We start from the raw sequence: 135,405 nt of genomic DNA, 5'->3' as shown, positions 1-135,405 counted from the left end.
CTGAGCTGCAGGATTTCTTGCAAGGGAGTTAAAAGTACTTTTAGGTAAGGATGTTGAGTGCTTCAAAGGGGCATGTAAGGAAGATGGGGACAGACTTTTTTTGCAGGGCCTGTTGCAATAGGACAAGGGGTGATGGTTTTAAACTAAAAGAGGGGAGATTCAGGCCAGACAAGAGGAAGAGATTTTTTGCAACGGTAGTGAGAGCCTGTTCCGGGCTGGCCAGGGGGGTGGTGGATGAACCACCCCTGGAGACATCCCAGGCCAGGCTGGACGGGGCTCTGAGCAACCTGAGCTGGTGCAGATGTCCCTGCTCATGGCAGGGGGGGCACTGGATGAGCTAGGAAGGTCCCTTCAACCCAAACTACTCTGTGATTCTAAATGAAGCTGATGCCAGAATAAGTGTCTTTGCCTGATTTGCCACTGGCACTGCAGGCTGGGCTGGCAAACACACAGGGGGGCTTGGGGTGCCTCTTGTGCTGCTCCCCTTCTCCAGGGTCCCCTCTGTCACCTGGGGCAGCCGGACTTGTCCCCGGGTCACACCAAACCCCTCTGAACTGCTGCCAAAACAAGATGTTTGCTGGATGAAATGGGCTGAGCAGAGCAGGATCTCCAGAAGTTGCCAACACCACAGGCTGCTGCTTTTTTTTTTTTTTTGGTCGGGGAACTGGTGGCACCTCGCTGTGCTGGGAGTCAGCAACTGTCACCTCCCAAGGATGTGCAGCCCAAGGGCTGGAGGTGGCGGGAGCAGCAGCTCCAGGCTCAGCACCCCCCACCAGCCCCGGCCTGGGTGAGGTGCAGCTCACAGCAAAATGAGCAAATCCAGCATTTCAAGCCCCAAAATGTCATCCCAGGAGGAGTACAAGAGTCGCTGTGATCGTGGCTGCAGGAGAACAACTCGCACCTCTTGCCCCATGGGCCCCGGTGAGCCGAGAGCCTCCAGCCTCACAGGGTGACGGACAGACGGATGCTTCCCAGAGAGCCGTAAAGCGCCTGGGTTGGGTCTTTCCCCGAACGCGAGGTGGACGCTGAACCAAAAACTGATCATTGCCACCGAGGGGAGAAAAACCTCGCAGTCAGGACAAGCGGGACAAAGAAAGATGCATCGCTGAGTTACTTTTTTTTTTTTTCAATTAATTTTTTTTTTTTTATGAAAAAAGATCACACGGAGTTCTCCAACAAACAGAATGCCAAAAAAAATTGTTTTAAACAAAACATAAACAAAACAAAACAAAAAAAAAGACAAAAACCTGGCTCTCCTTTCCTCTCGATTGTCTGAAATATCCTTGTGTTCCATAGAAGGCAGTGGGTTTTAAGTGCTTTCTATTTAACATTAGCATAAAATCTCTCTCTCGCGCGCTCTCTCTCGCTCTTTAAAATATGCTCACACAATTTGCTTCTAGAAGTACAGTACACTTTGAGCGTGGGGGGTGTGCCTGTTCCCAGATCATTTACAATCACAATCCAACAGGAAATAAAAAATAATATTCTAAACGTCAGACTGTGTTAATTTCTGTCTTTTTTTTTCTTTTTTTTTTATAATTTCATAATTTTTTTTCACAGTTTTAAAAAGTTTATATTTATATATATATATTTATATTTATATTTATAATTAAAAAGTTGAATCCATTTAAAGACTTATAATACAGGAGGGCTAAAGAGTCTTTTGGTACATTAAAACTGTACAGGCTGGAACCGTCACTATGCGAGGCGGCGGTGGCCCGCGGTGGAGATGGTACGAGCTCAGCACCATGTGGTTCATTTAAAGGACGAGTGGGTAACTTCACGGGGGGGGGGAATTCTCCCCCAAGCCTGGTCCTCCAGCCTCTTCTAAGCAGCCAGTACCCGGGCGGATAGTTCCCAATCTGTCCTTGTCACAAGCGTCTCCCCACCGGAGCCCGGGCCGAGCTCTGTCCCAGCGATCTGTAGTGCCAGTCGGTAGTTGTGAAGATCAGTGCGTCTCTTGGAGGTTGGTGGTGGTGGGTTTTTTTTAATTTTTTTTTTTAAATTTTAAGTGCAAGGATGGTGCACTGCTGCGTGGTCCTCCTCCGGTGTCCCCTCCAGCCCGCTGTAACCCTGGCGGTGATGCCATGGCTCCGGTGTGGGCCCGGGGAGCGAGACGGTGGGTCAGCGCCGCAGAGGGACGGGGAGGTGACAGTGGCGGCTCTCCGGGAGCCGTGAGGAGGTTGGACGGCTGGACGGAGCACGCTGGACGGTCCCCTCCCCGAGCCCGAGGTGGCAGCGGGGCTCTGGCTGTGGAAACGCCGCAGGCAGGCATAGCTGGGCTTCACACTCTGTCCCTGTTTCCTTCAGACGAAGGGCAAGGGCGTCCCAGCAGCTCCGCACCTCTGCTCGGGCAAGGCATGGAGGGTGAAGCTGGGCGAGGGATGGCAAAATCCAACGGGCTGTGGTCTCCTCTGCTCCAAGCACCCAGCAGCAGCTTTTCCCAGTCATTTCCTTCCCCGCTTCACTGCACGCTCCAAGATGAGTTGTTTGCCAAGTGTCACTCCCCGCTCTGCCACGCAACTTGCTCCCCCCAGCACCTTTGCAGGGCAGAGAGATGGGGAAGGTGGGTTCAGACTGTTTGTTCGAGGCAGCGGGAAGGCAGCATTCCAGACTGGATGTTGGCTTGTCTTTCACCCGGCTCCTCCCAGCCCAGAAGACCTCTTCTGCCATCTTGGTGCTGGGGCCATCTCTGCCCCTCCGTGCTCCACAGCTCCGTCAGGGGCCTCCAGGGAAAAGGAACCGCAAAAAGGCGCTGAGAGGATCGAGACGAGGCGCTGAGAGAGACTCATCTCCTTTCTCTTTCACCCTGTCCTTCCTAAAGGGTCATGCGAAACTAAGCAGGAAAGGGAATATAAGGACGGAGAGGAGCGTATGCAGAAGGCTAGCGGGTGTCCCTCCATGTACAGGCGGCTTCTGAGTTACTGATGGGGACAAATGACACAAAAGGGATCCCTCCTGCCGGGGGAGGTCCCGCTGGTGAAATGATCACGAGACCCATGTGCTTTCCTGGACCAAAAGGAGGAAGGGAGAAGTTGATCGAGTGTCACCTTACTTAAAGCCACTTCCAGAGGAGCCTTGGGGTTCAAGCAGCAGCAGCAGCACCACCCAACGGCATCTTCAAGTCCTGTAACTGCTTCCCCAACTCCTTTCTTCAGCTCTCTCCTTCCTCCTCGTGTCTCTCGCGCTCTCCTGTCTGTAGTGTGACACAGAAGTCATGAGCATTGAAAGAAACAATCATGTCGTCTGAACAGGCACGTCCTCAGGTTTGTCCCGTCCCTTCCCAGGGGGTGGCATGTGTCCCCTGGGCAGTCAGCAGATGACAGGGACCCCGTCGGTGTTGAAGATCATGCCCGTAGTGGGCTCGTAGGTCCCTGCAAGGTAGTAGAGGTCCTCACTGTCTTGGTATTTCTTCGTCTTTAGCATCTGCTCATATTGATCCAGACCAACAACAAGACACTTATGTGAGATAGTCTGGACATCATTTTCATCCACGTGAGAGGACTGGTAGAGGGCTCGCTGCATTACAGAACGGGAGGAGGGAGATGGAAAGAGAAGGAGCAATTAGATCTCACAGCATTTACAGCATCAGCTTCAATATACAGGAAAAATATCCATTGCAACTGGCCAGGGCTTGTGCTCACACTCGAGCAGAACTCCCCACTCATCCCCACCGCCAGCTCCGGGGAGAGACACTGCAAATCTGCATGGACACAGCGTGGACAGAGCACTAGACCTGAGACCTTGCGCCTGCTCAGCTCTCGCTGATGGGAACGCCACAGCTGCCAAACACACGGGCAGGGGAATACGGCAGCCGGGAGTTCGTCATCCTCACATCAAGGATGCAAATGCAAAGATGGGTGCTGGATACCAGCCTCACTGTTCCTCCCAACACCCAGTACCTGCCGCTAGTCCCACCCTCCCAAAAAACACCCATCCAAAGTCCTGGGCACTGCGGACTCAGCAGCTGAGGCAAAAAACAAGAGCCAGAGAAGCTCAGGGGGCATTTCCCCAGCAGCATTTGCTACGGTGTCCCCAGCGTCCCCTCCCAGCCCTCCTCCAACCTCACCAACCTCCATAAAGTCCTTCCTCTGGTTGGATGCCTGCAAAGCTGTGGACAGACTCCTGCCCGATTTCTGATCCCAGCGCTGTGCCCAAGAGGAAAAGAGAAAAAAGAAGTGAAAAGCAGGTGAAATACTTGTTTTTCCATCCTATCCCCTCCTGCCCACCACATGTGCCTTTACAACCTCAACTGCTGTCTACAGTCACCAGTAATAAACACTAAGGCCCTACTGTAACCTACACTGCACGTGTGCAAATTTCAGTGTTTCTGAGCACCAGGTCAGTTATTCTTACACTGTAAAAAGACCTGATCTGGCTCTTGACTCTGTTTTTGGACCAACACAAAAGTCTTTATTTCCTAATGCGATAAAACCCACCCTTCCCCTGCTCAAGGGGCAAACACCGGGCTTGTCCACACCACAGGCAGCCCCCACAACATGAAACTATGGGGCCACCCCCATTATGGTACCAGTAAGAAACTGGGCCATGGGTGTTTTCCTCATCCTTGGAAACAAAAGGGAGCAAGCAGCTTTGCAGCCCTCTCAGCAAAGGAGACCAGCCTACCTTGCCTTCGTTGAGTTTCTTCCCAGGGTTGGTTTCTTCTGGGTGATAAAACCATTTGACTCGGACCACCATGTTGTTCCCCCATGACTCCCACATGCTCTGGATCCGGCCAATGTAGGGCAGGTTGGGGCGGCCGGCTGAGAGGAAAACCGCGCAGTCTCCGATGCGGATTATCTCCTTGCCCCGGACGATGGCCTTGTAGAAGAGCTTCCTGGCCTTCCCTTTCATCCCTCGTCTCTGCCAAGAGAAGATCACGCAGGTGAGCAGCCAGGGATCACCCAGGTTTTCCCCACCCACCATTCGCCCTGTCCCACATCCCACCCTTGTTCAGCAGAGCCACAGCATCCACAGGTGTTCCCAGAGGATTTGGGGCAGAGGGACACGCCATGCAGGATGGCTCCCCCAGACCTCTCCTAGCAAACTGGAGACCTTGGCTGGGGACACACACCATGCCAGCAGAGTTTCACCGCCCCAGGAGAAGGGAAAGGACACGGGTCAGGGGCACCACAAAGCAAACATCAGCGCCAAGCGCTACAGAGCATTGGGAGAGGCTCTGTTTACCTGTGTGGGCTTCCCGAACCACTTCCACAGCTGCCGCGCGGGAAGGAAAGCAGCAATTTTGGGCCTGTTCTCCACCGACGGCAGCCGCTGGCGCTTGGCCAGCTCCTTGGTGGTGGGCAGGTGGATGCCCTCGCGTTTTTTGGGCCTGCTCTTGTTGCTGCTCTGCTGTGGTGCCGGCTGTTGCACCGGCTGCTGCGCCGGCTGTTTCTGGCTCTGAGGGTGGGAGGATGCGCGGGATTTCCCTGCCTGCTTGGTTTGCTTGGGTGGGAGGGTTTGCTGCACCGAGGAACTTGGCTGGGCCTCAGCTACTTCGTCATCAGAGCTACAGGAGGAGTCTTCATCTGTAGTGGAGGAGGAAGAAGAGCTGGAGCTCGATGAAGAAGAGGTCGATGAGGCTGAGGAAGAGGAAGAAGAAGAGGATGAAGAGGAGCTGCTGCTAGAAGAGGAGGAGGAGGAGGAGTTGGAGGAAGAGAGAGGGGTGGATGCCCTCGAGCTGGCTGAGCTGCTGTCCTGGGCTTCCCCTCGGTTCTTCTCAGCCTCCTCCTCTCCCTCCGACTCCGAGCTGCTGTCACTGCTGTTGCTCTCAGACTCATCAACGGCTGCTGGAGCTGCTGCCTTTTCCTCCTGGTCCTTTGAAGCCGTGAGGGTCTCCGTGGAGCCATCAAACTTTCCTCCGAAGCTGGCAGGGGAAGGGTCTCCCTCGGCTGCTTTGACTCGGGAAGATTTCTGCTTCCCTTCTGCACCCACTGCAGGGGAATAGCCCAGCCCCAAGAGACTCTTGCTGTCTCGACGACTGGCCAGGTTCGAGTCCTCCAACATCCTCATCGCCTCCTTCATCTTCTTTGTCTTTGGAGACATCACGCCCTCATGGTCCAGCTTGATCAGGATTTCATTGTCATGCTTCCTCTGAGCCTTGACCATGGTGCCAAACTCCTGCGCCTCTTCTGTGGGACGCCCTTTCTTGGCCTTGGCTTTCGACGCCGAAGCATCGCTGGAGCCAAAGGCCGCCAGCGTTCCCGGGAGGTCACTGTAGGGTTCTGTGCCAAGGATGCTGCTGAACACAGCAGGCTGGTAAGCGGGTTGCGGGGGGCTATGCAGCTTAGCAGAGATCTTCATTTTGCTGGCTTTTGACCGCTTTTCCTCTGTGGGGGCAGGAGAGCCCCCAGTCGGCAGCGGTTGTGATTTTCGTGACCCCTTCATGCTTGGCTTGCCCAAGCAGGCTGGCTTCTCTGGGACTGAAGAGGTAACAGGTGAAGATTCAACCTGATCCTTCTCTTCAGGCAAAGCAGCCTCTTCTGCAGAGGGGAAGAAACGCAAAGGCATGACGGTATCCATCCAGATGGGCTTCACTAGCTCAGACACAACCAGACACCAGTGCTGACTGGTCTCTGGCCAGGGGTGGCTTGTTCCTGACTGCTCAGGTATCTGAGCCAACCTCCCGCAAACTGTAACCACAGCAGCGTGAGCTGATGCATGGATGCTCTCTCTGCATCAAGCAGTGCATCCTTTCCCCTCCAAAGCTTGCCCCAGGCAACAGCTCTAACTTGGGGAGAGCAGTAGGGAACTGTGCAAGGACCCTCCCAACTCCAGATCTGGCAGGGGTGACAACCTACCAGTTTTCGCCTTGACGCTTGGCTTTCTCCCTCGGCCTTTGCCTTTTGACACAGGCTCCTCTGACCCCAGCGCAGCTCCCTCTTTTCCTTCTCCAGCATCTTTGCTGGATTTACGGCTACGGCGCTTGGTGCTGGGCACCAAAAGGGCTGGGGAAGGCTCAGCACCTGGAACAGGTCAAAGAGATTGTCAAATGCAGTCAAATAAAACACATAAAACAGAGACGCGATACAGGGAACGTATCCCTACCAATTCTGCAATAGGGGCTGGGCCTTCTTCCACATGGGTTATATCCCACCCCAGCCTTCATGTCCCTAATTGATGGTGGAATCTTTTGTGATTGAAAGCCTGTGAACTCATCCCAAAATCTCAGAAGCAGGTGGCCAGAAACTCCCTACATTTCATTTCGGGAAGCGTCACGCAAAAAAGTGAACAGCAAAACTCACACTGGATCTTGTAGTCAGGTGGGAGAAGCCGAATGTGAGACAGCGGGATACGTCCCGTGTCCCCATCATCAAACTCTACTGTGATGAGATCACCATCTTCTTCCAGATCCAGGGCTCCTGTGGGTTGGGGGAGCAGGAGATGGGATCAGGAACAAAGATCAGAGTACAAATCCCTTGTCAGGGAAGTGGGGACGTGGGGGAAGACAGGGTTCCTGCACCAGCTCCAAATCATCCTGTCCCCATGTTTCCCAGGTTGCACAGGAACAGCACAGAAGGCTCACTCTGCAGCAGAAAGTCTCTGATAATACTAAACCAGCTCACCCAGCATAAAATTTCCCAGTCACCAGCCCTGCTCCAGAACATAACAACCACTCCAGTTTGACTTCCCACTTCTTTCTCCTATTTGCCTCTATTCTTGTAGAAATTCACTTCCCTGTTTTTACCGCAGGATCTTCTGGTTTTTTTGACATGCATTTTGTAACTACTCTCAGTGATCACAATTTGCTGCTTTTCAACTTCTATCCAAGAGAAATAAGCTGTGTTCCCACCCTCCCTTCTTGCATTAACATCACTGGTCTGTAACTTGTAAGTAATTCTTCCCTTATATACCTGTTGTGCAACCTAGAGCCCAAAAGCGAGACCAGCGATGGTAGAATTACCCAGAGCTCTTCACTGGCTTTTTAATGGGGCCAGATGGGGGTGTATTAGAGGCAAAGCTGTGAGTGTGGAGGTGACTTAGAAACCTACACAACCTCAGAAATCTTTGGTGGCCTGGAGTTAATTCTGCCTTTCTGAAGCATGTTGAATTTCCCTGATATTTTAAGCTCCTAAATCGCTCAGAACTCTTCCTACCAGAGTACGTCTCCTGGACCAACACGATGTTACTAAATCAGCATCATGACTGAGTTGGGCATGACCTGGAGGAGAGGAACAGGCTCTGACCTCCAAGACAACCACAGCAGACCTCAGGGCTTCCCCAGACAAGCCTGACATCCCTCAGGGCACGTAGGACTGAGATAATCCCTAGTTCACAGCGCAGAGCAGCCAGGGTGGACTCACCTCGGACAACTGTCCCTGGGTAGAGGCAGCGGTACTGCTGGCTCCAGTAGGCTGCAATCCGCGTGCCCTCGGGCAGGAACCGCACTGAAGGTGGTTTCACGTCGATGATCTGCTCAAGGCAAGAGGAAGGCAATTATTGATGTTCTTGGTACCAGCACAGACCATCCCACCACACCTGGTGTGGAGCAAAGCAGCTCTGGAGAAGGCAAGGGACAGTTTCCCTGCTGGCACATAGGCCTAGTGCCCACTGTCAGTGCGGGAGCTCAGCCGTGGGGCAGCGACCCACACCAAGGGGAGCTCTGCCCAGACTGGCTGCCGAGGCAGGACCAGGACATCCCTGCAGCCCCAAAACAGGGCTCAGGCACCAAGCACAGGCACCCGTTGGCCTCACATACCGCTTCCTGCAAGAGCTGCTCCAGGCAGTAAATGTGGGGACGGTTTCCCCTCTCGCCTTCCACCACCACGCGGTATCTGAAACACAAAGGCCTGGTCAGACATGGCACATGGAAGGTTATCACCCCAATCAGCTAGCACCTCCCTCTGAGCCCCACCACCAGTTTATTCGAGAGCATTTCACGAGAGGTAACTGGATTTTCCTCAGTGCTGACAAACCAGGGTGAACATCCTTCCCTCCCTGCCAGACTCTGTCAGACTCTCTCTAGCCAGCTCTACACAACCCCAAAACGATCCCTGCACCAGCTACATCCCCATTCACCCGCAGAGCCCCTCAACTCACATGTCTGGTGAATGCACTGTCTTGACATGCCCGGCATAGAGCAGCTTGTCATCCATGGGGATGAGAACACGCAAACCATCTTTCAGCTCATCCTTGTCAATGATGCAGGAGCGGGGAGCTGTGAGGTGTCAGAGCAAGATGGGGATTAGAGAGCACCATACATTAAAAAGCAACAGCAAGGAGAGAATGAAACCTCACATTCCCAGCATCACCCTCATCCAGGAAAAGGCCAGTAAGCCTCCTGCAGAAAGGGCTCTCTCTCTGGCTAGCTCCTGCCAGAGGAAAATTTTGCCCTCTTGGTAATAATAAAAAGTCCCCCTTCTTGGTAATAATAATATACCAGTAAAATAGAGCAGTTCAGAGACTAGGCTTCATCTAGAGGGCACAGTGGGCCACGCTGTCAAGGCTTGTTTTTGGCAAGCCAAATTAACTGGAAAAGTGCTATCTCCGCCCCAAGGCCTCGTGGCTTAGGATGAGGAACCTGTGAAAGCAGCACAGTCCTCGCTCTGAGCAGCCCTGGGAAACCTGCCCAGCTCCCCCACCTGTACAATTAGCCCCCTGGCCCCTCCTGCCCTCACCTGGGGTGGGCGGTCGCTCGACCAGCATGCTCAGTGGGATGTTCTCATCCTCTGAGAAGCTGCTGTCTTGGTTGGGTTCGAAATCCTCCTCTGCTGCCATGCTCTCCATGAGCTTGCTGACAGCTCCTCCCTTCCCGCGGTTCTGCAGGGGAACAAGCAGCACGTCAGCTGGATGACAACAGGCGACAGTCTGAGCCCATCTCACCTTCCCCCAGCAACAAATAACCTGATATTGGGACGAACTTGTCTCCATCCTCAGCAATGTTAATCATACAGAGAGTTAAGTGGGTGTACCCAAGTTGAAAAAAACCCTTTGTGTTTCTGGGTTCATCCCCAGCTGACCAAAAGCTATTTCACACATCCTAGACAGATCTCACTCCCGGAGGTCAGGAGAGATGCTGTGGAGCAGACAGCTGTGGCTTTGCTCTGCAGTCACCATCTCTCTGCACAGTGTCCCTGAGACTCTGTCTGCACTGAACAGACAGCAAGCACTGCTCCTATTTCTTCTCAAAACCCCACAATCCATTTTTTTGCCGTTACACTCGCACCATAAGCATTACACTCAGAAATCATGCGAGATGACACAGAAATACGTGTTATGATAGAAGACAGGCTACAGTAATGGAGCAGAAACCAGCGGGGACCTGCTCACCCTGTGCTGAGCAGGGCAACTCCATCACCATTTCCTTGCTCCTTGCTAGCCCTCCACCCCGTGGCAGCCTCAGAGAAAATCCTGCTCATTAATTTGAGGGATGAAATCAAACGAACACCAGATGGTAGCAGCAGGTACTAGCTGACACTCTTCCTTGGATTTTAGGCTACTCAAACCAGCATTTTGCCTGTAACACGCCCAGCAAAACCTGCATGTCTGTTTTCTCTCCCTCACACTGCAACAGCCCAGGAAAAGAGCAGAGATCTGCCAGCCACCCTCCAGTTCACCCAGACTACAACCAGCCTCTCACCTCTTTTTTCACCTCCTTGGCTTTCACTTTAGCTTTGCTCTTCTTGGTGGAGCCCAGGGCATTTGCCAGGCTGACACGAACATCAGATGGGGAGCTAGGGATGCCAGGAGGAGACATGGACGAGGAGGAGGAGCAGCCGGGTGTTTCTTTACCCTTCTTCCGCTGCTAAAAATAAAAATAAAACACTCTCATCAGTGAAGAGAGGATTGGTAAAGATCTGGGCAAGGTGGAGCAGAGCAGGCTGTGCACAGGTAGGATGATATTAAGCCAGCAGTGAGTTCACTGACCACACCACATCCTACATCTCCCAGCTCTGCCTCCAGACTTCACACATTTTGGGAAGAGGTTTTCATTACACTGAAGAGCAATTCCTGCCCATCAAATCTTCCCGCAAAGAGCTCCAAGAAGATCCCAGCTGGCCTCCTGTCACAACTAACTTGTCCAACTCTCCCCATAATCAGTGCTCCTTCAGAACGTTGCCATGAACTGAACCAGAGCCGGAGGGAGTCGAGCTTTCAGCCAAGATGAAGAGACTGCTGCCACCAGCAGCCAGGGGCAGCCCTCAGAGGACACCACGTAAAAGGTGAGCAGCCTTAAAGTCCAATGTGGGAGCCACAGCTCAGCAAGTAGCTAAGGTTGTGCAGAGAGTGGGAGAGAGATTTCACAGATGTTTTAATGCGGGATGTCCACTCTGGCCAATCCAAGCAGGACAGATGTGGGACATGGAGGGTGACACAAGTAACCTGCCCTCTTCAAAAACAACAGACGTTTACTCCCTGTGATTCAGATTCAAGCCTGACAGCTCCTCCAGGTGTACAAAGGGCTGGCAGGGGTGACAAGTGACAGCCAAACATCACTGGGGCAACCGCTGAGACAGGACTTCACTCTCCTCTACCCTAGCAGAGTTAATGGCCCTCTCCTCACCCTCACCTCCCAAGGGTCCCACACCAACTCCTCACCTTGCTTAGCTCCTTCCTCTCCTTCCCCTTGCTGCCCTCCTTTTTGGGGCTCATGGGAGCCCCCTTGCCACAGCGTCCAGGCTTGGAGACGGGAGTGGAGCTGGCAGGCGCCGCGGGGCTCAGCATGGCCGAGGACATGGTGGCATCGTGGAGGAAGATCCGCTCGCTCCGGCGCCGGTTCCACAGATCATCGTCGCTGGCCTCCAGCCCAAACTCAAAGCTCAAGTCCTTAGGGGATTTGAATTTCTTCAGCTTGCGGCCTTTCTCAGACCCAAGCTTGGCCTTGTCCGCGCTCCCAGATCCGGAGTCAAGGCTGCTGGAGGTCTGGCTTGGTGGGATGCTGCTTGCCTCCAGCGGCCCCTTCTTCCCCCGCAGCAGCCCTGAGGGAGACTTCTTCCTGATCTTGATCTCGCTCTCTGAGTCGGTGTATTCAAACTCCGTCCCTAGGTGCAAAGGATTCAATTATCAGTCAAAGCCACATCCCACTGGAAGCCTTTGGGCTCTGTGGAAGATGCCATGTCAGCTCAACAGAGCCCTTGGTGCTCCCCTTTCCAATCCTCACCAAATCAGAGTCCACCCATTCGGGCAGTATTGGTCCATGTGTTCCCTGCCTCCATTTTCTCCCTTCTCCCACAATCAAAACCCTGCAGGGAAGCTCCTAAGACAGAAAAAAATCATCTAACATCTCTACAAAAAGGAGTTCCTCAGCCAAAGCCAAGCATGAACCCCACATGCTGATGCTTCCTCCCCGCCTGGTGGGACTCCTCTGCAGTATCACCTTCATTTCAGGAGAACAATCTCTTTAATGAGTTGAATAAACCCAGTTTGCAAGCTTATTTTTCCCATTGGCCATCAGACACTACGGATCTTCTTATTGGCTCAGGTAATCGCCTTGAAGTCAAGAGAGGTAAATGATCTTTTGTCTGTGGCAAATGGAAATCCCCTCGCGTTGGCCTCTGCTCAGCATCACGGGCACAGCAGTACCCAGAGCCCTGAAATATTGTAGTAATGCCAAGACGTTCCCCACCTTCAATGTGTTCCCCAGAACCTGATGAAGGAGAGCAAGATCATACATTTCCAGGGGCAGAAGGGAAACTGAGGCAGCACCTGAACACCTGGCAACATGGGCAGGAGGGCAGGCAAAGCACTGTGGCTGCACAGGGCCTGTGCTGTCAGTGGGACATAAACAGCCAGGAAGAAACTTGCCCAAGGTCATGCAGTAAAGCCTGTGTTGCAACAAGAGACTCAGCTCAGATTTTCTAAATCCATTTATCTCCCAGGGCATTGGACCTCATGGGATGGCCCAGCACCTCTGAAGATGTATAGAAATGTCAGCAGAACCTGGTTCTCCCTCTCCAAAAAAGAGCGTCAGCCAAAGGTCTCTCTTGTATCCCACTCCAACCTGCTGTAGATCTGCCTTCTCTACATTCTCATTTGCGTGACTCTTGCCTTCAGACCAACAAGGTCTGAAATCAGGCCTCGCTTGGCAGAACCTCTTCTCAGGCCCAACAGTGATGGCCCCTGCTTGCAGAAGACCCTTGAGAAAGGACATACAGGACCAAACAAGGTTCACGTGGGTAAATGAAAACATACGAGGCACAAGCATGGAAAGCATCTTCTCTCAGTCCTCCTCTCCCATATATACTCACTTTCTTGGGTAAATTCAGTTTGCAGGAACCTGCTCTCATCTTCTACCCAAACCTCATCCCCTGAGACAGCCCCAGCAAAGTGCAAGCCTGTCAAAACCAAAGCTGGCAAGGCTCAAAATGAAAAACCCACTGGAAATTACAATACCCCTTTTCCTCTCTTACTGCCGCATGAGACAATTTCTAGATGCTTCCAGTTTCAAGGAGGGCAGGTTACAAGATGATATAAATTCTTAACAGAGGCTGTCAGAACAAGTCGGCAAAAGCCAAATATAGCATGGAAACAGTGCTAAAACAAGCTGGGCTCCCAATGAAGACATCATTTTCCATTCTGAAGCATGCTATAAATTCCATTATCACTTAATAAATATTAATAGAGAATTTATAAATGGAGCCCATATAGAGCTGTCTGACCAGGAACAATGTCACCAATAGGCACTTGTGCATCAGGGCATGGGGAGGGGAAGAAATGAAACTGCCCATTATGTGTAACACACTGAAACTGAGACAGAGACAGGGACAGAAACACAGGGCTTGGCACTGCAAACACACAAGCAGAGGAACGAATGCTTGTTTCAAATCTTGCTGGTTGGTTTCTGTGAGGAACCTGATGGGATGGGTTGACTGAAGGGGTTTTTCTTCTGCTCAGGTGTCTCTGCTTCTCTTGGGTATCCAAAATCAGCTGCGTTTAGCACATTCCTTCCCTAAAATGTAACAGCACTTCACCACCTCCACCGCTCTGTCCGAGGGGGACAGTGTCCCATCGCTTGCCTTTGCAGCATGACTGTTCAGGATTCACCAGGTAGGAAAAGAGGAAACTCTTGAGGAAGCCACAGGCCAACTGCCCATAGGGAAGCCACAGCTGCAGCTGCTAAACCTGCCATACCTGTGACTGGTTCTTCTTTTCTTGCCAGGTGATTCCTCCCACCTTGAGCATCAGGACCGAGCAGCCAAAAGCACAGAAAGGCCAAGACAGTGTCTGGGGAACAAGCTGCTCTCTCGTAGCAGAGATGGGACCCCCTGAACCTTCCACCTTGCTCCCATGGCACCAGCCCTCACCACGCAACTCACCCATCAGGCTCTGCCGCTCCTCCTTCTTCTTCGCCTTCTGCTTGGCCTCCAGCTGGATGATGGAGAGCGGAGGGGGAACGATGGGGCTGGGCATCGCGCTGGCGGCAAACCTCGCTAGAAGGCCCAGGCCGCTCTCATCAAGGGCAGGCGATGAAAGCCTGTCGGCGCCGTCCATCCCGTAGTCCTCTGCTTCCTCCTCTTCCTCTTCATCCTCCTCCTCCTCCTCCTCCGAGCTAGAATCTAGCACGCAGAAAAGAGGGAGCCCGTTACAAATCTCACGGAGTTGTGCATCAGCCACATTTCCACCCCGAACTGTAAATTCTCCTGCTGCTCTGTGCTCACCTAAGTAGCACTGAGCCACTCCAGGGCTGAGCCAGAAGATGTTGGCCAGGGACACACTTGTGTCTGTGCAGCCACATGAACGGTATCACCCTGTCTACCACCACCCTCGAAGGACACAGCAAAACAGAGGACGGCAAAAAGGACCCAGATTCAAGGCGAGGGAGGGAAGAGCAGGGTGTTGGCAGAGATTTGAAAAAGATGCCACGCACCCCTTCCCTGCAGCTTTCAGGAGGAATTAAAAGCTTAATTCCTTTGAAAATCCCAACCTCGGAGCTGTGGGATTCCCCTCCCACCCACCACCTCTTCCTCTGTAACAAAATCCATCAGCATCATCAGAATCAAGAGATCAGCATGGAAGGGGAATACCAGAGATCAGCCTGCGCCGCGGCGGGAGGCGAGGAGGACACAGAGAGGAGACGGGGCAGGAGGCAAAAATGCAAAGCGGGGAGAGAAAGAGTAATTCGAAAGCAATGGATTTAGAATGCATCAGGGGGGAAAGGTGGGTAGTAGTGTTGGAGACAAGGAGGAGTGTTTAAACGCTCTGCCTCAAAACTCTCCGTGCCTTTCATGTCCCTCTCTACAGCTCAGCCTAGGGAAGCCCAGCTCAGCACAGCCCAAAATCTAATTCTGGCCAAGAAATCAGCCTTGCTGCCTCGGTTGACACCTGCAGAGAGCAGCAGGCTGAGGTTTTCCTTTACGGTGTGTATATACAGCAGGTATTCTGGGCGTAGATGCTCCAAGCGTGGCACCTCTCCCTTCCTACGGCACTTCCCAAGGGTCTGTCATGGCTCAAAGGCAATTAATTCTAACAGCATCTCATCCAGTCAGTGCTGGTGAGTGAGAGACACTGCACAAATGCACATATACCACACACATACATATACACACACATATATGAGCACATAGGAAAAAAAATATATGTATGTATCTAGCTGCAAAAAGTAGGTCTGGGAAAGTTATTTCGTTTCTCTTGAAATGGAAGGCTTAAGGAGGATCATCAGGTTCTCCTGGTTGCTGGAAAATCTCGGCGGTGAGCGGGAGCCCGGCTGTCCCCGCCAGCCGCTGTCCCCGTCTCGGAAAGCCAGCCAGATGAGAAACCAGATCCCTTCAAAATGAGCTGGAACGAACAGGAAAATCCCTTTCTTTTCATGTATGCCCTCTGGGATAGATAAAAATGTCCTCAACACTTGGTTATTCAAAAAAAGCCCAAAAAACAATCACGCAAGTGTTATTTTTCCACTTCGGATTCTTTTTCCGTGACATTAGAAATAACGGGAATATCAGAAAATAGTGTTCTCATCCTTGTGTTTTATCAACAAAAGTAATGGCCAGCAATTGGTTTTATTTTTTTATTTTAACAAGATCTTTTCTCTGTAGCATATAGCAGAGAATAACAGAATACTGATTTTTAACTGCATAAAAATCCCTTCCCCATTTCGGTGGGTCCGGCGGGCTCCTTGTGATATAAAAACGCTACTAAACCTATAGTCCCACAGCAACTACCAAGAAACCAACAGCCCTGCTTATTCCTTGCATAAAAATCACACACAAAAAAAAAATCCGCAACAAATTGGGATCGGATTCCTTCCCCTACCAGAAAAGGGGGCACAACTGCTGTTTTTCTACCAAAAAGAAAACAAATCCAAATGAACCCGGCTATTGTGAGATGCAGAAACCACCTGCCTGAAAAGCAGCAAAACTGTCTCTGAGCTCAGTGACACACGATGAGGTACTGAGACCCCCTCCACGCATCCCATTTGACTCTGAAATTCAGTAATTCTCAGCAAAAAAAAAAAAAAAAGAAAAAAATCAACTTGTACAACCCCCTCATACCAGACCTAGAAGAACCGCTGAGCAGCCCGGGAGGAAAAGAGGCAAAAAAAGGGGAAAGTTTGCAGGAAAATCCCCCCGTGACCTGTCCCGTACGAGTTCCCTGCAGCTCCTCTCCTTCGGCACTTAAAAGACTCGGCACGCGCGAGGGCACACGGGTGCTACGGTATTTCAAATGCAGCAAGGTAAAACAGCTTTAAAAGCCAGCATGAAAGCGGCTATTACTCAAGCTACAGAAAACATACGATATACGATATAACGTACCTGGCAGTTATTCTAACCTCTTTCAAATATACGGTGTCACACCATGGAAAGACAACGGAAGATAGGCTCTTGTCAGCACTTTTACCAAAACACTTGTATTTTTATCTGCATGAGACACAATTTTCAGCCTGAAAATAAACCCATTTTAACACGTTCGCAGCACAGATCTCTCCTCCTCCGCCTCTTGCTAACTCTGTGTGCACAGCACAATCCCCGCTCCTCTTCCTCCTGATTTTCCAAGGGACAAAAACTAATGAAACAAAAAGAACGCATTTGAGGCTCTGCTCCAGACCCACGTTTCTAAACTAAGTCTCCAAATTTATGGTCCTGGTGCCCTGTGCTCACCTGCACCGATTCTTGGTGATACTCCTGATGTTTGTACTTAATGTGAAACAGGAGCTTTACTCCTACTCTACCCAAACTACGTGTGGGCTTAAAACAAAGCATGCACAGATGCCTTTACACAATCGAAGCCTCAATTTTTATTTTTTTTCTCCTGAAAAGGTGATTTCTGGTTAACAATGGGGAAAAAGACATTTCAAAAATCTTTTTTTTTCCTTCACCAGTAATTCTTTTAACTCTGAGCAAGGCTAGGGGAAAAAAATATTTGAAGTTAAAAATATCCTTTCTAACCAACATTTTTAAGTGCAGGTATATGTGTGTATATCCCCACACACGCAACCACACGTGTACATACAACTCTACAGCCACAACAAACAATCAATTCATATTTAAATGCTACTGATGCCAGATAAACTGGAGCCAAGGAAGAGATCTTTTTTAAAAAAATTTTTACCTGCATTAAATTAAAAACCAAACCAAATTAAAAATACTAAATTTTCTCATTGCTTTTAACAGCTAAGCTGCCATGGTATTTTACTGTAGGAGAGCAGTAAATGAAGATTTGTTAATGATGAACAGAAGTTGGTTAAGCAATTTCGTTTTTTAAAGACTGATGTAACAAGACGGGTTGAGGGGGGTGAGGAGAGGAAAGGTTTGGGAAGGAGGGAGTGAAAACACACACTTAAAAGAGTCATTTCACATTGTAAAAAAAATAGCATGATTTTCTCATAACACCAAGCAGGCCTACAGCATACAAAGCAGGCTAAGTACAGGCAGACTTTAGACAGCTCCTGGGTCATTGACATCTCGTTTCTGTGATCTGTCCAAATTCTGGAGGTTACTGAGTTTTGAATGTCCAATTTAAGACTGTACCTTTTTTTTCAGTCAAACAAGCCAATTCTTATCACTGGAAGATTTTTTTTTTCTCCCCGTATGTGCTGTGCTGCTGACTCCAGAAGTACTTAGAAAAAGTTAAATATATTACAACTATCACATGGGAACGACTGTGTAGGGAACTGGTTATCCCTCACTGTTGTTTTGTGTTGTTTTTGGTGTTTTTTTTTTTTTAATTGGGATAAAATCATCCTCCAAGTCAAGGAAAGGATTGTGGGGAAGAAGGTACTGATTTCTTAAGGAAAACAGAGCATGGAGGAGGAGGAAGTGTGGGTCTTCGGTCTTGGAAAGCTCAAGGTATTACCTATCCAGATGTTTTTCCAAAGTCCCACGTGGCTTTAGCCCACGTTAGCAGTTTCCACTGGATGAAAAACCACAAGCTTTGCCCGTCGTCAGAATGGCAACGTGGTTTGGTCTGTGTGTCCCTACCTCTTCGGTCTCAAACCTGGTGAAAACGGGTCTTCCTGCAGCTACTCCCACCTCCGACATGGATATTGGGAGGGCCACGGCAACACCTGACACTAGGACAGTCTGCATCGTGGCATAGGAACCTTTAAGGACAGTGGCTTCTCCTCTTGGACCCATCTGCAAATCCTTTTCTTGCCAAAAGCAGCTCTGCAAATAGCGAAGCATTTCTGGAGTCCTCAAACACACACACACACGAGCAAACCTTCCATGCAAGACTCTTCGTGGACAGAGGAAAGCCAAAAGCGGACAGCGATCATCTTCAAAATTAAAATAACCAAGAGAATGCAAAGAGCTACGTGTCATTATTCACGGAGGCAACACCAAAACATCTGAGGCTGACAGATGACATAAAGAAAAGTGATTTTGCCTACCTACATAACAATGGTCAAGGTTCAGGTTCATGGCTAGTGACCCTCGCTGAGAAGTGTCTGCCCTACAACCAGCCAACCACTTTGCTTCTTTAGTGCAGCGTGAGAGCAAATGCAAGAGACCGACACAGACATTCAAAGCGTCATGGATAGGGGCAGGGGTGAAAGGGTTGGTCAAGCAGCTGCAAGGAGAAAGCGAGCACTTCTAGAAAAGCTGAGGTTATTAATCGGTTTAGTATCAGGGAAAGCCATTAGAAACCCTATTACCCAAATATCCCTTCGAATAATGCTTCTGAGAGAGAACAACCAAAAAAAAAAAAAAAAAAAAAACCACCACAAACAACGACCAAAAAAAATCATTTGCAGAAAAAAGCAAAACTGTAGCAAATCATCCCTCCCCGCCTCCCCCTCCATGCCCACCTCCCACCCCAGGAGGTTTTGCATCTTTGGTTTCCCCACCATTAAATAACACCCCAGAGGGATTTACATTGCATTTCGCCATTTGTTCCAGATTCCCCAACCTCCTCCCATATCCCTTCCCCTCCCTAGACTTCATCCCATAAAATTGGGATTTTTTTTTTTTTTTTTTTTAAAGCAGACAGGTTACTTGAAAAATAGACCAAGCCAATTAGGGACAAGTTACCTATCTGCTTACCTGGAGCAAAACCAAAAAGCAAACCCAGAAATCCCTCAAGAACTTGGCACCTAAAAGGGATTGATATCCTCAAAATTTCCAACAGCGGCAAAATAAACAAAGAAAAGATGTGGGAAGGAACACGGAAAGGAAGAATGGAAGTTAACACAGACTTCATGGAAACGTGGCAATTTCACCCTTTCATAAAACCCACTATTCTCAGAAGCTTTTTGGTTCTCTAAAGAAAAAAATTCTTCTTTTTAAAATATATTTCTCTCTTTCAGGTTTTCTCTGAAATGCAATGGTGGGTCCAGCCCAGAGCCACATCAAACCAAATCAGCATTCTGTGTCTTTCTGCTGTGTTTGGTAATTTTTTTTTTAAGCTTAAATTCTCTTTGGAGGTTGGGTTGGGAGGGAAGAAAAAACAAACGAACAGGTGCATGGAGGAAATGAACATCAAAACACTAAGAAAAATAACAAAAGCAAAACTATCCAGCCCCGTTTTCAATTAACAGCTGTATGAGCAGTGTGAAATACTAAGAGGCTTTTGCTGTGCCACATTCAGATCTGCCATGTAACTTAGATGATAACAACTGGGGATGCTCTTGCTTAGCATTCAGTCCAGATGAGCTACTTTCTTTTGGGAGCCGAGGGCTCATTAAAATGACCTTTCCCCATGATTATTATTTAATGAGTGCGCTCTAAAACAGAAACCCCTTGTGTCTCTGGAGGAAAAGTCTCAAGTAATCTCTTTTCCCACTGAAGTACTAATGACAGGCTGACAAAAAAAAAAAAAAAGCTGCAAGAAAAAAATTGGGGCGAGGGTGAGGGAGGGAAACTGCGGAGCAGAATTTAATGCAGTAATTGCCACATCCTTGAACACCGTGGGTTACGTCTGGGCACGTGAAAAAAAAATTACCACCCAAAAAGAAATGTAAAAACTTGTTGTACACATTTTAAAAAGTGAAAAAGAAAACTTTCTGGCTGTTACATAACGGGGACCTTGCATCCAGCAGCTTCTTACAGCAGCAACAAGGACCAAGCACCTCCACCTTTTATCTGCCTATCGACAGAGGAAACAAACTGAAAAAGGAAAAAAACAAAACTGTGTGAACAAAATAAAAATGAAATTAAGAGGGGTTGGGAGGGAAAAGCCTAGGCTTTATCTGGACAAAGGCAGCAGGGATATTTGAATAATAGAGAGTACCCCAGACTAGGTTAATTCCAGTTCTACTCATGGGGAGTGGGAGCAGGAGGGGGATGCAGAGCAGGATGAAGTGAAGCGGCAACCTAATCGCCTGATAAGAGACACAGCAAGAGAGACAAGGTACACAGGTTTAGTTAAAAATGAACTCAATATGTTTAATAAAGCTTGGTATACCAAATTGCAGTACAAACATCAAGTCACACGGCCACACAACAGTATCCCGGTATTTAAAAAAAAAAAAAAAAAAAAAAAGGAAAAAGAAAAAAAAAAAGGAAAGTAGTTTAAAAAAAAGAAGAAAAAATGTTCCTTCCAAACCTCGATAAGGCACATGCCAAAATAAAGTAGTAAGAAATAATAATGATGATGATAATAATAATAATAATAATAATAATAATAATAATATAATGGTGGTGGTGGCAGCAAGGAAGAAAGTGAGGGAAAAACTGAAGGAAGGAAGGGAACAGGAAAGCAGGGAGAGGTGGACACTAAAACCCAGTTGATATAAAAGCTCTAAAAGAGCCAGACAGTAATAATATCGCAATGATACAGGTACAAAAAAGGATAAAAAATAAATGTCAGGCTGATAACAGCAGGCTACGCTGCCAAGAACAAAGATGGCCGCCCTGGCTCTGACCATCAAAATGGCTGACCCCCTCGCTTGCCCTCGCCCCCCGCCCCGCCCGCCCCCACACAGACATGGCGGAGGGGTGCGTTTGGGGTTGCGTTTGCTATAAACTAGTAACCTTGATCGAACGAGTCCTCCGAGGAGTCGCTGAAGGAGGATCCTGCCTCAGCCTCCCGCAGCAGCAGGCAGAAGGGCTGCTTTCGGCCCGCCGCCGCCTTCGGCTTCAGCGGCCGCCCGGCCGCCGCGCTGCGGGGAGCTGCCTTGGGGCCACCGGCCGCCCGGCCGCCCTTCCTGGCCGCGCTGTAGAAACCGGGTGGCCGCGGCTTGGGGGCTGACGGGGGCTGCGCCGGCCACTCGTCCCTCAGGGATCCCTCCTCCTCCGAGTCCGTATCTACGGTCAAAGCAGGAGGGAAGAGCGTTACATCGGAGAACGGGGGTTTGGGGTTTTTTTGGGTGGGTGTTTTTGGAGGTGCGCTTCTTTGTGAAGAGGCTGTAAGGCATGAGGGTGAAGTGGCTGCAGGAGGGGCCGTGTGCTGCCATGTCCCCCACCGCCAGCTCCTTCCATCACAAGTCTCGGGCTCAGCAAGTAGGAGCCAAATAAACACAGAAACAAGTATTTCCTTCTTTCGGTTGGAAATAGATACTCTCCACCTAGGCCAAAGGACTCCTGTCCTCCCTTAAGATAAGATCCAAGGAGTATTTTTAGCTCAGGAACAGAAAACTGAGGTAGACATTTCCATTATGAAGATCTCCACCAAAGGTGCAGCAATGCCAGGAACCAGGCCATCAACATGAATTACAGTTGTCTTCAACACTCTGACCTAAATCTCCTTTTCTACACGAACCAACTCTCCCGGAGGATTTTCAACATGGGCAGCAGGAGCAAGACCAGCTGCCGAGCACGCAATACATCTAATTCCAAATGTCTAACTCCAAATGTGCCACCCCAGACACTCTGCGGCGTGCAATATAAAGTACACCGAAATGGAGCAGGGACCAAGCCGCTCTTCGTCTGCGAACTCCAGCTTTACAAAGCTGCCAGGCCCCGCAGGAGGTGAGAAGTTACCCAGTGGTCCCCTGATGAGTGGAACAAGAAGTCTACGGTACCCCTGGGCACAATAAAAAGGGGTATGAATTGTCACCTCCTGGCTCATGAACACGCCATCAGCTCCACAGTGTTACGGACATTGCAGTGGGGACCGTTCCAGCCTGTGAGCAGCAAGAGATGCTCTGCAGTGCCAGCCCAGGTTGGGCATTGCTCCTCACCCTCCACTGCACTGGTTGTGGAGAAGGAGGAATGAGGGGTGGACGTTTAGGAGGTGCAAAGCACAGACAGACAAATGATTTTGGGCATCTGACTTCTGTTAAAATTGGTGGGAATAGGATGCTCATCTTGCCTTTTGGATCTACGCCTAAGGTTTTCAGGACTCCAGCTAGAAAATCATGAGGTTATGAGGCAGGAGGACTTGGCAGCAGTCCCGCTTCTCCTCCTCCACAAGAGCAGCCCACCAGTCATGGGAGGTGCTGCCATATGCTCAACCTGCCTCCCCAAATCCAACACGCTTGAGTGACCAAACAACAGGCTAAAGCCCCTTCCTTGAATCTGCACACAGCTGAAAAACAACACACCAAAGCTGAGCCATTTCAGCATCAGTTCCTCAGGGACAACAATTCTCCTGCACTGAGATTCGTGTTGCGAAGAGGCACATTTCTACACCAGGAGACTCACTGGAGAGGAGAGGGGTCAGACAGAAGCTTCTTTACGTCTAGGAGAGAGGTTTTCTCCATGAAACCACCGTACCAAGTGCAAGGGTGCTGCAAAAGCTCCCTCTGCCACAAGCCAAGGCTTTTAGCTCCAGCAACAGCCCATGCCTCCTCTCCCCATTAGCTCCAGAGCTCCCAGTTTAGGAGCCACGCGTCTGTCCCTGGGAATGAAGCGCATTCAAGAGCAGAACTGTTGGGTGCTGTGTACAGCACGACCAGCCGCAGGCTGTGTTCGAGTCCAGCGAACACAATGACTCCTATTTCGCCGTGCAAATGGCTAATTTCATGCCAAACATTTGTTCAGTTGGAAAAATCACTACCTCATCATCTTTCCCATTAGTGAAATTTTTAAACCAGTGTTGCACCAAGAGATACATTTGTTATGCATACAAACAGCCCATAAGGGTTTTAACACAGGACTGAAATAGCTGCGAGCAAAGGAAAAGATGCGTACACAAGTGAGCTAAGACAATTACACAACCAGTCCTCAGACCATAAACTCCAACTCCCTCACACGCTCTCTGCCCCATTGTCTGCCCAAACCGTTAAAGACTCTTCTACCTCTTACACTATCTGCAATTCAGATTTTTCCTTCTGCAACAGGGGTCCCTACCTCTGCTCGGTTGCAGGATCCTTTGCCTCGGGTGCACTTTGGGTTCAGAAATGGCAATCAGTACACGGGATGCCAGAGTGAAGATGAACACTGATGAGACAGATGGGAAGGCTGAGCACAGTCAGCCGGGAACTAAGCCATAACACTGAAGGGAAGGAAGATGCTTACAACACCAGTGCCCGCTGGCAGGTTTTGCCTTCTGCAACTGCCTGCCATGGCATAATACTAAAGGCAACCCCATCCAACTCAACAAGGACTTCAGAAGTCAACCGTTAAGCACCTCCTGGAGCAGAGGCTACGAATCTGACAGGCAGAAAAAGAGTGTGTGCTCCCATCGAAAGCAAGAATGCGGGTCAACTTCTTTTTTATGCATTTTTCCCCATTGACGATGAGTGTCACACAGGCCACGAAGAAACACACCGATATCGGCTATCTCTTGGATGGCACGTTGGGTGGACAACTCACTCTCACCCCAAAGACACAGCAGCACTGACTAGCCAGGGAGGAGGTCACCTTCCACTCATGAGCAAACCCACACCCATCTCCAAGACCCCTTCCAAGAGGCCAGAAATCCCCACCACAAAGCCCACAACAGATTACACTCTAAGAAAAAATAAACGAGGGGTTACTTACTATAAGAGTAGCTGCTAATTTCAGATATTGGTGGTGAATGGGAAACCTTGAGCTGATTTTTGACTTTTAACCCCACCTCCATCTTCTTCATTTTGGCAGTCACTTTGTTTTTACCTTCCTTGGTGGTTTTCAGTGACAGGCCCAGGTTCTTGGCCAGGCTCTTCTTCTCCTCCTTGCTCGGCAGAGCCTCGTGGGGTGGGAGGTACCTGCTCCCACCTCCACCAGTTTTCGGTTTTCCCCCTGAGCTGTCGGCAAACTTGAAGGGGGATTTGAGTTTGTCTTGTTTGGTGAGCGACAGGGCCTTGTCAAGCTTGCTGGCCAGCTGCTCCTGATCCGAAGGCACCTTCTTCTTCTTGAGCTTTAACTGCTGAGGTGAAAGGAAGAGCCACAGGTGAATACAGGGCAGGTACCATGGCAGACCTGAGGGATTTTACTAGCACTCATAACAGTCTCTCATGCACACTAGTTAATAAAGCCTCAAAAAAATGGTCTTAAGGCCCTGTTGTCATAACCCACCATGATGCTAGAAAGGAAGAAAACATCAGTGAACAGCACAGCTTTACCCTTACCGAGCACTACAAAAATCTCAAGTTTAACTTAGAAAAATTGAATTTTCTTCCAAAAAAGATAGGTTATTAGAGCAACATGTTTTGGAGTTCCTTTTTCTCAGCACTTTCTGGTTTTTAGGATACGTTTGGGTTAGTTTTACAAGCTTTTCGCTAAATGACAAGGATTAAAAATCTTCTTTACCCAAAAGCCCAGCCAAATAAACCGGGATTTCCACATAATCAACGAGCTCCAGACGCTGGGATGCCAAAAAGACCCAAATACCTCTCAGCAAGAGCATCAGCACCACTGCATTACAGCCAGGGCTGTTACACCCTTTTCAGTATTTCCTTGCTTCTTAAAAAAAGTAAATCTACTTTACATGTGCTACGGCTAGATAACAGCAACTGTAACTCAGCACTTCGCCTGCATGCATTTTGGATTTCATCTGCAGCTTAAAGCTCCAGTAAATATCTCATTGCCTGAGCAGGAGCAGAAGAAAACCCTGCATTTAAAATAGCAAGGTTACGCTCCCTTTCCTCCCTCGCTTCGGGAAGTCCTTTCCCCTCCGTTATCTCGACAGGTAAAGGGGTAAGACAAGCGCTGCTCTGGGTTCAGGGCTGGTGAAACACCACAATGCTCTGGCTGGCTCGAAGGCACTTGCCTCTCTGCTGCCTACCAAAGAGGTCCAGCCTCCAGAAGCCAATGTTAGCCTTTGCAAACACTGCTCTACTGCACACAGTCCTCTCGTGAAGAGTTTCTAAACGCAGCTCTAAGATCAGGAGGAGTTACCTAGTGCAAGCCAACACTAGCAAAGCAAGAAAAAGATCTGCTTTTGGCCTGTGGCTCCATGCTCCCCATGAGGGCACTGACCTCGTTTGAGAAGCTGGGAGCCGCATCGTGCTCTTCCCAGCTCTGGTTCCTTCCTTTCATCTTGCCACTGCTGCTCTCCACATCCTCGTCCTCCTCCGGGAGGGCCCCTTTGTGCCTCTTCTTCATGCCCTCGCCAGTCTCAGAGTCTTCGGAGAGCAGCAAGGACTTGCTCAGTCTGCAAGTCAAGCACAGGATGGGTCAAGGTGATGGGGTTTTCCTCCCTGTGATCCCCACCAAGCTCAAAAGTGAGGTTAAATGCCTCCTAGGACAGCGGGGATCCTCACTGGGAGCCAAGTCCACTATGAAGTGACAGCAGTTTGGACAAGGTTTTCCACCAAACAGGAAAGGAGCCCTTCTTGCACATCTTTGGCCACCAGTACAGATGAAGGTGCCTAAAATCAGAGACCTGCCGGGTGGTCTCTGAAAGGAAGGAAATGGTGTCTTCAGCAACAGCCACCAAAAAGTGCCTGATTTGGTACAGAGCAGCAGAGGGAAGGAGAGACAGCTGAGCTGGCCTTGTAGGTCTTCTCCCACCTCTACTTTGATGGACTCTGTAGGTGCTGAGAGAGATTCTCCAGGCGCAGGGAGCTGCCCCACTGCCCAAACACCTGCTCCGGTTGCTCGGGTATGAGCAAGGAGGTGGCAGGGAACTGCCACGCAGGGTGACACGGAGGGACAAGGGCACTGCAGGGACTGGCTCGCTCAAAGGACGGACAATCTGCTTTACAAGCCTGGCCCCTCTGTGAAAGGGATTTGTGATTTGCGTCTTCAGTCTCGCTTTGGGATTCAGGGGGCAAAGGAGAAGGTAAATAAATAATTTCAAGAAAAAAAAAAAAAAAGTAGGTGAGACTATGAGCACATCTTTCAATGGTCCCCAGCTGCCTCGGGTAACTACCTGACAGATGATCAGTCAACACCTCAAGACCCCTACCAAGCCTCCACTAAAATCTCTCATATGCCGCCTCCTTCACGCTACGCCAGCTGGCCCACATCATGCCACCACCACAAAGCCACGGACACGGGGCAACCTCCTCAGCTTCCAGGCATTTCCCCTCCCTTCTGTCCTCTCTGCTGACCTCCGTAGACACCAAACCGACACCTCAGGCCCTGGACGTTGCCTCAGGGCATCATCTCCATCTCCCCACGCACACGCAACACGCTCATGCACGCACACATGCACGACTCCAGCCACCTCTGGATGCCTCCAGGCCGTCCAGCCATCCAAACACGAAGAGCGAAACCACAGAGCCACCAAGAGGACAGGTTTTCAGAAGCACGTGGTCAGTGGGAGCTGGACACCTGCATCTAATTTGTAGTGTTCAAAGGATATTTGCAAAAATTCACAGTACGCAGGGAGGCAGCTCGGAGGTGCCTTCCCATTGGAGGGACTTGGCCACCTCTGGAGGGTTAGATGGGCAATGGTGGTGAGATCCAGGCGTCCAAAAAAGAGCAGCTGGATTTGCAAAAGAGAAGACAGCAGGAGACAGAATGATCCGGACCCTTGAAAGAGAAAGGTCAGGCGAAACCAACTCCCACTGATTAAGGGATCAGGAGATGAAGACAGCAGAAAAACAGCAGAAAGGCCCTAGAAAGCAGACAACCTGGACTAACCCTGTCCTTCCAGTTTTTTACATCAGCATCCCTCCAATTCGCGCTACAGCACCCGCTTCCACCGTCCACTCTCCTGAAAGCACATGACGACGCACTCCCCGACACCAAGAGCTCACCTACGGCTCCCTGCTGCTCCGTGTCACCTCAGTGCCGCTCAGCTCAGCCTGTCCTACCCCTGCCCAACGCCACCGACACGTGTTCTACCAGCGGGGAGGGAGGAGGCTGGCACGGTATTCCCACCGCAAGGACACGCTCACGTTAAACACATACGCTTCCACAACACCACTGCTGCCAGAGCCCAGCCTGCCAACACAACAACACGGCGAGCCCCCGCTGCATCCGAGATGCTCTCCCCAAGAAAGACCCTGGTGCGGTGACCCTGCCATTTTCCCGTCTTCCCCAAATTCCAGCCTTACTTTCCACTCTTGCTGTCACTCTTCCCTCTCTCCTTAATGGGTGACAGAGCGCTTGATCCAAGTTTCCTCTTCCTGGGCCTTCCAGGGCCTCTTCTCGCCAAGCTTCTACTTTTCTCGTCATGCTTTTCCCTTTAAAAAAACCACACGCTTCACTGTTAACCAAGGCAACAAAAAGCAAAGGAAAAAAAAAAAAGGCAAAAGCAAATGTTGCAACCAAAAAGCAAAACAAACAGGAAAAAAAAATAAAGGAAATAAATCCAAAAAAATAGAAGAAAAAGTGAAAAAAAATTAAAAGAAAGCAAGCAAGAATGGGAGCCAACCCAGAACCTTCGCCTGTCACCAAACTGCTAAACTGAGCTGCTGAAGCCAAGGTTGTCTCTAACACGGTCTCCCAGCTGCATTCACCAGTGACCAGGTTGTCGTGTCACATAGCCTAGGAGTGTGTTGTGCAAAGCTCTGGCGGGCCACACCAGGAGGAGAGGAGGAGAGACAGGGAGGGATGGAGGGCTGGTTCCTCTCCCGGACCGAGAGGCAGTGAAAGTGCCCAGCTGGAAAAAAATAAAAAGACCGAGTGAGCAGCCTGTGACTTACTCGGAGTCCCTGCGGCGCTGCAGCTTCACCAGCTCCCGCTGCTTCTCCTTGTAGCGCCGCTGCAGCTCCGCCAGCCTCATCCTGTAGTCCAGCTCCATTGCGTCCATGTTCTCGATGGCCGATTTGATGGAGTACATCTAAGGTGGGGAGGCAAGAGCAGGACGAGAAGGTAAAGACATGTCCAAGCCCCCACTAGACTGGGGCGTTGCACACTGGGGTGCTCTTGCAACGGCCAAAATCTGCAGCCTGGAAGTCCTCCAGAGCACCCCCACCCGCAGCAAACACAGCCCTAGAACGGCACCTGAGCAAAACCAGCCACGTCAAGATGTTCTGTGGCTTATGCATGGGACGGTATCAGCTCTGAGGGAGAGCGACCCTGGGAAAGAACCCGCAGGATTAAATACACCAGTGGAGTCTCTTTTCCCTTATTTAAAAAGACAGATCAAAACATTCCCTGTCTCGGAACGCTTACTTGCAGGGTACAAAATAATTTGTCCGTCTCTCCCATGGGGAAGAGTCAGCAAAGAAAAAATAAGGAAAAACTCTCCTGCCACTATATTTATCCCCCCCTGCCAAAGCAGTAACATTCAAGTTCCTGCTGGTTTTGTATTACAAACGGCACTTCTGGCGCTGCTGAGGGTCCTGCTGAGATCAATGGTGTTGATTCACAAACAAGAGAGGAACTTAAATCGCACCACAAACTACGAAGGGAAGCACCGGCTTGTTTTGCGGAACGCAGAAGTGCAGCACAAGCCAGGCGGCAAACTGCGGCTGGAAAACCAAGCTGTGGCGAGTGGCTGCGCTGTGGCTTTTCAGGCTCAGCCACACTCTGAGCTACTTACGGGTTCATCTTTCTTCTGCATCCAGCTGTACTTTTTGTTGGGATTCAGCTCTCGAGGCAGCCGGATGGTTTTCAGACTTTCCATAAAGGGGGTGGAAAGTACTTCCATGAGCATGTGGGTGCTGGCAGCCAGCAAACTCTCCAGCGTTGGCCGGACAGGGAAATTCTCTGGGCCTGGGGAAGGACACAAAAAAAAACTATAGAGGTTCACCTTCCAAAGCTGCTCCTCCAGCAGGCACAAGGAGAAGCTGATGTCCCCTTCTGGACCATGGCAGCTCAAGGAGGCTCCGAGCAACCCTGACCCCTACTTGAGGTCTCCTGTTTGTACCCGGCCATGGTGCAACTGGCAGTTCCCATCACGTCTCACCTCAGGAAGTTACTAGAAGGTGAGAGCTTTTCAGGACCTGCCAAGCTCTTGGAAAGCATCATCTGAAGCTACCGGGGCCTCTTGCGCCAAATCCCGACAGACTGCAGACTCGGTGCCTGCCAGAAGGGTGTTACCCTGGCAGCTCTCGTCAAGTGGGGCTCCCTTTCCGTTGTACATACCGCAAACTGTCTAGACATGGCGAGGGCCTTTGGAAGGGGAGAGCAGTACAAAAGCCACACGTAGCTCCAGCCTACTGCAACAAAAACCCTGCTCCAAGCCCATCCAAAGTACCAACCGCTCCTGCAACTCACGGCAATGCCCTCCTTGCTGCCTGGTTGAGGCTGTAAGAGATCCCACCTCTGCTTCTGCTCCTCTGCTCACACAGAGAGCACGCAGGGACACCCGGCCTGGCCCAAGGTGGCCAGACTGCACACACACAACTTACTTTGCATTTCTTGCTTCCTTTTCTCCAGCTCCATCTCTGCGATTTCACTCAGCAAAGTGATCCCTTGCAGGAAGGAGTGCTCCAAGGCCTGGTCAGGTAACACCTCCACCTTCATCTGGGATGGGGTGACATTGGCCGTGCTCAACAAGGAACAAGCCTGAGGCATTTCTGTGGCAGCCACCAAAGCGTTCATCCCAGCCAGTGGGTCGCCCGGCTTGATGTCCAGAGCTGGGATTTGGCAAGAGATTGCCTCTTCCGTGTAGGAAGGGATCTCTGGCCCCTGCTCCCCCTCCTCGGGGGGCAGGTTGGGAAACTCCCTCCCCCGGGGCACATCAGCGCTCTGCAGATCCACGGCTACAGAGGCCTCCTCCCTCTGGGGCGTCAAGTCCATCTCAGGCGGCTCATTCTCTGCGTGCACGAGCGAACCATCGTAGTCCATGTGCACGGAGCAGGTTTCTGCTCCGCTCCCGGTCTCTGCCTGAGCCTCTGCTTCTGCAGGGCAGGGCACAACCTGGTATGGAGGTGGGCAGCTCTGGAGGTCTTCCTGGTCCTGCTCCATAGCACCCAGGGCTTCACCTTGATGCAACAGGAGATTGCAATTGTCCGCATTCCGCACTGGGACGGCTGCGGAGGCGGTGATGTTCAGAGTGCCCATGTCCTGCTCACAGATGCCTTCTTGGCTTTCCTCCATTTGCACCTCTGATTTCACCCTCTCTTCCAAGGACTCCTCTTCTGCCGCTGCTTGGATGGGCTCGAGCATTTTGGACGGAGACAGGTGGATGGGCTTGACCTCCGGGGAAAGCTCCATGTGCTCAGAGCCTTCAGCAGGCAGCGGGACGTCAGGAGCCAGGCCATCCGCATCAGATGCTGCGGTGGGCTGGAGGAGGTAGGGATAGTGTCTTCCAAAGGATGGAGGCAGGGACTGGAATGGATATCCTGGGGGAATCTCTGCAAGATACCAGAAGAGACAAGCTGTGTAATGGCCGGGTCTTCAAAGCACCTTCTCTTCTGCTTCCGTCATCTCTCATCTCTTCCTATCCTCAAGCAGTGGCTGCTTTGGGCATCTCCTACCTAAGCTGCCACCAGGCATCAGGACCCCAGAGGTCCTTTCTGCACCTTTCCAGCACTCTTGGGTGACTGGAGAAAGACCTACCTCCCCCAACCTTCTCTCACTGAGACTTCAGCCCTGGAGGAACCAAACCAGGCTTGACCCAAGGGAAGAAGACAGCCCACAGCCCCAGGTGCTCCTACAACCCAGACATGGGTCCAAGTCACCCACACCGCCCCTGGTCCTTGCCTCTCCCCTGCCTTTTAGAGGATTTATGTGGTTTTCTCTAGGGGAAAGGGGTGGAAGCAGGAAAGAGCCGAGGAGAAAAAGGGAAGCAGGTACAAACACAACGGGACTCTGCCAAAGCAGGGCTCTCTTACCTGGGAACAAGGCCTGATAGGGACCGGCAGCCTCTTTTTCCAGCTCCAGGTCTTTCTTCTCCACGGTCTCGGGTGCCTCTTCCTTTGGAGGGATGGCAGGGGCAGGGGGTGGAGAGGCAGGGGGCGGGCTGGAAGGATGGGAGCTGGGGGTGGCGGGGTAGGAGTAGGCTGGTTGCGAAGGTGGCTCCTCCATCTTTTGGATCACCTCAGCTTTGAGCACAGACACGGGTGAGGCCCTGGGAGAGAGGGGAGGTGGACTCACAGCCTTGCTGTAGGACGTGGAAGCGCTGGGAGACAACACGGGCGGTTTGCGGTGCACCAGTCCTGGGGCAGAGGAGGAAAGGCCTGATTTGGCACTGTCCAGGCTCCGTTTCGTCACCTTCTCTTCCATATCCACACGCTGCTCGTTCGCCTTCAACCGCTCCTGCAACAAGAACAGAGAAAAACTCAGCACAACGTCTCTACCAAACAAGAGCAAAACAAGATCTTATCAAACATCGACTGGAATAAAACACACAGTCTGCACTGCAACACCATTTTAAGGCCAATCTGATGGAGGATGACATTGATCTGCAGTAGCTTTCTTTACAAATTCGCAGCTCCAGGAGTCATGTGAAGGGTGTCCCGGCTTTCATTTGCAGCTAAAGCAAACCAGTTCTATTTCTAAGCCTCCAGCCTAGCAAACACGCATGTAAAATGAAGGTCGAAAACCAGATGACCACTAGAAAAATTAAATGGGTGTAAAACAACCAAATGAAAGCTCCCGATTTCCAAAATTATTTGCTGAATGGTAGCTGGCTGCAGGACTCGGTGCGATTGGTGCCAGTACTGCAGCTGCTCCTCTAAGCTGCTCAAGAGGTTTGTTTGGAGGTGAGCAGGGTTGAAACCGCTCAACTAAACAGAGACATCCCTAGGGAAGGAATCAAAGTCCCGCTGCTGCTGGGCAGCTCTCCTGACAGCACTGCTCACCAGCTCTTCACCAAACCCCTCCAAAACACACCCCAACTGTGCAGGATGCACTGAATGCCTTGTATCCCAGGGAGCAGTGCAGGATGACAGAATCACAGAATCAGTTTGGTTGTAAAAGACCCTCAAGATCATCAAGTCCAACCGTTACCCCACCCCTGGCACTGCCCCATGTCCCTGAGAACCTCATCTCCGTCTGTCCAACCCCTCCAGGGATGGTGACTCCACCACCGCCCTGGGCAGCCTGTTCCAATGCTCGACAGCCTTTTCCGGGAAGAAATTGTTCCAAATATCCAACCTCAACCTCCCCTGGTGCATCTTGAGGCTGTTTCCTCACATCCTGTCACCTGTTATTTGGGAGAAGAGACCAACACCCCCCCCAGCTCCAAGCTCCTTTCAGGCAGGTCAGAGATCAGAAGGTCTCCCCTCAGCTCCTGTTCTCCAGGCTGAACCCGCCCAGGTCCCTCAGCCGCTCCCATCACACTTGTGCTCCAACCCCTCACCAGCTCCATTCCCTTCTCTGAACTCGCTCCAAATCACTCAATGCATCTCTAGCCTTGACACACACTTGCAACACCAGCACAGCTGCTTTTCCCTCCCGGATACTCCAACTTCAGGCTCATCTCACGTCCAAACAGGAATCTCTTGCAAACGTACCACAAGCTGGGCGCTCCTCTGCAGCTCCATGGCGTGTGCCGCTTGCTGCTGCAGGATGTAGAGCTCGTGCTGCCGCAGCAGCTGCTGATGGGAGAGGAGCTGGAGCTGGTGAGCGTGCTGGAGGGAGCTCCTGGTCGGGGGGTACATGGCGGGCCACAGTGGGGGTGCCCGGTCCATCAGCTCCGCTGGAGAATGAGCAGAGATGCAGTCAGGGAGGCAGGAGGATGGGGATGGCTAAAGGATTCAGGATAGCTCAGGGCAAGTGTCTCTACTCCAGTACCAGGGTGTGGGGGACACCAAATATCAAGTTATGCAGAAATGCAGCGGAGAAAGCGTGCTGTCTTCTCCTCAGCAGCCCCACTCCCACCACCCTGTGGGTCCTGGGGCCACCTGCCTCGCTTTGCTCTCTGGGTACTCTTGGTTTGACCATCCCTGGCTGAGCCCACGACTACGTTCTCGAACCAAGGACCCAAACTCTACAGGGTTCTGCAGGGCATGAGGAGCCACTGCTGATAACACATTTCCATCTCCAAAACAAACCTACCATAGGTCAGCTCACACCCAGCCTAGAGTCCTACCCGGCCCCCTCCAAAACCTGTGTCCTCCCCAGCTGTCACTGTGTGGTCCTCAGGGCTCACATCCTTACCGAAGTGTGGCAAGTGCTCGCTGGGGATCACGACAAGCTGCCCTGACTGGGGGTCTCTGGCAAACTGGTAGGCGGAAGGGAGAGCTCCCCCCATGGCAGGGGGAAAGCCTGGGGTCATGCCCTGGTGCAGGGAAGGGTGACCAAGTCCTGGAAGAAGAAACACCACAGTCACAACTCAGGGGATGCAGGCAGCTCCCACCCACGCGAGAAGTCATCTTTTGCTCCAAAATACCTCCTTCCCTTTCCCCTTTGACCAGACAGCAGCCTCACTGGGCACTTAGCAACACTCTCTCTGGATTGCATCGCTGTCAACACCCCGCGGACACATCGCTCCCTCGCAGGGCACTCACCGTAGGGATGGCCGGCCAGCCACATGGAGGGGCTGCCCGTCCTGGGCAGCCAGGGGTGGGCTGCCAAGTGCGAAGCCGGGTCTGCAGACCAGCGCCCGGAGCCCGCCAAGGCTGGGCCTCCCGTCACCATGAGGTTGGAGTTCAAACCATTCGTGGCGCAGCCAGACGGGTGTATCCGGGCAAAATCTGCCAGTTCCTTGCTCTCCCTGGTTGTGGGGGAGACGAGAGAGAGAGAGAGAAAAGGTCCAAGTGTTACTGCGTGGCTGGAGGAGCCCAGGGGTATGGACCAGTCTGCAGAACGAGCGTATCTGCTGTGATGGAGGTGGTTAACATCACATCCAGAATAAAACATCCCATCTCTCCATCCTTTTGGAGCAGCCACAGATTTGCAGCCGTCCATCAGAACTGCTCTGCTGTGGACTCAGGATCTGCCTGTCACCCCATGGTACCCAACTCAGCACTCCTCACCGCACCAGCAAGGCTGGTGCCAGTGGCTACACTGGGCTGGATGTGACCCTGTCCCTCCTCCAGACAGGTTGTCCCCAAGCATGGCCTGTGGCACTGCAGCAAGAGACCCCATTTGCCCCTGACCCTCACCTGAGCAGCTTCTCCTGATCCCGCTCCAAGCGCCCGGCCAGGAGGTGGCTGTCCCGGTGGCGGCTCCTCTCGTCCCCACAGTCATCCTCTGAGCGTCCATGCCCTAAGAGACAACCCAGCATGATCAAACAGGAGAAACAGTCTGGGGAAAGCTGCCCTGTCTCCTCTGGGCACGGAGAGACAATACCCTGGGAGCCAGCACATCCAAATGCCACTGTGCCCAAGACTGTATCAGGTTCAAGCCCTAAAGGACAGGACAAGATAAAGATATTCTCACTAAGGCAGCTCCTGGTAGCACCCAGGTCCATGTGCTTTGAGGTCTCCAAGCCATCAAAGGACCCACTTGTCAGGTCAGACCGGTCTCCCAGGACAGGACAGTCACCAGCCTGGGAGCAGCAGGACCAACAGGACCATTTTTGCTGAAGGACAGTGGCAGATTTCCCATCTCAGAAGGAGACAGGGCCCATCTAAATCCCTGCATCAAACCGCACAGCCCTGCTTAGCACATCTTGCAGGAGGGGGATTTTATCTCCGCACCTTCTAAAGCACCTTCTGCTCTCGTAAACCAGTCTGGGAGCACTGGGTATGCTCTGCAGCCCTGTCCTTCTGCAACAGGCAGAAGCAACACTACAGATCCCCACAAAACGAGCGTGCTCCGCTTTGTAACTCAACCCATGAGCAGGAATCCGCATCCCCTCCCCAAGCCATGCAGCAAGAAAGGGTCTGGCGAGGCAGGGACACATATGGCAGATGCGGGCAAGAGTCCAAAAAGGGGGGCTGGATGTTTGGCTCAAGAAATGGTTCTTCCAGAATCAGAACAGCTCTTGCAAATGCAGCCTGGCACAGTAGCAGCCGTGTCTGCGAGAGGTTGGGAAGCACTTTCATGGGAGCAAAGAGCAGCACTTCGCTGGCCCTGCCAGCACCAGGTATTGCAGCCATGCTTCCCCTCTTTTTATCCAAGGTCTTCACCCCAGCTGCCTGATTTTAGCCTTGCTTTTCCCTAGCTTTTTTTTCCCTTAGCTCCCTTCTCGCATATGCCTTTTTTCCATAATTCTCTGTTGCCTCTTTGCACGTTATGCTTTGGCGACACGATCCGCTCCTGAACCCCAGCCCTGCTTGCAGCAAGCAGCCAGCCAGTCTAACTGGGCCAGGAGGAAGGTGCTTGCTGCCCCCCCGGCTCTCGGTGCACCCTGTCAGCACGTCCCCTGCCCGGGCGATGCTCTGCACCCCACAGGGCTCAGCACGGCCCCGCACGGCTGCGCCCCAGCTCCTAACAGCCCTTTCCAGGGTCCTCGCTCTCCTGTCTGGATAAGGTTTGGCAGAGGGGAAAGCATCTCGGAACATCAAGTCTATTCTGCTGACAGGCAGTCTTTTCAAGGAGGGTTCCACTGTGTATTTCCACAAACCTGGACAGCCCATGTTTTTTTTTCGCTGTCAAGTCTCCAATTCCCTCAGCCTTTACTGTCAGAAGGAATCCAAGAACGAGACAACATCTCTCCTGGCTTCTCTCCCCAAGGGCCCTTCCATGGGCTTAGGCAGAAAGCAAAGATGCTTTAAAACCTGGCACACACCTCTCCCTCCCGAGGGACTTTCCAGGGTCACCAGATTTCCCTCGCAGGCTGCCAGGACACTGTGTGCAGTGGCTGTCTCCAACCAGCCCCTCCTCGACTCAATAAATGATGTTCCGTGCAGCCTCCAAGGCTCATGAATCCCTCTGGAGCCCCAGCATCCCTCCCTGCCTCTCCACCAGCATCTCCACTTGCACACAAATCCCTTCCCACCCCCTAGCCCAGGTTTTCCCCTCTTGGAGCCCCTTTTCCTATTTATTTTCCCCAATCCATGCCCAATTGCCTCTTCAGTGGCAGCAATATGGAGCAAGCCCTTGGTTAACTCGCAGCCTCCCTCCCCTCCTTGCTACAAACCAAGTTGACCCCCCGTTCCCCACCAGCCTTTTATTAGAAACATACTATTTTGTTATTTTACCTCCACTCCTCCCTCTCCCATCTACATTACTTGTGCTCCATTATTTATAGACATGTTTATCATCTTTTCCTCATCCCCCATCCAAACACACGCACTTTCTGAGTCGTCTAACTCCCGCCTCGCCCCCACCCCGCCGGCAGGACGGTCCCTTTTCTGTACAGACCAATGATTGTCCGGACAGTGAATGATCATTTTGTCTATATATACGAACATGACGCACGGACCGCATAGAAAAATTCAATCAGTTATGCACGGAGGAAAAGGCTCAGGCCCGTTTCCTTGACAACCAATGCCAGGCACTAAATACTTGCATTTTACTTGCCAAATACTACAGATTAGCCAACTAAAGCCTGCTTTCTCCTTCTTAAAAGGTCTAAACATTCAAGCACTGTCCACTCAGCGCAAGCAAGCTAATGTTATTAGACGAATATCTCCTGGCACACAAAGGGAGGGGGGCAGCATTCGGGGGGGGACAGGAGGAGAAAAGCCGTCTTGTCTTCTGTCTGAAAGCCAACTGCATCGCTTAGCAACGACCCCGGAGGCCTGCCAGAATTCAAGCCTTGTTTGCAGCCTTTTAGTTCAGCTCAGTAAATTACATTTAACGCAAGCTGGGAGGGTCTGAGACGATTGAACGGCTGAACAAACAGCTCCCTGTGCTGCCCACGAGGTTCCTCGGTCAGCTCCCGCCCGGCCGCGGGGAGGGCAACGGGAGGCGATGGGAACACGGAGACGGGCTGCCGGCCGGGAGAAACTGCCTCTCACCACCGAGGTGCAGGAGAAGGCAGAAAAATGTGGAAAGTGAAGGTTAAAAATGGAAATCCAACCATTGCTCACCAGCCACTCACTATGGCATTGCTCCTCGGCATGCCAGAGCCGAGCTCTCGCCACGCTGGGCAGCCCCCGAGTGTCATGGTGCTACCCAAGCCAGGCCAGAGCACCAAAACGCCCGCCCGAGCCGTCCCCTTCCTGCCAGCACCACGGCTTAAATCAAAACCATGAGACTAAAATACCAGCACGAAGATGGATTAAGGGGTTTCTCTGTCGCTCCCTTTGCTAACAGGGATTGAACGGGTGGAGAAGGGTTGTGCTCAGAGGTGAACAGAAGGGATGGGATGGGATGGGATGCAGGAAAGGGGAGTCCTGCTCCCCGCTGTGCTCTACAACATGCCCTTGGCTGGGCACAGGAGGCACAGAGAGCCGAAGATGCCCAACTCAGCTCATGTCACACCGCCTGCACCGGGCAGCTGCTCTCCCCAGGGAACAGATCCCACCGGGAAGTCCCAGGACAGGTCTGAGGAACCCACCTTTGATGCTGCTGAGGGACAGCGAGCGATCCCGGTCGGCCAAGCTGGGCCCCAGTTTGCTGCTGCTGCTGCTGCTGTTGTCTTTCTGCCGGGCCACGGCCACGGCGATGCCGACGGGCAAGTGCCTCACCTCCACCTCGCCCTGGGAGCCGATGCTCTCACGGCCAAAGGATTTGGCACTCTCGGGTCTCTCGGGGTCCCTCTTCAGCTGCTTCGCCGGCTGCTGCGACAGCAGCTGCTGCACTTTGGAGGCACCCAGCTGCGAAGAGTCCAACTTCATGTTGCCCAAGCCACCGAAGGGGCTCTTCTTGCCACAGCTCTGCCGGGACGAGGTCTCCTTGGCAAAGCTGCCGCTGTACTTGATGAGGCTCTGCATGGCCGAGCCTTCGCCGTGGGATGCGGGGTGGAGGACGTCGGCAGCGCCCCGTGAACCCACCACCGAGGAGCGTGGCAAGCCGCTGGGGTCCAGGTAGACCTTCTTGGCTTCCTCCTCCGCCCGGGTGACGTGGTTGTGCTGCGCGGCCAGCACTGCCATCTGCGTGGTGGCAAAGTTGCCCATCTCAAAGGGCTTCCACTTCTGCTCAGGCGGTTTTAGCTGACCGTGGTCCAGGTGCTGCCGGGAAGAGTCCAAAGTGCCATAGACCTTCGCCGCTTCTTTGGAGCTGGATCGCTGGAAGCGGTCCCGCTCGCAGGGGCGATGCTCTGCCTCCGGACTCGGCTTCAGCAAGTCCTTGGAGGCCAGGAACTCCCTGCTCTCCGGGGAGCCCAGCCCCGGCCGGTTGAGGAAGGGTTCTGATGTGACCTGTCTCTTCAGCGCCATGGAGTTCGCCCTGATCACCGAGCCCTTCTCCCTCAGAGCCTCCATCCTTTTGGCATCGCTGTGGCAAGAAAAGTCCTGGGACAAGGGCGTGCGGGAGGCGTCCGCGAGGCATCGCTCCGTGGGCGACTGCAGCACCCCCACCTTGCCGAGGTCCTTGTCCTTCGCCTTGTTGTCACGGGCCTGCGAGGCGATTTGGATGGGCCCGCTCCTCTCATCGTAGGCTTCAACCGAAGGCACGAAGGTGGGGGCAATGACTTTGTGCTCCCTCCCCAGCTCCTTGGCCGGCGGGAAGATGGTGTACATGCTGGAATGGACGGGCTGCGGAGGGAATGTTGTGGCCGGCGTCATCTTCCCCGGCTGCGAGGGGTGCGGGGACGGGCAGCTGCAGGAGACGTGCAAAGTGCCCATGGAGGGCAGGAGGGGCTCCCCACGCTTCAGCCGCTCGGCGTGGGCGTGCGCAGAAGGCCTCATGTTCTCGTCGTGCCGAGCGGGATCCTTGGCACAGCGGTCCTGCTCGGCACCCAGGACCTTCAGCATGGGGTCCCCACCACCATTGCAGTTGCTGAGCGAAGAGCTCTGCAGTGGGTTCTTGGACTTGGGTTCCCCGTTGCCCACACCCCGATTTGGCATGTGCTCGGCCAGGAACGGGGAGAGACGCTCGCCGACCTTCACCGCCTTCTCCACCACGCTCACTTTCCGTTCGCTGTCGGGTTTGGTGTCCTGCGTGAGGTCCACGACGCTGCGGGGCCGCGGCTCCTCCTTCGGCTTGCCCTCCTTCTTGGCGAAGGGCAGGGAAAGATCGCTCCGACATGCCCTCTCCTTCCCACCAGGGTCTTTCAGGCTTTCTTTCGAGCTCTTGTGCAGCTGCCCGAGGTCCTTCTCCCGCAGCAAAGTGCTCGACGTGTGGTTGCCCGCAGTCCTCGAGAGGGGAGGCTGCGGGTGCAAAGCGGACTGGCCCGCGTGGCCGGCCAGGTAGAACCCATCTGCAGAGCAAAAGCAAACAAAATTACCACGGGCCTCCAACCTCTTCAGTCCCACACAGAGACAGAAGTGACGTGGCAAACCAGGAGGGAACCGGTTTCAAGGATGTCGAGACATGGCCGGGAAGGACCAGGGCAAAGGAGACCAGGCAGGTACCTCCCGTGGCCCAGGTGGGATGGGGACAGCCCTGTCACCGATGCACAGAGCCTTGCAATGTGGCAGCACGTGGGGGCTTCCAGGAGGGACCTGGCTGGGTTCCCTACAGCACAACCCCATCCAAAACCCTCCTGCTAAGGCCAGGAAACATCTTGGGATGATAACCCCAGGGGGTTCCTGCTCTTCACCTCAACGTCCCAGCATCCAGCAGCCGAGCAAGCCCAAAGGACAGGGCGAGCACCCAGGGGGGGTGACTGAGGGGACCCGGACTCACCTTTCTGCGACTCAAAGAGGCTGTGCTGACCCAGCTGGGCCAGGAGAGGACTGCCGGCGCTGGGGGGCTCGAGGTGGCTCAGGGGAATGTACGACGGGTAGAGCCCGTTAGGCAGATGGGAGAAGCCTGCAGCAAACGGGAAACAGAAGAGAGAAACACGTTTCAGCCCAAGCGGCACATCGCCTTGGAACGAGCCCCGCCGGAGCACAGACTGTTGTGGCTGTCGGTCCCTCGCGCGCCAGCATCAGCGGCTGCGAGGACGCGTGTGACAACGCACGGTGGGCAGGGACAGCCCGAGACGGGGAGCACGGCCTGGGGACCCCGTTTTGGGCACTGACCCCCGGGTCAGCCCCCTGTGCCGCTGCAGGGCTCCAACTCTGCAGCTGGTGGGTTGCAAATGGAGCGTGCTGCTTTCTGAGCAAAGCCTTAAATCTGCAGGCGAAACGGCTCAGCCTCCCGCCCGATAAGCTGCTTTATCACAAGTACAGTGACCTGTGGGTGAGGGCACTTACCAAGCAGCGATAAGACCCTGTTCCCAACGTGGTTTTGCCAGCACAACTCAACCCCGCTGCAGCTGCCCAGCACCGGGTTTGGGCTTTGGGGAAAGTGCGAGAGCATCCTCACACAAAGCAGCTCATACAAAACACAGCTTCGTGTACCCCAAACCAGCATCTTATCCCGGAGGAAGGTAAAACAGCAGAAAACCTGCCGCCCATCCACAAGCTGATATGAAAGCAGCGTGTCCCCAAGGCTCTGCTACTAGCGGGCTGAATTACGTGCAGGACACTGGGGCCTCCTCCAAGAGCGGGCCCCCCAGCAACGTCCTCATGCAAATAATCACCAGCAGCATTTCATCAGAGAATACAATCGCCATAACAGCGGTAATAACACAAGCTCTTAGCTACAGGCAGCAATTCCTCTGCAACACTGCCACCAAACGGCACCCGAGCAATGCTGCAAACCCTAACGCTCTGCAAGAACCAGCTTCCCAGTTGGTGCCATCATTTTAAAAACTATTAAAAGCCCTCAGGAGAGTCTGAAGGAGCCAGTCAAGCCCTCCGCAACCCTCCTTCCTGCCCCTCAGACCCCATTAAGAACCAGCTTCCCCAGAATTCAACAATCCCACTGAAAGCAACCAGGCAACAAGTTTGCCAAGAGTCCAGCATCCGACTGGATCGAAACAACATCGCACCAAAACCCAAGAGGAGAGAGAGAAGTTCAGTCCCCAAAGCTGCACGTGGAGCACCATCTGTGAGAGCTAGTCAATATTTCACATTATTTAGACAGCCGGGATCTCTTTCGCATACATGTTTGCATCCCGGCACATGTTCCTCACCGACGCGGTGTTCCACGCAGTTCCTGGCCCAGATCCATCGCCCGGCAGCTCCCAGCAGCATCACCCGCACCCCCCAACCCTCCAGCGGTGGGACCGGGGGGGCTGCTCTGCCCATGAACTTCAAGCCCATTCCCAGCAGCTAAAACTTGCCACTTAATCTTGCGCAGGGTGCTGTGAAAGCACCGTGTGTGCGCACACATTCACATTTCTCCTTGGTAACCCCAAAACCTTGACGTCGAGGCATTTCCAAACACATTTTCTTATTCCAGGGCTGGAGAGCACCGGGTGGCACGCAGGGGCGTGGACGCCGGGTCAGCTGTGAGCAGCTCCGCTCCACACCATCTTTTCCTCTGCGTGTTTTCCTCGGCCGTGCCACCTCCGCCGCTCCGGCACACGGCTGGGCTGGCGAGGAGCCAGCGCCTGGAGCAGCAGCGACACGTTTCCGAGGAAACACGGGTCCCATCTGGCAGAGCACATGGCTGCAGCACGGCAAACCCCCGGGAGCACCCTGTGCCACACCAACCCCGGCGGTCCCGGTCCCTTTTCCCAGCCAGACCTCTATCCCGGCTGCAGCCGCGCTGGCAGGCGAGAGCACCGACACAGAGATCGTGGTGAGACTCATCCCGCGCTGCAGACACCGCCCATGGCACGTTCCCACCTGCAGAGCTCCAGGAAGGGGATGCAATCCAGCCCTGTCAACCAGCGCAGGGACCTTCCGTTGGTACCCAAAGAGGCATTTTGGTACCAGTTACATCCCTGGTCCTACTGGGGCAGCACCCAGCCTGTGGCATCTTATCCCACCCAGGAATAAGACAGAGTCAGCCCCAGCCCCAAATGCTCTGAGGCTTCCTCCGCAATCAGCATTATCCTGTCCCACTGCCAGTGGGAAGATTGGCTGAAAGAACGAGGGGACAAGGAACTGTTGGGTGACAGTGACCAAAAGGCAGATGAAATCCCCTCCAGCTGTCACAGGTTTTCTAGCCGCTGTGCTGAAGCAGGGAGCAAAGCAGTAACAAGTGGCTTCATCCGCGGTCCGAGCTGCAGACGGGTTCAGGTGGACAGGTCGGGGACCCTGCAAGGCAGTGTCACCACCCCAGGTGGGAAGCAGCAGCAGAACTGAGCTGATGCCACCAGCCAAGCTCCAAAGCCACCCTGCACCAGGCGGCTCTTCCCAGCGTCTCCCGCAAGCCCCAGCAGCACCGCTGCTCCTGGGAGAGGTGTAATCCCAGCACAGCAGCTCAAAGCACATCCCAAAGCTCTGCAGGTGGGGAAATTGAGGCACGGGCAGGTGCAAAGATTTGCCTGCATCGCCCAGCTGACCAGCAGCAAAAGCAGAGAGCCACCCAAAGCCCAGCCTCTGGTTTACCCGCGACACTGTTTTCCTTTCCTAAATGCCCAGAGGGAGAAGCCGCCCAGGCTGTATTTACCCAGCCCGTTCCCTGCCAAGAGCCAGAGCTGAGGTGGGGAGCAGGATCCGAGCCACAGCCTTCCTGGGGACGAACCCAATGCAAATCCAACCTCGAGGTGCTGCCAGAGCATCCTTTCCTCCATACAGCCCTCCAGCAGCAACACCGACGGGCTGGTGTAGGACTCGCACTCAGCCTGAAACCTGCTGCCCCGCTCCCCCGGGCAGGACCTGGAGGTGAAGCTGCTCCTCCGTGCGCTAAAGTAGCTGCATTTGCAGGAGGCAGCCGCGAGCAAGTCGCTCCCTCCTTGGATCTCCGTGCCAGAAAGCGATGCCAAGGGGAGAAACTCTACCGCAGTGAGTAACGCACGGCTCACCCCAACCATGGGCTTCTGCCAGGGAAAAGGGAGGGGAAAGGGGGAAACCACAACCACCTCCATCTGCCCGGGGCCAGAGTGTTTGCTGAACCAGCGCAAGATCCTTTTCGCCCAGGGACACGCCGACAGGCCTGGGCAGGCTGAGCCACGCTCCTCCAGCCGCCTGCTCGCCCCGGGGCGGAATGGCACCCGGCACAGGCAGGAAGGTGCCTGGCACCACTGCCAGCCCAAAACCTGTGCCCCCTTCCCTGCCATGCCAAATGTGTGTGCCCATCAGCACGGCTTCTGGCCGCCCGGGAAAGGCATCACTACCATGAATCCCATGCAGGTGCCCACAGTGGGCACACATGATCCAAAGCAGCCCAGCTCAGAGGGTAAAAGGATTTAAGAGGCACAGAGATTGTCCCTTGAGCCACCTTAACCCTGCAGGAAGGTGACAGACGGCAGCCAAAACACAGGTCCCTGTTCGGCTCCCCCCTGCGATGCTCCAGTGGATGGGCACGGAGCTGGGACTCTCACCGTCCCCTCCTTCCCAGCCCCACGCTGAGCTGGTAAAACATCCCTGCTTCGCACGATTGAGACATAAATCACTAAGAGCAGTTATGAGAGGAACTTGGCGGGTGCAGATGTGTCAGCCCAGTTCAAAACATTTTCTTCATCTTTGCTCAGCTCTCCAAAACGGCACAGGGGGGAAGAGGTATGGCCGGGTGACTCACCACCGAAAGGGGATGTGACTGATGGGGAGATGAGATACCGGCGACCGCACAAACCGCACACCAAACGTCTGGAGGACGGAGGTCACACTGGGGGAAGCGGGAGGGAAACAGGCCCCGTGTGCTCAGCCCGCTTGGGGTTTGCCCAAAGCTCCGTGGCAGGAGGGAGCCACCAAAAAAACAACATCCCCAGGCTGAGGTGACCAAGGCAGGTGGGCAGACATGCCCACAGCACAGCGGCTGCTGGTCACCCCGAGTTTTTAACCTGCAGGCTCTTTCCATCTCTGACCCGCTGGTCCCCAAACTGAAATTCAGCTCCAGCTGCAGAAGAAATTTTTTACAGCGAGGGTGATGAAACACTGGAACAAGTTGCCCAGAGAGGTGGTGGATGCCCCATCCTTGGAGACACCCCAGGCCAGGCTGGACGGGGCTCTGAGCAACCTGAGCTGGTGCAGATGTCCCTGCTCATGGCAGGGGGGGCACTGGGGGAGCTGGGAAGGGCCCTTCAACCCAAACTGTTCTGTGATTCTACAGTAAGTTGCCAAGCCTGGGTAGTAAAAGAGCTGGGCAGGACCAGGACACGCTGGAGCTGAATGCATGTCCCCCATGGACACGGCTTCAGCTGACAATCCAGGCTACAGGCTACACGCCTGATGCCACACATGTGTGCCAGCACCAGGAAAGCGGCCCCATCCCAAAGCTGAGCCCCAGGCAGGGCCATCCTTGCCCAAGACACCACAGCCCCATCAGCAGAAGGCCGGTGGCCTCCAGCGCCCCGGGAAACATGAAGTAACTCTCCCCCATCAGCCCCATCTGCCCGTTACGGGTTTCTGCCACTTGTGAAATATTTCCAACCGCCAGCATCTCCTCCCATCCTCCCCAAGCCGTGATGCACGGACACAGTGCCAGGAAGCAGGCTGGCACCACGCGGGGCTGTGCAAGAGGCTGTGGCCACAGACGGCCCCGAGCCAAAAAGCCCTGTGCTCCCTCCGATCCAGGCCCTGAAGGGCTGGGAAACACAGCAGCGAGGCTTTGGGTTTATTTCCACAGGATGTTTTCAACTCCGGGCACCCAAGGGAGATTCGCAGCCCTGCTGCAGCCGGGGTCTGGCACGGAGCGGGAGCTGCAGCCACCCTTGGCCGGGAGCACAGTCACCTCTTCCCCAGTCCGGCTCACAAGCACCTCGCAGGCAGCCAACTGGGACACCAGTCCACGCCGCAAACAGCTGGATAAACGCTTACAACCTCCTGAGTCCCCTTTCCCCGGCAGAGAGGGAGGAGAACGGGGAGAAGTCCAAGCACAGCGAGTACCCGCCGGCTGCCAGCCCTCCCACCGCCGGCCCAGCACCGCCTGCCCCGCTCGCCACATCGCTGCATCCCTGCGCCTTCCCTGCAATAGCAGCAGCTTCCAAGGGGAGACTCTTTTAGGGCCCCCCCTTTCCAGCAGACACGTCCCCATCTCTGCCCCACGACCCGGGGACACGCAGCCCGGCGAGGCACAGCCGCAGCTACTGCTCATCCACACATTTATGGCTGCAAACAGCTGAGAGCCAGGAGTGCTGACAGCATAAATCTTTGCTGCCTCCTCCCCTGTCTGCCAGGGCGGCTCTAGTGACACCCGAGGCACCGGAGCCGCCTTGACTCTGTGCCACGCACGAGACGGCAGCGATTCGAGCCCCCGAACACGCTGGGATGAAACCAAAGCCCCCGGATCAGACGTGCCGGGGCTGCGGTGGTGGCCGGTCCCTGTCCCCGCAGCCCCACGCCACTGCTGCCACCACAACCCACCACCCTGCACCCCAAAACCCGACCCTGACATATTTACACCCCGTGCCACAGGGCTGGCAGATGCTTCAAAGCCTCAATTTACAGCCTCGATTCTCTGCATCCCCTGAAAGCGTTCAATCTCATCCCCCGGATCCGCAGCAGCCAGATCAATTTAACTCCCTGTTTAATCTTCTAAGGGCCCCGGCGAGCTCAGAAGCAGCATCCTCCAGCGGGGGGTCCGCGCTCCCGGCCTTTGCCGGCTGGAACGCCGCTGCGCCGCTTCCCTTCAGCTGCAAAAATCACCACCTTAAAAGCCAAGGCGAGTTCCACCCCCAGCTCAGCACAGCTCTCTATTGTTTCTTTTAATTTTATTTTATTCCACGTGGGACTCTGTGTCCAGGCCGCTTTATTTTTAAGCGCCTCTTGCTCAATATTTACTATTGCTTGCAGCTGCGTCAGCACAGGAACACCGCGCTCTCCCGCCGGTTTTCCGAGGAGCCCTCCCGCAGCCATTATCCCGTGCCGTGATTTTATTGCCGCGATGAATCACGGTGCTGCCGGGCGCGCCGAAGGGCAGGGTGTGTGCACAGGGCAAGAGGGGGGGGTTCCCTGTCTTTGTGGAAATAAATATCATCAGGCTGAGCCCTGCCGCTCACCTCCTCCTCACACGGGAGCTGGAACAGTCCCAACGTCCTGGAGATGGCGGAGGAGGAGAAAATGGGAAGAAGCGGCTGCAAGCGCTCAAGGGATCAGTGCTCGCGCCCCGGTTCTGCTCCCGGCATGCTGCAGATTCAGTTTGCACCGTGCAACAAAGCGAACGCAACCCGAGGTACATCAGCCCTTCAGCGCTTGGGGCCGCAGGAGGAGGACACCGATGAGGTGCCCCGAAGATCCCCTGCGAGGTCACCCACCTTCCAGGCAGCGTCTTCATGAGGGGCAGCGAGAAGCCGCCCGGGTGGAGACATGAATCCCTCTGGCAAAGTGGCTTTTCCTCCTGCTGGAGCAGCCAGGATGGAAACCATCCCACAGGGACCCCTGACACGATGCACAGCCTGAAACACACGGTCTGGGAAGCACCGACCTGGTCCCATATTAATCCTGACACACAAACACCCAAACCAGGGTCACTGCTTCTGGGTCACTGTCGGCTGCTACAGCTGAAGCTTTTCCTCTGTGTCCCCAGCCTGAAATCCCCACCAGGGCAGACGTCTCTCCTTTCCACTGGCGTAATTAAACCTGACACCCCAACAGGGGGGTCCACCAAAACCTCCAGGCTCTCACTGTGCAGCTGCACAGCTTTCCTCAAATAGCAAGGAGCAACTTGGTGGGCTCTTCGACTCCACATTTACTAAAATGCTGTATGGAAATTAAAAAATAATTTTAACTCTCCAACTGATTAACAGAATCCCCAGGAACGCAGAATCTGGCTGCTAGATCATAGTCTTGCCTTCGTCTCCTGATTTTCTAAGACAGCATTAATAAAATGTCTTTGCTCTGGACTGTCTTTCGGGACGGTGAAGACCCTCCGTGGCTGGCACAGGGGTCTGAGAGCTGATTCTGTTCCTGGCACTGGGTGCACACTTGCCTTGCAGGTGATTCCCCTCCTTCCTGAGCACAGAAATTTAACCCACCCCATTAAAAAAAAATAAATAAATTTAAATCACCCAAACTCAGTGCAGAAGACACGATGCAAACACACAAGCCCCCGCTCCCCAAGCCCTACCCCTGCAATTAACCCAGCAACACCCACGCATGCCCCGTACCTTCATTAGGAAAGAGCTCGTTACCCTTCGCTGCCCAAGCCAGGAGAGCTACAGGTGCTCAACGAGGGAAGGTTATTGCGGGATGGTGCGGGTCCTCACATCGCCTGCACCAAGTGCCTGCCAGCAGCAATTAAATCAGCCTTCAGAGAGAGAGCCCAGCTTTCCCAGCGCCATCAGCCGTGCCCTGGAGGGAACACGCTCTATTTTCAGCCACAATGACTTAAGACCAGGTCACCAGCAGGTTAAATGGGACTGTGCAGCATTATCTCCCTGCCCTCCCACTGAGAAATTAAAACACCGCTGTGTGATGGGCAGCAGCCAGCCTCACGGACGCAGCTGGGGCACCCACCGAAAGGTGAATGTCACCACGTCACCTGCATCTCCCATCACCAGCCGTGGCTGCGTGGGCCACCATGCGATCAGCCCTGGGTTCGTCCCCTCCTGTCCAGCACAGCGAGGAGGCACAGCCAGGATGGTCCCCACCACGTCACCTCTGCAGTGGGGACCGTGCCACAGCTCTGCAGCCACAGGGATGCTCTGCAGAGCACTGGGATGGAACCTGCTGCTATGGGACACCGAAAGGCACCCAAAGGGACCAAGCCCAAGGGTGCTGGAAGGAGCCTCAACATCCCACATTCTGCCAGACCGGGGCTGCTCATCTCGCCCCTTCCTCCAGAAATCAGGTGGCCCAACTGCCAAGACCCCAAGCTGGGGACTGCCCCAAGCCACAGGTTTCATCAAGGCCACCAGAGAGGTAGCATCTCCCCACAGCAGCTCAATCCGCTTTGCTGGGAGGGCCACCACCAAAATCCAACCCACCACCCCACCGCCAACATCTGGCAGGGAGGCGGCAGCTGGAAGCGGGTTTGTTTTGCTTCCCAGGCCCCTGCCAGGCGCAGTCGGCGTGAGCCGGGATGACTCAAAGCCCTGGGACATGCAGGCTCCGTCGCTCCTTATTTTAAACCTTCTTGTTTGCAAAGCAGCTGCCGTCGCTCAGCGCCTCTCGGGACACCTTGCAGAGGTGGCACCGCAAGGGGAAACTGAGGCACAGAGAGGTACAGCATCCTGATCAGAGCTAAACACCACAATGCCAATGCGGGGATGCTCAGCAAGCAGCAACCAACATACAACACGGGGGTCTGGGCAGCGTGAGGGCTCCAAGAAACACCCCAGGGCTGGAGCGAGGGCATCATCACTGATGACCCAGCCGAGTCCCAATGGCTCCGGCTTCACGTCTCCTGCTCGGCCAGGACAGGACAATCGTGGGGTGACACCAGAGGTGCCCGCCTGACCTGCTCTGTGTGCCAACGCGTCCCCCTCCCGGCCCCCAGCACTGACCTCAACAGCATCTGCAGGGACCAAAACCACCCCGGGAGAAACTCAGCAACGGGCTGCAGACATCTGGGGGTAGAAGAACGAGATGCACAGACAGATCGCAATCCTAGAAGCCTCTTTTGCTTAGGAAACCAGGCTCAAAAGCTCAGCCTCTCTCCCTTGACCCTACATTCAGCCCTTTTTCCTTCCTCCTCCTGCCCTCCCTGCATCCTCCTGAACATCAGCCCACGCCACCTTTTCTGCACCGAAAAAGCACCAAACCGTGAAGCGAAGGGGTCTCTGCGGCTGGCAAACAGCCACCACAACACACCTCCCCACCACCGATAACAGGGATAAACACAGAGGCAAATATTACAGCAGTGCGGTTTAATTCCTGACGAATTATGCAAATCCATATTCAAATTGAAGCGCAGCCCTTGAGCTCCTGACAAATTGCCAATCTGGCCCCGATGTCACAAGGCAGGGACAGCCAGCGCTCCGCCGGGTGAAGCGCTAGATGGATGCCCTCTACATGTATATGTACACACACATATGGATCTGTACATCTCAGCTAGGGAGACCAACAAGCACCTGTAAGAATGATCCGAGAGTGACTTTTGCATTTCTCCTTTCTCCCAGTGTGTTCGGCCTGGCCAGGGACGGCCATGGAGCTCTCGGGTCCTCCACAAGACGGAAGCGGTTTGGGTTGATGGTGAGATTTGAAGCAGGAAAGAAAATAAAATTCACCGCGGCTGGGGCTGGGAAGGCAGAGGTGGGCAGTGGGGAAAAAGCTTAAAATGCTTGTGCCAATATGAATAGCCAGCCCTGCAGCTGAGGAAAAGAAGATGCGTCCACAAAATAGTCACAGAGAGGGCTCATCTGATGAAAGTAGGAATTTCCGATCCCACACAAACCCCCAACATCCATTAAAAGCAGCAGAAGAATCGCTGCTTTGTGTCGCTAATCTCATTAGGGAGAAAGTCCCGCTGCAACGCGGGGATTGCACAGGGAAACCCCGGCACGCTGCACACGCCGGGGGGGAAAAGATGGCCTGGGATTCCACCGGCACCCCCTTTCCTCGCCTGCCCAGATCTTTATTAACCGCTGGGCTTGCGTGTGACATAGCTTCGTGCTAGATTTAGGTTACGGTTGGACTCGATGATCTTAGGGCTCTCTTCCAAGCAAAAGGACTCTGTGATTCTATGACACGGCAGGTGGGATGCCCCCCCACCCAGCAGATCGGACACAAAGCACCAGAATTACGCACCCCGCACGGCGGCAGCGCGGGGGCTGTTTCATTCACGCGCCGCAACCCGCGCTGCCTGCGAGCAGCCAAGAGCTGAATCCCTTCCAACCCCTTCCTCCCGAGCGCGCTGGCCACTTCAATTATTATTTTTATCTTTTTTAAATTAAAAGCAATTAAACCAAATGTATTAAAAGCGTATTCAAGCCACAGGGGATTCTGCTGAGAAGGGATCGGGGGCAGAAAGGGAAGCAGGGGCGATATATCTAACCACCAAACATAAAAAGGGATCATTGCTCGCGGTAACGCCGCACAGTAAGATGGATGGTGGCAGAAACGAGCAACCTTTGCAGAAGTTGCCGGGGATACAGACGCACCGAGACTGTGCCGAGTGCCTTAAAATCTCCGTTATTCCCCTAAAAAAGCATGTTTTCTCCCAAACACACCATGTCGCTCTGAGCCCACCATGTTCAGCTTCCCTGCCTGCATCCAGCTCCCTCAAAATGGCTCTTTGGCCACTGCTGCGCTGGCGATAAAATTTATACCCAAGGTCACTTTCAATCCTCGTGCCACGACTTCAAGTCTTGCTGGATTTAAACAAAAAACAGACTCGGATATACCGAGCCCTCCCTTGCCCCCTCCTTTCTGCCCATCTCCTTCCTGATTTAGAGATAACCAAACTCTCAACTCCCTTTCGCTTCCCATAACCGTCGGCGGCAACAGCTGGAGAGGAAAACCGGAGCATATTGTGCACCGGCAGCTGACCCTGGCGGCGTGGGGACAGAGCCCAACCACCACCGCTGTGGTGCCACCAAACGGTTCCGGCCGCCCCGTCCTCCCCAGAGCCAACTGGGACGGGTATAAAGGGTTTGTGTGTTTGCCGTCCCCTTGCAGTTAAAAGAGCCGGAGAGAAGCGACCGATAAGCAAAGCAAATAAATAGCAGGGAGAGACGGCGTTTTGCCCCGAGCGCTGGGTGCGTCACGCAGCCTGCGAACATCCAGCTGTGCCATCCCGGAGAGGAGCCAGACAGAAACGTGGGGCTGGGAGGAAACACGGGGAGGAGGGAACCCCCAAATCCTCACGGCCAGGGGGAGGCAGCACCCCGCAGGGGCACTCCCCTCCCAGATTTTGCTTTTTAAAGAGCATCCCCAGCTGGGAAAGCCAGCGAGGGGCTTCAGGAGCCGGATGCAGCGATGCTCCCTCTGCGGCCCTGCAGGCAGGGAGCTCGGGGTCGCCCTCTGCTCCCCTTTTCCCCCAACGCCGGCTGCATTTTCGGGTCGGTTCAGGGCCCACCGTGCTCTCCGTTCCAGCAGCGAGGCAGAACAAAGCACGTCCTTGTCCTCGGCACCTCGAGCAGGCGACGGCGGATCGTGTTACCTAACCCAGACCAACATCTCCCGGTCCCGGCGCGGCAGCTTTCGTGTCAGCACATGCCAGGCTGGCCCCAATTCCCCGCACCACCTCCCGCCCCAAGCTTTAACTGAACCAGTTCAGTACAAGCTGAAAACACACGGAGCCTTGTTTCGACTCGTCGGGCGCTCGCCCCAGCCAAAGGAGATGATCCGACACCCTCCCGCCGGTCGCAGCCTCGGCCGAGCCGCAGGGCGCTCCCCTGGAAGGCTGCCGGAACGATGTTAATTCCCCTTAACAATGTTCATTTCCATATTCATCACGAGATGGTGAAATGACAAGACGGGGGAGGGGGGTATTTACTATATAATTATAAACTAATTTCAGCTTTACCCTGGGTTATCCTAGGAAGGAGATCTAAAATTTCCCTTACGAAAGCCGTGCTCTACCAACCACGTCGGCAGCGAGATTAATTCCCAGCGATTTCCATTTCTCCAACAGCTGCTGTGCTGGGAAAGAGCAGGAGCCTGTCCCCAGCACCAGGGACCTGCCCGGTGTCCCATGGCAGCCCCAGCTAGGATTTCTAGCACCGGCACATCCTCCAGATCAAATTTTCACTGGCACAGCATCAGTCGGGGTTGGGACAGGTCATTGTGCAACCCCACCGAGGAGGCTTGGTGCTGGGTGGGGGGTACGGTTTGCACAGAGTGCAAGAAAGGCTGCTGAAAAACAGGCTTAAAAAGCACGTTTTTACCAGCACTGTGTGTCAGAGGCAGAGCCAGGCTCACGCCTGTTCAGCTGGGGAAGGTATTTGAAACCCTTACACCTCCTCCGGGCAAGTTTATATCACCATGTTGGCCCTTGGGCTCTCACCCATGGTCCAAGGCCAGCGTCCCCACCACCAGCCACTTGGAATGGGAACTTCAACAGGGGCAAAGGACAGGTTGGACAGTCCTTCCCACCCCTCCTGAAGGATGGAGATGCCACCCCACAACCCAACCAACCACCAGGGTCTCAGGGAAAGCACCAGGACATCAGGGAAACGCATCCCCAGCACCTCAGGAGCGCATGGTGGGAGACTCTCAGAAACACAGAAGCCCCTTTTTTTGCCTCATTTCATCCCCCGTGCAGAACAGAAGAGACCGCTCCCCTGCCTTGCTCGCAGCCCACGAGTTGGCCGCGGGGGCATCACTTAATGGCCGAGCGCTTCCTCCACCCCGGGGATGTCGCCGCGGGAGAGCGCGACGGGTCCGAGCACAACATCCCTGCGAGCATCACCTCCCCGAGCCCTGCCGGGGCGAGCACACTCACTGCTCTGCCTGAAAACACGTATTTAAAAGCATCTAATTTCACCAGGGCCCCAAAGGGAGGAGAAACATCTCCCCAGGCGGGTCTCCGGCCGGTCCACATTCCTCCTGGTGCTCCCCGCCAAGCCCCTGCCCCACGGAGCCCCCCGCGCTCAGCCCCTCGCGCCACCCCCTGGGCGGGCAGGGAGGGGGAAACCGCGATTTCAAGGGCCATTAAACACCGATGGTATTTTCCTTGCAGCATCAAAACGTGACCAAAAAGAGCCACATCGAGCCACAGCCAAACTCCCGTTGCTGGGCCGGGAACCCGCTCCCTCTCCTCCCCAGCTATGGGGAAGAGATGGGCACAGCTCGGTCCGGCACCGCATCGGTGCTGTCTCGGCGTCTCCTATCAGCAATTCCAGCGTGGATGCAGTTTAGATGAGCAAATTGTGCTTCTGCTGGCACCGCGGACGGCAAGGCCTCCTCCGCAAAATCTGCCAGCTCAGCAGAAGCACAATTTTGCCATTATAAGGATGGCTACAGTGGGATTTTGCTGGCACAGCAAAGCTATCCTGGGGGGAAGCATTTTTTTTTTCCTTTCCTTTTTTTTTTTTTCCCCCTACGCTCCTACCTGGCCCAGCTGCCTGGAAAAACTTCTCCCTGGGCACAGCAGGGCTGGAAGCAGGGATGGTTTCCAATCCACCTTAAATCCCTGCATTTGAATGCACATGCTAATGTGGAAGTATGAAAGCAAGCGATCCAAAACCTCTCCCCTCCGCCTCTGACTGCTTTCCTTTCAGTCACCACTCTTGAGCTGGATTTAAGACAAAGTCAGCTCTGCTCATACAGATATGTCCCTTTTCCCAGGCACTGGAAAGTGTTTCTGAAGCGTATTTTAATGGAAGAGGATGAGCACCCTTTTGTACAAACACAGATCTGTTTCCAGGAGCCCCCCCATACACGTCCCACCCAAGAAAGGATACCTCAGTATATGGCAAAAAGCAGATTTTTATTATTATTATTGTTTTAAGCTTATTTTTTGCTCGCAGACAGCCTCGCTGCCTGCCAGGGACACGGTCCCCCAGCAGCCCTTAGCAATTGAGTCCGACGGAGCGTTTTCCACCTCCCCCAAAACACAGAAGCCGCCAAAAACAACGCGCCCGCCGCGGAACGGAGCCGAGACCGGGACACTCGCTTGGACCCGAAGACGGTGGGGTAGGGAAGGAGCAAAAGCAATAAACTCCCCATGTTTTGAGACAGGGGCTGCAGAGCGGAGCAAGCTACCGCTTCGACGGGCTCGGCCGACTCCATCGACTGAGCCTGTTTTTATGCAAGGTCTTCCCGGCAAGCTCGGTCGCTGCCAGGGATGAAATTCCATTGCGAACAGTCACCGTCCTCCCCCGGCGGGACCCATGGGGAGCACCCCCTGCTCCCCGCCCGGGGACAGGGACACGGTGATGCCCAAGGGGGGGACAGGGCACGGCAGCCCCAGCTCACTCCTCCCTCCCTGCGCTTCCAACAAAGGGGCTTCTGTCCCCGTCCCCACCCCTGCGCGGCAGCGGCCGAAACAGCCAAAACGCCACCACGGAACAGAAACCCCCCAGGGAACAGCCGAGGGTCCGGGGGTCACTGGACGCAGCCCAGGCGCCCGTATTTTGGCGCTGGGGCAGAGCCCGGACAGCCGTAACGAGCAGAGGGTACGGCGAAAAATAAGAAGTCGGTGCTGGCGATAACTGGATTCTCAAATATGGCCAACCGCGCTATTTTTACAGGGGCGTATTTATTTTAGGAGGACACTGGGATGGATTCAACAGTCTCTTTCTTCAGCCTGGCGGTATTTAAAGATCGGTTTGAACTGGCTCTATTTAAAGGCTTCGCCTCCTGCCCACTTTTCTTAACCCCTTGCACAAGCCTTTGCTTCCCACCCCTCCTAAAAACAAAACAAACTAAAAAACAAAACAAAACACAACCAAAGAAAAACCCCCACACCTACATCAACACTGCAAACGCAAAGCTACAAAGGGCTCCCTCGTAGCAGGAAGCAATCATCATTTCAAACGATATTGTTAAAGCCATAAAAAAAAAAAAAAAAAAAAAAAAAATCCCTGCCTATCCCACTGCCGTGGTGTAATGGAAGTTTCGATTGTTAATTGTACGTATCTTTTTAATGTAGTTTAGCCTGGTCGTGAATTGCCACGCCAAAGGCAACCTCACCGAGCGAGCTTTGCGAGAGATCATCCCGCCGAGGGAGCCGGGCAGCGCGGAGGCGCAGGGGGAACGGGACTTCGCAGAAAGGTGAATAAAAATAAAAACAGGGATACATTTAAAAAAAAAAAAAAAAATACTGGAGGGATCGCAAAACACATTCCTTCTGTGAGAGGCCCCAACCCAAGGCTCGGTCCCAGCCCGAGAGGTCGCGGTGCAGCGGGACGGGAGCGAAGCTTTGTCTGTTTGTCCGGAGCTCGGCGCCTCCCTCCAGGGCTGCCTGGATTTCAGGGAAGCACCAGAAAAGGAAACTTTGGGAAGGGGATGGGGGAAAAAAAAAAAAAAAAAGAAGAAAAAGAAGACACACACACAAAAAAATGACACCCCCTCCCCCCCCCAAAAAAAAAAAAAACCCCACACCAAAAAAGAAACAACAACCCACACTCGGTTTGGCTTGAGATTGTCCAGACAAATTTTTGCAGAGATTGTATTCTGCTTCAGCAGGAGGTGGAGGAGGGGAAAAAAATACCCAGGACAAAAAAGGGGAAAAAAAAAAAAGACAAAAGGGAAGGAAAAAAGGTGCTTGCCCATGTGCTTGGCTTCATAGCCGTTCGGTTTACACCTCTGCTCTTAGCACCTGGGAAATTGGCACTGCCACCTAGTCTAAAACTAATAAATCTTTTTTTTTCCCTCGATTCGGGCTGCTTCCTTCTCTGCAGATGTTGGCAATCAGGTTTGCAAATTTCAAAGCCATTCATCCCGGGCGGCTGGGAGAAAAGCAGGTTTATTATTGCAAAACCTGTCACCCTCCCAACGCCTAAAGTAAACTCCGAGTCACCTCTCCACGCCCAGAGGAAAGAAAGGGAAAAAAAAAAAAAAAAGGAAAAAAAATAATAATAATAGAGCCAGCGAGGGAAATCAAACGGTCAGAAATCCTTGGTGCTCTCCCAGGGCAAGCTCGGCAGAACAGCGGGCAGGAGGGTCCGGACCCCGCGTTATCCCACCCCGCCAGGCGCCAAGAAAAGGAGCCCGGAAAGGGGGGAAAAATAAAAATCTCTGCCCCCAAAATAAAGTAACTTAAGCAAATAAATAAAAACCTGAGTGTGGAAAAAAAAAAAATAAGCCACATATACTTCTATGTCTGCCTTTTTTTTTTTTTTAATGGAGAAGCAGCCGTGGCGTTGCCCGGAATGGAGCACGATGAGAAGGGAGGAAAAAAATACAAGGAGGGAGCAGCCCCTGCATGGAAGTTTTGTTTGGAGGTTTAAAAAATAATAATTACCAAGAAAAAGAAAAAAAAAAAGAAAATAAGAAAAAAACCACCACCACCAAGACCCGCAGTGTTGCCAAGGACCGGGCTGGGGCTGCTGAGAGAAATACCCAAAACTGCCCCATTTTGCCCCTTTTCCCAGCCCGAGGATGGCGGTTTTTTGCCTGGCTCAAAGCCCCCGGCGGAGCAGCCGCTTCCCCTCCACACCCCGAAAATCGCATTAATTCCCCGGATTTATTCCACAAAACGCCCGCAGCCGCCTCAGCGGAGATTTTCCTCGGTGCCAACAAAACCATGCGCTGGAGAGAATTCTTATCGCCTAGAAGCGATTTTTCCCCCAACTCCCCTATTCTTTTTTTCTTCCACTTTTTTTTTTTTTTTAATCTCTCCATTCCTCTTTTTTTTTTTTCCTCCATTCCTCTATTTTTTTTTCTCTCCAATCCCCTATTTTTTTTCCACATTCCCCTATTTTTTCGCTACTTCCCCCCCCCACCCCGAATCAAAGCCACGACAGGCAGAAAATCCTTGGGGAAAACACGCGAAAAAGCTCCAAGCGTACATATATATATATATTTTTTTTTTTTCTTTTGCACATAAAGCCCCGCTGGCTGCCGGCCCCGGGGGTCCGCGGAAGGGAAGGAAGGGGGGGGGTCGCCGGTTTGGGATGGGGGGGTCCGCAGAGCCTTACCCGGGTGGGAGTGGAGGCTGATGCCCGATGCGAGGAACTTGCCGGGCTGGAGGGCGGCGGGGAGCCCGGCGGCCATGGGCCCGGCGGCGGGGGCCAGGCGGCCGGTGGCTCCCAAGCGGTGACTCTCCATGGCCAGCCCGGAGAGCAGCGGAGGGGGCCCGTGCACCGAGCGGGGGGGCCCAAAATCTCGGCCATCCATCATCCACTCGCCGGCTTCAAGGAATCTCCCCGGATCGCTGTCGGTGCCCGCCACCGCCTTTCCCCCCCCCCCCCACCCGCCCACCCCCCACCCCCCCCTCCTCCTTCTCCTCCTCCCCCCAAAAAATCAGATGGTTTTCAAAAATAAGGCGTCCAAGCGTCCCATGGCGCGGTGCAGGGAACCAGCCCCGGCGCGGCGGGCTCGGCGCTGCCTGGAAGAAAGAAAAGGGGGGGGTACGGTGAGACGATCTGCGCCGACCCCCCCAATAATAAATACATAAATACCCCCCAAAAAACCCACTCGATCGGGGCGGGGGAGGGAAGGGGGGAGTGGGGGAAAAAAAAAAAATCCGAGGAAAATTTGTGGCAAAGGGCGGGAAAAAAAATGAAGTATTTTAAAATATATCTATTTTTTAAATAGTGTTAAATTTGTCACCCCTAAAGCCAAAGCGGGGCCGGGGAGCGTCCGCCGCGGCAGCCGCAAGCGCGGCTCCGGTGGGACTGACCCGGCGGGGAAGCGGCACCGCAGCTCTCCCCGGAACGCAGGAAAATACACACAAAAAAAAAAAAATACAAAACCCATTTTTCCTTTTTTTTTCTTTTCCTTTTTTTATTTTTTTTCCTTTCTCCGTGGAGCTGCTTCACCCCGCCGAAAGCCGCCCCGGAGCGGGCGGCAGCATCGCTCCCCCAGCCCCGTTTCTCGCCTTTTTTCCCCCCATTTTTTTTCCCCAGGCCTCCAAACCACCGCCTGGCTTTTGGGTTGGTTTTTTTTTTTTTTTTCTCCTCCCGTTTTTCCCAGCGCCGCTCCCGCTCGGGAAAACAAAACGCGATTATTTCCCGACAGAGTTTAAAAAATAATACACATATATATTTGTACTTGCAGCCTGATGAAAACGATCGCCCCCGCCCGCTGGGGTTTGTACCGGGATAGCGAGAAATAATAAACACTGCGGGGAATAAGGTGGGTTTTTCTCTGCCCCCACCGATGCCCCCCCCGCCCCGTTTCCAGCGCTCCCGGAGCCCCGGGAGCCGCCGCGCCGCTCCGCCCCGGCCCCGCCGCCCTTCCCGGCTCCGCGGCGGCCGCTGCCAGCGCGGGGGAGGGGGGTGCTGCCGGGCCAAGAGATGATTAATTAAAAAAAAAAAAAAAAAAAAAAAAAAAAAGAGGAGAAAAAGCGTAAAATAATAGCAAAAAAAAAAAAAAAGAAAAAAAAACGGTGGGTTTTTTTAAAAATTTATTTAGGTGAAGTTTAAGATTTAAATTAAATGCCTACGTGGCTGAGCGGGGCGAGTCTCACCCCTGGATCCCGGCTCGTAACTACTAAAATAAAGGGGGAAGAAATAGCTAAAAAGGGCAAAAAGCGCCCCGGGATGGAGGCTGGGGCAGGGGGGGGACACGGAGCGGGACGAGTTGGGGACGCGACGCCCCCGGGGGAAGGGGAAGGGGCCGGCTCCTACCTCGGCGCGGTCAGGCCGCGGGGTGGCGGGGCATGGCGGTGCGGGGCTGGGGCGGGGGGTGCCGGCTCGCCGCCCTGCCCGCCGCCCGGCTCCGCGGCTCCGCTCCGCTGCTCACGGGAAAGGCGGGAGAGGCGAGGCGGCCGCGCCATGGAGCGGCGGGGCCCCGCCGAGCTGCAGCATCGCCGCCTCCACCCCCCTGGCCGGCCCCGCGCGCGGCTCGGCGGCGCTTAAAAAAAAAAAAAAAAAAAAAAAAAGGAAAAAAATTTAAAAAAAAAAAGGGGGGGGACGCGAGCGCGGGGCGGGAGGGAAAGAAGAAAAAAAAAAAAAAAACTGGGGGAGGGGAAAAAAACGGCGGCGCCGGGGCCATGAAACACGCATTGTTCTCGGCGCGACCGGGGCGGGCCCGGCGCCCGCCCGCGCCGCCCCATTGGTCAGCCGGCCTGCCACTCACCGGCGGGGTAAACAGGCGGCGGTTTCCAGGCTCCCCGCTCCCCCTCCCGCGGCGGGCCGCTCCCGCCGCCGGGTCCCGGCCCCCCCGCCGCTCGGAGCGGCCGGCGGTTGGCGGCCGCGGCGCCGGGGTCCGCTCCGCGCTCTGAAGGGGGGAACCCGCCCCACGACCCCCCTACCCTTTATAATCTGTGGGAGTGAAATCCTTTCCCCCCCCCCCCCGCCCGCCCCGGGCAGGCTGAGGGACGGGAGGGCCCCCCGGGGAGCGCTGAGGGGGAAGCGCCGCCGGGCCCTCTCCCACGGCCCCGCCGCGGACAAAGCGGCTTTGAGGCGCGGGGAGAGGGCCCCGGTCCCTGCCCGCGAGCCCCGCCCCTCTAAAAAATTTAAAAATAGGGTGAAAAGGCCGAGGGGGGAGACACCCCCTTGTGATTTCACCAAAACTCCGGTTTGTTGGTTTTTTGTTTTTTGGGTTTTTTTCCAGCTGGGCGCGAGAAACGGGCGGGCGCACCCGCGGGGGGCGGGGGGGGGGACGCGGTTCCCCCTCCAGCGCTGCCCGCCCGCCCCTGGGTCCTTCCCCGCCGTCCGGCACAACTTTTACTTTTTATAAAATGTATTTTTCCCTTTTACACCCAGCCCTGCGCAGCGCCGAGTGCCCCGGGGGGGGCAAGGGCTGCCAGAGACCCGCCCCCCCCACCTCCCAATTCACCGCCCCGCTTCTTTATTTAATTTAAAAAAAAAAAAAAGGCTTTTATAACGAAAAAAAAAGGGGGAGGGGAAGATCTAATTTAATCCCAGTATAAATTAAAATAATAATAATAAAGCTGCCCCCCCCACCACCACCCCTCCCCGGGCAGGAGAGTTTTGAGGCGGCCGCCGGGGCAGCGGCCAGAAAATGGGTGAAACTGCCCCAAAAGGGGAGGCTGCAGCTCGGGGGGGTGGGGGGAACACACCCCCTCGGGACCCCCCAGTACATACAACCCACCCCGCTACTTTCCTCCTGATTTTTAACCATTTTGAGAAAAGCGGCGCCGCGTTCCTCGGAAAGCTCTCACGGTCCGAAAGGCGCTGTGTTCAACGCGAAAATAAAAATATATATATTTATGTATTTATACGTGGTTTTATTTATATCTAAGAGCAAAACCCGGCTGCGTCAGAGGCGAGGGCTCAAACCCCGATGCTTCCAAGGGGAGGTTGTTTTTTGATTTTTTTTTCTGTCTCCTTTAGTAAACCAAAAAAAGGGGGGAAGCGGGGGGGGGGAGAGAGATATTAATGGCTTAATCGCTTTTATGTGGCTTTAAAAGCATATTTTATAAATGTTTAATGCCTTCACGCCCGGACCTCCCCGCCGCCGTTCCCGGGCCGGGGGGTTGGCATGTCATAAATCAGGGAAATGCTAATAAAAAACCTCGGGCGTGGCGGGGGGGGTTCGCTCCCCGTCCCCCCCCCCGCAGCTCCAGCCCTTCCTCCTCCTCCTCCTCCTCCTCCTCCCCCGGCCGGGAGCCATCTTGTACAGCAGCTCCGGGCCGGGGCAGCGCTGCTGCAAAACACCGAGCCTCCCCCCCCCCGAAAAAAAAAGCGCCCCCGAATAGATCTATATACATACATTTTTATTACAATTATAATTTTTCCCTCCGAGGCGCGGTGCTGCGGCCGCCCTGGGGACGGGCACCATTTCTCCACCATTTTCCATATTAATACCCCCCCCTTTTTTTCTATTTTCTCCGAACGGGAGGACCCCCCCCCGCTTTGCCGCACCGCAATGCGGGGGGGGGAAAACCGGGCTGGAGCCGCGAAGCTCCCGGGGAATTTAGGGGGTGGCGGCCGCTCTTACATTTTCCCCGCAAAGCTTTACCTCAAACACCAAAAATACTGATTTTCATTTTAAAAAATATTGCGGGGGGGGTGTCCCACGAGCAGCCGCCGTGTGTGTCCCCCCCCCCCCGCTCCCGGTGCCGCTGCCCCGGGCTCCCCGCAGGTTCCCACGGTGCCGCCCGCCCCCGGGCCGCCCCCCGCCCGCCCGCTCCTCGCCTCCATCTGCCTCTCTGTTCTTTTCCTTTTATTTTTCTTTATTTTCTCTCTTTTTCTCCAGTTTTCCTCTTTTTCTCTCATTTTCCTTTTTTTTTTTTTTCATTTTTTCTTTACCCCCCACTTTTTTCCCCTTCCGGTGGAGCCGTGCGCAGCTCGCAGCCCCCAGCCCCACACCGGGCATTGCCCCCCCCCGGGGATACAGGTAGGAGAAGGGGGGTGCCGGGATGGGGGTGGGGGACCTATTTGGAGACACAGGATGCAAAGCAAATGGATCCCCCCCCCAAATTCATCTTCCCCTTTTGGGGGGCTGCCAAGGCTTCGGGGTGGGGGGCCCTCGCGTCCCATCTGTGGGGACCCCCCCCACACGTCCCCCCCCGCAGGGATCTCCATCCCCAGCAGTGGGGGGGCTGCTCATCCCTTTCGCTCGGCATTTTTAATGTGCTTACTCCACGTTTTCAGGGTGTTTTTGGAGCTATATTTAAAGCGTGCAGTCAGTGGCTGGATTTAGAAAATCAGGCATAAATCACATTAAAACGCGGACGGTGACGATCCCAACGTGGCAGCAAAGCTTTGCCCTTATTTCATATCCCCCCCCCATCTTAAAAGCAGAACTGAGTCTGACAGCGGGGTCCTGTCCCCCCAAATAAAACCTTTTGGGGGCAGAGGCGGGATTTGAAGGCAAGGGGGGTCCCTGCTGTGATTTATTCCCATGAATCCTGGGGGATTTATTCATCGATGGAGAAGTTGGTTAATTCAAAAGCCCGAGGTCCCCCCCCCCAACCCCAGCCCCCTTTGCCTGCAAGGGAATTGCTGCTGGGGTGGGGGGTCCCGATGAGGAGATCCCCAGGAAACAGCTTGGGAACCGAGTGAAGAATTTCTGATTAATGACCAGAACAGCTCGGGATTTTGTTTTTCTCCATAAATCCTGGCTGATTATAAACCCTGGGTGCTCAGCCCCCCTTGCATGGGGCGGGGGGGAGCCCCCAAAATCCCACCCCCCCGGGGCTGTACCCAACACCTGCAGCATCCTCGGACCATTCCGGCTCCGCTGACCCATTGCCCCACTGGCGTGGGAGAAGGGCTGGGGGGGCCACAGAGACACGGGTGGTGTGTGTGTGTCCCCCCCAATAACAGCAGCTCCGATCCTGCGGCTCTGGGGTTTGTAAAGCCAAACGTCTCCCAAACCACAGTCTGGTTTTCAAGTCCAAATAAAGCCTGCTGTTATTTTTTCCCTTGTGCGTATGCACAAAACCGCCCTGCTTTCTCGCTCTGCCACCCCCACACTCACTTGCCCCCCCCCAAATCCCAAGCTGGGACCCCCCGGTGTCAGGACCTGCCCTGCGTTGTGTGCCCTGTGCTTCTCAGAGCATCTGCAAAGCTCTAGTGCTGGGCTTTTGTCACAGCTAGACCAGATCTTTGATAGATCAGGGCAGTTTTATTTCCTTTTTTTTTTTTTTCCCCATTTTACCCAATAATAAGCTTTTTTCATCCAAGATCAGGAAAAAAAGTTAGGCAGGGGAGGAAGGCTGACGTGCATGACCCATAGAGAGGTATGAGAGGAGCGTGAATCCCAAAGCTGTAATTACTGCCCGCATTTTTTGGCTATGGACTGGCTGCTAAATTGATCGTAAGACGCGGAAATGTCAGTTGCACCTTTCAGCGGAAAAAATGTGATTTGGTGGAGAAACGTGCATGGGAAATCTCCCCAAATCTACAATCCCCCTGTTGCACCCCGGTATCACATGCCCTGCATTTGTGAGTTTAAAACATTCCCATGTCCAGGCAAACGGGAATGCTGAGCTCCAAATGACAAGATTTTCTACATCAACAGAGTGAATTGGGGATTTTTCCCTTGATCTGCCAGTTAAATCAAAAATACCCTCCTGGATGCAGGACACGAGTGAGCAAGAGGCAGTAGCATGTGCTATTTTGAGGTTTGATATAAAATAGATACCCTTGGCTGAATTCGGCATTTCCCTGTAGCCTGGCCCACAGGAGCTGCAGGTACTTTCGTATGCATACAAAACATTTTAAAATGGAAAATATTCACAGCTGCTCTTGCCGTTTTGACGGGGGGAAGGAATCGCGGGGCATGTTAAGGAGATATTAAAAGCTGCGGTTTGAAGCTCCTAAAGCATTTACTCAGCGGGAGACCCAGAGAAAGAAGTTTAGAAGTTAACTGCATACTTGTGTGCCTTTGCTCTGTCCTTTTGAAAATTCACCTCTCCTATCTGCTTCTAATTTAAACAAGCAGAGCCCTCCAGGAACTGGAAAATCCAGATTTGCAGCATCTCCCAGGGAAAGACGATGTCTTACGCGCCCCCCCCCCGCCAGCACGAGGGTCCTGCTCAAGGTTAAATCCACGAGTGCCGCTGGGTTTGCACCAAGTTAATCTCCCCCCGAAGAAAAGGCCTGGAAAATGCCGGTGAAAATGGCCTTGATGTTGCCGCTGGTCCCCGGCTCGGTCCCATCCCCGTTCCAGAGCCGGGCAGGGATCTCACCATCGCTGCCGGCATTAAGTGCTCGTCCCCGTGCCGTGCCCTGGCCTGCTCCGGCTTCCCCGCCCGAAAACAAGGTAAACCCATCCACCTCCCCAGGGCACATTATTGTGGCTTAAAATTAACTCACAAATGTATTTTCAAATCTCTTCGTGAAAGGCACCAGAAGCTCTAGGCATTGCTAGAATAGATCTTTTCGCCTTTTAACAGCTGTTAATTGCCATTAAAACCCAACATCCACAGCGTTATTGGAACAGCGTCTGAATTTCCGTGTCGCACGCCGCGCGTTGCAAAGCCGGCCCCTGCTCTCGGTCTCGCTTTCTCGCAGGTGCCAGCCTGTCACGACGAGGTGCGATCCCTAAATCCTGCCTCGGTGGTAGTTATCTTGCATGCTGGGACCCATTTTTGGGTCCCCTGATAGCAGGCCTTTTCCTTCACCCTCCCCACCGTGCTGCAGGTTGTTGCACTGCATGTGCTGTCATTGCAAGAAACTCAACCCCCGCCCCGAACTTGCTAGCAGAAAAGAAGACAGGATGCAAAACCTGTTCCCAAAAATACCCCGAAGAAGCAAGCAGCAACCTGCCCGCGAGGAAACGGGTCCCGGAGGCTGAATCCAGCCTGCAGCTGCCAGCAAAAGCACGTGCTGGGTGTCACAGGGATGGGAATAGCCCAGTGTGACGAACACGGAGTAAATCAAAGTCATTAACAGTCAGGGCTGGAGGGGCTGCCAGCCCTGGCCTCCCTGCAGCCACCGGGCTGGGGGCTCCTGCCCCGTTCCCTTTGGGGTCCCTGGAGCCGACCTCATCCCCAGCATCCCCATCCATCGTCTCACAGCCTGGGATCCGGGACCACCGTACGGAGAAGCTGAGCGCCAGGCAGGGGTGAGACCCTCGGGAAAAGGTTGCGGCAGGAGTTCTCCTCGTGCCCAGGAAGCCGCTGGCTCCTCACGCCCCCCGTGGGTGTTTGATGCACCCACCAAACCATCCCACCTGCCTGGGGTCCCTGCCGCAGCCTGCGCCGGGTACCAAACCGCTGATGCTAAAACACGCGGGATGGATTCAGTGGGGTAAAACGGGATGAAATATCTGCGAAGCCCTCGAGCATCTTGTTAGACCCCAGTGTTTCCTCTCACTCCGAACACCAGCCCAAGGAATTCCATGGTGGCCCCCAGGACTCTCCCTTCGCTTTTCCAATCACCTCAACCCAGCCCCAAGCGGAGCCGGGGGGGAAGGAGCAGTTGGACAAGACAAGCCCTTTCTGCTCCACAAAGCTCATCAGCCAGCAGCGCTGGGCTTATAATTATTATTTCCGTAAAGACAAGCCGAGGAGCTATAGACAAAAAAAAGCCCCCTCTTGTTAGAGTTGGAATTTGATGTCCTAACGACTGTTTTTGTACCATGCCTGTTAGAGGAAAGAGCTCGGCAGGAGGGGGAAAGAGACATTTAATTATAGAGCTGCATTGTGATTTTGCACACATAGCTGGCTGTTGTAATCAGGTTACAAGTGTATCTGATTTTCTTCCCTCCCCTCCCTCTTCCTCCTCTTTCTTTTCTTTCCTTGTCTTTCCCCCCCACACTCCTTTTTCCTTTCGGTGGTCCAAATTAGTTGCTTATGTTTGGGTGTTGCAGAGACAAGCTGTTATTTGGCTTTGCCCAAGATCTTGATCAAGGGAAGAATGTTTCTGAAGAGCCTCGGCAGCTCTTTGCCAGAGAAAGCTGCTGGTTCCCAGCTCCGGAGAAACCCCTGGGCCATGCCGAGCATCCGCATCCCACCATCCCAGGGGTCCCCTCCCCTCTCCCCAGTAAGAGGGGACACACTTATACATCTGCCCCTTCCATGGTCCCCACCACATTCCTGCACATCCAGGATTCCCTCAATAAATGGAAGCTTTTGAAGAAGAGGAGGAGCCCTATTTACCTCCATTGGGGTGGGAGGCGGAAAAAAAAAAGAAAAAAAGAGGAGAAAAGAGTGTTTTTAAAAGCAACTTTATATCTTTCTATCTGAGGCAACTGATGCTCTTGGATTGGGGACTGTTGTTGGGTTCATTTAGGAATCTATTGTTGTCTATGTGAATTCTTTTTTACATTTCAAATAACAGGATTATTTCCACAGGGGGTAATATCCTGTAATTTGAACACAATAATGGGAATAAATTACTTACTTAGAACTAATAACGACAGCCTGATTCCAATATATATAGGAACTGTAACAGCTTTGGTTAGTTAAAGTGTAATTGTGTCGACGGATGACATTTTCTTTCAAAGGAATCTGAATGACTTTTAATTAAATTTGCTGGGGGTGGGGAAGAGAGGGAGAGATACGCTGGGAGATCTTGGCTGCCAGGGCTGCTGGTGGGTCCCAGCCACGGCACCCAAACCGGGCATCACCCCAAACCGGGCATCACCCCAAACCGGGCATCACCCTGTGGTTGCAGAATTTCTGGACCAAGCATATACAGGGGAGAAAGAAACCATCGCTGAGCCCCACAGTCACAGAACCATAGAATCATTTTGGTTGTAAAAGACCTCCAGATCATCGAGTCCAACCATAACCCAACCCTGGCACTGCCCCACGTCCCTGAGAACCTCATCTCCGTCTGTCCAACCCTCCAGGGATGGCGACTCCAGCACTGCCCTGGGCAGCCTGTTCCAATGCCCCACAGCCCTTTGGGGAAGAAATTGTTCCCCAGATCCAACCTCAACCTCCCCTGGCGCAACTTGAGGCCGTTTCCTCTGGTCCTGGCGCTTGTTCCTGGGGAGCAGAGCCCGACCCCCCCTGGCTCCAAGCTCCTTTCAGGCAGGTCAGAGATCAGAAGGTCTCCCCTCAGCTCCTGTTCTCCAGCTGAACCCCCGGGTCCCTCAGCCGCTCCCATCACCCTTGTGCTCCAGCCCCTCACCAGCTCCGTTCCCTCCTTTGAACTCGCTCCAGCACCTTGGTTGTAGAGCAAGGAGCACGGACAGCTTCCCCCACCCCAGTTTGCCCAGTTTAGCATCCCCAGGGTGCCAGATGGCCACAGTTCAGACAGGATCACGCTGCTCCAGCCACCGCTGGGCCACCCTTGGCCACAAGCATGGATGCTGCGTTTTGCCCATCGCCACGGGGATGCTGCGGTGAGAGCCCACCAGACCCCAGGGCACTCACCCTGTCCCCTGTCCCAGCTCACCAGTGTCACCTCTGCTGCTGCTGCCCCAGGAAGGCAGGAAGGGATGGCGGGATGGAGAGAGGGAGGGGGCAGAGGGGACAGAGGGATGGAGGGATGGTGAGGTGGAGGGATGAAGAGAAGAACCCCAGCCCATTTCCCCAGCTTTGCACCTCTCCCCACCGCTGGCGTCACTGTCAACCACTTCTCAGGGTTATTTTTGAACCAGAAGCACACGAGGTTCCCTTTGGAGGCCACACAAAAAAAAAAAAAAAAAAAAAAAAAAGCATCTTTGAGCGGCGGCACACAGAAAGCCAAGCTCCTGCCCCGAAATATCTGCACGAGGAGCGCCGTGCCGCTGCCAGCCGCTCCAGCCTCCTCCAGGACTCATTTTCCTCTGTTTATCTTGAAAATATTTCTGCGCTGAGATCCCACCCCGCGCGGCGGAGCCCTGCGAGGCCGCCTCCAGCCTGACACACGGCCTCTTGTTTATCCAGAGCGAGTTTTACAAATAGCTTATTAAGCCCAGAGGTCTGTTTGCCGGGGGAAAACCTCCCGGAGCAGCTCCTGCAGCCCCCACCAAGGCTCCTGCCAGCCCCCCCCAGCCCCTCTGACATGCATCGAGTGGCGGCAGACATCAGCGTCTGCCAGGTTTTGGAGTCGCTCGTGACTTAAAAAAATTACCAAGCGTGCTGGTGATGGAGCTCCCTCTGCCCTCACCCTCTCCCTGCTCCCCTGGCCAACGTCCCAGCTGGGATTTGGGCACAGCGTGGGGACACCGTGGCACTGCCGGCTCTGGTTTGGGTGATCCCATGGTGGCAGCTGCTCAGGAGCTCGTTTTTTCTTGCAAACCACCCCCCCCAGCAAAGGCTGCTGGTTTTGGGGGGTCTGCAGGGGTCTGGGTTGTGGGGAGGACACCTTTCAGGGCTTGCCGGATTAGTTGTGCTTCGGGAGTTGCTGGAAACGTGCCTGAACGTGCGAGAGGCGAGGACAGTCGGACAGTGCGTACGGCGGTCCTGGCGGGACGGTGCCTCAGTTTCCCTGCCCGTGCCTCTGCTGCCCACCTGGCCCCAGGAGCCCCCAGGATGGAGCTGGAGGGTTTCAGCCCAGAGAAAACAGCATCAGGGATGTCCCAGGGGGCTCGAGCCCAACCGCGGACCACAGGGTCCAGCAAACCCCTGCCTGAGCCCCCTGTCCCTGCTGCCACCTCTGTCCTCAGCAAGAGGGACAGGAGCCCGGCTGTCACCCCTCCCCGTCCCCACTCCCCAGCGCTGGACTCAGCACCGACCTCGGGGTCCCCCCGAGCATCCCCTCCCCGAGACCCCCCGAAAGCATCTCTCTGGGAGCACACACCTACGCAAACCCCGTAACACAGAAACATTCATAACCTGGCCGATGGGATTAAATTTCCTGCCCCTGGAAAAATAAAGGAAGCATTCAGCCATTTTTTTTAATGTTTTTTCTCCTGCCAAGGCCAGACACCGCGGTGACGGTCGCGCACAGAGGCACAGAAACATGAGCCCTCGCCTCTCCCTGCGAGGGTGACCCCGATCCGCCCCGTGTCCCCCCCTTTCACACCCCGGAGAGCACACGCTTTGCTCGCCCGTCACAAGCTCCCTTATCTTTTAATAAAACCTTTAAGAGCAGAAGTCAGGCAATGCCGGCACAAAGGCAGCCAAAACCTCCTCCCGGGACATTAATCATTTTCTTTGACATGTTTTGCTAATTAGCCAAAGCGTTTGCCTCGACGGGGGAGAAATTGAGGCCTGGGAAAAAAAGAAAAAAAAAAAAAAAGAAATAAAAATTGAAAGGGGAGAGGTGGAAAGGGAGGAAGAAGTGAGGGAAGAAGGGGCTGACGTTGCTCCTGTGCCATCCAGCATCCCTGAGCATCACCTCACTGGGAGAAAACACATCCCCAGCCCCGTCCCGACGTTATCAGGACACGACGATCTGTGATATGTGATTTACCTGCCCCATCCTACTCTATATTACCCCGGTTATTACATATTGCAGCAGTATTGGTTTATTTGAAACACACTGTTTGGAGGTTCAACTCGCTGCTTTATCTTTTACACGGCTGTTAATCCTCGGGACACATGTTTCCTATCAGCTGGGGATATTTAACATACAATAAGTGTCTTATTAAATAGCAGCGAGTGGCTCCGCACAGAGTTCTCCCCCCAAAACCCCGAAGGCGAATGGGGCATCCCAGCTTGGGCACCGTTTTTGGGTGCATGATGTGTTATACCCAACGAGGAGTGAAATATAAGCTAGTGAAGGTTCCTCTGCAGTGGGAATTTAGCCTGTAAATAGGATCTTTGAGCCCCTGAGCAGCCAATGCTCCCACACATGGGGAAAATCTCTTGCAATTTAAAAACTAAAATATTATTTTTAAGGGTTTTCTAGCAATGCCGTGGTGCCTGGTGACTGCAGGGACAGGCTCATCCCAGGCAGGACCAGCTGCTGCCCTGGCACAACTTCTTTTTCTAAGAATTTAACCCAGTGTTCATAGGACCTGATGGTTTTTGGGGGATAGGGGACACAGAGAGAGCAACCCACAGTGAAATCACTCCAATCCATCACATTGAAAAAAAAAAAAATCCCAAGGAGAAACCATTGGCTGCTCACACCTCCCTCCAGCCCGTCAAGGCAAAATATTGGCTCCCATCCCATCGCTGAACATCAGCTCTGCATCTGAACCGCCTCGGGAAGAAAACCGCACGGCACAATCCCCTTTTCTCCACAAAAACAAGCCTAACAACAACTAAATGGGGTGATATGGTCCCCCCGCTTGTGGGTGTCCCCTGCCCGTGGTTTGCTTGGCTGTCCCCACCGATGGGTACGGAGGGAGCGAGAGCAGCATCCCGGAGCCAAGTCAGTTCTTTGGGTAGCGCTAAAAAAATAAATCACTGCTCTTTGCTCCTCTTCAGCACGAGCTTCTCATTGCTGCGGGATGACACACACCACCCCCTCTAAAACAAGGCGCTTTATTATTATTCTGTTTTTAATTTGGGGTTGGAAATAATTTTCCATCCCAGCTTTCAAACTAAACCATATCCCCCTTCCCCCCCCAAAAAAAATCTGCTTTCCGGAGAGCAGCGGCAGGGTCAGTGATTTGTGAAAGTGGTGAAGACGCGAAATGTCAGACGGCAAAGCTCGCGGTGCTGAGCACCGAGGAGCATCCTGCTCCATGCTCATTTCCAAGAATAAAAACATTTTTAAAAGTCAAGTCAGTTAAATATAGAGCTGCCCTGGGCTCCCTCTGCAACCAGCCGGGGCTGGAATGGGCTGGTCCCCCGGGGAAGGGGCCGTGAGCCATCCCTGAAGGGTGGTGGGAGAAAGAGGGAAAAATTTGGGAAGCGGCACTGTACTGGGAACTCAAAGCATAAATCAGCATAATTCACCATTTTGAGTGTTTTAGCCCAAACCTACCAGTGCATCCTGCTTGCTCCTTACAAGGCAGCAAGGAGCTGAACTGAGGTCCCGCTTCGCCATGTCCTGCCCAGCTTTGGGGACAGCGGGGACACCCAGAAACACGCGTGGTGACTTATACCCCATCCCTGACACCCCAAGTTTTGCTGCAAACTTTGCCGAGAGGCTTCGAGGCAGCCCCAGTGCGGCCGGTGGCACTGGCAGACGTGCTGAAACCAGCACGCAAGGAGCTGGCACGGGGCGGTGGAAACCCTCCAAGCTTCCTCCGCCATTGTATAAGAGCCACTCAAAAATAATAATCCCCAAAAAAATTCAACCCCGAGAGCGCAGCCGGGCCGCTTCCCAGGCAGCCGCCGGAGCGAGGTTTGCACAGCGCACGGGGGGAAAATGCCTCCAGGTGAGGCCAGGCTCCGCAGGAAGGTCAGGATCCCAGATGTTTTCATACCAAAGATCTTTAAAAAAAATAATAAAGTAAAATAAAAAGCAGCAGAGCAAGGCACGGAGGCAGAAACACCCGTCATGCCGAGCGGCCGCTGCAAAACACGTATTTTTTCCGTGAGTCACCGGTGGAAAGAGCAGCCCAAGCGTCCCACGGGTGGGCTCGGCCGGGGATGTGTCTGCAGCCCCATGTGCCTTCACCGCGCTCGAGGTGCCGGATCGTGCCGGGGGCTTTTTGTTTTTTGTACCAGGCTGCCAGTAAAATCGCTTTGGAGGTCACGCTGGGATGGATTCAGTGGAAAGCCCCAAGTGTTGAGGGCCCCTGAGCACCGGGCTGCATCCCGGTGGTGTTTAGAGATGGGCAGCGGTGTTTAGTCTGTACCAGCAGTGCAGGATTTTCCTGACCCCCACTTTTCCCAGCCACCAACATTCCACGTGGAGACACACCACGTGCCCTCATTGTGGCCCCAGGGCTGCTCTGCCGCTGTCCCCAAAACGCTCCAGGACCGCGAGAGGCAACGACAGGGGGAGAAATGAAACTAAATAAAGAAACAGTGAAGGAGCAGCCCAAACCCAACCGGTTTGATTTATCCGTGGCGGGAAGGAGGCGAGCGCGTTGAAAGGCAGCGCGGGAATTCCCGGGGATCGTAAATCCCATGGGGAGCGGATCAAGCCGATGCGCTTCCGTGTGCCGGGAAAGCGGGAGGTTACGGGAAGGGTAAAGTTTAGGGAATCTGGGGTGGGGCTATTTTTTGGTTTATAAAAAGGCAGGGATGAAGGGGAGGCGACGCCGCAGCCCCGAGCGGCAGCACCCAGGGCTGGGAGCCAGGGGAGGGACGGGATCGCATCCCCGGCGGGGCTGGAGCCCCGTCCTGTCACTGTCACCGCGAATCGCAGCAATACTGGCTGCGTTGTGGGTACAGAAACGGCACGTACTTGTTGCTGGCTGGGTTTCCTGGCAGCCCCAGCCAGGATTTGGCCACGCAGGAATTTGGAAACTGCCTTAAATCCAGCAAGAAATGAGAAAAGGCTGAGAAGTGGCTTTTCTGAGCTGAGTTCAGCTGCAAATCTCGGCTCAGCGGCAGCTCGGAGCCGGGCAGGACCTGCAGCCGCTCCCTGCCGACACACCGGGTAAGGGATGAGGTTGGAGATGCAGCTGATGGGCATCACGTCCTCCTCCATGGGGACAGCAGGGAGGGCTCCCCAGCACCCCTGGACATGCCACCTCCCTCCTTCCCCTCCCCAAAAAGCCTCCTCAGCATCCAACTCTCCATCCCACTCTGAGGCAGCCCCGACGATCGATAACGCTGATATGAAACCCCATAAATCCACCTCACCTTTGCCCTGGGGCTGCCGGCGGCCGCTCCGGCCCCGCAGATGTGCTGGCTCAGCTGCGGACCCACAACAGGCTTCACCTTGACCTTGAGCTTGACAGGCTGGCGATGGCATCGCTGGGAAGACCCACGGTCAGCGGCTGCACTTGCTGCTCGTTTTGGGGGTATTGAGGAGGAAGGGAGTGAAAAATAGAAGCAGCAGGAGGTGCTGAACACTGTACAAATCAGCAGGAAAAAAGACAAATAAATCAAAAGCCACCCCAGAGCCTCCTCTGGGTGCTCGGGAATATCTTTCCCTAACTGCGGAGCTTGGCATGGGCAGCGTCCTCACCCAGGGTCGGTGCTGGGGCCGTCTCAGCCCCTCACCCATTGGGATCCCGGCTCTGGCTCTTCATGCCCCCAAATCCCTTTCCGGAGACCTGCCTGCTGCTTCCTGGTTCATCGTATTCATGGGAAATTCGGAGTTTTGTGGGAAAAACAGGCCCAGGGATGAGGGGTCACCTGTACCTGCTCCCCACCCTGAGCAAGGATGCTCCCCCTGCAATATCCAAGCTGCAGTTTCGGCTGCAAATCGAAACAGCCACACCAGCTTCAAGCTAGAAATTGGCGTAAACCACCACCATTCCCAACCTACTCCCGTTTCCCAGCCGCATCTCGGCTTCCCCGGTGACGTCCCCGCGTGGAAAACGTCCTGGTGATGGATGGTACCCATCCCCGCATTCCCGACGGAGGCTCCGGGATCCAAGTTACCCCTCGTCCTGGAGAGCCGAAGAGGAGCAGCGAAGCGCTTTCCACTGCTGTAATTTTGTATCTCACTTAGGAGAATATTTTTAATTAATATTGCCATTACCCTGTGCCCTTGCTGTACAAACAAGACCTCTCCTTGATTGTTTAAATGGCCTGAAATCACGCACCCTAATTAAGGCATCCGTCGGGGTAAATAACCGGCCTCGTTCTGCCAGAGGGAAGGGGAAGCCCAAGGCGAGGAGGTGGGTTTGCTGCAGGAATGAATATCCTCTGAATATACCCCCAAAACCCATCATTTTTGTGTTTCCCATTGCTCTCCTCATGCAGGGACAGGGACTGACACAGGGGACTCTGCGCCGTGTCCCCTGCGAGTCCCTAAATTCACCCTAAAGGGACTTTTCTGCCTTTTTATTTCAACTACAGGCTCAAGCACCGTCCTCTCCTATAACACCTGGGACACGACAGACGTTATTCACCATCCAGCCAGGTTTTAAATATTAATCTTTTCACTCCAGAGCCGGAGTTTGCAGGGGAAAAAAACAAGTCTGAAGGGAACGAAATCCCAGCGACAGCACTCACTGATTTTCAGGCATCTCAGTTGGCTGGTCGAGCATCGTTTTGGGGAGCAAACGGCTTTTCCGAATTGGGCCATGGCCCACGCTGCCTCCTCCTGCTGAAGAAGCCCTTGAGCATTGTGAAAAGGGCTCAGCTTCGCTTTGGTAGAGAGCTGCTTTCTCGGCAAAACCTCAAAAAACAAGCTTTCTGGAAAAAAATAGATGTTTTGGGATGACAAGGGGATGGTCATCAGGGATCCAGAGCTGGCTTTGGCCCCCCCAGTGCCCCCAGCAGCAGCTTATCCCCCCAAAAAAAACCCATTTTTGCTAATTGTTAATAATCCATTACAAAGGGGAAAGGAAAAAGAAAAATCCCTTCGTTCCCTAACTTAAGCACAGACAAAAAAATGTCGTTAAACTAAACCAAACAAACGAATCAAGAGGCAAAGAGAGAAGAAAAAAAAAAATCACATTCGCCCGAATCATAAATCCCAGAGAGGGGTATTTACAGGCTGAATTGCCAAGTGCATTGAAACTGCAGAGAATCCGAAAAGCAGATAGCCATAAAGGCAGACAACGGCCCTGAAAAAATGCTTTGATTAGGATCTGGGCAGCATTCAGCCCAGATGTTCATTTGTCAATGAAAGAGAGATGGGGGGGAGGTGAGAAAGGCTTTAAATTAATCTTTACAACTAGAAAGGAGCTTGTAATACGCACCATATGGGGAGAAACGTCCTTCGAAGCCCCTCGCCTTCCCCCAGCCCCGCATGCTTGGAGTCTGGGACCCCCCGGCCGGAGCGTTTGTCCCCCCCAGCCCCACCACCGTTTCATCCCCCTATTTTCTCCAAGCACCAAACACCCCACGAACCCAAACTGCTCAGCTCACCCCCCCGCCCCGCTTCCACATGTGCTTTTTTTTACCGTGAACAAAACAAACTGCAATTCCTCTTACAACATCAGCTCTCTTTTATTATTTCCCCCCAACTCAGATACCTGCTCCCCCCTCCCTCCCATATCCACATGTGGTTTCTTTTTAACCCTTTTGAGATTGCGGCAGAAGCCGGGGTGGAGGAGAGGAGGGACGAGGCTGTTTATTAAATGCCAACCATTCAAATTAATTCCCCTAATGGACTCGCCGACATCATGGTGTGCATTTAAATGAATGCTTTGTCATATTTCAGAGCCAACCTGCAGCTCTCTGCAGAGCAAACCTGCTGGAAAGCCAGGCTGGGAACAGCAGCAACGACAGCGACAAACCTATGAAGAAAGAAATAAGAATTAAATACAAATCCCAAAAGGAGCATGAGGGTGATAAAGGAGCCCAGGAAGCCCTCGGAAATTTGCAGGTGGGGTGCAAGCGAGAGCCTGGGCAGGGGAAAAAGAGATTTGCAATTGTCATGGGAGCTTCTTGTCCGTATAGGAGGAGGAAAAACCCTCTTGCTGCTGGGGCGGGAGGGACGAGAGAGAGACCTCTCAGCCAGGTCAGAGACCCTTTGCCCAGGTCATAGAATCATAGAATCATTTTGGTTGGAAGAGACCCTCAAGATCATCGTGTCCAACCATCACCCCAGCCCTGGCACTGCCCCATGTCCTGAGAACCTCATCCCCGTCTGTCCAACCCCTCCAGGGATGGTGACTCCAGCACTGCCCTGGGCAGCCTGTTCCAATGCCCCACAGCCCTTTGGGGAAGAAATTGTTCCCCAGATCCAACCTCAACCTCCCCTGGCGCAGCTTGGGGCCGTTTCCTCTTATCCTGTTGCTTGTTACTTGGGAGAAGAGACCAAGCCCCTCCACGCTCCAACCTCCTTTCAGGCAGTTGCAGAGATCAGAAGGTCTCCTCAGCCTCCTGCATCCCTGAGCCTCCTGCATCCCCCACTCCTGGGGGTCCCGGTTCCCCCCCAGCTTGTCCCTGGACTGGCAGGGCTGGGGAAGGTGGGGGAGACCACAGGGATAAGATGGAGCAAGAGCAAACCAGCCCCATGATGCACCCAGGGACCAGAGGGTGAAACTGGGACATGGCTTCCCCAGGTGTCTGTCTGTCTGTCCGTCTGCTATGGCATCAGCACGGCAACCCCCGCTACAAACACGTTAATAATTGTCCTCATAGCAGCCCTTCCATTTTCTTTTGACATGAAAATAAACCGGCGCTGTTTGCAGAAGGTTCTCATTTAGGGAAACATCTGGAGTCAGCACTTCTCCCCCAAAGGGCAGCAAAGGGTTCAGAGGATCCTTGTTCTTGTACCAAGGAGGAAGAGGAGGAGGAAGGAGCCGATTTGCCCAGTCCCTGGGGGAAGGGACATGACAAGTTCCTGAGCTCTGTCTGCTACCTAACCATGAGCAAGGGATTGTCCCTCCTGGGGCAAAGGCTGCAAACCCCCCAGCACCTCAACCAGCAGAACAGGCCCTCCAGGTCCCAAAAGCCATGGGGGTCAAGAAGGTCTTGGCAATGCCCAAGGTCCCCCCAGCACCAAGGGGACCCCCAGCTTTGGCTGCTGGGAAGGACCGTGGGGACCCGAGGGGACAGGAGGAGCAGGGATGCTGCCAGTGCCCTGGGCTGCGGGTGAGCGGGGACAAGGGCTTACAGCGGGGTAGCACATCTGGGGACACAGGCTGGTGTCACAGCCCAGCCAAGGGACACCATCTCTTCTTTGAAGTCCTTCTGGATCTTCTTCCAGGTGCTCCAAGGGTCCCAGGGCAGGAGCATCCCCCCAGCCAGCAACATCTGGGGTGCAAGCGAAGCCCTTTCTGTCACCCTGGGGGCTCACGGGTGGCCACAGGTCCTGTCCCATCCCGTCCCTGCCTGGCAGGTCCCCAGAAGCCAGCAGGACTCTCAGGGCCAACACTGGGTACCTGAGTGGGACTCTGCTGCAAGATCACCCTGATCAGACACCTCCGCACCACGGTCCCCACCACCTGCTCTGGGCAAAGCCCCCAAACCAGCCACAGGAGAGGGGCAGCACCCCCCAGCACCCATCTCCCTGGGGAGGGGGGCCCAGGGGGGGCCTCAGTGCTCCCAGGAAAACCAAAACGCTGAAAAATCTGCATTTGAGGGAGAAAATGCTCAAATTATGAGTGGGAGTAGGGATGGAGCGGGGGGCGGGGGAAGAGTTGTTTATCTAGAGCTGATTTTGATTTTCGTCTTTCAAATATCAGCAGGATGCTGAGCCTCGCCTCATTATGCAAATAGAAGCAATTAGAGCTCACCCAGGCTCTGCCCACGTGATGGGTTTATGGCACTCGCAGAAATCCTTCCTGATACATGAGAGGAATAACAACAGCTCCAGCCCCGCCACGGCCGGGAACCCGGGATGGTTTGGTAAGGGGACCCCCAGAGCCAGGACAACCCCCCCATTGCTGCCCCCGGGGCCTTTCAAAGCCCTTGGAGGAGAACTTTCCCAAGGAAAAGTCTCCCCCTCTTCCATGGAGACACCAACTCGACCGGCAGCAAGTCCTCGCCGGCCCCTGGGATGGGAGAGAAGGAAGGATGGAGGGGAAGAGCGTCATTGGGAATGACTCAAAAGCCTTTTTTCTCCACCAAATCAGAAAGTCAGCCCCCAGCAGGGCAGCACTGCGCTGTGGGACGGGTGTCCGAGTGGATGCACTTTGCTGAACAACAGCAGAAAGGAGTAAATAAAAAAAAAAAAACCACACCAAACAAACTACCAACACCTCGCTAAATTCTCTGAATTGGGCTTAAAAAGCAAAGCAACCCCCCCCAGACCCAGCACCAGCCCCGGTCCCACCTCGGCTGCAGCGGGGTGCCGGGAGCTTCGGTGGTGGCTCCGGTCCCCATCCAGCACTTCACCTCCCCAGGGACACGCACCGACCTGCAGGGACCAGACACAGGAGTGTAAATCAGCTGCAACTCCCATAAATCCATCATCTTCCTCCTGATTTACATCAGAGTAGCCAGGAGGATTTATTCCCAGTACCTGCCTCGAGTTTCCCACCCCCAGAGGAACATGTAAAAAAAAAAAAAAAAAAAGACAAGCTCTTTAAATATTGATCTTTCTCCTAAATCTTTTTTTTCTTCTTCTTCTTCTTCTTTTGGATGCAAATGGAGATTGATGAGCCCAGGCTGGAGCTCCTCACCTCTGAGGGCAATTTCTATCTGAGCTCGCAAGCACCTGGTTCAAGCCCAGAGATCGTTGCTGCAGAGCAGGCTGAGAGACACCACCGCGGACCATCTCACAGCGTTACCGCATTTCATCTCACGAGCATGCCACAGGAACCCCCCAGCCTGCATCCCTGTCCTGACTCCATCCTTGACCCCATCCCCACACTGGCTTCTCCATGTAAAATGTAAACATTTTTGACACTGAGGGTGGTGAGAGCCTGGCCCAGGTTGGCCAGAGAGGTGGTGGATGAACCATCCCTGGAGACATCCCAGGCCAGGCTGGACGGGGCTCTGAGCAACCTGAGCTGGTGCAGATGTCCCTGCTCATGGCAGGGGGGGCACTGGGGGAGCTGGGAAGGGCCCTTCAACCCAAACTATTCTACGATTCTCCACACACTGGAAAGATTCAGCAGCATCGTATGTGATACCAGACACAGAGATGAGGTTTTTAGGGATGTGGTTTAGTGCCAGTGTTAACGGTTGGACTCAATAATCTTGAGGGTCTTTTCCAACCAAAATGACTCTATGATTCCATGATTCACCTCCTGACGGGTCTCGCACCGGAGCTTGGCCACACCGCGGGGCAGCGGGACGGCTCCAGCACAGCCGAAAAAGACGGGTCAAGTCGCAATAACCCCAGGGCTCCGCACACGGACTCCTCAGCCCCACACCTGTGGGTCCACAGAGGAGCCGAGGAATTGCGCAGGGCAGGAAGCAGCTCCCCAGAGATGCTGCCCCGCCGAGCGGTGCAGCCGGGGCTGCAGGCAGAGGTTGCAGGCGGCAGGGGCTGCAGGCGGCAGGGGCTGCAGGCAGAGGTTGCAGGCAGCAGGAGCTGCAGGCGGCAGGGGCTGCAGGCAGAGGTTGCAGGCAGCAGGGGCTGCAGGAGCTGCAGGCAGCAGGGGCTGCAGGCGGCAGGGGCTGCAGGCGGCAGGGGCTGCAGGCGGCAGGGGCTGCAGGGGCGGCAGGGGCTGCAGGGGCGGCAGGGGCTGCAGGCGGCAGGGGCTGCAGGCGGCAGGGGCTGCAGGGGCTGCAGGCGGCAGGGGCTGCAGGCAGCAGGGGCTGCAGGCAGAGGTTGCAGGCAGCAGGGGCTGCAGGAGCTGCAGGCGGCAGGGGCTGCAGGCAGAGGTTGCAGGCGGCAGGGGCTGCAGGCGGCAGGGGCTGCAGGCAGAGGTTGCAGGCGGCAGGGGCTGCAGGCAGCAGGGGCTGCAGGGGCTGCAGGCGGCAGGGGCTGCAGGCAGGGAAAGGGCTGAGTCAGCAGCAGGAGAGTCGCCCCCCGCCAGCCCATTTGGCAGGCAAAGGTTGGGAAGGAGCTTTTCTTCCGTAACAGGGCCCGAGCAAATAATTCATAGCGGATAAATAATTCACCGGGAGTTTAGCCTTCCTCTGGCAGCGGATTGTCTGCGAGCTGTTAGCAATTATCCTGTAGTTATTTGCGATCCTGAATTTTCGGTTGAATTATTCAGACAAGTCGTCGTTGGGTTGAGGAAAAGCCCGGGGAAAGGAGGCGATACCTGAAATGACAGGAAAAATCATCATCAGGATGAGTCCACGGCTCGGGAAGACACGGTGTTGCGATTATTTAGCATTTGCAGTGCAAGAAATACCCAGAGCTGCAACGGGCCCCAGAGGCAATGCAGAAGCGAGTGGATGGATGCAGAGGAGGCACCGGATCATTGGATTTCCACCATCCAGCTCCTCTTCCAGCCAAGAGCCTCTAGACATCCCCGGGTTTTCTGGTTCTTACCAGCAAATTCATCTGCTGGGAGGCTCACAGATAGTGGATGCTGAAGGAAACGTCAGGGTGAGCAAAATATATTCACATTTCTATTTGGATGAACATCTCCAAAATGGTTTTAATGAGGTGTCTCCTTGGTTCATCCAAGCGGCAGGACTGGTCAGTGGCTCTTCCACAGCCACACAAGCCCCCGTGGTGGGGACACCCACACGCATCTTAACTCACCTGGAGCCACCAGCCCCATGGCCTGGTCCTGCTGTCCTGCAGAGACACACAGAGAGGGGGGTTTGGGGGGAAAAAAAAAAAAAAAATATATATATATATATATATATATACACAGACTAATTTCAAGGGGTAAAAAAAAAGACATTTTCTTGAGCGATGAAGCAAGCAGAAGCTTCTTGAGGGAGCACCAGCATCTGGCCCTGGCCCATGCAGCTCCGTCTACTCTTCGTTCCCAAAAGAAGATCCTGATGAAGGAGAAGACCAGGCAGCCTGGCATCTTTCCCGAGACACGGCCACGGATTCACGGCTGACACCTGGGCTGGAATCGCCTCTCCTCAACCACAAACTGCAATAACTCACCCTGGTGCGAGCTGCAGGACCCTAAACCTCCCGACTGCAGAGAAAAGCTCAGCAGGTGACTCCTGAGAACACCCAGGTGTACTGAAGAGTCTAATAATAATAATGAAAACAAACTCATAGTTGGGTTTTTATAAGCCCATCTCGTGATTTTAAGGGTTTCGCTCACATTTTCCGGCTCCAAACGGCCCAGCAGCGTGGGGCTGGTGGTGAGTGTCCCAGCAGCGTGACCAAGGGTCCTTGTCCCTTCCCGTGGCGCAGAGCAGCTTCGGCAGAGCTGGTGGCCGCTCTCCTGCCTTCCCAGGGCCACTCCAGGCACCGCAGCAGCTCACGGGGACCAGGGACCAGGGCACACACCTCTCCCAGTTCACTCGGAGGGCTGGTGTCCCAGTCCCTGCTGCCACTGTCCCCACTCATGGCACAAAGTGTCCACCTGAGCCAGGAGCTTCAGCAAACTCCCGTCCTCCACCCACCAAGGCTTTGCAAGACTCCTGAATGAACAAACTTCTCTCTCCGTGAGCCAAATACTGCAGGCTCCAGATCAATGAAATATAAAAAAATGAAAAAAAAAAAAAAGAAGAAAAGAGAAAGAAATTTGCATGACTGTTCCCTGATGGACGTTTCATTACACAAAAGGAGCACATCTCCTCCGGCTGGGCTGAGATGCTCAGCAATAGCAAGTATCTCTTCTGTTTCCTCTTGAATTGCCAGTCATGCACTTAAAATTAATTTTTTGAAAAAAGGAAGGAAGGAAAAAAAGGAAGGAAGGAAAAAAGGAAGGAAGGAAAAAAGCGATCACCCAGGGAGATGCTAACTTAGAGGCATGGTCCCGTGGAGAGGTGTGTGGGGAAGAAGAAGGTTCCAGAGCAATGGAAACCTATTTCTGGGATGCCAGAGCCCACCCAAAGGAGGACAAAGGCCACAGTAGGGTTTTCCCCCTGCCCAGAAGGGACTTGCTCCTGGGCATCCCCGCACGGCCCCGAGGAAGAGGATGGGGCACAGTAAGGCACCCCAACACCCCCTGGATGGGGGGAGAAGTACAAACAAAACAAAACAGCCTTTGTACAAAACCCAGATACTTCCATGCCAGCTGATGTGCAAGGATAGGAAAGGGAAGCGGGGGAGAAGCGCGGCAGCTGGGATTGTGGAGAACAATGTGGGGAGAAAAAAGAAAAGAGCGAGGAAGATGATCGCGGTTGAGTCGCCCGTGGTTGTCAGCCCTTTTCGGGGGGAGGGTAGCGGGAAGGTTAGTGATCAGCCAGATCTGAAGCCAGACCAAACTATTTCCACATGCCAATAAAACCCTGAGCGCGAAGGGTTTGCAGGGCTCTGGGGCCCCCGCGCTATCTCTAAAACAAACCAGAAGAGCTGGGAAGGCAGGAGTTGGCACGTGGAAGGCAGCGCAGTGATGGAACCTGATCTCTCCTTCCTCATCGTCCTCCTCCTCGTCGCCTGTTGCAGCTCATCCTTCCTGGCATTGCTCAGTCTGCATCAAAGGGACACGTGGAAAAGCAACTGGGCAGCGCAGGATTTGCTTAGTGATGCTCACTCGGGAGTCTCACCTTCCACATGGGTCTGAGAGCTCAGAACCTCAAACTCATCCCACTTGTGTCTCCAGCGGACTCCAGCACACGGGGTCAGGGATCAGAGGGCTGAAATCATCCCCACCACCATGAAACCAGCCCTTCGCAGCAGCCCCAGCCCTCCCCACGCCGAGATGGGATGTTCTCAAGCCACGGCTGAAAGGGACCCGCTCCCACTTGTGTCCCACCACGCGGTGACCTTGGCTGAGCCTTTAACTTACCCACAGCTGTGTCACAGCAGCTGTAAAACCCAGTGCGATCGCCAGGACCTTGCCAGTGAGGGAAGCAGCTGCCGCCCCGAGCCGCTGTAAATCACCGCGCCGAAAAGTGCGGCACCCACCGCCCCGCTCCCCGGCTGTAAATCTGCAGCAGCAGGAACCGGAGCCGCTTATCTGGAGTGGCCACATCACCGCCCCAGCCCAGCTCAGCCTTCGTGCTGGCCATGTGCATCCCCACCACCCTCCCACTCCTCCCCGGGGACACGATGAGGATGCCCGGTTAATACTAACCACAGCACTCGCAGCCTTATCATAGAATCGAAGAATGATTTAGGTTGGAAGAGACCCTCAAGACCATCGAGTCCAACTGCCAACCCACCCCTGGCACTACCCTATGTCCCTGAGAACCTCATCTCTGCGTCTGTTCAACCCCTCCAGGGATGGTGACTCCTCGGTAAAGGACGCGTGCAGAAGATCCGACCACCTCCACCTCCAGCCCAGAACATCAAAGGAGGTGGCTCAAGTAACTGCAAGATTCTGATAGACAGCATTAGCAAGATGTCACAGCACAGGAGGAGGAGAAATGCTGTCCCCATCATCAGGAAAGGGGAAAGCAACTCAAAGGAGAAATGAAAGACTGCCAGGCCAGTGTCAGTAGTAAACTGAGGCTCTAAAACCCATTCAGAGAGATGCTGTGTAAAGCAAAAATATACGGGAGACCAATATTTGGTCACTGACACCTAAAGAGAGTAAGATCATATTGGATTTCCCCAGCATCACCCGACTTTCTTGAGAAAAGATGATCAGCCCTGGCACAAAAAGAAACGTCTGTGGCGGCGGTTCTGGGAGGAACCGCGTGGCCCTAAGGAGCAGTGCGATGGAACGGAGGTGGCCACCAGCAGGTGACACACTGAGGAAGGACAAATTCTGAGTATAAGAAGGCAGCCTGCATGGAGAGTAGTGAGGCGGGGATGGACCCAGGTGTGTTGGGACATCAGGAGCTGAACGAGAGCCAATGATGGGTGAAAAAGCAAACGCACTTTTAAATTTGAAAAGCGCTTTCAGTAAAGGCAGGGGAATACAAGTGCCATTAGACCAGACACTGGGGGGGAACTTCATCTGAAAGGCAAAGATTTCAAGGAGAGTTAAGTCTGGAGTGGGACGGAAGACCTAATCCAGCTGAAGGTCAGCACCGACCTGAGGAGAATGGCACAAACCAGCGCCACTTAAAGAGGGTGAGAATTTGAGATCTGCTCCGACCATCAGAGTAAGAAGATGCCTGCACAACTCTGCATAAGAGCAGCAGGCGTGAAACACCCAACTGCTCAAACCAGAGCAGGATCCGCTCTCCTGACACGGTCACCAACAATAACAGGAGATGACAGTCAAACTGGAGCCTTAACCCTGCTCTAAATGAAGAGAGACACGTTCTGATTAAAACAACTGGGCGGCTGGTTAAACCTGACTGCAATAGGCTGCTCACACATTTGTGGACCAGCTGAGCCGTGTTCCTGCGGAGCTTGTAGGGCAGGGGGAGGATTAGGCTGGAAATGGGAACATTCCTCAAAATCATACACTCTGATCCCGACAGAGTTGGTCACCCTCCCCAAGGCGAATGAGCCTGCAAACGTCAACGGGACAAGAAAGAAAATTTTGAGATTTGGAGTTTGAAGGTACCACTGAAAAGCAGGTCTTAGGCACAGAGAAACATTACCCTGAGTTTTAAAATAATAAAACCTGGTGCGAACATCAGAGCTTCTGCAAGAGGCTGGTGAAAGCCCTGCCCTCTCCCACCGCTCTCGGTGGTCCTCACATCTCACCCTGACGAGCTTAGTGATGTGCTGCACCCTACACCTGCAAACCATGGAAGAGCTGGCAGGCTGGAGACACAAAATCATCACATCGGGACTATCAAACCATCCTAAACGTGGTTTGTGGAGCTCAACTGGGCCCACGTCCCTTCAGCTGCACCAAGGGTTCCTGAGAAGAAAGCTCCGATCCCAGAAGGGACCTCAGGAAGCCCCCCAGCTCCATCCACACCACGGCGGGATCTGATGCACCCCAGGTTTTGCTGGCTGGGAAGCGCCAGTATGAAAGCCGTGCTGAGCACAGCCGTCCTGCACGGTCACTGCCTCCCTTGGGGGAATGGAAACCACAGCACGGTTTTACAACAGCATTAAACTCAACGTTCCCAGCACCTCTGGTTGCACAGGACCTGCTCAGAAGGGTTATTCCAGCCTGAAGGGCAGATCTGCCAGAAACTAATCCAAACGGAGAAGCAGCCGCAGGGCTGTTTGCACACCTTCTGCCAAGAAATGTTGTGGCCTCCAGCACGAGAGGGGCAAGGACTTGTTTCTTCCTCTCTCCTTTCTTTTTCCTAGTAAATTAAAAATAATAATAATGGTAGTAAAACCCCCTTGGCTTTATCCTCCCCCACCAGAGCAGATTCAATTAGCAGCTTCTCTGAGTGGCAGAGGTGTGATTTACTCCCAGAACGGGATGCGTTAAGATGTAGGGCAGTGGGAAGTTTCTATTTGCCCCTCAACCAAATTCCCCTCCCCAGCCATTCCCACCGCTGCGGATCAGATAAACTTTCCAAGTTCGCTTCCTCATTAAGATGTTTGGGAATCACAGCCCGGGATTTGATTAAAGAAGCCCTGATGACAGGTTGACCTGGGGGAACTCACACCAGGTCCCTTTCTTCATGCGAAGTGGATGCCATCGCCCACCCAGGGGATGCTCTCCAAGTCCAAGCATCCCCCAAAACCGTGTTGGTACCCACTAGCTGGGCACAAGCTGCTGCTGATAACAAAAGCACTCCAAAATATCCCAGTGAAGGAAATTCTCATGATACTGGTGGGCAGCTGAAACCCTAAAAGATCCCAAAACAAGTCCCAGGTATCAAAAAGGCGAGTCCTCAACATGGGACGTGGCTGCAACCCCACAGCATCCAAAGCACTCAGCTGGCTGGAATTACAGCCGCTCCATCCCAGCACCGTGCCACACACCACAGGGAGCTATCAGCCCCCAAGGGGGACCCGAAAACACCAGCCGTTCCCTTTCCACCCCTGCATCATCTTCCCGATGCTCTCGGACGAGTTTTCACACCATTTCCCAGAGCCAGGCTCCCAGCAAGGGCTGGCGTGTCCACACAGAGCCCGGGGAGCAGAGGCAAGATGCTCAACACCCTCCATGTCCGTGATTTCTGTTTGATTCCCTTTTAAAGGGACTGTAACGCAGCGCGTATTTATACTTCAAAACAGCTTGTTTGTGTAATTGCCAAAAAAAAAATTTAAAAAAAAAGACACAAAACAACCCTGCTACAATGACTAATTAGCTCACTCCTGCCTTGTACCCTGTAAACAAATGTATTTGTAACCAATTTGCAAGCACTTTGCATAAGGGGCCCAGAACACTCGTGCCTGTTTGATGCATTTTGACATTAATTTGATAATAGCGGCTTAACAAGGAATCCAGGCTCCCAAGCTATAAATATGCTGCTTTTCCACTTCCTTTTATCTGCACAGTGAAATAATGTTGTTTTTCCCCCTGCTGCAATAACCACCATCCAACCCTTTCATGAATGCCCTTTATGTCCTTTAGCATTTTCAAGGCTTTCTTTTTCTTTTTTTTTTTTTCCTTCTCCTGGAGAAAGTAAAAGGCTGTTATTAGTTGTATTTTTAATTCCTGTTCATCGGGGGGAAGGAGAAGAGAGGACAGGGATGGTAGTCTGATAATGCAGCTTCCACTTGTTTGTTCAGAAATATTTCTCCATCCATCCGTGCTTCGTAGGAGAGATAAAGCTTATCCTTCTCCTGCTCTTCTCCACTCGCTGTGGCTCTCCCGCTCCACACAGGCTTTCACTGGCATACCAGAAAGAAAATTAAAGCACGGTGAACTGGGAATGGGACACTGGAGTCCACACTGTTGCCAACCAGAAAGCCACCACGGCCCCAGTCCCAAAGGGTGGCACTACCGGAGCACCCCACTCCAAATCTCTGCTTGATGGGGCAGTCCCCGCCGGTGCGAGAACCACCGCGTGTCCCACGGGGACGACACAAAAAGGGCTGGATCATGGGGACTGAATGGGGGCTACAGCTTGTCCATGCCCTGAAAACACCGTTTGTCCTCTCCTCTGGTCCCTCCCAAGTGCTCCAGCCCTGTGGTGGAGGCCAGAAGCCTTCCCAATTTTATTTGTTCTCCCCTTTAAACACATCTCAGATTGCCGTGATCTGGTTTGAGGCTCTTGCCCAGCCTCCTCCTTCCCCACAGCAACCAGAACCACCTCTGGCCCCCACTCCCCAACTCCCGCTCGCAGAGATCAATGCTCTGTTTGCCCAGGTCATGTCCCTCCTTGCCCACAGATAAGCTGGCACAGGGTTCAAGACCAGTATCAAATGGGAATTGGGCTGCTCCATAGGGGCCTTCCCCAGGTTTCCTCCCACCAACATATCGTATCCACCACGGCCCTTCCAGCCACTTCCCCTCGACGTCCTCCTCTGGGATCGTTGATGCCGAAACCCCACAGCAAGTCCCAGAGATAAGTTGGAGGCTTAGCAGAGTCCAAAAGCACATTCTTTCCTCAGCCTCCTCCCTCCTTATCGCTTTCCTCCCTCCCCAAAAACATGTTGAGATAAAAGTTATTGGAACAATAAAATCCATAACTTAAACACAAGCGTAAAAGGGATAGAGGGAGCGTCTCCACTCCATGCCCTATTGAGCAGACTGGCCAGAACAGAAAAACAACAGAGTCCACGAACTCCTGTGGAATAAAACCCGGTTCAGGACCTTGGATCGCTGCAGGGAGAGAATGCAGCCCACGCGCTTTGCTGCAACCCCACCACAAGTCCTGCATGGGCTCACCTTTTAAAAATGGATCACACATCAATTTTGAGTGATTTCCTAGTGCTTCACTTACCTGGGCTGAGCTGATTTAAGCATGTGGGTACACGAGCTGCACCACTTTCCACCAAGCTGCTCCCGAAGCCCGGCTTCCTCCTGCATCGCCATCCTGCACCCTAGAAACAGCAACACAAGAGGCAGCTCAATGGGATATACATTTTCTTTAGCATTGACCAGCCTTTCCACACAGACGAGCCCAGGGGCGTGCAGAGGGTCCCCCATCACTCCCATCCACCCCTTTGATATTTGGTTGCAGCTTGGGGTTTCTCAGCATGATGGACCTTCTGCAGGTCATGTTGGTTCACTTATCCCGGGATAATGGTTGTTTCATTGCGCAGCAACGTGGTTCAGCAGTTGAGTGCTCAGAGATCCATGGAGGAAAAGCGTTTCCTAAACACAAAGTAGCTCCTTTAACACACACGGCCACATGCACCAAGGTGCACAGGGCAGCACCCTCAGACCTGGGAAGACAGGGCTGTAAATCCCATTAGCACACACACCTTACGTGGCTTAAAAATATAACACCAAAGGGTGCCTCCTAGGAGGATGGCTTTGGTTTTAAAGGGAAATAAGAGGCAGGAGGCGATGAGAGAGACCTGGTTCAACATCAGTTTCACTCTTTATTTGAAATTTTACATGCCACCAGCATACATGAAAGTTGCACATTCAGAATTTGTCTCACTACCAGAACAAAGGGCCAGACGCAAACACACAAGTGTCAACCGAGTGCAGAGATGGAGGAGCCCAAACCGAGGAGCCTGTCGGTATTTGTGACCGGGCTGCACCACGTGCTGATGGCACTTCGGGCGGCAGAGGTGAACCCACAATTTTGGGGGACACCTCCCTTTGCCACCTCCAGGGCCTTGGTTGTGACCCGGGTCTTCTCCCGCAGGGCAGCACCATTCTCTTTCAACAAGTGAAACAAGCAGTCTCAGTAACATCTCTACCAGAACCAAGGGGTTTTGGAGACCAACTGCTTATTTAATGCTTTTCTGAATTCCCCTTTCTATCAATGCCGGCAGATCTTACAACGAGAAACAATTTCCACCCGCTGTTTATAGGGAGAGACGACAGAAATAGAGACTCTTACACTGACATTTTATTTCCAAAGAAAGTTTTGATAGAAAAACATTTTCCCCAGCAGCCTTGGGCAGGGAGTTGCAGCTTCCACTTCAAAGGATAAACTTCAAAAACAAATCCAGTGTCCTAATGGTTTTGTGCTACATTACTTAATTGTCATACAGCTAATTAGCAATGCCTGATTTCACATTCTCTGTACATAGATGAAGTTCACAAAAGAAGGGGCTACTTAAAACAATAAATAAAACAAGGCACCAGGCAGCCAGACTCCGACAGCATTAACATAAAACGTTACACTTTACCATTTAAAAAAACTGAAATAAAAACCCCATCACGATTAAACCTATATTGATCTGTCTCCCTTCAGATCTCAGAGCTTTGAATCTCCGCAAGGAAGGGGGGAGAATGCAACGCGGGAAGCGGGGGCTTAGCGTGCGCATCTGTGTGTTTCAGCAGCGTACAGCAGAGATCTTTAAAATTCTAATTATTTCCCTATCACCAAGTAAGATCGGGATCAATAGATGGTACAAACCGACCCCTTTCCTCGAGTGTCAGGGAGAAATTAAAAAAAAAGAAAGGGGAGGGCAAAGCGAGAGCGTCAGAGGTCAATGCCACAAAACAATAGATATTGATGTCTCCATTCATTTCAAACAGCGGAAAGGTCAATGCCTCCCTTGCTTCATGTTTTATGGCTGAAATCCTGCTGCTAACAGCAACAATGTTAGTAGTCAGACCTCATCCATCCTTTTTTATTATTATGATTATTTCTAACCAGGTTAGCCATTTTGAAAATTTGACGAAAGCTGGGAAGCAGCAGTGGAGGGGGCAAGGCAAGAGGAGAAGAGGGGAAGCTGCCCTGGAAATTAATGGAAGGGCGGGTTTCCATTAGCTTTCGAGCCTGCCTGTCCCCCAACCTGTGCTCCAGTTTGTCCCTCGCTGCCCCCTAAAAAATGAAAAGGGCCTGAGGCAACATCCCTGCACTATTAATCATTATTCCTCGTACAACATACCGATTGGTTTCTATGGAAATGATTCTCCTGCTGGAGTACCGCGGCTGCCTGCGCATCTCAGCTGAGGCAGGAGAGCCGAAATGGAAGATTCGCCTCTGCAACACCCAGCACGGCTCCTGCAGCCAGGGGACAGGAGCTGGACACTCTCTAGGGGGACCTGACCGCCCTTAAGCAGATGAAACAACCTTTCTGCACCAATTAACTCCAAAACGGAAAAGCCCCACATTTCTGCGGCCCTGGGGGGATACCCCATCCTGAAAAAAAAAGGCTGCTGGGAGAAAGCACCCAGCACCTTACAACATGCAGGCTCATTCCTGTGCGTCGCCTCCGGACTTTCACGCCTCTGGAGATCAGCAGGGCGAAGGGACAGAAGGGACAGATCCTGCCCTGCTCCCCGGGAGCCTCCTGTGCTTCAGCAGAGGAGGAGGGGGCCACGCGAGTTCCATTGAGCAGGGTCAGGCTGCACCAGCAGCCCCCGCCCTGCTGTCTCCTCCCAAGGGAGCAGCACCGCATGTGTTGGGGGGAGAAGATTCTGCACCCCTGTACGGTCCCTCGTGCAAGGCGGGTGAGTCCTTCTCCCCTTTCACACGGGGGGAAACTGAGGCCAAGTCTCATGTTGCGTGTCTGGCTGCCAGTTCGAGGCCCACATTGCACTCCTGCCCTGCCTCCTTTCACTCCCATCTCTTCTCCTCCTGACAAACAAGTAACTACAATCCAAGCTCTCCTGAAGGGAGAAGCTACAGCCACACAACCCCCTTTCCAAACTGAGCACTGGATACGCTGCCATTTTCTAAAGAGACCATGAAATCAGCTTTGCAAAACAGCTGAGGAAGCAATCCTTAAACCTACAGTCCTTCTAAGAAACCTACGGAAGCGCTGATGACTTAGAAACACCAAATTCCCTGCGTCAAAACCACGGTCACTCTTCGGGTCTAGACCCTTTGAACCAAATGCCATGTTGCTAAATGAGACTTTGGACATCAGCAGAGCAGCAAACTTCTGATTTTATGCACTAATAGCACTTGTCCCAGAATATCCTTCTCCCAAAGAAGCACGGTGATCAAAGCAAAGATCCTCGGTGGTGGCCAAAGCAAAGATTTTTCTCTAGTCCCCAAAGACAGAAGGTCTGATTTGGAGCACAGAAAGAAACCTGCTGGCAGGGACTGGGAATCCTGCAGAGGCAGCCCCTGCGAGAAGGGCACCTTCTGTAATTGAATTCATTTATTTTAGACTGCGGACAGTGGCAGCAGCAGGCTCCGAGATTACCTCCTGCTCACAGATAGCGGGAGGGAGATTTCTAGAGAGATGGGGACAGAGACCAGAGAAAAGGACGGGGAATTCCATATTAAATAAAAGCTTGGAACAAAACACCCATCTCTCCATTCTCCTCTCCTCCTCTAATGCTGCACGCCGGAGTCTCAGCGCTGAGTGGGCTTCGAGTCCCATATATTGCTCTGCTCAGAACATATGGTGCTATGTTTAATAGCCCGGCTCTGCCAATTGGGGACTATTAGGGTGGGTTCTTTTCCCAGTGTAAATGTTGCAGAATATAAATTGTAATTAACACCGATGCCAAAATAGCACTTAGAGAAAATAAGCACATTATTAACATCTGGTGAATCCTGCCTGGAGTGCAGAAGCAGCGGAAATTCTTGCTCACCATAAGAGGATTTGTAGTAGAGATACCGAGCATTGGCTCAGAGTTGGGGAGTGGAAGGAATTTTTAGCTTTTTAGCACTATTTGTGGCTCTGTCTTTATTACCTGTGGGTGACCTTTCCTAGCCCCGATTATAACTGGTAGCCTTCACATCAGGATTCCTGACCTGCTCGCATGAATACAGATGTCTAAACATTATACTCCAGGCAAGGGAATAATGACATTATAAAACACACCTGATTGTCTGCCCTGATCTAGCAAGACACAAGGCAGATGGGTATCGCTTTGCCAAGCTAAAGGTCTAAGAACAGCATGTTTCATCGGGTTACTCTAACCCCCAGGAGCAAAGGGTTAACACCACCATTAAGCTACAGGTGTTTTCTGGATGCCACTGTCCCCCAAGCCAGTTTTTCCAGTGGGATGTGAACAGCTGAGCTGGTGGTTCGGCCAAACTCTTCCCGGTGCCACAGTGTGTATGCGGAGGGAAAATCCCTGCTGAGGGCAGGAATGGCCTCGCTTTTGCAGCACTACCAAATTTTGGGATTCCTCCACAGGACAAAACAGGTCTCCCAAAGTATCGGAGGGCTGGCTCCATACCCTCAGCCTTCCCTCTATCCTGCCCTGAGGCTACAGGCACAAGGAGGAGAAAGCAGCTTTGCTAATGCTTCAAACGAGGAGAAAGCAGCCTTGCAAACACTCGCTATTTATTCTAGGAAAGAAACCCAGACAACAACCAGGCAGAGTTGCAGTGGCCTTAGATGGGCAAAGCAGTGGCTCGTGTTCCTGCCAAAAAGTACATCTGATTTGCTGAAGTGAGGGAGAAGGAGAGAAGAAAGCTGTTGGAGAGGGAGAGAGGGATTCAAACAGACGAGCGGCATGACAAGAGGTAGAAAGAACGGCCTCGCCGGGAGAGCAGGAGAGAAAACAGTGGCAGGATGCCAAGGAGGGGGCACCAGCTCCTGGCACTCACCCGCACCGTGTCGAACCTGAGGCAGTCTCAAATACTTCAGGGGCGCTTGTGGTTCAGGTACAGCCGTTCCCAGAGGAGCACGAGCCAGGGTCACCACCTTGTTATCGGCCACAATCCAGAAACCACTGCTGGCACCCTGTGCTGAGCTGGGAAGGGAGAGAAACTCAGGGCAGGCAGAAAAAGCACGCAGGGGTTAGTTTTAGCAATGCGTAGACTCGTGCTGGTAGAAGGTTAACATTAACCTGCTCGTTAACACCGTAACCTACCTGAGCATAAAGGTTACCACAGTTTGGCTCAAGATTTACACCAGCAAGACAAATTTCCAGGCAGGTTCACACCTGACTGATGGGAAAGCGAGGAGGGAAGAGTCCTCCAAAGCTGTGAGGTGTGTTTTGCTCCAAAATCTATCCCATCAGACCAGGTCTCCTACGAACCACTGATCACAGAACAGCGTTTGGGAGACGGCATCAAGCATAAAAAATGCTGACAAGGAGATGGGGACATCATCTTTGGATGGCACTGGGTCTCCCTAGAAAAGTGCTGCTCAAAACATTAGGGAGTGTTTAGGAGATTACAGGCAGAGAAGTTCGACAGCAGCAGTTCATAGATGTTTTGCAGAAGACAGACCCCGTGCGTTACCACAAAACACTCCAGCAGAAGGGAAATCTGACTGCTGCCCAGAAACGTCGCTCCAGGAATTCGTAACTCGGCTTTTGGTACAGCTGTCTGTTGCTTTCAAAAGTGCTCAGTAAATAAGGCAATATGAAAGTGATCCGGACCACTACTGATGCCTGAGGAAGTTCTGTGGAGCAGAGAAGCTGACTGAAATCACACTGTGAAAATACTTTATAACATCTCTAAAATTAGCATGAGCTCAAGGCATGGGATCTAAGGACAGAACTGGAACACTACATCCCCATCTACACTGCAAGACAGACTGCATTTAAATCAGATCCGAGCCTCAACTTATTCACTGTAGGCACCATCTACCCTAAGACAAGGATTTCGAAAAGAGCTGAGAACTTCTTCCACCAGACCAACTGCTGGAAACAGCATCAGCAAGAACATACCATGGTTGAGGTGCTAACGACCTTAATTTGTTATTTAAAAATTTGTTAAAAAGAGTCCTTGTAGTACTTCTCAATCAAAAACACCCTTTAAATACCTGTGATTGCATGTGTGTGACTACAAATGCGTATTTGTAACATAAAAAATATGTGATGCACACATTTTTTTGCCTCTTAGCTGGCGTTCTACTTTGCCAAAAATAGACCGAAGCAAAGAATGATTTCCACCAATATCACAAAGCACACTGCCAAAGTACACAAGGGCCCTTAAGAAACACACCAGGCGACACAGGGGAAAGAGCATCATTAATTCAGTTTCTCTTACCTTTAAGGTCAGTAAAATAACAAAGCAATTCATATTAACCACAAGGAAATACTCATCAAATTCCAGAAGCCTTTGAGACAGGATTTTCAGATGCAAGCAATATCCAGTAGATGTTTCCCCACTGCAAAGGACCAGTGCTTTTTTTTTTATTTTGCAATTGCACCTATTAAAGTGATTGTACAGCATCCAGTGAGGTGGCCAGGAGCTGAAGATGGGGAATCCAGGCCAACAAGAAGCTATTTTGTGTGTTCACGCTGACTGTCCTTTCCATGCTGTGACAGTCACCACCACAAGTTGGGAGGTTCCTCAGCCACTCTGCTTTTAAACAAGGTAATTTCATCCAAGTGCCGCATGGGGACATCTCTGATGACCTCTGTCAAGTCCTCATGAAGCAGAGGGAAGATGACGACGTTTAATGCAGGGCGGTCCGCCTGGAAACTAAATCAGACACAGGTTATTAGTCGAGGAGAAACAGGAATTCTCCAGTGAGAGAGAAGGGGGTTGTATGGATACAGATCATGGATGGCTGGGGCAAGGAAAGGTTGTTCGGGGGAGGCAGGAGGGGCAGCTGGATCTCAAGGTCTCCCACTGTGTGTCAGCGAGGAGAGCTGCCAGGCTTGCACCCTTTTTTAGCAAATCTGCTGAGCTGACACAAGCCCAAATTGGACCCAAAATGGGGAGGGAGGAAGACGGTTTTTTAAAAAATAATAAATAAATCGCAACATATAGGTATTCTCAGAGGACCAGAGATCCTATGAGCTTTGCCCAAGCTGGGCAAGGTGCTCAGAGATAACAATTTAAAAACCACCTACAAACCAGCAGCAAGTTGCAGAGCCATTAAGGAAATCAGGCCAGAGTAGCACCAGGCGTTCCCTCGGGGCTGAGCCTGGGATTAGCACTCCAGGCTGGGCTGTTCTGCATGCAGAGTCTACACTCCGCAATTAGAGCACAAGCAAGTTTATAAAGCTCAGATCTGCAGATAAGCATCTAAGTGTGCACAAGCGCACGCACACACGCATGCACTGCAGCCTCCTTGTCAATTCAGGTTGCAGAAAACCTGTCTTGGCACCGCAGGAATTTGCCCCAACAGAAACAAACACAAGTATCCCCATTTTCCACTTGAATTTTGGGTTCCGGTTTCTGAATCTACAGCCTCAGTCTTGTGGTCCCCTCAGAGAAATCTGCATTCTCCTCCTGCTCTCCCAGTTCTTCTTAACCAATATCACATCACCACACGTCCCAGACCTTGCAAGCGAGAGGCCTGATACAACATGAGAGAGGAGCGGTGGGGTTATAACTACACAGCAGAGAGCAGCAGAAGTTAAAACCATTTATACAATGTAAAAAGAGCTGTATAAAAAGAGTCCAACTCCTCATCAGCAAGTATGCTACATGATAGCAACCTGGTGAGTAAGAGAACATGAGGGAAGAGAAATAGCATTACTCAGTGTAGCGTAACAAGAGTTCAGGCTTTTATAGCTGGGAGGTAAAGGGAAGTTATGCTATAGCTTAAGAGTTACACCCTGAAGATTAAAAGACTTGTGACTACTAGCCCCATGCCACCAAGACGCTTCCTCCGAAGCGTGTGACAAGGGCCAGTTCATTATCGCTCGAAAGGAGGGAGAGTCGAACTGGCAGCATCGGTCCCTTGAGGCCGAACCAAGTTGTGTTGGGTCAAAAGAGGAGTTCGCTGCTCAAACTTCTCTTATACAGATGCGTGTCTGGAAAATTCCCGGCTCTTCTCTAGCTCTGAAACAGCCAGTTTTCTGTCAAACAGAGAGGGAACAGCTGGGGATTCAGCTGCTGGAAACACACATGAAAATCTCAGGTAGCAATAGAACCAGCTCAAGAAAAGGCCAGCGAGACTGGCGTTTCCCAGGAGGCAGAAAGGATGTGCCCATCCACAAAAGATTTGGAGTAGAGCTGCCAAAAACACAGCAGAAAAACTCCCGTTCCGAGGCTAGTTGCTCAGTCCTGGTGGATTAAATTAATTTGCCTGAACCTCAGTAGCCACAGGAATAAGGATTTCCAGCAACAAAACCACCCAGGGCAATTTTCTGTCTTCCTGCATCACAGACCTGCCCTTCATGCCTCGTGCCTCAGGGCTCCTCACCCACAGTGGGTCTGGGGGCTCGTGTAGGAGCCGAACAGCTTCTTATTTCCACAGCGCTGCCGACGAGACATCGACCTGCAAATAACTGCTGATCTGGGAGGCAGTTGGTAAAGTCTGCAGTGAAATCATATAAAATACAGCAAATGTCTCTTTGATAGTCCCTCCTCTGCCTCAGCTCTTCATGTTTCTTATCCAACACCACAGTCCTGCAGAGAAAATCATGTTAATAGACCAAGTTTACTGAAGTTCAGCTAGAAAGAAACAGCCATCTCCCCAAGGCAAAGAAACCTCTGCCTCTTTCTCTGTATATAGACTCTCCCAAATTAGATCTGTGTGCTGCCTTCTCACCATATACAAAATTGTAGTTTATAAGCAGCCTTTACATGTAGTTATAAAAATGAGAACCTAGGCAAGTTGACATGACAATCTGCCACCAATACAACGGAAGAAAACCCAACACAGTAAGTACACCTTCCAAAGAGGTTGGATTGATATGACAGGTTTGAACTCATTCTTAAAAAGAAAAAAAAAAAAAAAAAAAAAAGCAAGCTTTGTAATATTTCTCCCCCCCTCTCAACAGGAAACTGTATGTTACTGCAAACCTTGTAAATTCCAGACCCCAGCAAGTTGACGCCGGAGAATTCCTTCCATGTACAATTTGCGTGATTTAAGAAAAAAAAAAAAATCAAATGCACATGGTTCACTATTATTCTCAGCTAAATGTGCGTGCAAAGCCTCTCCTTTAACTGCCTGTTAAAAAACACCCTGATTTTAACGAGCAGCTGTCATAATGTTAAACCAGGATTAACAGTTCCCAAAAGCAGCCTCCCTTTGCAATCGACGCTCCTGCTCCTTTAGTCCTTCCCCGGAAGGCAATTCCTTTCTTCGTACACCTGCCCAGGTGGGCTAGAAGCACTTAGAGCACCAGTTCGAAAGGCCCCAGGCATGGGGAGGAGATAACAAGAAGGGGAAGAGACTGAGTTAATGAGTTGCAGAATAGCTCCTGTAATCTTCTTGACGGTTCTTTCCTCATTCCACACCTGGATGGCCTTCAAACTTGATCCACCTCTGCAAGCACATAGCTTGTAAAATTAAAACCCGAAGGACAGAGAAGGATGTCAACCTAGGGAGACAAAAGAACTGCAGTTTCAGACATGAAACCCTGGGCTTTTTTTTCCAAGGGAAAGCAGCCAAGGATATGCTTGCTTGCTTCTCTCCTACAAAACCTCCAGACTAGACTCATCACAACTAATTAAATGGAAGCGAGTTTTCTAGGCAACTGAGTAGAAGCCCCTTCAAAACAGATCCTTTAATCAGAAACAACCAGTGGGAAAACAAAGAAAATAACCCCCCCATACACATATTTTCCAGCATAGCCTCTGGTCCAGCAGACTCGACACCAAACCAGCAACCACCCAGCGGGAACTTTTACAAGGAGATCTCTGGGTGTCCTCGTTTGGATGGGGACTCGTAGTGGGCCTGGCTTCAGCCGCAAGCTGGAATCATCCGCGGAGCTAGGAAACTGATGGAGAAGCACAACCCCTGTCACAAATTCCTCCTGGCATCAGCAGAGGTTTAACCTCGCCCTACAGTTAGACCTTCAATGGGTTGCATGTGGCTGAAAGGGTTAATGGCGCTTTGCTGTTTGCCTCCAAAATTATCCCAGAACAGGTGTGCACTGGCCACAGTAAGGTTATTTTCAAGTGAACAACTTGGTAAATAGCCTAACACTACAGTCTCAATTACTTCCAACCAGCGTGGCAGGATCCAATATGTAGGTCAGGGACAAAGTCAAAAAGAAAAAGTCTAAAGCAAGGCTGCGCTTTGATCAGATTTCCTCGATTTTAGCAAGACAAAAGAGTCACTCCCTGGAATGCAGTTATCTCCTGGCAAACACTCTCAGTGTGTGTTTTCAGACATGCCTCTCGAGGGAGGCCAGTGAGTCCCCAGGACTCCACCTGCTGATGGAGCTAAAGGGCCCCCAAAGCTGAAGGAAAATCTCACCAGCCAGCCTGAACCGTGGACGATGCCCCAACATAGCTCTCCATACCACAGACCCCAAAAAACAACAGCTCTGCTGCGTTAGTGCTGCTCAAACTTACCTCCTTGTACTTGTAAGGGAAAGGATAAGACAGTATTTGGGACTGAGGAATGTCTTTCCCCTTGAGATCTCCAGAGAAACCCAAGAAAAGCCCTACACCAAATTCAGACCTTTCAGCACATCCCACTTCACAAATGCTTGCAAGCAGGAACAAGGGCACACAAGGTGGTATAATTAAGCCTTGGCAACAAAAGCAGCGCATACCAGATAAAATGAGGAAATACAGCGTATCAGGAGTGGATCAAGGCCAGCTTTTTAAGTCCACAAACCGAGATGAGCTTATGCGAAAAGAGGCTCTAGAGAAGGAAAGGAAGGAAACCAGAAGCTTGACTTGGAGGACCAGAGCGCAGGGGGACAGAGCAGATGTGGACTCCAGTTTGCACGCCTCTCACAAATCCAAACCAATCTCTGCTGCAGTCAAACACCTTCTCCCTCCTCCATTTAGACTGGCCCAACAGACTGTAGAGATGCTTCTGGAGAGGAGCAAGTTTCCCAAAACGAGAGAATTCAGACTGACTCACTTTTTGCCATGTACGCAGCTCTTTTACCCACACGCACAAAAATTCTGTTAATCCTCCACCAGGCACAGCATAAGTTTTGTTTTCACTGGCAAACTTGTTCATATCTGAAAGTTCAACTGTGGCACCTCTCTTGAAAGCTTCAGCCAGCGTACCTGAGCCAGGCTGGAAACTCCCATCCCTGGAGCATGGCATGAGGAACGGAGGAAATGCCAGGGCAAGCTGGAGCAGCTGACAAGTGGCATGACCCAACAAACACACACACACATTTTTCTCATCTTTTCAGGAAGGCCAGACATGCACTTAAAATGCGTTCCACTGGACACGCCCTCAACTCAGTAGCAGGGAACCGCAAAAGCTCCCCCTGCTTACAGTGATGTCCAAGAGCAAAAAAATGAAGCTTCTCCAGAGCATCTTCCAGCAATGTCAAGGAAACTGTGGGTGGGATTCCCCCAGCCCCTTCCCATGTGAGCGGGGGGACCTCTTGCCCCACACTCATCCCCCAAAAGCCTCTCAAAAGGGTTCAGAGCCTTCACACAGTGACCCTAGAGCAGACCTGTTCCCTGGTGCCATTCTCACTTCCAACCCTGCCAGAGCACCAGCACTGAGCAGGCTTCACCTTCTGATCCCAGAGACAGACTTCAGAAGTTCCTGAGGAAAGCTGCTGCGATTCCTCAGGTTGCTCTTAACTCCACAAAATGAGATATTTCCTCCACAAAGTGTTTTATTTACAGGTGTCTTCCATCCTCTCATGCCTACACGGACAAACTGGCGTTCTCTCCAGGCCTGTGATTCCCCTCACCTTAAGTCCCACCACTGCAGTCTGCAGCCTGAGAGGAAGGGACGTGGATGGGACTCAAAGTCATTCGCACACAACGCTGCCAACTCTCCCATTACCTTCAATGCAGCATCCTCTGCCACTGCATCGTGTCACGGGGAAGGAACAGTACACATCAGACTCATCCTGGCAGAGGAAAATTATGTCTCTGTACTGTGGTTTCTCTCTATAAGGCATGAACGACACTCCACTGCTGCTCCTCTCAGCTGAGGTTTATATCAAACACGCCTGCAGACTGAGGTTCTTACGTTATTTTGCCAGTTGAACTCTGCATCAGTAAAATGGGACCGGACTATTAGAGGAGGAGGGAATAAGAACCCAAAGAGTGATGCCAGAGCGCCCAGGACACGTCCTAGGGGAGTGCTCTGCCAGAGCAGGCTGCAAGTTATTTCCTAATCTCTTCCACAAATTAAAAAGCTTCTGCAATAACTGCTCAATTAGATTTATTTTACTATGGAAATGCTTTAAAGCTGCAGTTAATGCTTCCGTTCAGCCTTTTACACCCTCACGAAGAGAAAGTACGACAGTACTATTCCAATATTGTTTCTCAGCCAAGAGGGAGAGCAGGACACTCCTTGAAACCCATTTCATGCATAAACCAATCTACCCACTACGGAAGGTTGCAGGACTGAATTCCCTGCAAAACACATGAGCCAGCAGTTAGAACAAGCCATTTGGGTCAGCCACAGGAATGCATTTCAGAAGGGAGTATGTTAGTATCCCCCCCGAGAAGATACATTAATATGCCGAATTGGGGATGGTCCCACAAGCTTGTAAAGTATTTGCACCCACCCATAAACAACATCCCTGGTAGAAGCAAAGGTGTCCAGGCCACACCTCAAGCAGACTCAGCCTTCGCCGAGCCCGCCAAGGAATTCTTGGGTAACGCAAGCTGACAAGGATGCAGTTTGTTATTCAGTCTGTGACAGAATGATTCAGGGGTTTCTAAGAGCAGGAAATGAAGCAGACAATGAAAGCTGGAGCAGGATGCTAATGATTCACTACACCAGCCTAGCGATACATTAAGTCTTCTGCAATAAGACCCAGGGCCTGAGCCCACAACAGCTTAGGCTGGCAGCGGGGGATCGGCAGCTACCGCGCTGGCTCTGGGCTCCAGGAAAGCCAGGAGAGTCCTGAGAGGGGCTTTTTCAAGGTCAGAAGGAAGAGAAGATGGTGAAAGGATGCAAAACCAGCTTGAAAATCTCCAATAAGCCCTAGGTGGTAATAGCAGCTTTTTGCAGTGTCAATACAACGGCAGCAGGTGGGCAGCGCAGGAGGGAGGCTGGAGGACTCTGCTGAGTTCGAAGATGATCTGGCAGTCGCTTACTGCCCTAACAACCTCCTCCCTGCCAATCTAACAGTAAAAAGCATCACCCAAAAGGGATTTTCTGAGGCCAAGCACACAATGAGAATCCAGGCAAGAGGAATCCTGCAAGGATATCCAGGGCAATAGCAACAAGGGAGGGGGGAACGCTTCGCTCTGAGGCAAGCAAAAATTCATTTGTGATAGTTCAGTCCTGTGCTAAGTGCCAGGAGAGGGGCTGGCTCACTCAGCACTTTCCAAATGCTCAGTTTCACCCCCCTGCTCCCACCTGGAAGCCCTATTTCTGCAACTGAGTCCCAGGAGGGAGCTTCATCCCTTTAGCAAATATCATGGCTCAACCATGGAGCACCACTGGAATCAGCAGTTAAAGAAAAGGTAAGATCCAGCCAAAAGCTTCATGTTAAAAAAGGACAATAACAAGCAGGGGAAGATTTAGATAAAGCTACAGAAACTTGAATAGTGAGATCTAATTCAGACTGAAATAGCTATTCCTGGAAAGTGGCAACAGTCCTACTGTGAAAGTCACTTCAAACTAAGCTGTGCTCATACCTGACACAGGCAGAAGTCAGTGTTCCTCTTTCTCTGGGTCTTGGATCCCTGGAACTGTCCTAAACCAGTACGATTCTTTGCACTTTCCAGCACTGGCTAAACCTCAGAGTCACACACTCACTTTGCAAAGTCATTTGCTGGGGACAGGTAGCCAGTGTGGCTACGGGAATGGGGCAGAGAGCTTGAGTGAGTACAGACGACCTCCCAGCTCTGGGGGATGCTGCAGCAGGACCAGCCAGCCCCAGCCCTCTGCACCTCCTCCCAAGAGCTGGCAGCCCCCCGAGATGACAGCCCAGCTCCCCAAAACACACTTCAGATGCACCACGATCTTTCCCTTCCCGACCACACTCTCTACCATGGCTTAACTTGGATTTCATTTCTATCAATCACAACTCACCTCTATGCCTTGACGCTTTCCGCCTGTGTATCAAGAATCCCCAATGACACTGCACACTCAGAATTTTTTTTTTTTTTTGCTTTGAGGTTTGGGGTTTTGTTGTTGGTCTTTTGTTGTTGGTTGTTTGTTTTGTTTTTTACCATTGCCTTCTTGATCTTTACCAAGGTGTTTTTTCAAGGACTTTTCACAGGCTTGTATTGTCTGATGGTGTAGAGTCCTTGGAAACATTACAATAATAGCTTAAGTGCTTAGCTAGCTCCTAAACCTAACAAAATTCGAAAGGAACACACTGGAAAATAAAATCTGTCCTTGAGGCCAAGGGGACATTTGCCAAAGCATTTCCTATCCCCTCTTCCAGCCTGTTTTCTCCCTGGAAGCTTCACCAGGAAAGCAACTTCTTCTGCACATTTGCGAAGTGCCACGCCATGGAGCTGTGCAATCCTGAAGTCATCCAAATTCCTTGCCCGCAAGACTTCTGGGGCAGAGAAATACAGGCATATAAATACGATTATTTAGCATTCAACACAGCAGTAAGAAGCGGGACGCCTTCCATAGGTCACAGCTCCATCTACTGACTATTTCACAAAATAACAGTGTGGAAATCCTTGGAGAAAGCTGCTCGAAGTAAAAAAACCCTGTCCCTCCGCCCGGCCTTTGGACACAGGGCTCTTTGCAGGCATTTAGAAAGAATCACAGCAACCTAGCCCAAGGAGGAGAAGCAAATTTCCCTTTTGTGCAAAGCAGCCTCTTTGCCCAGCAACAGGTCTGGGGTCAGACTTGAACCTACAACCTTCAGTCCACTAATTGTGGTATTTTAGTGTTTCTGGAATAACCTCCGCAGTGGTTTTAGGAGAGGAGTTATTTAAACGAAAACAACAGATGCTTGGAACTAAGCACTTTGGCAAAGTCAGGGTGCAAGCATAAAAGGAAAACATCATGTTTGTTAGATCTGCTGCTATCTGAAGTTTGGCAGCAGCTGAGCACCATGTGACAGGAAAAAAAAAAAACACCAGTCATTTTACAGAGAAACTGAGACCAGACCACTGTCACATGAAATCTGAGGACGATCAGGGAAGCCACTCAGGCCACATCTCCCGCTCTAACCACTGTGTCCTCCTTACGTGCACAGAGTATCTCCCTGAACCATAAAGGAGATTACCCCTCCCGTTCCCATACACACAGAAGGAAAAAAAAAGAATGAAGAAAAACACTGCAATGATTTATCTGCCCAGAGGGAAACAGTCTTTTCTAAAGCTCAGAGGAGACCTTGCCCTTGCAAGCCTCTTGTTTGCTGAGAGCTGCAGACAAGTGCTGTTCTGCTCACTGTGTTTCCTTGCCAAAGAGGCAGAACTGAATCAGAGGCTTTTTAATGACTTAAATACGTAAACTAAATTGTCCCAAATAGCAGCAAACTTCAACCAGAAAACTGCCCGCAAGAAAGCTGGACACCACAGGGGCTGGTTTATAGCTATCACAAGACTGACACAAATGAGAACAACTCTTTTTGAGCCAGTAAAACAGAAATACATAATACTATCCTTATTTTACAGTCAAAGGGAAGAGTTTGAGAATCAGTTCAGGCTTTCAGCCACCAGTGTGATGCAGGAGATTTAATACCCAGTTCCCATCACCACACCCTGTATAAACACCATCCGTTCAGCAGTTGAAACCAGTCTGTTCTCCCCAGATCAGTCCCAGCCTCTCCTGTGATCCGAACCCTCCGGTACATCCACACCTGAAAAAGGATTGCACCGCACTCGGTCGCATTTTCAAGCCCTCCCAACACAACCACCTGCAGCAAACTAGTGGTGCATGCCCAGCCCTCGGCCTTTCCAGTTCCCACTTGCATTTCTACGCTTTTTAGAGGCATTGGAAGAATGGGAGTCGCTTTGGCTCCATATCATTGCTCAAAACCAGCCATCACTCGGCTGCTCTTAGCCTAAACAAAACCATCACCGTAGCCCTAAAACAGAAACTCTAACCCTGAACGGGACTGAGCAATATGGATCAATTCCCCCAGCTCAAGAAACGGAACGAAGAACGGCTCACAGCTCTGCCTTCCCTGCTCTCGCATCCTCCTCCTCACCACCCACGCACACGCATCTGCACCCATTCCAAACAGACAACAACAACAAAAAGGATAAATCACTGTATTTCATTCTGGCACAAGGATCTATAACTTCAAACTTGCTGCCCAATGGGGTCTTCCAATTCAAAACTTGGATTAAAGAGACACTAGCAGCACGTTTTTAAAGAAAGCTGTGCTGTGTGAATTAGAGTCCTATCCACAGGTTTGAGCAACGAACCAGCTCACACACGGATTTTACTGCATGTCTCTTTGCCCTTGGAGTAGCAGACAAAATGCAGTCAAGAGAAAGTCAATTCCCGACCCCATCTGAAGGCACAATTGTTCAAGGATGAGAATGGGATCACTGGAAAAATCATATAGTTAAAGACTCACTGATGCCTTGTTGAAGACTCCAGGCTTTGCTTACACATCATTTTATGTATTTTGTTCCTTCCATTTTATTACTAGAGACAGTTGCGTGAGAACGGGATCTTTGTTGCTCAGGAGAGCATCTGCTCCCAGTGCTTATCCTCCTCCTGAAGTCATAATCCTACGTGACATCAAAATAGTTTCCAGAACCACCAATTACAATGTCATAGAGGATTATGACTTCAGGTATAGAATATGCAGTGGGAGCAGATGCTCTCCTCAGAAAAAAACAAAAACAAAACAAAAACAAAAACCTTCAGAAATCCTGTTCCATACAAACATCTCTATTAATAAAATACAAAAGAAGAAAAATAGTATGACAGCCAAAACCTGTTGCTAAATATAAAAATATATTTTAACATTTCCACAAGGCATCAGCTGCTCTTCAGAAAGTTCCCAGGGTTTAAATTATTAAGAGGTACAGAATGTGATAAGAACCCATCCATGACAGAGAAAAAGAAGGAGAAAAGACTGCAGAACAGCGTATTTCTGCTCAGTAAGTGGACAGTAAAATTTTGGCCAGTGCTGCAGCGGCTTCTCAGAAGGGAGGGCAAAATAAAAAATGGGAACTGCGGGTCCTCGGTTCTTTCTAAGGATCCCCAAAGCACAAGTGAAATCCATCAATAAATGTTTTTACAGATATGAAGCCCTGTGAAAAACAAACTGAAAGAATCCTTGTCACATCACAAGGAATTTACTTAGATGTTTCCAACAATCGCTATCCCAGAAGGACACAGAGCCTTTTAGAGGCTGTAACAAACCGTCTCGTGTGCAGTTTGGTAGTAGCTAATTTAGTCGTAGGCTCTTCTGGATCTGATCCGCGGAAACAAGCCAAGTGTAATAAGTCAGCTTGAAGCCGGAGAAAGGCTGGGGGGAGGAGCACCCTTTAGGATGCAGTAATAATGCCGTGTGATTTGAAATTTTTATTAGAGCTTAACAGGGTAAAGCAACAGTAGGTGACAAAGCAAACAGACTGAAGGCAGAGAAGAAGCCCTACAGGAAGCAAAAAAAAATAATAATAATGGCAAGTCTGTTGCATGGGAAATATTTTGTAAGATGACTGCCACTATTAGAAGATTTCAAAATGCCAAGCATAATTAAAAGCTCGCTTTTCAAATGCAGTTCACGGCTCACACACAAGCGTTTCCCACCACGTGAGCCTCAGAACACTGCAAGGGGCCACGCAAAATGCATTTAAGAACTGCCAAACATGCAAAGGCAGTTGGTACCAATTCTCCTTCACACACCCCCCTGAAGAAAACCCCTTCACAACAACCCTTTAAAGGCTTTGAATTGCGCTGCCAGGGGATTATCAGTAAGTGACATTTACAAGTGATTAGAGGACAGAGAATTATCTTAGTCACTTGTGGGAAAGGAGGAAAGCTTCAAGGTCAAATCTCTCGGTACTTAAAATGTCGGCAGATGTTTTGTTTACACAAAAAGTGTCATTTGATTTATGACGGAGCTTTACATCCAGGACTTCAACTCAGCCAACGGAACTGCAGAGATCATGGGTGGGAATGGAATAAAAAATTCATATAATACCTTCAAATATTTCACCGATTCACTCATTAAAATAAGAGGCTAGTTCACGTGCCAAGTGGTTACACAGTACTTATTAGCTTCTTGGAACAAGTGCTCCAAGCCATATAGTCCTTGGCAAGCAAGGAAATGGAGATAAATCTTCACCAGCTCCAGAAACTCCACATCAACCCCTTTCCGCACTCACCTCCGGACAATAGACTGCTGGAGATTTTTGCAAACGGTAAGAGATTCGCCCATAAACATGTGGCACATGATGACCTCAAGGCAGTTGGCCATGAATGACATCACTGCGTCAGACTGCAGAGTCCCGCTCCGGGAGACGATGCAAAGCCGCTGGAGAGAGGAGCAGTGACTCAGTGCCTGGAAAAACTGGGCGCCCGCACAGAAGTACGGCTGTTCCAGCCTGCAAGAATAAACAAAAAACAAGTCAACGGGCAATTCATGCTTGGGCCACGTTCAGACAAGAGGGAAGACGGAGCAACCAGTGTGCCCCACCGCCTGTTGCGCTTCTACACGGGACAACCTTCTACCTGCTCACCCCAGCAGTACGGCACAACAAACGCGACACGGCACGCTGAAACTGCTGGCTCGCTTGTTACTCTTGAACGGCGTGTGCTGAAGGATGAGGACACAAATAGCCAGAAGGGCCCTAAACTGCAGAAATCCAGTGCCCACAGGGAATAACTTTGGTTTTCAAGTTTTCCAAAAAGCATGTTGGGTTAGATGGGCCTTAGATGCGACCAGCACACCCATCCTGGTCTTACGACAAGCACAGCTCAGATTTTGCTACCTGACATTCACTGAGCTGTTGAGTTAGGGAATTACTGCTCCAGTGCACCACACAGAGATCAAACTGGTCATCTTCAGTTTACTGCCTAGAGAGAAGCAGCCGTGAAATATTCACAATGCACACATGGTGATGCAGAAGTTGGGTCTCTGAGCCAACAGAGTGACCACAACCAGCCTTCCTCGGTCAGAGCATGGCAAAGGATCTAAGCTACTGCTCTCCCATGGGAAGAAAAACCATCATCAATCCAACTTTTATCTTAAACACCCGGCCCAGAGAAAAGAGACAGGATCCTCTATCGTGGCTGTCTGCAATCTCATGTCACAGCCCTGAGCAGGACAACAAAATGACGTGGTGAAGCCACAGCTGACCAACAAGGGTCCACATTTTAACTAACGGCACAACTGGACGACTCGCTCACAGAAAGCAGCCTGCAGAACCTGCTCGGGGCCAGTGTCACCAGGAGAGCACGTCTGCATAGCGCAGATTTACTACGGGGCCCCAGAGCACGTGGGAACCCCAGTCATTGGGTCAGCGAGGCCAAGAACTCCAGGAAGGTTAATCCCGTGAGGTGATAACAAGCTGTCAGTCCCAACTTGATATGGATAATCTCTGTGGAAGCTTTTGTAGTACACGGGGCTATCTCAGCAACTTAATCCTGTTAATTGACAAATTCTGTTTGAGAGTCTCAGCCTGAAATTTCTGGTCAGGTAACATTGCCTGAAGAGATCCTAACAGCCCACGAGTGCTTTGGGTAACAGCTTAAAATTAATATGAAGGAAACGGGAAGCCTCTCCAATTTTTCAACAGCATTATTGGTCCACTGTAAATTTAGGACAAGCAGCACAGAATCTACTGCAACCTCCCAGCAGGTTTCTAGGTTAATCTCTCTGATTCAACAGCCATACTTGCAATACTGGCTTTCACTCGCTAGATGACAATGTTGCTTTGGAATATCCCCTGAAACTGAAGTTTCTCAGCCTGGAAAATGGGGAGGGGAAAAAAGGGTAGAAGCAGCAGTCAAACGAAAAGGAAACCACATTATCAGGAGGAAGTGCTAAACATTAAAATCCTTTAAAACTTACATAAAACCTTAGACTTTACTCAAGAAAGAACAATGACAGCTTACACGGAAACACCTGGCTGTTACAAAGAGACACCCTTGTCCATCCTTTATTCAAGGCTCTGCGCTGCCTCCCATCTTTATCACCCTTGGCCTCCATTTCAAAGTCTCTGGAAACTACAGGGCTTAGACTGATGGAATCAACACTTTACATCCAAACCTCCTTCCCCAGATCTTAGTTTTTCCATGGTATCTAGTCTCCTGAAGGTTAAAGATACATTCACATGACCCAAGCCATTAAGCAACTGAATTTCCAAAAGCTGCCATTGCTTGGATGAGAGACCCACAGGCTCCTTGCCTGTTAGAAATGGGAAGTGGTATAAAATGAAAACCCTCCTGAGGTATTTTAGCCACCCTGGCTCCCTTCACTATTGCAATGGATCAGGAACATGCGCACAGACACCAGTCTCAGCTGATGAGCAATAATTTTAGTCACACTGTAACTGTCTTGGTGATCATAGGAATGACCTTGCTGTTACTACTGTCAGGCATTTTAGACCCATTTTGTGAACAGAGGATGACAACGGGACTGACAGATCTAGCAGTTTCACCAACAGAAGCTGATTTAGGAAAAATAAAATAAAAAAGCATCTTTCTAATGTAATAACATTTGTGTTCATATAGACTAGTGCAAAGAAACGATCACGGTTCGTGCCTTTTGCTTTCATAAGGACATTTTGGCTACTGTGAAGCTCCATTGTGCACCCTTTAGCACCAGATCCTTGGGAAGATCCTTTAAATCCTACCAGGACAGGAACACCAACAGGACAAACTTTAAATTTGGAATGTTTTCAATGTATTATCAAGAAAACAAAAAGAAATTTTTTTAAAAAACAAGATTTTAATACAAACCAAAGGCAGAAAAAAACCCCAACTTCATTGGGAAACCTACGAACTCTACATTATCCAGACATTATGAGTCTCTTCCGTCCTGGAAATTTAAGAGATGTAGGTGTACACAAAGCCAAGAAGTCAGCAAAGGCATGTAGTATTTAACCTAGCCCTGACAGGCTGCTAGCTCCCAAATATGCAGCATCTACTCTTCTTTATCTAAAAGGAAGGTAGTTGCAGCATTGACACTTTTTGCTCTTAGAACACTGGTTCAAGGGCACATCCTGAGCCCTGAAAGACAGCATGCGATGCCTTCCCGTTCTCCACAAGTCAGGAAGGAAAATACCCAGTTTTCAAGCCATTGCAGCTACTTTTGACCAGAACAGAAGCACAGTTTTAACACAAATCACAACAAAACATGCACTACGTTTCCGGAGATGCCCAAACAAATCAGAGAAGTTCAAGAGCAGCCCCTCACCTGAGATCTCTCAAACACTTGCAGTGCTTCAGCATGTCCATGAGAGCTGACATATAGACCACTTTCCCCATCATGCCCAGGTTGGCCAATGAAAGAGTCCGCAAATGCTGGCACTGCAATCCAATATTAACAAGTCCAGAGCCAGTAAGAATACTGGGCAGTTGTGCTAAGGTGAGGCTCTGTAAGTAAGTCAACTGGCTAATGGCAGCCACTTCTGAGTCCCCCACGCTTTGTGCCCGGACACAAGCAGGCAACGAGTTCCGAATCGCTGGCTCGTTGCGGGGCATGGCAGAGGAAAAACTGGACCCGATTATTTCCAAGGTTTCCAAAAATCGGAGGCTTCCCATCAGAGCCCAGAAAACCGAAGACTCGATCTTCTGATTTGCCTGGTCCGCTAAGTTCCTCGGATATGTCTGTATCCCAATCCGAACTTTCCTTCCAAACGTTTGGGGCGCGAAATTAGATGCCGTGGGAGGCTTTTCCACGTTTGCAGCAACATCTGTGATGGAGCAAACTGGTAGTGCTAACGAGAGCAGGTGCTTTAGCCTGGACAGAAGCTGGCACAAGTGGTTCCCTATGCTTTCTGAGCTGTGATGGTGAGCTGCGGAGAGGTTGAGGTGTCTCAGGTTGCAGCAGGACACTACCAGGCTTTCCAGAATGCTACTGTCAATGTCATCTTCCGCTTTCCGAAACAAGGACTCTGGAGCCAGGCAGTGAACACAGCCGCTGAGATTCAAACTGGTCAAGCTTTTAAGATCCTTCCCACCATTAATAACCCTCTGGATCAGGTGACCACCAGATAAGGTGCATCTGCTAAAGCTGAAGTAGAAGGGGTTGTTGAACTTCAAGTGTTGCAGGAGCCCAGAGCCATTAATCCAGGCTTTGGGTAATTGTAAAGCATCCAGACGTACGTTTCGAGCCATAGAGTCCAGGAGGTTTTTAGTGGCTCCCGTCTCCGCAAAGCTACCGGGGGCAGAAATAAGGAAGGCGTGAAGGTTCTCAGGTGTCCGATCACTCAGCACCGCCAAGTACAGCCTCACCACCTCCTGGTTAACGTAGCCAGGAGCCAGCCTGGCATAGAAGACGCGGAGGTTCTGGTAATGGGGCACATTGCTCTCACCTACCATTAGCTGCCCAGAGAGCATAAAACCTTCTCGCGAGCGATCAAGGATCTCAAAATAAAGCAGCAGTTTCTCAAGGCTAGTGCAGCAGGGAACGACACCATATGACGGCGTGTAAAGGGTTTGCTTCAATTCTGAGACACGGCTAAGAGTGGCTTTACACTCGCTGCTTAGCTGACTGGCGTCGAAACCCGGATTGACGTCTATCGCCAGGGAGCGCAGGTGCTGGAGCGTGGACAGCATCTTTGAGAGACGGAGAGAGGTGACGTGGCACCCGCACAAGTTCAGTTTGACCAGGTTCTTGCATCGTGTTACGTGATCGATAGTGGAGCTGGGCAGCCAGTAACACCCAGCCATGTTCAGCTGGTAAATCTCTTTTCCGATATCCCTCATCAGTTGCTTCACTTTGTCTTTGTTTACCTGTACTCAAATAAAACCACATTCAATGAGATATACGGCAATGGTGTGCACTGACTCAGTTTCCCATCAGATGATGGGGATAACAGTGGTTTGCGCTTAGATTACGTGGCTTGTCCAAAGGCTGCAGCATGCTAGCACAGTCTAAGAATGATTATACTGCTGGTAGCTGGCTCTGTCTGCCATGCTTCGTGCTCTTAAGATTAAACTTCCTTTAGCTTCTCAGCCTGTGCAGTTCTGCATTACAGACCATAAGGCCAAATCTGTTCAGCGACTGATAGCGGAAAGGAGGAGCATCTCCATTTCCTAACAGCAAAGCGATTTCAGCAGAGCCAGCTATCTGTGGAAACTCAAATTGAAAGAAGGTTTCCATTCTCCTTCATCCAGTTTCCTCTTTCGGAAATGAGTAAGAGAGGCTTCCCCTTGCCTGCACTTGGTGATACAGTTCTCATAAAATGTATCACCCTTCATTCCCAAGCTTTATTTTTGTTATTACACATATACAATTTCTGGCTTAGCTGACTGCATGCCTGACAGCAAAATATTTTTTTTTGCAAAACGACATGAAAAATGTATTTTGAGGAAATGATAACTTTATATAACCACAGCTACAAATGGAAAGTCACATTTACTTTCATTTTAGCTTCCAGAAACACAGAGAAGATAATTATATAATATCCTGTCAGTGAAAACTAAGGGAGCATAGAGCTGTTCTAACAAAGCATTCTGGAAAACAAATGCTTTTATAAAACAGTTTATTGTTTATTTGATTTCAGAGTTCAAGAGCAGTCCATTTACGCAGACACATTGCAAAGTTCTACTTCCTGGCATTTTTTCAGAAGTCAGATTTGTCTTCATAGCTAACAGAAGAAGCAAGCGACTCTCCCCACCTTATAGTCTTTCTGAAGTAAAACTGTATGGGTTAGACTCTTGTCAAGGCAAAGCATCGCGAGTTTCCTGCAGGTTCTCCTGACATTCAGGACAAGGTCTGTGCAAGGGACGTAGCTGAGGATGTGCAAAAGGATCTCATCTGAGAACTCCATCAAGTTGACACCATTACTTTCCTCCTCGCTCTCCCCACTTATGACCTCCTGGTGGGGGGGAAAGAAAAAAAGAAAAAAAGACAAGCTACTAGCTCAGAAACTTCAGCAAAGTTTGTGAGTAAACAGATACCCCAAGACTCATAAGGATTCATAAAGTGAGACAGAATAGAAACCCTTGAATCTTGAAGTACTTCTATCTGCACGAAGATACCAAAAGCTTTCCCTTAGATGACAATATGGAGGCAAAGCCGCAGAACCTTCACTCACTCTTTTGCTGTTGGTTCCTTTAGAATGGGGGAAAAAAAAGTTTACATTCATTCCATTTTGGCCACTTACTTTGCAATTGGAAAGTCACTGTCCCTGATTATTTCTAAACATAATGCAGCATCTACATCATTCCTCTAAGTAAGTGCCATCTATTTCAACAACCTTAAGTTATATAACCATATATATATATATACACACACACATAAACAAAACTGCAGCCCTGCAGCACATCACCCATCACTTTTCTGCAACATGCTTACACCTTAACCGTATAGAATCACAGAATGTCCTGAGTTGGAAGGGACCCACAAGGACCATCGAGTCCAACTCCTGTCCCTGCAAGGGACACGATTGACGGCCAGGCTCCAAAGGGGACACGAGAGCCCATTGCTCCTCCATGCCAAGCTGCCTTCCTTTGACACTGAGGGGACAACGGACACCCCGAAACCACGGGGACCGCCTGACAAGGCACTGGGGCGGCGTGAGGACTGGACGCAGCCCCCAGCCCACCGCAGTGACGGCGGTTTCAGGGCTCGGCTGGGACTTTAGCACCATCTTTAATAAAGCTCAAATTGGCTTCAACGCCCCGGCATCCACTGAAAGGAACGGGGGAGCTGGTCCCACCTCATAGGCTCTGCAGACCCCCCCAGAGGCACCTCAGAAGAGCGATTTCAGCGCCCACACCCAGCCCCGTTAGACGGCAGCAGAACGGCCTGAGGAACGGGCCCCGGGGCCTCTCGATGCTGCCGGGCGGCCCAGGCCGAGCCCCGCGGGAAAAGGGGCCACCGGCACCTCCCGGCCCCGCCGCCGCCATTCGAGCCCCCTCACCGCCCCCGGAGCCGGCTCCGGCCCCTCCCGCCTCGCCTCCATCCCTGAGAGGAGCCCGGCTGCCCCCAGCCCAGGGAGACGGCGGCGGATGACGAGCCCCGCCACAGCCCCGGTTAACGGCCCTCCGAGGGGCCGGAGCGGGGAGCGGAGGGCAGGAAGAGCCCCCCCCACCACGGCTCACCTCTCCACAGCGGAACATGGCAGCGGCCGCGCGGTCCCGCCGCCACCGCCGCCACCTCCCCCGGGTACCGCTCAAACCGGCCGCGTCCCGGCCTGGCTCCTCGCCGGCCCGGCCGCCGCACGATGCTTCCGTCGCTGCAATGACGCAACTTCCGCGGCTCGCCACACCCCCCCCGCCGCCTCTTCGGCCGCCCCGCGCCGCCATCTTGAGCGTGGCCCGGCGGGAGGGCGGGGAGGCGCCAGCCGTTGCTCGGCGCCATCTTGAGGGCGGCGCCGCCATGACGGGAGTGGCGGGTCCATGTTGAGACGCCCGCCTCAGTTGTGCTGTCCCCTCACAGTTTAACCTTCTCTCAGGGTGAAATGGAGAAATAAACTTAACAGCAGAGTCAATTATACCGTTAATAGGCATTCTTTATTTTATCAGCGCTAGGGAACACTGGGGATCATCCTCCATAAGTGCTCCAAAGACTGGATGCTCTTGCATCGCTTATATTCACGTAATTATTACGTATGCATTACAATTTTTTAAAATTTTGACATACATCTGTACTAAGAAATAATTGATTATGTTAGTTATAATTGTTTAGTTTTGATTACCTATTTTGCTTCTCAGCCTGTGAGAAGCCTCTGGAGATGAAGAGGAAAATGCCTCTTAGCCCTTAAATGAGGGAGACCCTCAGTGAGAGACTCTGTACCTGCTTTGTTTGCTTGTCATATGTTTCGCTTAAATAGAAGGTAATGACAAATTAAATCCGGAGGCCCTTCAGTCAAGACCGACTCGTTTGACATCTGGGAAAAACACCAACCTACCGTATTTGAAGTCATCAAGGAAAGCAGAGAGCAGGGTGGAGGAGACCTGCATTTCTAATGCAAATTGCAAATAAAATCATCAGTAGGACCTATAAGCAGAGTAGAAGCCCTGCCCAGAGAGCCAGGAGTTAGGAGTAGCCACAGATTCCTTCCAGCCCTGGGGCAGGCATGGACCAGACAGCAGCTGACAGCCCAGAATGAGAGCTGGGGGAAAAGCTATAGCTATAAGAAGCTCATGAGGATAAAATGAGGCTCGCAGCAGTTTGTAAGAGGAGCTGCACTTGGGCTCATGATCCACCAACTAAATGAGCAATGTGGCGGTGTAGATAAGACACAGAGGTTGAATACAAGGCAGCAGCAGGACATCAGACAGGCGGTAAAAGAGGAAGGAGACAAACAGCTACACCAAACTCTGGTGTTTTTTGTGATGGTCACCTGGAGGTGGGCAGATGGTGAGAGGAGAAACCCTCCCTGCTGTGCCTTGTTTCAGGAACGTTCTTCTCGGTGTGGGCACTTGGGAGCTTTCTGTGAAGGTGGGTTCAGTTCAGGGCTGGGCCATATCAGAGCAGACTTTGATCATCTTATGACTAATACACAGTTTTCTTAGCCCAAAGAAGGCAGGTGCATACCATGCTCTCACAGTCCAGGAGGGCAAACAAACAATGCTAGTATCAAGATATTTTGCTCTATATTAGTCAAAATGTCTTAGCTGTTCAAGGCCAGACTGACCTGGGGATTTTTTTTTTTCCCCCTGGAAAGTCTTGGGTCATTTCTCTCTTCTGATTCTTTTTAAGACTGATACAATCTGGATATCTCATATTTTTGTCAGCATGACTAGAGCACAGCTGGACTACAGTGGCCAGAGCACTTGGTAAGCTTGGTTGAACTGCTAACATCCTTTGCTGTCACTGATTTTTGATATCTGATATGGTTTAATACCATAAGGCCTACTAAAGTAGATTACAGATGAGTATAACACAAGTCAGGGCAGGCTCCAGCTCAGCAATCCCTCTGCAAAGACCAAAGGCCAGGACTCCTCCTGCCCCAGGTGCAGCCAATACCCACAGTCCCATCCCTGAAGTGATACCTTGGAAAAGCCCATTTTTGGAAGCTGACGCTTTGCACCCTCAGAGGGGACTTCTGCGAGGAGGCCAGTTGTGTTTGAATGCTCTGGGGTTTCCTGGGACTTTTGCAGGCAGCCAGCTGGCACCTCCTGAAGCAGCACACGCTCACTAACGAGGGAACGGGACGTCCCCCCAGCTGGGACCGTTTCTGGTCAACACTCCCAGACACAGCTAAGAGACAATGAGGCCCTTCAGGGCTAAATCCCGAGAGCCGCAACCATCTCCTTTGCCAAGGACATCACTAATTCTTGGCGGTGGCTTGATTCTATAAGCGGCTCAGCGAGGTGACTTTCCAGGTCGCCAGCTAATTGCAGGTGAAGTGACTGTCTCCAGCAGGAGCGAAAGTTGGGAGCTCTGGGGGAAGAAATGGAGTAAAACGTGTTTGTTCAGCTCCCCTTAGCTGAGCCAGCTTGCCGCAGGCAGCTCAAGGGAGGTGAGAAAGGGCTGGTGGTTTGCAAAGATCCACGGCCGAGTCCCACCGTCTCTGTAGCCTAAGAAATCCTGGTATGACACCGTCGCTGAGCCAGACAGGGGGACACGCTCGGCCTGGCCATGGTTGGCTGTTTTAAACTTCCTGATCCCCCCAAAACCCTTGGCTACTTGTGTGCTGGAGAGGAGGAGGAGGTGGTAGCCAGTCCACTGCTTATTCCCTACATATCTTCTTTGAGTCTTGGCCGTTGCTGGTGGCTTCAAGAGCCAGCAGGTGGCTAAACCAACTCCTCCACCACCTTTCCTGTGACAGGTCGCTTGGCATTCCTCCACCTCTGTGAAACAGCAAGGGGCAAACCAAACCCTCCAAAATGCGATGACAGGGAAACTGCAGTTAAAACAAATTTCCCCTCCTTCCAGCGCCTGGTGTTCCTGAGAGGAAACCACCCTGGGCTCCCCCCTGCTCGCAGGAGTCGGGAGCAGTGAGTAATGCTCACAGGCTTCCCTGCCCGGCACCACATTCTTTTCTCCAGCATGTAATGGCCCAGAGGAGGAATAAACCCAGCCTTGCTGGAGCAGCATGCAGAATAGCTGTGCACGCCGCGGCCTTGTGTCGGAGAGGCATCGGGATAGGTCGTGAAAAGCTCAGCCTCATTTTATTGAGGGGGCTGGTTGCCTGGAACAGCAGGTGAAATAGGAAGAAAGGAGGAAAAAAACCACCCTGCAAAGTGTTAACTAATAGAAAGCTTTGCCTCCTGCACTCTGGAGCATGAAAATCAGCCCATGGGCTCTGCCCTAGCCCTTCGCTCACCCTGTCCCTGTGCCCACACCTCTGCCCACCTGAGCTGCTCTCAGTGTTTGGCTGCTCTGTAGTTTCTCCCTCACCGCCACAATAATCTTTTCTGTTCTTTGTGTCTCAGTGCATTTTTCCGCAGCAATCAGTGGCAGTTTTGGGGAGGGCTGACAGCAGGAAAGCAGACTCACGGACTGACACCCCATTTCCCTGTTGCCATCATCTCTTGCCTCCTGGCCTTTTTCCTCCCCTGCTCCCACCAGCTCCTGCCCCAGGAGCTGCTATTGCTGCCTCCTCCTCACCCCGTTGCCCCAAGACCCCAGGTTATAAGCCCAGTTTGGGCCCTGCTCCAGCCTGTTTCACCTCCCCTGTTGTGAACTGGTGCTTCCAGTAACTCATCTACCCAGCCCAGTGTCTGCACCTACAGCCCTACCAGGCTCCTACTGCACCAAGGAGGGAGACTGGGGAGACGAAGGGCAGAAACCAGCAGGTCCACCCTGAATCCAGCATGACGCTGGAGCAGGATCAGGCCAGGCAAAGGATTAAAGAGCCAATGGAGCCTGTTCCCTGCCTTTCATCTGCTGTGAGCATGACACAATCACAGCCATTAGCTCTTCAAAGACAGGGCCTTGGGAAGCCAGCATGTCTCTGAGCGAAGCTCCAAGGTCTGGTCTGCCCGAGTTGCTGATGTGCAGCGTCACCTGGCTTTGTCCTCCCTGGTCCCTGACCTGGTAGGTAACCTTGGTCTGCTCCATCTCCTTTGTTCCACAGCAGTGACTCCAACTCCTGGGACCCACAGGCTTTGCTGTGCCCAACAAGGTCTCAGCAACCAGCATGGCTTTGTGAGAGTCCCCACTGTGGCTGCTCCTTCTGGAGAATTTGATCCATCAAAGCTGAAGCTTCACAGAAGGTTCAGAAGCCTAAGAGGATGGGGACAGAGCCAAGAAGCTGCAGCAAACCTCCTTCCTGGCAGGTATCTGCACAGCCCACAGCAAGTCCTGGAGCTGTGGGTGTCACTCCCTGTGCAAGAGCTTCCTCCTCTCCCCACACCCTTTTCCCAGCCCTGCCCAGCCCTGTGTAACAGCCCAGAGGCCCTGCTCTCCAAAGGCATTTTCCACTTCACAGGAGACTTTCTCTTGCTTTCTCCAGAAAGCTGCTCCACCCAGCAAGCAGTTTGGCAGAAAGGATGAGTCTCCCAGCCTGAACTCAGGCCAAACCAGAAGCAGGACAGACCAGCTCAGGCACCTGGTGCACAAAGAGGGGACACTACCCCATGGGCCCCAAAGAACTGCAGACCAAAGCCAGCTGCTTCAGAATGAAATTTATGGCACCACCACCCCACTTGCTTTTCTTGCATAGTAAGGAGAGACACAAGGCAGCATTTCAGAAGGTACAGCTGGATCCCCACCAAGCTCAGCTCCTCCAGCAGCTCCCTGGCAGTATCTGGAGCTCCACAGCCCAGGGCAGCCCCAGAGACCTGCAGGTTTGGCAGGCTCAGCTCTTCCCCGCTCTATCACCACAAACCATCCAGCCTGCACACCAGCATCCACTCCCAGTCAGATAAAGGACCTGCAGAGCCTGGAAAGGCTAGATCAGGGCATGTAGTTAACTGTCAAAGAAGTGACACAGAAGAAAATGACCAACCAACACCAGTCAAGCCTCTATGGTGTGCACTTTTATTTGAACTGGTCTTAAGTCAGTGTACAGGTAGCCCCTCCCTCCCCCACATACTGGCACCGCTCCTCCTAGACCTTGCGGGGGACTGTAAAGCCTTCATTCACATCTATCACTGGGGAACACAGCCCGCTGCTTGCTTGACAAATTGAAGAGAAAAAGGATCAAGTGTGTTTTGTTTTTAAGGCGGAAAGATACAAAAAGACACTTGTTGGGTTACATAATTTACAGACAAGCAATCACAACCTAACACCAGTAACTGGCATTGGCTTCTTCCGAGCTGGGCTGCTGCCTTCACAGAGGCAAGTAACTTCCTGTAACAATGCGTTATAACAATATTTGGAATGACTATTAAAAAAAGAAACAAATGTACAATCAAAGTCCTCAGATGCATTGTAGAACTTTGGGGGCGTTCGCTCCAACATGTTTCATTTTAAGACTGCTGCTGACACCTTCACCATTCCAGTTTTTTAATCCTGAGTCAAGCGCCAAAAAAAGAAAGAAACAAAACAAATAAAGCCATGCCAATCTCGTCTTGTTTTATGCGCAATTTATGGGTTTCATTTCATCACAAGGGTGTGGGTGTTGGTTAACAGTCCGGTTTAGAAGCATTTGCGGTGGACAATGGAGGGTCCGGATTCATCATACTCCTGCTTGCTGATCCACATCTGCTGGAAGGTGGACAGGGAGGCCAGGATGGAGCCTCCGATCCAGACAGAGTACTTGCGCTCAGGCGGGGCAATGATCTGCAGGGAAGAAGAATCAGTCAGATGCAACGTCACACTACACTCGCTGCCCACACGTGGCCCCGCAAGACAGAGCTGCCCAATTCTCTTATCTGGCCTTGGCCAAGATACCATTATGTCCAAAGTGGCTTAAGACACAGCCTCACACCCCCACCTCCCCCCCTGCAGACAGTATTTAGGCTAATCCCATTATTCATATGGTTGAGTGGATGCCATCTCAGCCACAGCAAGGCCATTAAGGCTGCAGACACAACTATATGGTTATTATCTTCTCTAGCAGGAGTTCAGCTTACCCCCCCTCCACACACTGCATTTCAGCACAAACAGGAGTGCTGAGAACTCCCCCAACTCCATCTCACCTTGATTTTCATTGTGCTGGGTGCCAGGGCTGTGATCTCCTTCTGCATCCTGTCAGCAATGCCAGGGTACATTGTGGTACCACCAGACAGCACTGTGTTGGCATACAGGTCCTTACGGATATCCACATCACACTTCATGATGGAGTTGAAGGTAGTTTCATGGATACCAACAGATTCCATACCTGTGAGAAAGAAGGAGTCTCAAGTCAAAGGCTCCAAGGAAGCCTGAGGAGCTACTATGGGCAACTAAGAGACCAGGAGCCCCTTCAGTGGGGCACTACAAAGCCACAGCTCTGACAGCCTCAACATCATGTTCTACTGTCCCAAGTCCCTCAAACACACAGCTTTAGGCTGTGTGGAAAATGACACTAACTAGTGGGACAAGACACACTTTGGCGTGGACCAGTAATAATACTGTGACTGGCTGCCGTGGTCTCTGACTCACCCTCTACAGACATTGAGGGGCACAGGATATTCTAACAGAGTTGGACTTACCCAAGAAGGATGGCTGGAAGAGGGCCTCAGGGCACCTGAACCTCTCATTGCCAATGGTGATGACCTGGCCATCAGGGAGTTCATAGCTCTTCTCCAGAGAAGAGCTAGAGGCAGCTGTAGCCATCTCCTGCTCAAAATCCAGGGCGACATAGCACAGCTTCTCCTTGATGTCACGCACAATTTCTCTCTCAGCTGTGGTGGTGAAGCTGTAGCCTCTCTCTGTCAGGATCTTCATGAGGTAGTCCGTCAGGTCACGGCCAGCCAGATCCAGACGAAGGATGGCATGGGGGAGGGCGTAGCCTTCATAGATGGGCACAGTGTGGGTAACACCATCACCAGAGTCCATCACAATACCAGTGGTACGACCAGAGGCATACAGGGACAACACAGCCTGGATGGCTACATACATGGCTGGGGTGTTGAAGGTCTCAAACATGATCTAGGGAGAGAAAATAATGGGGTTGAGTCAACAGAAGAAACCAGGGTTCTTGCTAGAGGCCTACACCAAGTCCATGCAAGTGTGGTTTTACTTCTGTCCCTAGATAAGGAACTTCTCCCCACTCCCCATCAAAGTCCATGCTTATCTTGCTTGGTCTCCACCCACACCTGCCAGGTCAGAGCCTGAGCAGGGACACCACCACCACCCCACCCCCATCCACATGTCACAGCAAGGAACAAAACAAATGCCAATTAAACTACAGTACAGTCACTCAAGGCTGGTAAATGGATTAGTGTGCCTAGTCAGAAACAGTAGTTAGACAAGTTGCTAGTTCAGTCTCAAGAGAAAGCCAGCTTAGAAGAGCAAACAAAACCTGTCAAGGTCCAGTAAAGAGGAGACTCAGGTCAGGAAAGGAAAACCCTGTGAAGACGGCAAAATGGGAGAAGAGTGGTGAAGGAGGAGAGAAGACAACATGGAAAAGGAGAGCTGGCCTGCAGCAACATCTGCTGTAGCTTCAAGCTCCAGAGTTTTTACACACCTGTGTCATCTTCTCTCTGTTGGCTTTGGGGTTCAGGGGAGCCTCTGTGAGCAGCACAGGGTGCTCCTCAGGGGCTACTCTCAGCTCATTGTAGAAAGTGTGGTGCCAGATCTTCTCCATGTCATCCCAGTTGGTGACAATACCGTGTTCAATAGGGTACTTCAGGGTCAGGATACCTCTTTTGCTCTGGGCTTCATCACCGACATAGCTGTCCTTCTGGCCCATACCAACCATCACACCCTGCAGAACAAAGAATAAACAGTAAGTACAGCTGAAGGGCAAGCCCCATGGGACAGATAACCTGATTTTCCCCAAGCTGGGTCTCCAATTACTGCCACACTTTATCAAGAAAGGCATTCAGCCAACTGCTCCAACACACACTGGCCAGACACTCTGCAGGAGGCTGCATCCCCCATCAGTTTTGTTGCCGTGCAGAAGCCTCTTGTGTTATAAAGCCAAATAAAAGGGCTTCTCGAAACTCAGTGCCTCCAGGGGAACCATTTCCACTGACAACTCCTCTCTTCTGTCCGAGATCAGCCACCTACCTGATGTCTGGGGCGACCCACGATGGACGGGAAGACAGCACGGGGGGCATCGTCCCCGGCGAAACCGGCCTTGCACATACCGGAACCATTGTCAACAACGAGCGCAGCAATATCATCATCCATGGCTGGCTGCGGGAGAGGAGGACAGAGAAGCGGACGTGAGCATCGCCCATCACACAGCAGCTGCCGAGCAGCGGCGGTGCCGCCGGGGCCCTTCCCCACCCATTTCCTTCCTGCCGCCGCCGCTCCGCTCCGCTTCGCCCGCCGCCCGCTAGAGGGTGCGAGGCCGCCCGGGCTGGGGCGCCGCGCGGGTTTGGGACAAAGGAAGAAGTCCCCGCGCCCTCTCGCTTTATTACCATAAAAGGCAATGGCTGGAGCGCGCCGCGCCTGGCGGCCACGCCCCAGCGCCCCCAGGTCACACACGGTGCTGGCCCCGGGCACCGGAGCCGCCTCCTGCACCCTCGCAGCAGTAGCCGCCTCGCCCAGCTCGCTAGCCAAGCGTGCCCCATCCACCGGCGGCAGCACGGGTGGGATTAATACCAGGGTTTTATGCAATTGCTGCCCGCCCCAAGCTCGGCTCCGGCGCCTCCGACAGCGCCGGTTTAATCTGCTGGCAAAGCGCGGGTTGGGGGAGCGGCGGCAGCTGCCGGCACATGTGCCAGCCCCGCACGGGGCAGCCTGGGAAGTGTAGTCGCTGCCCGCGCACACGGGGGCTGCTCCCCCACCCACCCACCCCGGGCATGCAGCTTTTGTTCCGATGCAACAACCTCGCCCTCCGCAGGGGATGCCGCCCCCCTTGCTCTGCAAGAAAAAGCCACCGGGGCTGCTTGCATGTGCCCGGGCGAAAGGAACTGTGCCCCTTCCCATCGGGGGACAACGCCCCCAGGCCCAGCTGCGCCGCGGGGCCCCCGAACCCCCCCACACCGGCGCCTGGGGGAAGGAGGAAGCGCGGAGCAGACAAAGCCCCGCGCCCCATTGCCCGCCCCCCGGGACACAAAGCCGAGCCGAGCTCCCCCCGGCCCCACGCACGGCTGCCAGCAATCCTCTTAGGAGGCGGATTAGCCCCACAGGCAGCAGGGGGAGGATTCCCCCCCCCCCGCAAGCAGCACCCCCAAATCCTCATTTTAAAGGGATCATTATTAAAGCGCTTTCTTTTTCTACACCTTTCAAAAATACTGCAGCGCACGGCTGGCCGGGCTCCCCCACCACCCCCCTAAGCAAACAAAAAGCGCTCCAGCAGCCTGCACGCCACCTTCTAATAAGCCTAATTAACAAAACATTAATAACATCGACGATTTAACAACGTATCCCCCCCGCTCCCCAGGTTCCGCTCACCTTCGGGGAGTTGCACAGTCGGAGCCGGGGCGGGCGGCGCGAGGCGGCGGCGGGAGCGGGGCGCGCGCGCACAGGAAGCAGGCAGAGCTCGCAGCGGCTCCCGCCCGCCGCCCGCCCCGCCTTTTATGGGGCCGCCGCCGCCGCCGCCTCGCCATAAAAGGAAACTTTCGGAGCGCGCCGCTCTGATTGGCCCCCGCTGCGGCCTCCCCGCCTCGTGCCGTCCCGCCTCTCCTCCCCGGCGAGCGCGCGCCCGAGCGCGCCGCCCCGCCCGGCGCGCGCGGCGGAGCCCACCGCCCTGCGAAGAAAAAAAATAGATAGAGGGGGGGTACAGCAAATCGGGGGGGTGCGAGGGGCGTTATGGGTGCAACCCCACCTTAAATTTCACTCTGGGGAATGGGCCCTGTTGCCCCCGTGCTGGGTCGCCCCGGGGGTCGCGGTGGCCGCGCCGCCCCCGTGCAGAGCCCCCCCCGCTGCTGGGGAACCCCCGCAACCCTCACACAAAGCCCTGGGGCTTTGGGGGGGGACCCGGCCCATTCACCCCCAGGCTGTACGGGAGCTGAGCGGGCAGCCGCAGCCCCCCAGGAGGGGAAGGGACCATCCGTGTGGGCAACGTGCTGCAGGACCCCGCTGGAGGGGGGGACTCCTGCCTGTCCCTGCCTGCAATGCTGCCTGTCGCCTTGTGCATGGGGGGACCTGTCACCTGCACCCCCGGGCATTTTGCAAACACCAGTAACCCCCAGTGGGTCCCAGCCCGGGGCAGGATGCGGGGCCAAGTTCACTGCTGATGTCAGCAGGCGGTGACACGGCTGCTGCCAGCCCACTGCCAGGCCTGTGGCCCTTGAACCCACCCGGGGCACGTCGCGGCCACCTCCGGGCCATGTCCGTACGGTGGTGGTGATACCTGGGAGAAGGAATTGCTCCTCCAGTTCTGACCTGAATCAAGCAGGGGACCCGGTCCCTGCTCCCCAGATTGCCCCGGGCTGGCAGGAGCAGTGATTTGCTCAGATTTGGGCAATATTTGTTTCTGTCCTCTTTGATCCAAAGCTTTCTGGAGCGGGACACGTGGCTGTTCCTGCCGGGGCTGCCTTTCTGCAATTCCCTCTTTGGCTGTTCCGATCAAATATCGGTTGGAAATAGCGGCAAGGGCAGCGTCCTCGGAGCTGTAGTGACAAGAGGGCTTTGCGTCTCCACAGCATTGTGCGAACGCGGGCTGATTAATCAAGTTAATTAAGCAGCCCTGTAAGTAAAGTAGCAGCAGCCACTCGCAATCTGTTACTGGTTGGAAGCACGCAGACTTCGGTGTGGGGGACTTTGCATGTCTAATCTCTGCAGTTTGAAAGCAGCAATGACGGGGAAAAAATTAAAATCGGGGCGGAAAAAAATGCTCAAAATGCCTGTTCTCCATAAAACATCCCTTGCCCGGCACCATGGGGGGTGTGCTGGGGGAGACGGCCCTGCCATTGGGGTCTTGCAGCCCGTGGGCGAGCTCTTTGTCAGCAGGATGCTGCAGAGATCACCGTGAGGATGAGGATGAGACGTGGAGGATGGGCCCCCTCCCCAAAGTGGGGGTTCTGGCCAAGGCAGGGGATCCAGGTGTTATCACCCCCCCAGCATCACTGCCTGCGGTGGGACAAACAAAGAAGAGAGCAGCAGGAGGAGCCTGCAAAAGCCCCCAAGGTGGAGATTTGCAGTTACCTGGGGGAGGATGGGAGAAGACGGGACACGAGGGATTGATGGGGACAGGAGGAGCGGCCCTTTTTCACAGGACATCCCCTTCCCCAGAAGCACCTTGTCCAGGAGCTGGTGGAGGTGCCCCAAATCCCAGCACCATGGCTGCCTCCAGATGGGTGCTTCAGAGGGGACAGTGTAGAGAGACGGGAGCCCTGGGGGCTCTGCTGGGCCACCCCAGGGCAGAGGTGGCCATGCGGATGGACCTGCCCTGCTGGGCCACCATGGGACCGTGCCATCCCCTCCATGCTGCAGATGGCCATAGTGATGGAGCAGAGGTACTCCAGCACACGGGGCTGTCCCCACGAGAAGGTCTCGGTGGAAAGGGACACAGCCGGGGTCTCTGCAGAGCCACCTTTGCACGGTCCTTTCCCTGCCACTTCAGGTGGATCGTGCACGATCTCTGTATCACAGCTTCCCTTGCAGTAAAATGGGAGTCATCGCTGTTAATTACCTACCTCACGGGGAATTAATTAATGTTTGCGCTCCACTTTGAAAAGGCTGATTATTAATTAGGAGATTAGACGTCAAATAAGGGGAGCCACAAGGCATGGGTACAGCTGATGGCCCTTGCAGGTGTAAAGCGCGGTCCATGAACACGCTGCTAAGGGTCTGCAGGGAACAGCAGGAAGAAAAAGTCCCACAATGGCACCAGGGTGATGGGTTTGGGATGGGGAACATCAGCGGGAGGTCAGGACTGGGTGGGGAGGGCACCATGGCTCGTGGGGGGCTCGGTCAGCTGGATGAAGTGTGCGGCAGAGGGGTGCAAAGAAGAGAGCAGCAGGAGGAACCTGCAAAAGCCCTGCTGCATCCTAGTGAGCCAGTCGGGTGGAGCGGGGCTGGGGAGTCACGGATGCAAGCCAGCCCATTAGCCGGGGAGGAGAACTACCAGGCAATTAGCATCTCTTGATTATTAGACTGAATCAGAAAGCAATCAACCTGCCAGCATCCGGCGGGCAGTGACACCACGTCCCCTGGCTTTGGGGGACGGTGGGGTCTGGCCCCGGGGGGAACGGCAGGATGTGGTCCGCAGCACACGGCCGGGCGCCGCCGCTTCCTCCCGGCCTGGGGACACTGTGATAACGAAGCCACCAGCCAGTCACCGTGTTCACCACCCGGACCACGCACGGTGTGACGGACCAAGCCGGCTCTGCTGGCCATGGCTCAGGGCTCTGCTCCCGTCTGCTCCCGGGGTGTCGCAAGAACCGAGAGCAGAGAAAGGGGAACTGAGCAAAGAGCTCCCCGGCTTTCGTGTTACCCTGGGACACACATTGCAGGCTCCTGAGTTCCCCTGTTTTGCTTTATTTCTCCCTCTTTGTCCTTGGTGCTCAGCTCTGGACAAAACTATCCGGGGGAGGATCCTCCTGCCCTTCGCTGGCTGATACGGCCGGGCTTGAATTTCTGAAACAACATGTGAGCTCTCCTTTCCGCTTGCTTCTTCCAGCCCTTTCCACGGAGCAGAAGCCCTTTGCCCATGTAGGGATGGTGTCTGCCACACTTTTGGGGAGACAGTCATCAGGGGGGGTAAATAATCCTGGCAGCTTTTGGATTTCTGCACATCCCCTTCAGCACCAGCTCCTCCATCACTGCCCTTGCCATATGCTCAGGCCTTCGTTCTCTCCTTCCTGCTGTTGTGACAACGAGAAAGGAGGTGGAAACTTCTGAAACCAGCCCAGTCTCTTTAGATCACCCTCCTGCAAAAATCGCAGAGGTTTTTCGGAGCGCTGCCTTTCCTCTCCCTTCCTGCTCCCCGAGGGGAAGAGGGAAAAGCGCTGGCCACATCCCCTATTTCGCAGGCACGGGGACCATCCCAGCACCTTCCTCTTTTTCAATTCACTCCTTGCAGCATCAGCTCCAAACGGGAATTTGCTGGAGGTAAAATCTAAGCAGGAACCCCAGGCCCATCTTCCCCTTTGGAGGTATTTGGAGGCCTCACCTCAGCCCCCACCTTTCCCTTCATGGAGACACGTTCAGCAGTAAAGCCTGAAGCAAAACATCCCCTGACATTTTCCTGACTCGTGTTGTATCCCCGAAGCCAGCTCATCTCTAGCGAGCTACAGACTCTCCTCTCCCTTTTAAGCATCACTCTCCACTCTCACACATCCCTCTCCCGAGGTTCCTGCTCCTTTGTATTGATCCTCAAGCTCTCTCTGATTTATCGGTGCCTTTTGCAGAGGGAGATGAAAGCTTCTGCTCTGCAGACCTCCATGTGCAAGGGACCATTCTCCCCCGATCCACTGCATTTGCATGGATGGGCTAACAGTGCATCGAGCATCTCTCCCATCCACAATGGATGTAAATCATTATATTGCATCACGCTGGAAAACTCTGTTAATTCACTGTATTCCATCTTCAGGCCATGGATAGACATCCCATGCCAAGTTTTGCTGAGGCTGCTGGAAAGGGGACAGCCCTACCCGGGTAGCGGAGGTGGTGGAAGGGGACATGTGCCTGGTTTACAGCCTGCCCCTGACAACAGGACTTCGCACCAGGGGGGGTTGAAGCCCTGAGCAGTGGTTTTTCTCCCCACATTTCCCCAGCCTTGCCTGTCCTCGCTGTTTCCAGCCCATCTCTCTGTGTTCCATCCCTTCCCCAGCCCCTTCCTTGCGTATCCCTGGGCTGATCCCTGCACCAACATCTCCAGATGGTGATGCTGGCCCCAGGGTCCCCCAGCCCACGCAGGCAGAGGGAGCCCAGGGCTTCCTTCCCAGCCTTGCAGGCAGCCCCAAAAGTGTCCAGACGCGGTGCTGGTGGGGAAAACAGCCGGTCCCTGGGCTGAGCATCCTCTGCCCAGCTCCATCCCGGCCCCAGCAGCCATAGTTGCTCGGCTGGAGCAGAGCAAAGCCCTCCCTTCCCCCACCAGTTCAATGTGCGGCTGGTGTTGTATCGGTTGACCTTGACAGCAAGAGCCGGTGAGGCCCAAGTGTTGAATTGTTTTTAGCCCAAGGTCATTCCCTAGCACAGCACGATAACACTGGTGTAGTCAGATCCTCGGGGCGATACTGGGTTGGGTCCCAGCCTCAGCCCTCCCAGCCGCCCCACACATCTTTGGGGTGCCCTAAGCCCTGCGCTGGCCTCTTCTCCCCGGTGGAGAGCTTCCCCGTGGGGATGGAGAGCGGTGGAGCAGCCCTGCCCCACCAGCCAGGCCTGGCGTCAGCTGCAGGGGGTATTTCCTCTGGCTAAAAACAGAAGGGGAAGAGAAAAAGCGGATTCTCCCTGAGCTTTCTCTGCAAGTCTCAGCCCTCTCGCCCTGCTCACCCCTCCCGCGTCGCCTCCCAAATGCCACTGAATGACCCCTCTGCTGTGATGTAGCCCTGGGGGGGACTTTCCTGCAAAGGATGCTCCCCAGGGTCTGGTTACCTGGCCTGAAAAAAGGCTCCTGCACATGCTACACGGCACAATGTTGAGCCATATGGTGTATTTTCAACTGCTTCTTAATTACTTTGAGAATCGATTTTTTCTTGGTGGCTGACGATAAAGGCAGGGAGGCAGCTGGATGGAGTTTTCCGCTCGTACCGTTTCTAGGAAATGAAACAGATCCTGGGCTGCCCAAGCATGCTGAGAAACTGGGTTTGATCTCTGCTGGGCTAATGGCACTTTCCATCTGGGGGCTTCAAGCCTTTGGCAAAAGTGACCTGTCTCACCTTGGAGAGGGAAGGTAAGAGAGCTGACTTTAATTTCTGTGTAGGAAATGGAGGAGCAGAGAGCGGGGGTGCTCATTGCCCCTCGTCGGGATGGCTCTCCAACCCGTGCCAGGTAATTAAAGCACTTCTGACTCTGCCAGCAATTCTGCTTTGGAGGCGTAATCCCCATTTATGTCCAGCAACAAGGATCACATTGGCTTAATGGTTAAATGGAAGACAGGGGTCCAAGACAGCTGTGCTGCTGTGGCTGGGGCAGCCCTGAGCACCCACAGACAGGGACCCCCCACCCCTCCGTGGTCCCAGACCCACACCCAGCTCCTCCGCCTGTGGGCACAGGGATGCTCGGGGCAGGGTGGGGTTTGCCTGTTCCTAGAAGGAGGGATGGGGAGGCACACATCCCAGCCCCGTCCCTGCCCAAGCTGGCCCTCAGCACTGTTTGTGCAGCCGCTGCCGAGCCCTGACACAAGCGGCTCGCCCCAGGCGGGGAGTCGATGATGGAGGAGTGGGACCTGCTGTTGTCAATGCCTCATCCACTCCCCATGCTCCTCTGGGTTCAAATAAACCCTCAGGGGTGATTCAGCCTGGATGGAGCACTCAGCTCTTTCACTAAAGCCACCAGAAATGAAACCCGGGTGCTGTCCATCTCCCCCCAGCTTGGCTCCTCGCTGGGGTGGCTGCGGTGGAGAAGAGAGCCCGTGTGCTCCACGACGTGATGCTGCTCCCAACCAGCGCCTCTGGTCCCGCTTTTGCTGAGATCCACAGAAAACTCAGGGGCAAGCTGGTGAGCTTGCAAACTGAGTTGGAAGGGCCCTTCCCAGCTCCCCCAGTGCCCCCCCTGCCATGAGCAGGGACATCTGCCCCAGCTCAGGTTGCTCAGAGCCCCGTCCAGCCTGGCCTGGGGTGTCTCCAGGGATGGTTCATCCACCACCTCTCTGGGAAACCTGGGCCAGGCTCTCACCACCCTCAGTGGAAAAAATTTCTTTCTCATGTCTACCCTGAATCTCCCCTCCTTTAGTTCAAAACCATTACTCCTTGTCCTATCATAACAGGCACTGCTAATTCCTCCACTATCATATAGAGGCCACTCTCCACGTGAACTGGGGACAAGAGGAAACCATCGTCAAAAAACCTGTGTGCAGAGGCACCATTCCCCACTGCACTTTATTACTCTCTCAGCCCGTTGCCCCCAAAGTTTCCATCCCTCACTCAAGACAGTATTTCCGCCTGTGCTTTGTTTGGCTCATTTTGCACATTCCTGCTGGCGGGAGATAAGATCTCAAGAGAAAGGCAAACAACAGCCATGGGTGCCGTGGGCTGACTGTCACTGCCCTGCCCGCTCCTCACCAGCCCTGACCTGAGACACCCTGATGTTCAGCCCACTGTGGGCTGATCCATGGGATGGAGATCCAGAAAGAGAAAGCGTGATGGGATTTGGGTGGTTTTGTGAGTTGTCAGGTCCCTCCTGCTCCTGAGGAGGAGAACGGCAGACCTCTGCTCCCTCCTGGCACCAGGGTTGCTTTGCCACCCTCTCTGTTGTCCCATGCGGATGACGTGTACACGGGTGGGCGTTTAGCTCCACTGTGGTGGTAGAGGTGTTATCATCTCTGAGAATATCTGAAAAATGCACTTAAATCCCATTAAAACCTCGAGGGCTTGCAGCTGGCAGGTGGCACTCACCAGAGCAATGCCGCTGCCCTCGGGACTCCCCGCCTGCCCTGGCCCAGGTGTCCCCATCCTCCAGCCACTTAGCAATAAATGGGGTTAAAACATCCATGTTCCTGCTCCTTTCCCCTCCCCGCACCGGAGCGGGAGCCGTATGGGGTTGCAGAGGTGGCTTCCACGCCTCCCCCATCGCTGGAGCACCACGGGCAGCAGAGGAAGCCAAGCAGGTACAGGGGCCACCAGGGGTGCTCAGACAGAACACAGGCTGAGACACGAAGGCTGCCTGCTGTCTCCACAGCTTTCTGCACAGCCTGAGGAAAAGGCAAGTCAGCACACAGAAAAGCAGGGGGTGATTTTCCTCCAGGGACTTTGCAGGAGACAAGCCCAGCCTGGAGCCCCCTGGTCCCTGCACCACTCCCCAGGGCTGTGAGATGGCTCCACGGCACCTTTTGCTCTCTGGGAGCCCTTGTTCTTGTTTTGCAAGAGGTCGGGGGGGATGAGGAAAGGTTTTTTCCTGCCTATGCAACACGGGGCACATCACAGCCAAACCTGGATTCCTTCCCTCGGCTTCTTCCTCTGCTGCGGATGTTGGCAAAAGGAGATATGGGAAGGATGGAGGTCGGGATGGTGAGGGTCCCCCCTCCTCATCCACAAGCACCCACCCCTCTCTGGGCACAAATTTTAATTAACGCAGAGTGACCTAGGGACCACCCCACTCAAGCAGCTCTCAGCACAGCTGCTGGCCTGGGGAAATAAGCCATAAATGGCAAAACCTGGCCCTGTCTGTGTAACCAGACAAAGAAAGAGGCAGCGGAAACCGGAAACCAAAGAGCAGCTGAGGCCTGCCATGCCCCCCCCATCACTTCACAAACCCTGAATTCCCCAGAAATAAACCTTAGAAATGCTCCTCTCCCTCCTCTGCCCCATGTGAGCAGTGGGGGCTGCCCTCCTGTGAGATGGGTGCCTTGGATTATCCCGAATCCTTGATCAGCCTGCATCCCTGGGTCACCCTGCATCCCCGGATCATCTTGCATCTCCCTGCACCTCTGTTCCCGGAGCAGGCACAGCAAAGGAAAAAGTCTCCATGTTTCCCCTCCCTTGTGCAACACCTCGAGGAACAACGATAGACAAGAGCCCCCGGGCCCCTCAGTTGTTGGGTTTGCCTGTTGACATCCAGCAGATGCCAGGGCACGAGTTGCTGAAGTGCTGCAGGGATGTGCTTGTTCCTGAAGCAACTCTGCACTCAGCAGCAAAAACATCTCGGAGCTGCCAAAGTCTCTGTGTACTGGGATGGAGTTTGGATACTCATTCATTTCCTGGGGATTTCGAGGTGTCCCTTGGAGTCCAGGTGCCGTGGAGGAGACCTGCCGATCCGCCAGCAGCCTGAGCCCCTCCGCAGGGTTGATGCTCTCTGTTGGGCTGCGGGCAAGGCGGGGGTTTCACAGGGCAGGACAAGCCCACAGGGATCAGGAATTTCCTCCCATAAATGCCCAGTCCCACCTAAGGAACCCTGCTCTGGTACTCCGGTGTGTCAGGAGCTCCCAGTATTTGTTTTGGCTGGTTTATCGGCCATCCCATTTTTTTTTTGGATGAGTGTATTTCTTACGTTTGGTCTAATCCCACCCTCATAGTGAGCGGGCAGCGGGCTGTCACCAAGCCGCTCCTGGCTGATACTGGGATGGAGAATGAAATCCTCCGCCCAGCTGCTCCCATGGATTCATGGAGCTGGGATGGAGCAGGGAGCCCGGAAAACTGCGCGATCCCAGCGCCGAGACTTGCTGCGTTACCATTTCCCAGCACGTTTCTCCATGAGCGCCTCTGCCAGCAGGCTCGTTAGCTATGACATCTCATTAAAGCAACGCTGCTTGGGGAAATTGGCTTGCACACAGGAGCGCTCGGTTTGCTCTTTTCCTCCCCACCTTCAGATGGGTGCAGGGACTGAGCGGTGGGAGAAGCCCCATCCGTTGGGATACACACAGCAAGTCCCCTTGCTGCCAGGGAAAAATCTGCAAGGGGAAAGTCGGAGGGAGAAGTCTGCACACATCAAAAAGAACTAATCTCAGCAAAGTCACGATTATTTAAAAACCACACAGACAGTCACCTCCCTGCAGCTCCTGCTCAGCCTGCAGACGAGATGGGTTTCTCCTCTGCCAGGACCGGTTTCCGAGCTTGCCGGCCCGGTGGGGATGAAGCTTTGCCTGCCAGCCCCGCTTTGTCACAGGGTCCTACCCCGGCTGGCTGCGGGACAGGGAGTCTCAGCATCCACAGCCCCTGGACTGGGAGCATTTCCTTCTAGAGAAGAAGTATGTAAAAGACCTGGAAACTGGCTCCAGGTGGATTTAATCCCATCTGATTTCCTCTTCTGAGCTTCACCTGGGTCTTTTGAAATTTTTTCCACTCCTAAATAAAAAGAGATATTTCCAGCCTGGGATACACTTTTCATCACAGAGGGAAGCACCAGCCCTTTCATCTCCCTCTGCTACAAAGGTCCTGAGGCTTAAGTTAAATATGACACAGGCATCCCTGTTGGATAGGGACCCAAATCCCATAATTTTAAGACCAATTTTAAACAGCAAAATGAGGCTGTAGGAGACAAGCAGAGCAATCGATCTCTGCAGCCGTCCAGCACTTTACTGTCCAGAGTGGGTGATTTTTACCATTAAAGCTGATGCCACCACCAGCAGTTGGCTGCTGTCCTGCATCGCTGGGTCACCTCCGAGTGGCCTCCCATTGCTCAGTCTTGCAAAAAAAAAAAAAAAAAAAATCACATAAAACCAGGCTCTGAGGACAGATACCCCACAGTCTGCGTGGGAAGGGTTTCCTCACCTTTTGCCCACGTCTCTGCCGCTGACGGTTCAGCCCAGGATTTCTGCCATTGCTCACAGAGGACAATGTGGTCCCTTCCTCTCCACCTTGCCCAGTTGTGTCTCCTCTATGTACTTTCCTTCAGACAGATAAGGGGAAGGGGATGTTCTCTGCGGCCCAAGCTGGGGATGCTCTGCATGTTTCTAATGCAGGTGAGGATTTGGCCAGCCCACCAGAGCCGGCCCTGGAGCCCACCTCCACCCTGCTTTATTTCTAATATTTCACACACGGGGAGTTTGAGCATGACCAGCTCAGCAAGGAGAACTAAAACAAAGCTGAGAAAGTTTTTTAAACCCCCTCGCCCTATCTTTTTCAAGCATGAGAGAAGCTCAGTCCCTTTTGGTGTGAGCTTTTGGTCCAGGGAGGACATCACTGTCCCCCCCAGTGCAGGCAGCAGAACAAAGCCATTAAAAAAAAAAAAAAAAACCAACAACAAACACACACAAAAAAACCAACCAACCAAACAAAAAATCCCACCAAAAACCAAAAAAAACCCAACACACTGAGACCTTTCTACATGGCTTTATTTTTCTGCTGGTGGCTGCCAGGAGCAGTCATGTCGCTCAGGAGGTTGGATGGTATTTTTTTCCCCATGGGTTGTCTTGACCCAGGGTTGAGCGAGCCAAACCCGGCTGCCAGCAGCCGCAGCCGGGCGCCCGCGGGGTCCGTGGGGACCGTCCTCCGTCACAGCGTTCCCACAGTCCCAGCCTTCGAAGGTTTCACCTTCTCTGAGGCGGAGCAGCACCTAATGACAAGTGAAGGATGGTGCCACACCTACAGAAAGCCATTTTTGGAAGGACACCTGGGGAAGAAATGATTCCCATGTTGCTGCTCTGTAATTAGCATTAATTACTGGGGCTTGTGAAACCTCTTCCCCATTTACTCCAGGCAGCACCTGATGGAAACTGTGGGAATCCCGTCCGGCTGAGTCAGCCAGGAGCTGGGGAGGGGATGATGGGCCCCCGTGGGGTGCAGGGCTGAGTCCTGGGGGTCCCCCCACTTTGTCCCCCAACCCACAGGGACAGGTTGGCCAAGGATATGCAGGGCTGGTTAAAACCCCGGAGTCAGCCAAGGCTCATCCATCTCCCCCTTCCCAACAAGGTGCTGAGGTATTTCCCCATCCTAGCGACAACCCAGTACATCCCCGTGCTGGGGGGGCTCTCATGCGCCCCCCTTTAAAGCATCCTCACTCCCCAGCCCTGCCTCACATGGCAGAGGAAGAGGGCTGTCCCAGCAGCACATTTCCATGGGTATTTTCCCCCACCCCAGCTCATTGCCTTCAGCAACACCCCAAGGTGTTATTATAGACCCGGGGAAAATCCATCCCAAAAGCCTGGCCCCAAGCAGCCGCTCCGTCATCACCAAATGGCCGGGTACCACTGCCTGAGTCACCTCTTCAATCTTTTTCCTTTTTTTAATATTAATGATTCAAATGAATCAGGACATTTCATCATCCAGAGCCACTTTGGAGTCATCTCACCCTGCCTCAGTGACTCCTCGGTGGCCCGGGGCTGGGGACACATCCAGCCTTTCCTGCGGGGGGAGGTGGCTGCTGCAGCCTCACCACAAAACTAGCAGTATTTGGCTTCAAAAGAAAATGATAGAACAAAAGGAAAAACCTCTTCCCAGGCACTTGCAGCAGCTCAGGGTGCTCTAGCATCTGGGGCGGGGGGGCTGGGGGTGACCCAAACCACCACCCTGGCTGGGGGTCCCAGTGGCACAGGGCATCATGGTGGGGACCCAGGGACAATGCTGGGGTGTCCCCCAACTTTCCACACACCATCGCTTCTGTGACCCCCCCAGGGGTGGCCGTGGTCCCTGTCCCCCACAAGGGACCCCCTTCCCACCCCAGGGACCCAGGCGTCCCCTTGCCCTCCCACTTGACCTACCCTCTTGGCCATAAATGGAGAGGTTTGAGCACATCCCCGGGGTGGAGGAGGAGGAGAAGAAAAAAGGAGAATAATGCCAAGAATGCAGGACACAGTGAGAGGAGCCCGGTCCTGGCCCCCCGGCATGGGCTGGGGGCTACGGGGGCGGCCGCCCCGGGTGCCGGGGGAGCCCAGCCAAAGCCTGGCCCTGGCCCCACAAACCACCCGCTGTTGGCAGGAAAGGTGCTGGGTTTGTTTCTCTTTCTCTGCATTTCTCACCAGCTGGGGACTTTCCAAGGCTAGGCTGCCCCATTTCCACCTCAGCCCCATGGAACAGCCCCGGGGTACAGAGTGGGTGCCCCTCCACCCCAGGGTGTCCCTTTGCAGCAATGTGTCCCCTGCAATGCCATCACCTTGCAGTGTGTCCCTGTGCAGATGATGCCCCCACCCCTGCAGCTGTGTCTCCATGCAGCAACGTGCCCCCCTGCAAAGACGTGCCCCCCTGCATCCTCCCCTTCACCCCAACACCCACAGGACCCCCAGCCTGTGGGAAAACCACACCAGGATGTGGGTGGGATGGAGCAGTGGCCTCAAAGGCAGGTGACACGGAGGGTGCTGGCGGCTGTGGCTCCGGCTGGCACCATGGACCATGCCTCTGCTTGGGGCAAGTATCCAGCTCCTTAAAATAGAAAGTGAAAACACTTGGGTGCCCCCATCCAGATGGGGAGGAGGGGTCCACCAGCTGCACACTGCCCCAGCATCTCGCCACCCACTCTGCTCTCCAGCCACCTCGTCCCCAACCCAGCAATCTCTGTCCCCAAGGTCAGGGTGGATCCCGTTGGGTTCTCTCGGAGAATTGCTCCAGCAGCTTGCTCAAGTCCTCCATAAAAGGAAAAACAGCCGGCAGGTAGCACTGCCAAACTTAGTCATCCCCAGTCCGGCAGCGCTCGCAGCTCCGTCAGCAGCAATTTCCTCCCCGCGTTCCCCTCTGCGCGGGGGGGACGGGGAGGAGCGGCTCTGCCTCGGCAAACACCGTGCCCAAAGCACCGCGCACCAGCCGCCATGCAACGGGCTTGGCCGAGGGCGGCTGCCGGACTCGGGGAGATGGTACCGTGGTCCCATGTGAGGTCTGGGAGGGGAAATGCACACCCTGGAGAAAGCGGAAAGCTTGGCACCTGGTGCAGTCAGGCACCAAAATAGCACTTTGTGCAAAGAATTCAGTCTAGAGGCACAGAAGTGTAAATGCACCTGGGAGCACCTTGAAGCACCTGGAGTTTGGTGGGTGAAGCCTGTTTGTCCCCCATGGGACAGGCATCACAGAGCACATCGTTAATGTAAAGATCCTCCAGCCCATCCAGAGCACAGGGACTGGACCCTGGTCCCATCCCGGTGCCCCGCTGGCTCCCACGGTGAACCTTGAGCTGGCCCATCCTTCCCCAGCCATGCCCAGAGTGGGACACAGGGCACCGTGTCCACCCCACACCACCTCCTCCAGCCCCAGCGCTGCCTCAGTTTCCCCATGGAGGAAGCAGGGCTGGTTTCCTGCTCTGCCCTGGGGTGGTTTAACAAGCCCTCGATAAGTCACTGGCGCTCAAGCACTGGCACAGCTCAGCTCATCCCTGCCAGGGATGGCCCGTGTGACACATTCACCCGGGATTATGTCACAGGGGAAATGCCCCAGGGTGTGAGGGAGGAAGCAGCTTTTTCTCCCATTGCCCAGGGAGGAAATCCAACCGTTGGTCTGGGTGGTCATGTCACCTGCACATCCCTTGTCACCTCACCACGGGGACATGGCAGTGCCCTGCGGTTCAGAGGCTTTCCCCGACCAAGGGTCTAGGAGGCGATTGGTGTGGTCACATCCCCATCTGCACCATGGGGCAAACACCCCAAAATACTCACAGGGAGGCCAAAGTTGCAAAGGGGCAACGGCCAACCCTGCAACCACCCCAGCAGCAGGATTGCAGCTGGGTTCTTTCTCCAGAGCTTTCCCAAATCCTGGCTAAACAAACCCACCCCAGATGGGCAGCGGTCTCAGCCATGTATGCACCATCCACCCTCTCCCCTAAATTCCCCTTTTGCAACCAGTTCCATGCACAGGGCAGAGGAACCAGTGATGACCCCTCAACTCACAGCTTCACTTGGGGAGCAAGACCCCCCTCATCCTGGCCAAGCTCGACTGGCACCGGCTGTTACGAGGCTTTCGCAGGCAGCCTGCCCGCCCCGGTAAATGATTCACCCAGCGATAAGACTTGGGAAATGTTCTGGTGACGTCCTGCAGTACTCAAGGTGCATGCAGGGCCATGGGGTGTGCAGTTTCTGAGGGTGAAGGGAGCCCCAAGGGATGGCCGGGGCTGCTTTGGGGCAGCTTGCACTTTACTAGTACAGTTTTCCTGCATGTGTTGATGTGGGTCCATGTTGGGTCCATTTTGGGCCACTCCGCAGTCCCACCAGCCCCAGGGAGCGGCAGTGGGGGTGATGCCGAGAGCATCACATGGAGTGGAGAACTGAGGCACCCTCAGCCTCCCTGTCCCTGGGCTGGGTATCACAATCTGGATCAGGCCATGATGGAACAAGCCGTTACACCATTACTTAGTGAAATCACAGCACCAGACAAACCAGCCCAAGTATTTGGGTTGGAGTTCGCCATCAGTGGCATTGAGCCTCCAGCTTCACCAGCGGGGATCAACTGGTGCTGGGGCACCTGATTGCCCCTGCCATGATGCTCACTGCCACGCAGGCTTAAATCCTGCAGCACCAGTAGCCAGACCACTGCAGAGTCCTGGTTTGTGATTGCAAGTGCTGCACACAAGCAAGGGGTCTGCTTCTGGAGAGATGCAGCATCCCCAGAGGGGACCAGAGACACTCCTGTGGGCTCTGAGCTGGCAGGAGAGCCTCCATGCTCACTCCCCTCAGCCGCTTTGTCTCCATATTGTCCACCCTGCCCAGGATTTCCACAAGCTGCAACACCCGTCCAGCCCGCTGCAAAGCACGGCCGGGCTGCTGGGTGGCAGTGTTGGGATGCACACTGCGCTGCGTGGAGCTGCACGCAGGGCCTGCGCGCCCAGAC

General features: G+C 53.0%; 3 protein-coding genes across 7 annotated transcripts; all 3 read right to left on the bottom strand.

Moving 5' to 3' along the window:
* Positions 1-1,139: 1,139 nt before the first annotated feature.
* Positions 1,140-57,064, bottom strand: TNRC18 (trinucleotide repeat containing 18). 4 transcript variants are annotated; one of them, XM_065644904.1, is made up of 28 exons: positions 56,812-57,064; positions 40,092-40,217; positions 37,861-39,663; positions 34,574-34,676; positions 33,977-34,182; positions 33,627-33,773; positions 32,981-33,165; positions 31,358-31,781; positions 29,930-30,877; positions 29,119-29,291; positions 28,277-28,413; positions 27,686-27,814; positions 25,659-25,833; positions 24,240-24,603; positions 21,348-21,620; positions 14,256-14,495; positions 11,539-11,981; positions 10,580-10,744; positions 9,618-9,759; positions 9,040-9,157; positions 8,699-8,774; positions 8,304-8,412; positions 7,245-7,361; positions 6,801-6,965; positions 5,188-6,482; positions 4,627-4,863; positions 4,074-4,148; positions 1,140-3,519 (listed from the first exon to the last, which is right to left on the bottom strand). In XM_065644904.1, exons 1-28 carry the CDS (start codon positions 57,011-57,013, stop codon positions 3,313-3,315), a joined length of 8,784 nt encoding a protein of 2,927 aa, XP_065500976.1. In that variant the 5' UTR covers positions 57,014-57,064; the 3' UTR covers positions 1,140-3,312. The 4 variants fall into 4 exon arrangements, with proteins under 4 accessions (XP_065500976.1, XP_065500978.1, XP_065500975.1 ...); XM_065644903.1 differs by having other exon boundaries at positions 1,141-3,519; positions 24,240-24,606; XM_065644905.1 differs by having other exon boundaries at positions 1,141-3,519; positions 24,354-24,606.
* A 29,776-nt stretch (positions 57,065-86,840) lies between these two features.
* On the bottom strand, positions 86,841-111,564 carry FBXL18 (F-box and leucine rich repeat protein 18). Its single transcript, XM_065645035.1, has 5 exons — positions 111,286-111,564; positions 109,857-110,057; positions 107,429-108,969; positions 104,394-104,612; positions 86,841-92,765 (listed from the first exon to the last, which is right to left on the bottom strand). The coding sequence occupies exons 1-5, from the start codon at positions 111,562-111,564 to the stop codon at positions 92,609-92,611; spliced, it is 2,397 nt and encodes a 798-aa protein (XP_065501107.1). The 3' UTR covers positions 86,841-92,608.
* Positions 111,565-116,093: 4,529 nt separating this feature from the next.
* ACTB (actin beta) lies at positions 116,094-120,666 on the bottom strand. 2 transcript variants are annotated; one of them, XM_065644457.1, is made up of 6 exons: positions 120,572-120,666; positions 119,237-119,365; positions 118,692-118,931; positions 117,715-118,153; positions 117,220-117,401; positions 116,094-116,860 (listed from the first exon to the last, which is right to left on the bottom strand). In XM_065644457.1, the coding sequence occupies exons 2-6, from the start codon at positions 119,357-119,359 to the stop codon at positions 116,717-116,719; spliced, it is 1,128 nt and encodes a 375-aa protein (XP_065500529.1). In that variant the 5' UTR covers positions 119,360-119,365; positions 120,572-120,666; the 3' UTR covers positions 116,094-116,716. The 2 variants fall into 2 exon arrangements, with proteins under 2 accessions (XP_065500529.1, XP_065500530.1); XM_065644458.1 differs by lacking the exons at positions 119,237-119,365; positions 120,572-120,666 and adding an exon at positions 118,527-118,573 and having other exon boundaries at positions 118,692-118,732.
* Positions 120,667-135,405: the final 14,739 nt, after the last annotated feature.

This window comes from Caloenas nicobarica, chromosome 14 (genome assembly GCF_036013445.1).
Source record: "Caloenas nicobarica isolate bCalNic1 chromosome 14, bCalNic1.hap1, whole genome shotgun sequence".
Lineage (NCBI taxonomy): Eukaryota > Metazoa > Chordata > Aves > Columbiformes > Columbidae > Caloenas > Caloenas nicobarica.
Note: the sequence above shows the minus strand (reverse complement) of the source record. Positions and strands in the feature narration are given on the sequence as shown.

Coding starts and splice junctions, on each gene's coding strand:
- TNRC18 (XM_065644903.1), bottom strand. CDS start 57,013: ATGATGGATGGCCGAGATTTTGGGCCCCCCCGCTCGGTGCACGGGCCC. Junction 29,292..29,929: donor AAGGAAGCAAGAAATGCAAA/GTAAGTTGTGTG, acceptor GTCCTTCCCCAG/GCCCAGAGAATTTCCCTGTC. Junction 6,966..7,244: donor ACCTGACTACAAGATCCAGT/GTGAGTTTTGCT, acceptor GACCTGTTCCAG/GTGCTGAGCCTTCCCCAGCC.
- FBXL18 (XM_065645035.1), bottom strand. CDS start 111,564: ATGGCGGCGCCGCCCTCAAGATGGCGCCGAGCAACGGCTGGCGCCTCC. Junction 110,058..111,285: donor CCATGTTCCGCTGTGGAGAG/GTGAGCCGTGGT, acceptor CCCCCCCACCAG/GAGGTCATAAGTGGGGAGAG. Junction 108,970..109,856: donor TACTTCAGAAAGACTATAAG/GTGGGGAGAGTC, acceptor ATTTGAGTACAG/GTAAACAAAGACAAAGTGAA.
- ACTB (XM_065644457.1), bottom strand. CDS start 119,359: ATGGATGATGATATTGCTGCGCTCGTTGTTGACAATGGTTCCGGTATG. Junction 117,402..117,714: donor CTTCCAGCCATCCTTCTTGG/GTAAGTCCAACT, acceptor TCTTTCTCACAG/GTATGGAATCTGTTGGTATC. Junction 116,861..117,219: donor CCAGCACAATGAAAATCAAG/GTGAGATGGAGT, acceptor TCTTCCCTGCAG/ATCATTGCCCCGCCTGAGCG.